The 121896-nt window shown below is 33.4% G+C and overlaps 1 protein-coding gene and 1 long non-coding RNA gene across 24 annotated transcripts; one reads left to right on the top strand and one right to left on the bottom strand.

Annotated features, from left to right (window-relative positions):
- Positions 1–24843: 24843 nt before the first annotated feature.
- Positions 24844–64483, bottom strand: LOC128670709 (antichymotrypsin-2-like). Of its 23 annotated transcripts, none has more exons than XR_008404784.1 (10): positions 64368–64483; positions 40861–40946; positions 39350–39493; positions 38539–38742; positions 38207–38305; positions 37810–37950; positions 36518–36727; positions 36024–36168; positions 33206–33761; positions 24844–24925 (listed from the first exon to the last, which is right to left on the bottom strand). XR_008404784.1 is itself a non-coding variant. In XM_053746614.1 (10 exons), the coding sequence occupies exons 1-9, from the start codon at positions 64417–64419 to the stop codon at positions 29045–29047; spliced, it is 1221 nt and encodes a 406-aa protein (XP_053602589.1). In that variant the 5' UTR covers positions 64420–64483; the 3' UTR covers positions 24844–24925; positions 29025–29044. The 23 variants fall into 23 exon arrangements, 22 of the variants coding, with proteins under 22 accessions (XP_053602589.1, XP_053602600.1, XP_053602592.1 ...); XM_053746614.1 differs by lacking the exon at positions 33206–33761 and adding an exon at positions 29025–29184; XM_053746625.1 differs by lacking the exon at positions 33206–33761 and adding an exon at positions 34848–34968 and having other exon boundaries at positions 64368–64482.
- A 13869-nt stretch (positions 64484–78352) lies between these two features.
- Positions 78353–85797, top strand: LOC128670712 (uncharacterized). Its single transcript, XR_008404786.1, has 4 exons — positions 78353–78576; positions 81556–81670; positions 83795–83850; positions 84582–85797. It is a non-coding gene; the product is annotated as an uncharacterized LOC128670712 (long non-coding RNA).
- Positions 85798–121896: the final 36099 nt, after the last annotated feature.

Below are 121896 nucleotides of genomic sequence, written 5' to 3'. Positions count from 1 at the left end.
CAAGACAATTTTCTTCGCAAAGGCAGAATCATGGGCGGTACTTACTATTGCCGACCTAACTATGTGTTTCCTCTGTATTTTGTGGCGATAGTTTTAGCAAGAACTTCCGACGGCTTAACTAGCACAAAGCCGTTCCACCCGCATTGATTTTATAACCGGCAAGTGCGGAATTGCCTCACCTTCAACCAGTGCCGGATTGTTCTTAAGGTAAAGGCCTATAGGGCCCGTATAGGCTAGGAGCAAATCGCTTCGTCAATTTTGAAGAGAGCCCTATGGAAACTATAGGGCGCTCTTTAAAATTGACGAATGATTTTAGAAGGCTCTAACAGCGTAAGATTGAAATTCATCGATATGCTATCGAAATATATTACTATATACTATTGAAATACTATCTTAGTAAAGATAGTGATGAAGCTTTTTAGCTCTCCATATATTCTACTGAATGTCGACAGAAAGCTGAGAGGTAGCAACAGCATTCCCAATAAGGATGGTTAGCTAGTGGGGCAAACGGCTGTCCGTAAATCCGTAGACGAGCTAAGTTTCGAGGCGTCACAGTCATATTGTAGTGTATAGTCTTAAAATTATTCCAATTACCTACCGAAATAAACTATCTTAGCAATAAGTAATTTAAGAATAGGCAAAAATACTCTACATTTTCTAACTCGTAAGAATATTAAAGACCGTGCGAAGTGGATAGCAGAAACTAGGAAAGCGCACCGGCTTTGCGGCTGAGGAAGAAACCGCGAAGACGGTCAAATGAGGGAGGGGCTATGTGGCAGAGGTGCGGTGAGGGGCAAAAGGGTAATGTAGCCCTAATAGAATTGAATTGTTTAGGGCCCCAATATGTTTAGTTTGGCTCTGCCTTGAAGCTTGCAAAGTTGGATAGAGTAACGAAAGTAGTTCGCGAGTACACCGATATGAGAATACGAAAGACAAGCACTTTCCCATAGCATAATTTGTTTCGATACTTCAAAACTTTTCCAGACTAGTTTGAAGTGTCAAGCTTACTTGCATTTATTCTCGCGAAGTTTGCAGTATAAAGACTTTTTTAGGATTCGACCATTATGTACTTTTTTTTGTTGATCTGTGGATTCCAAAGTTAATAAGGTAGCTTCTGGGTTTTAATATAGGAATGTTTTCTAGAAAGGTGTGAATTTAACTTTACGTAGTAAAATAATTTAAATATTTATATACTAATGTTACTTTTTACAGACTATATTTTATTTTATATTATTTATTACCATAAACGTGGTACACATGGTATTATTACATTTGCGATTCGTTCTGTCGTATTGTGATTATGCGTTTTATTTTTTTTACTAGAAAAAAGTATATCATTTGAGTTTTTGTAAAATAGCCTAAGTATCGTGCCATTTGTACCTATTTATATTGTTTTAATTTTGGGACATTTTCGTAACTATAGGTAATAGTATTATTTGTTGGTTTAAAATTATTTTGTGTTCTATAAAATAACTGCCATTATTTAAGATATATCTAGATTGTTCCGTAATATACCTAATATTACGGAACAATTTGAATACAAGAATGATCAAATTTGTAAATTCCGGGTTTTACGATATTTTTCAAGTTGTAACAATACCAAAGTTCGGTCTACTACCAAAGTACACCAATTATAAGGATTGTAGGAATTAGCGCCATTTTAATTGCACTTTAGACGCCTCTTTTGTTTAACAAGTATAAAAGTACAATATCGTCCTGGTTTTTTGACTTATATACACGAAAGAGTAGCCAATAAACCAATAAAGTAAGATAGATAATTCCCAAAAAAAATTAAACCTTTATAATGTAAATACGCTCAAGTGTATTTTAACGACGAATATCAATTACTATAGTATTGATCTGTTTTAGATCATGTTGAAGACGTGTGCAACTGGGCCCAAACGTTGGCTAAATCCTCACATCGATACTATTAAATATTTCCGAAAAGTTACACGTGACCCGTATTTTAATTATAGTGTCTATTTTACACGTTAGTTTTAAGTAAAGTAAAACCCTTATGCCGTTCAACATTTTCTGCGAAAATCGGATTTATATTACGTGGAAAAGTAAGTACTTACCTATATGCTAATAATATTAATAGCTACAACTTGTTTTAATAAAGAGTTATTTCGATGAAATACAAATTAATTATGTGTTTATCGATTTAGAGAACATTGTTTTTAGGAATTATAATAATATTATTTTTTTGATGCACAGCGCTTCGTGTCACGCGTCACCACTTGCTCAAATTAGTGTTTAGGTATACTGATTAGATAATTGGAGTACATAATTATTTAATCGGCCTTTATACAGTTCCCAAGAACTGAGAAATAGAATTTTCAGTATAGTTTATGTTATGTTTATGTTATTTACAATAACATTGCATGTATAAGTATCATAAACATTTTCGCATAATGTCTACGTGTTATTCAATATGTTTTTAATCGATAATACCGTAATATATTTTGAACAACATTCGTTAACTAAGGTAAGTACCTTACCTTAGCTTATAAAAACTTATAATACATAAGTATTATTTTAATTATAGATAACTATATTTCTACAACTCCCATCGACGATAACCTAAGTCTAAAAAGGATTATAAAAAGGTAAGCATTTTTTATTCGACATTACAAAGGGTATTAATGGAAAAGACAAAAATGTAGAACACAGATTATCGCAGTCCGTTCTCTCTACAAGATAAAAATAAGTTGTACAATAAAATTCTTTAGTGTATCCGTTGAAAGCTTACCTAAACCAGGCTCAACCACAGCGGATCCTGAAATCTCAGTTACACAAACATTTAATTCAAAACCGAATTCGAATCCGGTCCAATAGATGTGTGAAATAATTTATTTACCGTATCTCCGGCGGGTATTGAAGGCGAATTTACTGCAAGGACCGGTTTTAAATTTTCAAGACCGGCCGGCGAACAAAGGACCTCGGCGTCCAACTTTATCAGACTGTAAAGAGAGTAAAATGTGTCTATTGCAGGCGCATACACTGCAGTTTATGGCGCACAAGGACACCGCAGCCACCTGTTTCCTACATCCAATGCGCTTTAAACAATAATGAGTTCTCTACTTTACCTCGTAAAATAAGCTTAATATGCTTTAACTAACTCAAATTTCTTTATTGGCAAGAAAAGTAATTTTCGCATATTATTATAGTAACCTAATTTTGACATCTTGTAATGGTTATGGATTTTTGGGGAACACAATCGTATATTTACATTACTTAGAGTGGATTGCTCCAGTCAACTTTGACGTTAACTTTAACCTGCATGCTATTGTTGATTAGATAAAATGGCTTACATTGTTCTAAACAGGTTAAAGTTAACGTCAAAGTTGACTGGAATCCTTAGTTGATTTGAAGATTAAATAAAACCTTAAAATCTGAAATCGAAGAGATTATAAAGCTGTTAGACTTCGATTTAATTTAAACTTGAGAAAGTTTATCCAAACAATCGTGGGAAGTTATGCTTTGCCCTACAGATGGGCTCGACTATATCCCAGCCACAACGTCAGGGCTTGTCACGGTTCGTGTGCCTCCAATGGGAGGGATGATAAGATCCAATCCTCTCGCGGTAACACGATGCTGCCAACACTGGATTGTGCAGAAGAACCCCTCATATCTTCAGTTCAATTTCGTTATTTTTCTAGAGACTAGCGGCCTGCCCCGGCTTTGCTCGAGTATAAACATAATATTATACGCCTTAGAAATTCGTGCGGTTAGTTTTTGAGTTTATCGTGAACAGACAGAAAAACAAACGCGGCAGAGGACTTGTTTGCGTTGTATGCGGACGACATCGTCGACGACTCTTTCAAACCTGAATATATTATGAACAATGATCAAAATGCTTACATGAACCCTGAAAACTAGCTTTTATGAATATATGATCCAAAAAGGAGTCATTTTTTCGGGAATTCGTACATAAAGATGACTCGAAGATTGACATCGACATGTGGAAGATTTACGAAGAGAGCTGACACTGTATATCAATTTAGATAAGGCTTGGCCGTCATCGTCACTTACCGTAGGGAAGGCATTGCGAAATTGCGATGACATTGTGGTTAGCTAGCGTCATCGTGGTGGGACGTCGAGCAGGCCCTTGGACATACAGTCTACCACATATCAAGTTACCTCGCATGGATCTTTATACTCCGGTAATAGGGGCCAATTTGCAATGAATTTGGTTAGCTTTGTGTGCTGTTGACTGTACAGCCATGGTAGCAACATTTATTTAAGATAAAAATACTTGGAACTGAATTAATTAATACATTGTTTTCTTTCCAATAGGTACTTGGTTAAATGGAAGAAATTTTCTGGGATAAGTTTGCCTTTGTACGCGTCTCTTTATTTTACCGTGTATCTTTGTGTGTGTTTTCGTTGTGCAATAAATAAGTATTTATATAATATTTTAGTAAAACTGTGTAAATGAGTTTAATAAAGAATCTCCAAAATCTACGCCATGATTTTGGAGAATTCTATAATAATATACCTCTTATAATAATCATGTTCTGTTTGTAAGAGTTAATTCTGTACATTTGATATTCTGGCGGTGAGTCGAAACCGATAATGCTCCGTATACCTGCGACCATCTTTATTTCTCCGCTCGAAAGAATATTTGCGCTGGACGGGTTTGGATTTATTCAAAACATCCACCATGTACGAGTAGCTTTGGTCAGGATATTGTACACATTTTGTTGTTGAAATCTGACCAACATTTTTATATTTATATGTGACACCGATGGTTGGTGACTTCAGTATACAAAAATAAGAAGAGATTTTTTCTATGCCAGATCCATTAACTTTATTTTCTCATTTTTAAATTAAACTGTCAATGGCGTTAACTTGCATAATACATATGCAAATGACAGCACTTGAGAATATATTTCTAGGTAGTTCTTTCTAATATTTTGGGCCTATACAATGCTAAAGAATAACATCAGGATTCTCCAGAACATTTACCCTTATTTTTACTGAATCATCGTCATTGCTTTTTCCGGTACATCAACCCTGTTTTATTTTATAGTAATAGCAAGGTCTTTACGTCCTTAGTCAAAAATAAAAATTGGTTGTCAAGGGTTTGTAATTTCGCAAATATATCTTGCAGAAAGGTTAAGTGTACGTGTGTATATTGCTCCTTAACTTTTATGTTAGAATATTTTTATCGTGTTTTAATTTTATTTAGCGAATAGAATTATTATATTTTAAGAGTATGAGTTAATAAATGACTGAGAAGGGTTTGCCTTCTTTTGCATCTCTTTGCCTCACTAGCATTTCATATGTTCTCTTTTGATTACGTAAACTGATATTAATAATAAAAATGTATCTATATCGTTTATATATTCTATCGTTTTATTGGCATTTATTAGTCGTAAACCATTACGTAGTCATAGACACCGATGGTTGATGACTTCAGCATACAAAGTTAAGAGATTTTTTTCTATGCCAGACCCATTAACTTTATTTTCTCATTGATCTATAGAAAGGGTAGGTATAATTACTTGAGTAAAGATATAGATTTCTTTTTACTAAAAATGTATTATATCTATACAACGAAGAGGGTCTTCCAGTCCAAGTTAAAGATGGTCATCGATGAGAATAAATAATGACGGTGTCCACCAGCTCTTGACCCTAGGTCCATTAACTTTAATGGGGGTTTGGGGCCTCTATCAAGATGTGGCGTGTTACTGACCTGAATTTGTTCCTTACCTAGCCGGAGATTTATTTCTGTCATTTTATGTCTGTGACACTGCGTAAAAATTATATGCCTAAAGTACAAAACACAAAGATTAAATAATGTCGTTTTAATAGATGATTTTATTAATTATGTAATCCATTTTTGTTCTCAATAAAGTAGTACTTGCTGTTGCTTTTTGACTACAAAATTGTTACCTTATAGCATACTACTGCTATACAAGCTGCATACTTATATTTTTTGCATGTGAAATTATAAAAAAGTATCTTATTTGACCAGTTGGAAGTATGGATCGCATTCTACGAATAAATTAACCACTTTTTGGCGTTGTTAGAGGTTCTATGTGATTTATTCGAAAATTGCATACTATTTCGTAAACATTGTAGAAATTTTCAGTGCGTGTGACTTCAGACTATTTTATATCGCACGAAATGTCGTAGAAGGATACATAGCATTGGCAGCTGTAGTAGGTAGATATCTTATTGAATTTTATATAATATTAGTTACAGTGTGTGAATTGCATAGCGCCGTTTGAAACGACAATGCTGTAGGTTCAAATAAATATAAAATTTAGAGTTGAAACGTCGGAAGATGTCGTATTTCAAAAGCGTAATAAAGCGAGTGGCTGCCGACAGTTTAGCCCGGTATCTCAGAGGCTGGACGTCTTAAATTATGAAATAAATACCCAGCTACTGGGGCTGCCTCCTTGCAGCATACGTCTGATTTATACGTACACTATTTTATACTAATACTGGCTTTGGAACGCCGCTCTTATTTTCTGCAGTATAATTTACAGTTTTTGATTATATTGCGCCTTGTACGCTGTTTTGGGGGATGTAAAACATAGAATGTGACAGGTGCTTCTCTTGTTGGAATGATAAATAAATGTGAAAATCTATGAACAAGGCATTTTGTTAATAAGATTTTAGTGAAAAAACTAAATTAATTTTACTACAGGATTCTGGGGATTTTCACGGTATTAAAGTTGTAAATAGCTAATATAAGTCTCTCTCCCTCTCTCTTTTATCTCAGATATTATTATTTTTCCAGTGGTTATAAAAATGAAAAACGATGATAAATCAGTGAAGAAACACTATAGAAAATGGCATGCTCGTGTCCGCGCAGCACCGAACCGTCACTTATTTATTGAACTAGGTGCACGCCGGTAGTGCAGAACTGCAGCAAAATTAATGAGAGAACAGATGAGACACATCACAAAATGTCCGCTGCGTGACGCGTACTTGTAATGTTTATTTTGACGTAAGCCATCATGAGCATCATTTTTCTTGTTCACGAAAGTGGCAAAGGGCAATATTTTGCCTGTTTCATTCGCACATGCGTATGTGCGCAATAGATGGACAAGACATTCATCTTTATCGCTCTTGAGGTGTGAATTTCCTATTAACTAGCTAGAAGAAGCTTGCGCTAGTACTATATTGGAAAAAAATTATCGAGACAACAGATGGATCGCTTCAAAGTACTCTATGCGTGGGAGCTATGAGGGTCTAACTTTGCTAAATACCACAGCTATGTTCGATTATGTTAGCAACGATACGATACATATATTATGGAGAGCACAGAAGGCAAGGAACCATCGTGTTATATCAAACAAGACTGGAAAATGGTATATTTATTTATAGTGCTATATTAACGCGCAAAACAGATAACAATTTATTTCATTTATTATAATGTTGCTATTGTTAAGGTAAGCACAATATTTATCAGTTCCTTGTGTTCTTAATGTTCATATACCGCATGCACTACCCATATGTACTATAATTAATTTGTGCTATATTGCAGGCTATGCCTTGGTAAAATTTATGGGCTGTCCCAAGCTAGGACACAGAGTGATCGCGTCGACTGCATCGATCGCTAATAAATAACCGGCTATTCACAACACATGAAGCGGCGACCGTTTTTTGCCAAGCTAATGCCGCTTAGGTTAAAATTTGCGAGTGCGACACATCAACCTTTCCAAATTCATTGCAAATTCACCGTTATTACCGCTATATAGAGGGTCCAAGTTGGATGATTAGACGTGAATTCGACTGTACTATATGCTTGTGGAATAATACGATGCTTTAAGTGGGAAGCGACGGAGGTCACGAAGTTGTAATAAAACTGGCCTAATTTGCAGTAACTATTGAGTTTCATTTCGAGTAAACTAGAATAGTACTAGTAAAATACATTGACGCAATTAAAGTAATGAAAGTGTTTGCACTTTGCAATTTATATTGTTAAAATAACTAGTCGAAATGGCAATTTGACATAAAAACTTAACGAAATAAGATTATGGCATTTATGATAAAAAGCACATAAAGCAATATCGTTTCCCCGGTTTTTATAACTTTTGAATTTCTCAAAACAAATAGGGCTGGTAAATACGTCCGGAATAGAATAAAGTACAAAGATAACAAGATAATCGGGTCCGAGTTTCCTATTGTAAGTTTAAGTGGGCCGGAGTCGGGTGAGACAATTTAATCTTGTCGGCTTCACGGCGATTCGAAGCAAAATAAAAATTTAACAGATAACTAGAGTCGACAGCATAGTAAGCTGTCCATCTATTGTAAATCATATATCCATTGCAAATCGTCACTATTACATAAGCATATAGGATCCATACATAAGCATGGCTAATGGTACGGCTATGACGGTAATATGACGTATGGTATAATGGCCTAAAATAGCATATATTTTATTTGAAGCATCTGCAAAGTGATCACTGTATTATTCTTTTAACTAAATCTTTACAGTCGGTTTACGATCAAATAACCTTTGTTTGACCTTGGTTCATTAACAATCTACTCCAAATTTCATGAAAATTGGCCTAGGGTAAGCCTTGATAGCGTGAGAGACAGTTTTCGCATTAATTTATGTTAGTAGATGGATATCGTAGTTACGAATACTCATTAAAAGATTTTATTATAATAAATTAGAAAGAGTGTGCAGACTTTCTTATTTTTCATTTCAGTAAGAAAGTCTGCACGCACTTTTCGTATCTTCTATCCAATATGTCAAATAATCCTCCCGTGGATGTCGTACGAGGCGACTAAGGACACACACTAAGGAGACACAGCCTATACAGCTTATAGGAAACAATAGCACTCTCAAACGGGATTAACATCAGGTAGGTGGACAGTTGCAAAATTACAGCCAGTCAGTGTTTTACTTGATGATCAAAATCAAAATTTATAATGATTATTCACACCACAAGAAATATAATGCACAAGTTATAGATATTTTTCTGTATTCTCCTTAATGTATGGGTTCAGTGGATAGTTTTAAACGGTTAGAGTTTCTTTGTCATCTATCTAGAGTCTAATTCGTTTTTTTTAAACTATCAACTGCAGTGCTGTTGAGGTTAATTAAAATGTCTCACCAAGATATCGTTAAATGTTTAATCGAATGGGAATCCGGATGATTACTAAATGTTACATGAAACTTGGCATATCCCGTTTGTTTAAGTACCTACTTAATTAAAATGTATTTTTATCTTTGCACATAATAAATTAATTACGTCTGTTTTAAAATAGATAAGTAATTAATTTGTACTAATGTGCAATGTGATAATGATTTTGGTTTTGAAACGACTTCAAAGAAATGAGCAGGTTCTCAATTCACCGCAATCTTATTTTTTTAAGTTGACATGATAAAATTGACGTCATTGTCATTGTAAATTCATGTAAAAAAATGTGTTAGAATTAGTTAATATTTTATATTATTTACTGTTCTGTTTTTTATTATTAAAAAAATAAATAAAATCATTAAGCAATTTAAAAAATAAATATGTAAGTATGTATGTAAATATGTTCGATACCTACTTTTCATCTGATCTGATCAGAAGGAAAGCCCTTAAAAAAATTGTTGGTTCATACTAATATATTATCTACTGAATTAAGTTTATTATTGTGCAAGATTTGAAGTAGAACAATAGATTAGGATTTCGGCAACGGATTGAATAAACGAAGCTCATTCTAATTACAAATCGGCGTAAACAAAGTTTCTGGAGAATTTTCGTCAAATCCACTCTCAAATCTGTTCATTAATTTCAATAAAAGCCGCCACAAAGGAAAAGGCAGGTAGCTACTCATTTTTGATCACTCAAATGAAATGAATGTTAAATATCTTCCTTAACACAGCGTTTAAAGAGAAAAGAGGAGAGTTTCCAGGACTTTTTTGATCATGTGAAGTCACAAAAGAATTATTTTTACATTATTTAACTTCAATGGAAAAATCGCATTGAGTTAACCTTAATTATGAATTTGGATTGGAAGTAATTTTGATACTTTGAAACGTTTCGTGTTCGAAGAAATGTATTCTTAAATCTAAATCATTTCGATCAAACAATAAATTTCAAAGAATTTTATTGGAGGTTAAGAAATTATTCCTTTTATTTCTGTACAGCTCATAAGGAAAACGAAAGAGATATAAGGAAATAGAATTCAGATTAACAATCACAGTATTGAAATATTTCTTATTTTTAAAATTAGCCTTATTTTTTTAAAATTTAGTTAAAATAAACATCAAATGTATTCGAAATACGCGTATCTCATGACACTATTAAGTAGCGATTTTTAGGGTTCCTCAAAAGGCAAAAACTGAATTTTTATAGGATCATATCATATTTATCCTTTTATTAGAATTGTTTTGAGGTATTAAGTTGAAATTTATACGAGGTAATCGGGTCTACCAAAAGTCACAACTCATACGATACTTTCCGTTGACAAATTTGTAATCATGAGATTTTGTAATAAACTTACATAAAGTACGCGCATAAATCCCAAAATCTTAAATATTTGTACATAATAAATATGCTAATTTTAGGGAATCCTCAGGGAGCGAGTCTGATTCGCGCTTGTTGGTCACTGTTAAAATTTCTTCTTTTATGAAATTGGTTTATGAAAGTTTATTTTATTACAGTTTTACCTCAGCTGGGTGAAGCTTAAATTTCTTTATAAAAAAATTACTGCCTTGAAAATCTGTAATATCACTCCACATTAGTGAATTTGTAAGAAATGGATTCAATTCTGATGGTTCGGAAATTGGTGATATGTTTTGACAAAGGCTATCGCAGTAGATGTTGTCCGCAAATACTCCCTCGACGCGGGTCGGAAACGGATATCCGTAACAGGTCGGGAAGGCGCTGGATGTGGCGGGAAGAATTCCCGAACAATTCTGTTAAGGTTATCAACATACAACTAATCGAACTATATTGAATTAATAATATTATTACTTATCGACAGTTCGACAGTAAATTAATGTTAAATAGAAAACTTTTAAGTTCTTGTATATTTTTTGTTTATACAATAAAGTCTTTACAAAAAAAATATATATTCCTCGAATCGCACCTGAAAAATATTAACAAGTATGTACACTAAAATCGAATCGGTACGATTCCAAAGGTGCACTAAACGGAATAGGTACCTCATTTTATAAAAAACAATTGCGAATATCTAGGAGTGATAAAATAGGCAGCGCCTAGCGGTTCAGTTGTTGTATTAAATTTTCGCCAAGGTATTTTTCATTATTTCTGTATTTTTCAGTATTTCAGAAAGTTGTTGCTGTACAACTCACTAATTAAATAGACAATAGACTGAAGCCGCATCTTAAAGAAGAAAATATCGTGCTAACCTCACTGAGGACGCCATGTTTCTCAGCATTCTCTTATTGTCTCGTCTGTTTAAGGTTCATTCAAAATAATTGTTCTACAGCCTCTTTATTTCCCGGAACAATCTTAAGAAGCTTTGGCGCGGCGCACAAATAATTGAAAGGGTTTTGGGCGTGGGCCTAATTAATCAGATTCCCCGAAGGCATGCCCTGCCCGCCCCGCCAGCACCTGAGACGACTGTAAACTATGTTAATGTGTATTTATTGTTAGGACTATTCGCATTGTTATTTGTCGACATCATTCCTGGAGCGTCAGAGCATAAATCAGAATTTAAGCGTAGACAATAAATGCAGGCATTGAGGGAACTTAGGGAATTGAATTCAGTTCTACTTCGAATGTAAGCATTACAATTATAAAAATTAAAATAATATGAATTGAAAATTAATTACATCAAGCTAAATTAAATCTTTTAAAATAAAAACAGCAACTTACTCGCATATATACACGAATTTATTTTTTTATTATTACTTCCATGTGGAACTTGCTTTATTAGTGATGTCGTAATGTTGATACTTCCAAACCGAATTCGAATTAGGTATTACCGGACCTAACCGAATTTTGAAGCCGAAAACGACGTATAATTTACAGAACAGATTGGAGGATGGTTACCTTTCTACGTATCGAAAGGTTCTATTTAAATTCCACTTCATTTATTATTTAATGAAAAATATTTAACATTCTTGGTAATGCAAATATTTATACGGTACGCAACGAGAGGTCATCCTGAAAATGTTCTGTTTTATATAGTTAAGTAGTTCCTCTAATAATATAGTGTGACACTTTTATTGTGCTTACGACGTCATTGGGCCGCGGGTGTATACTTCTGAATATCAATGCGGATCTGGATTGATGTCCCGGGTCGTGCATAACAATAAGTATCCAAGAATCAAATCTTTATTCTACGCTGGAAGAATATTGTGTTATTTTTTTCCCAAAAAATTCTTTATATTTCTTTTCGGCTTTCATATTTTGACATTTCCGACCAAGGTTCTAAAGAAATATTTTTGTTTATAATGACAATGTAAGCATTAACTGTTTATGGGAAATAAAATTTAATTTCAACGACGAAGATAAAATAGAATACATATTTAACTTCCTTATTTAGTTTTGTGTCTGCAGTAAGAACCTAAACAAGGTGTAGTTGTCGTCGAATCACAATGGTGCACTGTGATTGGTTAGTTTCCTCCGACTCGATCGTAGTGAGGAAACTAACCAATGAGATGAAATAACCAGTGAGATGGAAAATGAAAACCCACACTTCTCCCTATGCCTTGACCATAAAACTTCTTAGCGAATAGTCAAGGTTCACTTCGGAGCGGACTTGTTAAATTTTGCCCAAACTTTCGAGCGGAGTTGCGCTGACTCAAAGAGTCAGTGGTTACTTTGAACTCATGTGCATTCGGCCATTATTACAGTTCCCGCACTGTGAGACCGGCCGTGGATGTTTAACTTCATCATATTAATTCCGCAGTTTCATGAACTTGGATCACAGGAACTTATTAAATTGTGAAATTTGGACGCCTTTATTCTGTCTAAATTAATATTTGTGTGATCAATTTAGACGTGTTTTGCAAATATTTTATACTTTATTGTTGTTTTTATTGTTGTAAATAAAAGCGAGGGTCAGCAACAGGGGCTAAATGTAAATAATGAGCGGAAGATACCACGGATAAAGTAAAAAGATATTAAACCAAAGTTTACCAAAACAAATATTGAAAGCGAGACAGTAAGAATAAAAACCGTTAGTTCATTATCGACAGTGGGTTTCCTTCCACTCGTTACGGGTTCATGAATTATGTACACAGGTAATGGCGTCCCGTGAAATCCACCTGCATGTTTTAAATGCCGTGGAATTCTTTTGATACGCTTTCTCCTTCCGAACGGATCACTTTGAATATTTTAACGAATGCTAAGATGTTGTTACATAGACTTGCCCTTAATTGGTCGTTAGGCAGGTCGAATGATAGATTCCTATGTGATTTTACTGTGTGTATCTGATACCCACGTGTTTTGCTTTCTGTATTTGGGTTATTGGTGGATAATTGTCTCTCTTTCTATCTTTCTCACTCATCTGAGCGTTTTTCCGGTTCCTTTCCCCCTCCCTCGCACGGTCTTTCGTCCTTGTCGGCATCAAATCCTTGTAGTTCAAATCCTGCATAAATAAAAAATATAAAACCAAATAAGTCAAATGTCCAATAGAATTTACCTACGTACCTTTTATTTAAATTCCTGATCCGCCATCTTTAGATCGGGTCCGAAGACGGGAGTCATCTCGATTTGAAAATAAAGCGCCATTTGTAAACTGAAGGTTCAGTCGTTTAGCGCTCATTCTCATTTCAAAACGTCCCAGTTTTAATCTCCAGGTCGTCCCGTTGTTTTTATTGCGGGACGATATCCAATTAAAGCCTAAAGCAGTAAATTTGGAATCGCAAACCTGGAGCCCTTCGATTCCCCTTTCATTAAATCGATTATAGGCCGTGTTTAAACTGCTTTTATAGAGGTGAGCACTTTGATCACCAAATTGCTTTAAAAACAACAGGTTGACCTCTTTTAATGTAACGGCTGTGGACTTAATTTTTATGGTTTTTTTATTTGGAGTTACTTTTATTCAACTAGCTTAAGTGGGACTTTGATAGTATAACAGAAAATACTATTAGGATAACAGAAAATACTATGAATATGCATCTTGGAGCAAAATTGAATATTCCTGGTCATTTGTACTAAATTTCACAAAAATCGATCCAATTTGCAGTCAAAACAAACCAGATAATGTGGGACTAACCAATAATAATCATTCAGATTTCAACGATCTTATATATCACCCTTTATTATATATCTATAATAATAATTATATATCAGAGAAATAGGTTGGGAGACATATACTTAATGGCCATTCGTTGCTCACCTAGCTGAGTCTTACTTGAGGAAATGTCACATAAATAATGTCAGATTTGGTGCGTGGTTTAAAATGCCTTTAGAAGTGAACAAAGAGGCGGATAATAAAATAAACGTTTTTCCCTGCTCTCGTAAATCTCTCCGACCAACGAATAGGGAACGAAAATGGTACAATCTTTAACTTTCTGACAGTTTAATAAGATAATAAAAATATAACCAGGAAAAAGAGAAGTTCACGCCAAATGGATTTGCGTGATTTTTCACGATTTGCTCTTGTTTTAATAACACTTTTTCTTTATAAGACAATTTATTGTTGTTTCAACAGTGAAGATTTTACCATGAACATGGACTTGATATCCTCTGTAAGTACCTATAGTCTATATAATGCATACTTAAGGGTAAATTAAATGTACAAAACCTTTTAGCCAAGATTTTAAATATGGCAACTAGAAACTACTTTGAAATTTAATTATATATCTAGGTATATAATCTTAGTTCTCCTTCAAAAAAAAATAGAGATCTTGCTTGTATCACACTACACTTCATTGATCTCGATTAGACAGGATTATATATAAAAGTTCAATGTTTTATATATAATCCTGTCTAATGTGTCCTGTATCTGTCGGATATTTATAAAATTGACGATTTTATAAATATCCATTTTTCAACAGCGAACAAAAATACTGACATGACTTAAAAACGCCAAGAGAAGTGCAATGAAATGTTATGATTCCCATCGGGACACAGCTGTCTATCCGAGTTAGAGTGGCAGTGTAGTTCTTTATTTACGCTAGGTGTAAAATACTATAGCACAAAGTAGTCAGAGGGGTTAGTGCGGGTTTGCATTTCGCTTCTCACCATCGAATCGATTCGAAGTGAAACGCAGCGAACCAATCACATTGCAGTGTGGTTGTCGTTGCGTCACAATGGCGCAATGTGATAATAAGTTTTTCAAAACAAACTTGGTAAAAATACTCGAAAATGAGTTCGCTCTAGGTCTTCATATCATTTTATTCATTATTACGAATGATTGTCTGGAAAAAAAATATCTGCGTATCACATGTGTGCTGGGATGACTGTGAAGAAAACATTCTTCTGTGTCATTTTGGTGTGACAGAAAGTCGAGTGAATGAATGGATTTTGTTAATGTACCACATATCACTAAACTGGTGTTACGCCGAATCTACCAAATTATTTCCACGCAGACTATTTTACTACCATAAACTCATAAAACAATTGTTTTAATATGTGATCAGGATTTTTTAAAATCTATTTAAATTCATTAGACCTGTACATGTAACATATGTGATCGTCCATCGCAGCTGCAATCTTCTCAAAATGCTCTAAAGCTAATAATGTCTAAGTATCATATAAGTAACATGAAAAATCATGAAGTTAAGATACTATCGTGGAAATTTCCAGATACAATGCGCTTTCAACCGAATGAAATTTGAAATATTCAAGCTCGGACAGCGAAATAAAGTTGCGGGTAGTTGCCACCGCGGAGTAGTAAAATGTTAATGCGTGTTATGATTGCTATGCTTGCAACTGTTCTGATAGGTCGGAATTCAGGACAATTGGGCTCTTTATTCATGAGCTGTTCTGTGCTCACCGTTATCATTGGAACAAACTTATGTTATGACGTCGAAAAAAAGAAGTCGCATAGGTTTTAAGCTTCAAAAATACTTTTAGAACTGCTTCCCGGGACATACCCTGGACGATACTTTTGTAGACAATTTCAAGATGTATGATAACCCCATTTCTCTCTTTATCCGTTGAATCGGACTAATATACAAAAATCAATTTCATCGTACATCCGGTCCAATTAGACGGTCGACCAAGATTACATAGGGAATAATTTCATCGAAATGTTTGCTAGACAAGTATACTATATCTCCCGATATACCAGTTATACTTAGTGGTGTATGTTAAACTGCAATACTTCCTCATTACTAAACATGAACTTTAACAGCATCGTACTGAAACCTAATCGGAGTAGGGCCGATATATAGTGAAACGGGTAATTTTTCCAACCAAATCGCTTTAAAATTTTGATTAGGGGCTGAGGAGGTGTAGTGAGGTCGGCGTGCCCCGATTTACTCCAATTTGGGCCCATGTCGTGTGCCGATGCGGTGGGCCCTGAAAATTTAATGTTCCAGGCCCCTCGTTACTCCGTGTCAATGCTCGGCACCCATCGCGTACATATTCAACTATATCTGAATACACGCTCGCGGCAAGAATGTATGTTATGTCTTGACAGAAACTTGATGCTAGTATTCATTATTATTATTAGCGAGTTTTCTTATTGAATTTACAGGTCGTTTAAAGTAATCTGGCTGCTGTGGTACTGTAAAAAGTATATCTAAAGTAAGTATCTAAAAGTATTTTTGGGGTTAACTCTGTGTTTGTATTTGTTTTCTTATTACGGTGATTTTCATACAAACGTAGGAGATAAATACTAAGTACATTTATTTTTTTAGAGTTCACAGCGTTATAGGATACAGTAGGTAAGGCTAAATAATCGTAGCAGTAAAAAATTTACATGTATCTATATAATAACTTATTCGATTTAGTACATTTATTTGTACTTTTATAGTAAAAATCGTAAAAAATCTGATATAATTTAATATTAAGAAAATAAAATGCTAAAACCATGTACCTAAATATTATCCGTACTGGTAAGTTATTCCAAGTTTGTACAACACGTAAGAGAAATGTTAAACTTGATAGTGTAAATACGCTGTACATCGGACCATTTGAGACGTGCTATCTCCTTCACGTAACCGACGTTAATTCCTTACTTCGTGAGATTCCCCTGTTTTTGCTCGGCGCAATCCGGAAAATTACTCTCTTTTTTATCTTGTGCTCTCAAAATGAAACAATGCTGTTGCGTCTACAATGAAACTTATCACCTTATTTACGTCTATATTTACATATAGACGTAAATTAATACCTATGTCGGCTTTGGAAAGTACAAACAGTACAAACTTAACTGAATAAAAATATTTTTTTTCTTGCAAATTTTATATTGGAAACTACCAAGCAATATTTGATGTTAAGCACGCAATATATGCACACATTTATTTTTTATAGTTCATTGTAGACTTTATCACTATTTTTCATAACAATGTTGTTGAAACAATTATTTCACAAAGTTTCTTCACAAATGTAACAAAATGTCAATTTCCAACGAAAACTCATTTAGTTTTAATGATTCCATTAGCATTTGTTTAGAGTAGCTATTGCATTTTCGTTAACCTTTGTGGGTTTTCTTTTATTTGAGTCAGAAATGAAAAATTCCGCGTGATTGGCTCCAGCTGCGCCAACAATTGTAGCCATTTTGCGCGATCGCTCTAATTACACAGACACGCTGCATTTAGCTTGGTTTGTGGCTCCACATGAGTAAATACAAAGTACACATTAAACTTTTTTCTTATGTGTTTCATACAATTTGTGTGAAACATGTAAGGTGCAATGAATGTACCTTACCAAATTATAGTCCCAAATATCTGTGTACAGTCAAGTTAAAAAAATATCCAATAGCAGGTCTAATCTGTCTCAACGATGCAATACGAAAAATACTGATGAATATAATTTCTGCTCTATTAACATCGTTTATTTATCAAAAAGGACGGAGAGCTTCTGGCATAATATTTTGTTGGACATTATTTAAATAATTGAAACTTACTATTTGTGTTTTATCATGTGTTCAGAATATATATAGCGTAGACTGAATCGGGCATCGAATTAGCGTCGGAGCAGTAACAGTAAACATTATCACCTTTATGTTACCGCTGATGACTGTTCAAGTGCAGATATTTCCAGTTTTCCGTGTGTTAGCTATAACTAATTACTTGATCGATGGCTAGTCATAAGGTTATGTTCAAAGCCAGCTGCGTTTTTGGCTTACTTCCAGTCTAGTTTTTAGGGACTCCTAAGAGACTAGAAATTTTATGGAGAAATTTATATATCTACAATAAAAGTCCTTTCTATTACTGTCGTGAAAGATTTTGAAGTTAGGCTCTGAAAGTATATCTCTTTCAGATATCTCTCACAACATACAAAGGATTATAGGATATTTTTGTTTCAACAATAAAAACATGAGATATATTTTGTCAATAATAATGATATTAGAAAATTCTGGAATCGAGCGGGAACATACATATTTCAAATGCTCAATTGTCATTAGCCGACTAGAAATCTCCGTCCGCCTGGTGAGTCAAGATCTTTTTACTTATATTGGAGCTTATCGTCTCTCATTACCACTCCAGATAAGGGGTGCAGACTCCTTTGTTTCATTATTGAGTCTACTACGGAATTTTCTCGTAGTAAGATCTAATCATTGAATATTGAATTTGCGCTTAATTTCCAATATTTTGTATATTAGTAGGTACGAAAATGAGGTTTCTTATTTGAGAATAACGTATGTTCGGTCGTCAGTATTATCAGAAGTATTTGAAACATTTCATAGCAACCTCTCTAGTGATATTCCTCATGGCTGAGGTCAATATATACCAATATTAATGGAGTCTGCTATTGTTTTCTATATTTCACACGTTTTGTTAGGATTATTTCCATCCTACCTACTTTAACATAAGTTAGAATGGGTGTACTGTACAAACATGATACACATAGTTTTTGAACCTTCCATTCGATCTTATTATAGAAATTCACGATTATAGTAGAAATCTGGATGAGACCAATATGTATTTATTTAACTTAAAGTTGTAGTACAGGAATATAAAAAAATATCACAGAAATGAATATTTAAATTAAATTTTGCCTTTGCTACGTTTGAAGTAAATCTTTCTATGCGATGTTATGAACATTTTTTAGAACTAATAAATATAATGGTAGAATGGCGGGAAACGGAATTGGATCGGGAAATGTGGAGGCAGAAAGGGGAGGCTTTTGCCCAGAAGTGGAACACAATAGGCTAATTAAAAGAATATATAATTTTGTTATTTTAATTGCATTAGAATATGACACCGATCTCTCTCTCACTCATTTGAGTGTATTCCTGTTAGCTTTTACGTAGCGTCATAGTGACGGGGTTCACATAAAAACAAATTTTATAGTTTTGAAGCTTCGGTTATATTTACGTTACTTAGTTTGTATTACTATTTATATGTGTCACTCGTCTCGTACTACATCCACTGGTGGGCTTGAGTGGTCTTATTCTAAGGAGGGAGCCACACGCCACAAATGTTTACAGTCATCGGTGTTATAAACACCGATGACTGCAAATAGATTTGAGCAGAATTGTTTGATCAGCTTGTAACGTACACAATTTGTTCGTCAGAATTCTTAGAAAACGAGATTAATTATTTGCACAAATAAGTACGCCAGCCTAATGACCCTACTTTACGTTAACCGTCAGATAGCACCGGTGTCCAATAAATCTCTCTATTTCCACTATTAGTTTAGGCACCATTTAATTAATTACATTCTCGGCTATAACTCAATGTTGATATTTTCTTTGTAGTGGTCTTTTTATTTACTTTATTTATGTTCAAGTGCTGGGCAAAATCCTCTCTTAATTTCCTTCACGTGTCGTATCCATATGGTCGTACCTGTACTGCAAGCAAGTAACGAGATCTCGTCATGCACAATTTAATTGCGAATTCGCATAGAGATTCATTCAGGGTTACTTGACATGCTATTGACTGTACGTACAGTACTCGTTACAGAAATTGGTTTGGTGTTGTTTATTACTACTGTGGAGTGTGTGTGAAGCGGTGGTGTAATAATTAAGACTGGCCTGCGTGGATCGAAAGGTCCAAGGTTCGAACACGTGCCACATAAGTTTGTATATCAATCTGACTCATGTATGTTTTCATAGACCACCACTCGCTTCGGTGAAAGAAAACATTGCGAGAAATAATAATAAAATAATAATTTACTATTAATAATAGTGCCAATAAAGTTGTTATGTGTGTTTAATTCCACAAAATGACCACTACCCTCAGCCATGAGGAAATATGACTATAACCTATTGTGCATAAACCTTAATACATACAAGACACTCTGTGTGATGTTTTAAAGTCTATTGCTACTTACCACACCGACACGACACTACTGCTTACTGAAAGAGATTTGGCGTTATTACATGCAAATACCGGCAATGAATGTACGAAACAAAATGGCCACACAAACATGCTAATATTATTTAGTAGCTTTAACCTGAGTAGTTAGTTTAATTAAGATTTTATTATGATTTTTATTCAATTATCACTATTCATGGTCATTATTATGATTTTTATTCAATTATCACTATTCACGGTATTCATGATTGTTATAAATTCAATAAATCATATAAGTATCATAAATTGATTGAATTGACGACCTCGGTGACGCAGTGGTAAGGTTCTTGCCACTGAACCGAGAGGTCCTGGGTTCGATCCCCGGGTCGGGTCGGGTCATGATGGAAAATGATCTTTTTCTGATTGGCCCGAGTCTTGGATGTTTATCTATACATGTATTTGTTATAAAATATAGTATCGTTGAGTTAGTATCCCATAACACAAGTCTCGAACTTACTTTGGGGCTAGCTCAATCTGTGTGATTTGTCCTAATATATTTATATTTATTTATTTATTTATTTATTCATGGATTTTTTTTCGATCTAACAAGAACAAAATACCTACGTACATTTATTTGTTCTTTGGTTGATCAAAATAGTTCGATTGGTTTCGAAAAAATCACCATGGGCCTCTTTAATAATTTTTAATTTAAATTTTATAGCGAATATTTGTTTATTTTTTGTCAATATACTTTAGTTTTTTTTTCAATATCCTTCCTTATATATAAACTTCAAAGATACAGACTGTTTTGTTTTAAAACAAACATGCAAAATGAACAGCGATATCTCGATCGGCAACATTGCACGTACCGTAGCGTGCAGTGCAGGTAACCTATTGTTGTCTACTCACTTCACTCACTCCACTCACTTTATGTTCTAATTGGTTCTCTTTCATACTGCAGCTAACAAGAAAACGCTGTTAAGACTTCTCTGTATTGTTCCTTAATTGAAGTTGTTCCTCCATGGGCACGGTTTCTCAAACTGTAAGCCGATACTGAATATGTGACAGTTTATTACACACAATAAAATGAGTAATTATTTCAAATAATGTTGAGAATTAATGTTTTAAAAAATTATATTATGTAATTACTAATTTTATTGTGTGAAATAAACCTTTATCAATTAAAAAAAATGTGATTTGATTTGAAACTAATGTCTCACAAATTTTGAAACTTACACAGTAAATTTTACATAATAATAAATAAAATGTACACATTGTACATCAATTTATCAATAAAATGCTAATAATTGTTCTAATAAATTTGACTAAACCTTAAAATATTATAGAATATATACATACACATATAGAAGTAAACTAAAGATGACGAAGTACTGCCCACTACACTTAAACAAAGAAGCTTAACAAAGAAAAGTAGCTAATTCCCTGCAATTATTTTATCGACATGCATTTTAGTTGGGGAAACAGCGCCACAGTGCAGTCGACGCAGTCCGCCAGTGGCTTCCCTTTTCAGCGGAAATATTCAATATAGCGAGGCTAATTTGAATCCGAAAGGCTAGACAGACCGACGTTTGTTTAGATTGTTAACTATCCTGGATAGAACCATCGATTTTATATTGGTTTGGAACTAATTACAGTATAAAACCAAAAGGGTCACATATGACAAAATAGGTTTGTATTTTTGTTACGATAGGTTTTGCTTTGTCTTTTTAAGTGGATCCTAGGCTTCGGGCGCTACAACTTAGTATGAAACCCGGAACACGTGAGGATGAGATGTCGCTCATGCTCCGTTTTAGATTTTTATTTCAGTACAAAATTATTCCAGGACAGAAAATTGTCACCTTCCAGTAGATTTATTTTATAATCTCTGAAAATATTAGAAGAATATCTTTATGAGGACTCAGTACCATCGTTAGGAATCCCACAGTTTAGTTAATAAATTTATTAGCTATTGAGTTAGCACTCAAATTTACATGTGGGAAATGGAACCAGTTCGTAATTCTACTCACTCGTGTCACACGAGTTTGTATACTAATTCGACTAGTTTTCATAGTCATCATTTCACTTGCTTCTGTTGGAGGAAAACAGCGTCAGAAACCTGCACTCTAATCGATGACTTCTAAGCTAGTGTGTGAAATGGAGAAGGCAGTGGCAAACCACTCCATTGAAGAGGTCAATAAAGCTGTTAACTATAAATGTAGGTAATTAAATACACGTAATGGACACGATCGTCAGCCACGAGGAATACGAATGAAAACTTTTTATAATGGAGCCAAGTCTCATGGCTCATATAATTTGATCTTTGAAATTCCATGTATCAAGTAACAAGAAGCTAATGTGAATAACAATTCCGATATACATCTCATTTACTATCCATGTAAACCATGGATCAACAAACAAAGCAACTCGCAACAATAATGTTTTCAGCAGTTATATCACAGACGATGTACGTACGTACATATACGTAAGTATTAAAACAACCGGAGATTCGAATCCTACCACTGCCAAAAGTATAAAATCCACAGTCATAATTATTTTGTGTTTAGCTTCTAAGCCAGTGATTGGAATTATTTTGCAAGCGTGTATAATAAATAATGTTGGCAAACCATGCGTTAGTTTTTTTTTTATTATTTATTCAGTATAATATATAATATCCAACAACATTATAAAACCGCACCACAAAAACTTCGCAGGGTTTATCTGGGCATCGGCGAGTCGCTGTTATTATATTTAGGCAGGTAAAAAGTTTTCAACTTATTCTTAAATGTTTTACTATTCAGTTTGTACAGAGTCTGTAGTTCGACAGGTAGGTTATTTAACAAATTTGGTATTAAGTAATTATTAGTTCTTGTTCCATACAGGTTATTGCATCTAGGTAGAATATATTTGTTCAAATAAGACATTGCTCTCAAATAAGTTGGTCTTACATTTTCTTTTACATAATTTGAAATAATATTTTCAGTCAGAAATTGATATTTAATTTTGTTAATTTTTGTATTCACAACATAGCAATATTTTAATAATAACAAAGGAGAAAACATTTATAAAAGTATAATAATAATAATATTTAATTAATAGTAGATCTACTCGTATCATTGCGCTTATTATCTTTACCTCTCCCGGAAAAATATTGTTGTGGTCTCTCCGGTTGGTTTAACACTGAAAGCCACATACCGACACCAATACAATGTCCGTATAAAGATAGCCTGTGAAAGCCGCCCCACATTAATTCGTGGCTAACGTTTGTTCGTCTGAAAGCCTTCATTAGAGCACAAAGGCGTGTTCTATCAGCTAGTTTCCTATGCCTTAACAAATTGGAAGAGTAATCCCGGGTGCGGCATAACAATAAAGGTACAATCTTAAAATGTTGAATGCACAGAAATAATCTAAACTTCTGAAACCGCAAGATACTTTTGCCGTAATAAACATAATTTTCAAATATATAAAACAAAAGCGAATTACATAATCAATACCAATTAAAGGTGAGTAACATTACTCGTATATATAAGTATAACTCGCCTTTAATTTAATACTTCTCGCAGCAAGTTTCCAGTTTCTACCCTATTTAAAAAAGATGATTCTTTTTTGCACGTCTTCTACATGGAGAAAAAGCTGCGACGAAGTTTGTTGCTCAGCTTACTCTTCACCTGCGCTGCGGAAGTCAGCTTAAAGTATTTTTTGTCTTCAATATTTGTTTTTGTCTCATAAGTAAAATAAAGATTTTTACATTTGAATTTCGAAATGTTGTGCCAACCGAGGTCACTTCTTGCCCCATTTTCGGTGAGATACATTCTGGTTGGAATTATAACATAATGCAGTTTGCGTGTAGCGGTGTAGCTGTGTCATGTTGATGACTTGTTGTTTGGGTAACGACGTGTTGTTTCACTCTCTGCCTAAATAGAGATTCACCAGTGTAAATTGATGTCATTATCATCTTCTGGGCACGTTACCTCAAAGCAACGAACTGTAGAGACTGCGGTATTTTAGTAAATTTATGTATGTAATAATATATTCTAATTTTTTAAAGTAATTACAATTAGTGCTTATAATTTAGCCACCTATTATAGACATCTGGCACAAAATGTCACTACACATGATCTACGCATAAAATTAAAATTAAAATAAGACAAAAATTACAAATAGAAAACCTCCTTAAACGCGCAGCACCGAGGCAACGTGCCCAGAATGCTGGCAGCATTTCCTCACTGTACTGCCAGACTTATACGCTGAGCAAAGAAAATACCTGATCTCGGATCACCACTTGTCTCGATGAGACGCGTTGAAATCTCTTTAATTTTTTTTTGTAATTTTTTTAAGTACACATTCGGTTTTATTTCAGGTATAAATATTAAACATTTTGTTGTTTTCGTTATAATGAATGTTCATTTCTACGAAAGAAGGCTTTGCATATGCTCACATACTGTATAATACGTATGTCTTATTTTCTCACTCAAGTTTTTACTTTCAATCATCGAGAAATTAGCATGCTTATAGTAAAAATATATGAATGGGATTGGAAAAAAATAACAAGTGAGTTAAGTTGAGAATTCCTTTTATTTATCATTGTTAAATTACAATTTTTGTCAAATACAGATCTTCTTGATATCATTGAATATCCTGAAAACATAAAAAAATATTAGTAATCATTATAATAAATTAATTAAATGCTGGATTAATAATTTTTAACAATTGATTGATATAAAATTTGTATGATATATAAAGGTACAAACAGAAAATTAAAGAGTTGGCATGGAATAAAATTAAGTATTTAAAAAATTAATATTATTCATTCTTAAAATATGTTGATTGAAAAAAAAAGAAAACATTAAAATAAACAAAAACAATAAACAATATGCAGTATTAGTCGATGACATAAATATTAGTAAAACGAAATTGATGGAATCCACCTAGAGTTTTTCGATACCAAAATACATGCATAGCCTATACCTTTAATAACATGCTTTTATGCGTCATAACAGCACCAACCACCAAATAGCATATAGATTTCATGCAATGTTAAAAATTAGACTAACCTAATTTTGTGTGTTTAAGAAAATGATGTGCCTTTTATACGTATCAATATTTTTTTCATTACTTTATCGTCAATCATATTTAGTTATATAATAATAATAACCTTTAAATATCTCAGTTAATTAACGTAATATTTGTTTCGCAAATTATTGAAATATAAAAAAAATGGTCCTGGAAACGTCCATCACCAGAAAAAAACTCAACTCTTTTCTCAACAACCATATTCCACCAGACCTCGTGCTAAATAATTCAATGTATTACATTTAGTTTTATCGTCACGAGAGAAAAGTCCCAGCGAATAAATCGACATGGTTACTCCTAAGTATGAAGAAGAACGGCCTGTCCGCCAAAAACTCCATACATGGTGCAACAAATGACGCCCTTGTGAGGACTTGAAAAACTGAAAGTGTGATATAAAAAGTCAATTATTTTTTAAATCAAGAATCACTTCCAACTTTAGTGGACAAGAACGCCATTAATATTATACTTTATAATTAAATTTGCAATGATTGAATATAATATTACTTTTTTAAACTGTACAAAAGATCTATTAATCTCCGATCACGAACAGCCGACTATCAGTCTGAGGCGATGATGGGTTAAAATTATTTACATTACAGTATTATATTACAAAAATTATATAGATCTAAGTTGGTCTACATTATAGGGTTATATTTTAGATATCCTTGATTTCTGACTTACTATAATTTTCATAACACGTTTATTATAAATTAGAAAAAGAATTATTTTATTTCTGATCTAATCGAAAATAAATGTGCAAATGCAGGAGTAACATATTATTATCAGTTTTTGATAATTAAAATTATTGTTAGAATAAAAGCCTTTTTTACATGCCATTACCAAAATGTGTCTAGTCTATGCTAAAGCTTTTGAAAGAATGATTGTTTAATACCTAAGACATGTAGACGCCACTAAATAGGATAGTATCTCCCTTTCTCAGAAAGAATACAAACGGATGATTTGCTTCGAATGTCAGTGGGTTAGATATAACCGCACTCAAATATGCTATGCCAAACTCTGGAAATGAGATATACATACATAATATGGTTTATTAATAGACGCTCGATATGTTTAGGCAACAGCCTACAAGGGAGCTGTCATATTTATGATATATTTATCATACGGTTATTCCCAGTACTCGTACCGTAAAGAATTTTTATAGTCGAAATAATAGAAAGTTTCTTCAGATTAGACAAAGTTATCGAATGGAAAAAAAATGTGTTTTACATTTTTTTTAAGAATAAACTAACGAAGAAACTTCATGAAGTTTTGGCAAAGAGATAAATTAGACTTTTAAAAGTTCAATAAATAGACTTCGTTATATCGAGACAAGTCGCGAGCGGCCGCTATAATTAATCAAAAAAATTACGAATTTTCCTTCAATCTACATGAGAAGATTATGTAATATGTTATTAATAATTTGGAAGAGTAAGGGTGAGTTATAGAATTGTTAGTTCGCGTTTGGCACCAATCCACGGTAATTAAGAAATACCTACTCGCGTAAACATTTCAAAGTGCTTGTTTACTTTTATTTTTCTTGTACATACACTCCATTAAATAGAGGCTTGCCAATATATCTTAGCTCAAAATAGAAGGGTCTATCTGCTTGGAAGTGTATTGGAAAGCTAAGTGATACGCTCGTGATCGTTGCAAAGAAAGCTGGAATTAGAATGATATAATTATTTACGACGCTCTTTGTTATCATTTTACATATTCAACTACAAGAATAATTTAAAAACATTCTATTGAATATATAGTATATTCAGTGAATTCGCACATTTTTTGTCTTTTCTCGAAAGTCAGTCAACAGTATTCTATAAAATAGTCTGATCGGAAAAAAGATTTTGGAGGCCTAAGAGGTAGTAAATCCTAAGTAAGTAAATTAAATTAAACAATCATTAGTATGTATTAAATAATAGTGTTAAGTTAGGTTATTTTAATATTTATTTTCTAAACTAGTTTGTTTCACTGTTGGACATTTCCCGTGTTGAAAATACTTCAAATATGATAAAAAGATTGTTAGTAACGCGATAATATTTTTTAAATCCAGATCTAGGAACTGTTACATACATATTTTTAGAAAGTAAAGAATAAGACGTAACTATATAGTATTATTTAATACATCACTGTATTTAATAGATCCTACCATTTTAGCCTCGACGTTTAATTTTCAGGCTATAGATATATACCATGGCTGTAGGCATCTTCTTACACTACAAGTAGATACCCTTCAATAATATCGAGGATGTGGTGATAGACCTACCCTGATGAAATATTAAGTTTTTATTAACGAACGAAACGCACTTTTTGATTCTTATATGTATATGAGAGATTAGATATGTACCATTGAGCCTGCATTCACATTACATAATTATAATTTGGTAGAAAAGAGCTTCTGCTGAGTGTTAGTTTTGCATTAGCACCAGTCAAAATCACTCAAAAAGAAATACTAACTCATTAACATGAAAATAAAAAATATTTTTAATTTGATCGTTGATGTACATATACTCCAGTAAATAGAGGCTTGCCATTAGATCTTATCTCAAAGTAGAAGGGTCTATCAGCCATGAATTCAACTGTAGGATTAACAAACAAACTGGCACCCACACCTATGAAAACTGGAATTTAAACAATTGCACCAGTTACATTATCATCAAATTTATTAGTAGACGTTAGATTTTTATAGTAAGGGAACTATGTAGGTTCTCTGAAAGTATCACTAATTTAGAAGCTATCCAGTTTAAAATTGTATACAGGTTGACTTTTTATACATTCACATTATTATGTCTAGGTACATGCCCAGTCCACGACACTGAACAACTTTTCATAAGCAACAAAGGCATCTCAGAAATAGCAAAAAATATCAGCTGATCCATACAGTATCCTCGAGTTAGGTATTTGATCTTGCGTGGAAAAGACGCAGACGTTTTATTGCGAATTTTAAAATAATAAATAATAGAGTTTTCTGTTTATAAAATATTGTTTTATGTTTCAAGGGTAAAGGGACCTTGTGGGCGGATTTTTATGTGTTTAATGTTTAATCTGAATAGTTTTTGAGTAGCAGATTACAGAAATATAAGGTACTTTTAATACCAAAAGGTACCTTTACTCGTATAACGTCATAAATAGACAAATAGACAAATAAAAATAAAAATAAAAATGAAATGCACTGCACTGCAAACATATATTACTCGCACACAACACACGCACAAATATCGCGTAAAGGCCCGTACACGCACCGAGTGCGTATGCAGCATTTTCATACGCATAGATAATATGGAACGAGCTTTGGCCCACGGTTTCGCCCGCGTTAATTTTCCGGGATAAAAGGCACACTGTCTTCCGCCATATTTCAAACTACATGCAAAATTTCAAGATTGGTTAAATAGTGTGACTAAAAAACAAACTTACTTTCACATTTATAATATTAGTTAGGATTGTACGCAATGCGTTCAGCCACAATTCCTTACAACAATTACTGCATACGCATTCAGTTAAGTTTGTATTATTCATAATATATACGTATTTAATAAACTATGTCGTTGTATTAAGTTAGATATAAATCACTTAGCAGCTCATTTCCACAAGGCAAGACCATAATTTTAAGATTAAAAAGAAAAAAAAAAACAACATATTCTGGATCGACCAAAGTAAGTGGATTAACCTTCGCAGATGTAGTCATTTCTACTGTTGGATAAATACTCCATTAAAAAGGGAAGTATTGGTCCTTCGACTACTCATCTCAAAGTAAAAAGGTCTGTTAGCTATAAAATTGACTGGTGGACGAGTATGGATAACCATGGATAGGACGCTGGCGACTGCACCTAAAATTTAAGAAATTATTTCTAAATTTATTTTTGACATTACACAGATATCACAAAATTAAGTTAGTAAAAATATTCGTTTATAAATGGTAAAACACTGTGTATTTTACGTTTATTGTTTTATTTTATTTTACCCTGATTATTGTTTTTTTGTTTTATTTTTGTAACCCTGAATTAAAAATAAAACTGTTTTACTAACCTACCTAATATTAAATACAATTTTCATTAAGGGTGTTTTAATTATTTTTAAAATGATGCGTTTGTAGTATCTAATATTAGTACATTTCATAATTTAAAGTTATTTAAGACCACATCATTTAAACGCCTTTTAATTGCTGTTTTTGCGATTTAGGAGGAAATAAGAAATATTTTTAATAGTGTTGCGGAGAGCGGCCTCATGCTCCGTCTCGTGCTTTGTTGATTCGTTGTCGAAACGTAGCACGATGAAATTTAAACCTACGTCTTTTACAATGTGCTGTAGTAATTGACTAATTATCCTTTATATAATATAAACATAAATCATCTACTATAGTTTTTTGTATGGGATATAATAACTCCGCGATACAAAACTTAACTGTTTGATGTGAGTGCGTCTTAGAATGAGTGCCTAATGACCCAATGACTTATATTAATCCCAAATAAACTAAATTAAACCCCACGATTGCTGCTAATCAGGAAAATATTATGTCCATCTTGACCTGACTGGGATCGAATCCGGTATCTCATAATTGGCAGATTGGAGCGTGCGTGTTATTCCATGGGCAATTATTTGATTGTATAGAAAATTAAATTGTTTGTATGTATGTTAGTTTTATTTTTTTCTGTGAAATGACTCTTTTTGCATGATAATTTAATACATACACTTAAATAAATTATTATTCTTGTATATATACTCCATTAAACAGAGGCGTGTCTTTATGTCTCAGTTCAAAGTAGAACGGCCGGTCCGCGTCAAATGTTATTGATATTTTTGCGCTGTAATCCATTATGAATTCTGAAATTGAAATTTTAAAATAACATTCCCATTATGTATGTTTACGTAATCAAGAAAAAGGGACAAATTGTTATTTCATACTATATATTATTTTATAAAATACAATTATGCCAAAAAATAAACGTTCGACTTTTCGAAAGTTTTCTTTTCAAACGCTGCTTGATCGGTTATAAAGGTCCGGGGTTATAGATATAGAAGTAGTTTAGGGAAGGGTCTGCGCCGCAAAATTCAGGGTATTTTACAAAATGCTTGTAAAAGTCCGCGACTACATATATCTTCGCGATTTCATAGTCTAGCACAATAACTAATATTATTTTTGAAAACAATGTATTCGTGTAATATTTTTAGTCTCTTCCGTAAGGGCAAATTATTATTGCATGTATTTCGGTATCTGCAAAAGTATAAAAAATAGACGACAAAGGTCACAAAAATAGTTTGAAGTTTTAATACAAGTTAAATATTATTGATAGCAGAGGTACTAATTTAGTATTTGCTCTTTGGTGTCTATGACTTACTTTAGTGCATATATAATCCGTTGAAAAGAGGATTATTTTTGGTCCTCAGCTCAAAATAAAAGGGCCTATCCGCAATAAAATTGTATACTGGTTTTGGTAAGTTTGGTGACATAAATCCCTCCACAACTGGAATGAAACATGTAAGTATGATATTTTAAATAAAAATTTTAAAGCTCAATTTTATGAATACGCTATTCATTAAATACATTGAGATTATAATCCTAATCCTAACTAATATTATTCACGCGATATTTCTTTTTTGTTTGTTCCTCTTCACGCTGAAGGAATGAACAAACGAGCTATCTGCTAACTATGTCAAATATACAATAAATTATTTAAGAACCTGCTGGAAATATATACATATGTAGTCAATATTCACTCGGTCTACAGGTCTATCTGCCCTAATAGCTAACTTATACATTATAAGGTGGCGACACACTGTGGACGACCCGCGTCACCTTAGGAATCTAGGCCCCTACTACAATATTATAAGGTATAACAAAATTCGATATTTCGAGGGCGATTCACAGTTAGTTCCACTTTAGTTCACAATTAGTTTATCTTATTGATGCGATAAAAAGTAAACAAAAACGTGCTATAATGCGATAATTTTACACACATATTACCGAATGATGAATTAGTGTTTGTAATTAAACCAGTAATTAAACAAGGTTGCTTAGAAGAAATTGCTCACAGCGATAAGGCCGCCTTTTGCGCATGTAATTAAGTTAAGATTTTAACTTATGTTTATAATGTGCAACAAAGGGTTATTGTATTGTACAACAATTACAATTGTTAGGTAAATACTTATTTATGGTTTACATTTACATTATGGTTCGACCAGTACGTCGTTGAATAAGGTGGTTCCGCGTCGGAGTTCGAAGTAAAACGGTCTGTCTGCTACGACCTCACGGGTATTCATCGGATACGAAGCTCCGTACATACCAAACTCTATAGGAAAAACAGTAATAAAATTAGTCTGTATTTAATTTAGTACTATAAGTGTTAAGTTTAATATGAGTATTAAGTATTATGTAGGTTATAAAAATGGTGTAAGTATAGAAAGATTTTTCAAACTGCGATTAGTATGCAGATGATGGAAATAATTTAAATAGAGCATAGAGCATTGGTCAAAAGTAGTGCGCATGCGTCAAAAAGAAGCATGCGAATAGTAATAATTAAAATGTATTACTATTAAACATCATTCTGACGTCATGACGCCAGAAAAAAGGGGCTTATCCGCGTGCCGGAGTTCGAAGAAAAACGGTCTATCTGCTATGAATTCATACGTCTCTTTTAGAGGGTAACTAATAGATTCACGTATTATAAACCCTGTAAATAAAATTATAACAATGTTCTAAAAATAGGCAAGTAAAATAAAAATAGTAAATAAATAAATCTAAAATAATTTTACAGAATAAAAATTACATCGTATGTTTTTAAATTTATTGATCTTGTATGAACGTTAGGTTATTGTAAATAAAAATAATACTTTTAAAAAATAAAATTATACTTTCATAAATATTCTAATTCTTGTCAATTATACTCTGGGCGGATTTCACCATGCCAGTAAAAATAGGTTGATTATTTATTCGGATTTCGAAGTAAAATGGTCTGTCTGCTACAAACTCACGGGTCGGATACGAAGCTCCGTACATACCAAACTCTACAGGAAAAAAGTAATAAAATTAATCCATGTCCACACTTCAATACTTCCTAATGCTAATTCAAACGTCAAAAACAAATATATGGATCTTATATGACATTAATGTTTTTGAAGTCAAAATTCATTCTTAATATAATTAACATAACTAATCAATTAAAGTGACATTTAAATACATGTATTTTAACAATAAAAATAAAAAATACATATATTTAAATAAATGTATTTTTTTTTACCGAGTCAAGTAGCCAATTTACTGTTTAGGTAAAAAAAAAACACCTATACTGCTCATTGCATATGTCATTGATTAACTCGATTAGTTTACATAGTATATTGTAAAGAGATTCGTAGTAACGGGGTTGAAAAGTCGTATTTTGCCAAGGCTGAGCGTCGTTCGTGGTCATTACGTGGAATTAAACACACACAACAACTCTTTGGCACTATCAATGGAGTGGTTTGCCATTGCCTTCTCCAATTCACACACAAGTTAATAATCAACCAGTATGCAGGAAACCTGCATGTTTTCCTTCACCGGTAAGTCGTGGTTAAATAAAACTATTATAAATTAGTCATATTGGTATAATATCCTATGTGGTACGAGTAGGATTCGAACTTGGGTGATTTCGATCCACAGGCTTAGCCATTACACCATCACTATCGCTTTATTATGGACATGAGCGAGTTTATTAATTTTATTATTAGTAGATATAGTAAATATGGTGATGAAGTATTTATTATTGGATGGATAGTAATTGTTTTAATTAGCAAGGAGCATGCCGTTTACGGTCTTTCAAATAAGTATATAAAAAGAGTTAACGTTGCATGCTTTGTACTAGAGATAATACCTACTTATAATTGATAGAACGTCTACGTCTGTTTAAAATTTTCAATTGACAAATACGCCATTGAATAGTGGTTTGTTAAACTCTCGCAGTTCAAAATAGAAGGGTCTATCAGCGTCAAAGATGGATTGATAACTTTATTAAGATTATAAGTACATATTTGTAAACTTAAAACGGAATATAACGACATGAAAGATTTAAAATTTATTTCAAATGTAATTAATTGTTAATTAATAGTATCGATTAATAAGGAATTTTGATTCGATTTAGATTATTATTACGCATTTATTATATGTGTTTTAGGTAAATTTTTAAGAAAAATTAAATTAATTAATATGAATAAAAAAACAAACAAATGAATTCAATTACGTATTAATACATAAATTACATGTCCATAAAACGCGACGATTTGTTTGTTGTAAATTATTAAAATTCCTTTTAATCATCATTGAATTGGAAAACGCCAGAGAAAACAATTTGACCAGACATTCGCAGTTCGAAGTAAAACGGTTTGTCAGCAAGGAATTCGTCAATTTCAAATGCTGCTCTATCTGTTAAAGGTTCTGCAATATAAACATTTAACAATGCACATAAATTAAAAAGAACACATTAATCTTACAGTAAATGGAGAGCCATCGCAAGAGTTGCAGCCGAGCACGAAAAGACCAACCAAAATCACGACCAAAGTGGTCGTCAAGAGTAAACGACTAAAAAAAAGATTTCAACAGTAAATTGTTTTTACATCTCTCATATTCGGTAAGTAGGTCCTTATTACCCCCAAATGGGGCTTGTAGGTGACCAATTAGCGCTCTAGGGTAAATGTAGCTAGAAAAAAAAAACTTCACTCTTTCAAAAAGTTCGCGTACATCTAACCATCATACTGGCATCATGCATTCAGCCCAATGACCAAAGAGGTGGCTTCGATATTAGTCCTTGTCTTTGTATTAATATAATTTTTATCAATTTCAAATAGGTATCGAACGGCGAAGCTCAATTTAATACTTTAATAAAAAAAAGTACTTTCTTTCTTTTTAATGAAAAAAGGCGGGAATAGGAAACTTTTACTTTAAGTATTGTTTGTTTTTGGGATTTTTTTATAATTACGTTTTTTTCTACTTACCTCACAATCGAGATGTAAAGCAGAGTAGTTAGCTCGGGTGTAAGCATCAATTGCACCCTCGAACTATAGGCGCCCTCGCTGCTGCAATTGATGCCTTACAGCCCTTGGCTACTAATCTACTATTTTTTATTGATTGTTATTTCTTTATGTTATGATTTTTATTAGACGAAAAATTATACTAAATTACCACAAAAATTGCTTTATACTTCCTTCCTATGTATTTAATTCACTAGTCATGTCTGTCTAAATAGTTGCAAGTGTACCAAGACTGGAAATAATTTGATATTTAACTTCATTAAAACCTTAGCGTGTTGATGAAATGTGTTACAACTTGAGCTAGATATAGCCGTACATGCATTCGTTACTCGTTTCAAACGAAAATCATTTAGTTTTGCTGTCTTCCATATATTTTGATATAGTAATAAAATAGTAATTGATTGATCATTCCAAGCAGTTGTGACATGATTTTGTTTTTACGATTCCCAATGCACCGCATTTATTTCACAATATTTATAATACCACGATTTACTTTAACTAGGGTTGTGCAAATACTCCGTTGAATAGAACGAGGTTCATGTGCCTCAGTTGGAAATAGAACGGATGGTTTATCATTATTTCTGGAGGTAGGCTCAGTGTCTGGATAACAAATTCTGAAACCATTGCGTAATATATATAAAGATAGGTACTCGTACTCCACGTACGAGTACCTTGAATTGAGGACAACTTTACTTTTATAGCAAATATACGTTTTCGTATTTGAAGGCAGCAAATGTAATTTCAGATAACAATGAAATAAGGTAAATTAGTAAAGACAGACTTTGGAGTAAACATAAATAATCCAACGTACAGAATAGAAATCTTTTAAATAGTGTCACTTATGTTTTTTAAGGCTTCTTTCATGTGACGCGCGGGATAGTGCGTTAATTTATTGCGTCTATTGTATCTATTTCACTTTCAATAAAAATAAATATTACGAAGACAATAGGCAATCTCACAATATTTTTTGATGATATCTGCCTTATTCAACACGGAAATAGACGTTAAACTGATGACATTATTCGAAAAAATCACATATGATTTACATTTTTTTGACGTTGTTGCGTTGAATAACGTATGTCTGATGTTCTGGCATTTTTTCAGTGATAATAATAAGTTAAATTATGGTAGGAGTTAGTTGTAATTGTCAGGTATTTTTTTCTGTATGAAAGTGATGGGATTTATAATTTCAGTACAAATAAGTACATAATTTCAAGCGGTAGCTCGAGTCCATCATCGGCAGTGCTCCGTTTGCGAAAGGAGCTTGGCACGACTAAGCGGCAGTTCAGACTCCTCTCGCAAAAAGGGCCTAGTAAACAGGCCTTGCGGAAAACTGTGTCTTTGTGGGAAGTAAATAGTGTTGCACGTACAAATTCTCTGCCAACTGTGTGTTACAACACATTGTAATTTTTCCCAATTGTGGCTACCGGTTCTTCGGTCACCAGTTTGTGTCACAGGACAAGTGAGGATTTGATGAGTTACTATGATAGATTTTGCCAAAACAGCCCTTGTATCAATTCTCACAGCACGAACGTTCAAATTTGCTTTATACTTTTCTCTACTATTCTGTGGAGAATTCGGTCGCTGTTCGAATTTTTTTTCAGATTTTAGTTTCCTGAAAATGATATTACATCAAAAAGAGCTTATGTAGATTGATATTCTGCCTTACCGTTTGCAGCAGCGGCCTCCGCGCCTTCTTCGTTGACTTCAATGAACGCCTTTTGTTTCGCTGCACTTATGAACAGTGTTTCTGGGGATTTAAGCAGGCCAGTCAGTTTAGCTTGGCTAGCGTCGAACACTTTCTTTACATCCATCTGAAAAACCAAATGTTAAACAAGGTTTATTGATCAACTTGTCGACTTAAGTATGTTTATTTAATTTTCGACATTCCCAAATTCAAATAATTTATTCAGAAATACGATCTCCACAGGCAAATTTCACGTCAAATTAGATATTATTTAGTATTTTTTTTAAAAGATACATACTATTGGCATTTCGGAACGCCAATTGCCGAGAAGAAATGCCAAAAGAAACTCATTTAAACAGTGTTGATCCCTATCATGCCAAAAGGGCTTTATTATTGTTTCCTAAAACACTTAAGTTTACATTCTACAAAACGTTTTTATGAATACAAGGTTAACAAAATAATATTTGTAATATTACGTTTTCAAGAGCTTGTTTAAGATCAGTTGTTGTTTCAATTTTGAATTTCGGCAAGTAGACATTGACTTCTTGGGGCGACATGTTGTCAATGGCTTTTTGAAGCACAGTGGGGTCCTTTAGTTTCTCTTCCAAGGCTGCCAACCCATCGACCTCCCTCGGCAGTACAACTAGGAATGATGCTTCTTCGCCTTGGTATGGCAGTTCCAAGAGCTAAAAATAATAATAATAATCATCATCAGTCATTTAAGGGACACTAGACTTCCCTATGGATATGGATATACGTGTCCGGAAAAATTTAAACTTATTTAAAAAAGTTGGTGATTATACTGATAGAGCCTTACGTAATAAAGATAAATTATCTGTCCCCGGGCATCGGTTGGCCAAAGTTAGAACGTCTTTTGTTGGGAACTGTATCGTTTTTATAACAAATTGCCTAAATGGATTCTTGATTTGCCGGACAAAAAATTTAGAAATTATATAAAAGAAGTACTTTGTAAAAAGGCATATTACAAGTCTGATGATTATGTGAACGACAATAATGTCTGGCCCAAGCATGGTGCAGTATCCTCATAACATATGTAATTGATTTATGACATTATTATGTACGTTTTATACATTTAGCTTTTTATTTATATTTATATATATTGTATGACAATTTTCAATAATTTTATTGGAAATACAACTTTTATTTTATTTATTTATTTATTCAAATTTTGACATTTTTAATAATAATGTAAATTAGTCCTCCTAATTTTTAATATATGTATAAGACCTATATTTGTTAATTGACGTCCTTGGAGAAAAGGCTGCGGTGAAGTTTGTTGCGCCGCTTCTTCTTCACTTGCGCTTTGGAAGCCGGCAGTAGACTTAGTTTAAGTAATTTTTTTGACGTCAATAAGTGATGTATATCATCCTAAATTGAATAAAGAATTTTGAATTTGAATTTGAATTTGAATTTGGATAGATAAGAAGAATGGCTCATTGCGCATTGGTGAGTTTTAACGACTGCAATTACCGTCGGGGCCAAAGGCTTCATGTGCATTCCGAAGCAGGGAGAAGTTCAAATATATATTTTTGGTTATTTTATTATTAACAAATATGTATAATATGTATCACAGTAACGATATTGAAGAAGTTTACATAAAGTAGTTTTAAATTTGTGATATGCCTTTAGGTGTCTTGAAAACTTTAGGACCAATGGTTTATTTAATATAGTTTCAATCTACGCCTAAGAAATAAAAAATAAATGTTGTGTGTATAAATTATTAAATAAATTAATATTAGAAATTTACCTGAGCATTAAGTTCTTGACTCTCTCCGTATTTAAAATTTTTGTTCTTGTACATGAATGGAAGGTCAACAGATTTGTCCTTGGAGACTTGGAATTTTTTATTTTGCGTCAACTTCGGGTCAAACTTCTCCAACCAGCTTCCCTGAAAGGCATAGTTTTCATAATTAAATAAGACTTACCTGAATATTTCATTAGTTACCTGACTAGTTTAGATTTAAATTTGAAGTAGGCAATATCTTTCAGTTTTTTTAACGCCAACGCAGCGTAAACTGCTTTGTATCCGCGATTATCAAAACATTCAAAACTGACTTTTACAACACTAATGAAATGAAGCTATCGGCGAAGGCGAATCCGCTAACGTTAGCCCTAAATTACGAAAATAAAGAAAATTGTATTACCTTGAAATATATAGCGTTGACCAAAACAGCGCGGGTGCTCCCGTCCAACTCACTAGGTTCGACTAAATCTTTGATGCGTTTGTTGGTTTGATCTTCCACCTAAGTATAAATTGAATAATACAATTATTTTTTCTTTGGGAATGAATAAATATAATGTTATATTAGGTAGACAACAACTGTGATCATCATCATTTGTGACGCATATTTTGGTCTCTCATAAGTCAAACTTATGTGGTTAAATTAGGGCAAACCATTTAAAGTGGTACCTACCTATTATTTGGCGCCTGATTTTGAACATCATTGATGTATAAAAAACAAAATTTGATATTTACCCATGTGTTAATAGTTTTAGCGGCCTCTAAATTCTTCACGAAATTAACATTCTGGACTTCAGAATTAAACACTTTTTTGGTAGTAGCTTGGAACTGCTCATTCAGCTCGTAGTTAGCAGCCACGTACACTTTGCTGGCTAGTTTAAGTTCCACGCCCTGTATCTTCGATACATCTTTGGTCAATGAGGTAAATACTTCCTTCGTCTGAAAAATAAGAGACAACACGTCATGTTGTATTATATATGTCATGTTTTTTATTGTGCTAAATAAACGTGTTTTCTTTCTTTCTTTCAATACAAGTCAGGTGGCTGAAAAAAAAATCCAATTCACTTTGCATTTATTTTGCATTATCTATACGAAAGTTTACATACAAACAAAAATCTCCATACAAAACAATGAACTATCTTTTATGATTTCAAAATATTAGTAGTATATATTTTAGATTTGTTAGATAAATGACAAACTGTTGATCAAAAGGGTTTAGAGACTACTTTTACTTTACTTTAGATAACTACATTTTTTTCTACATGATTATCAACATAATGGAGTTTTTGATATAACTAGTCAGCAGTAAACTCATCAGCTATTATAAAGCCATGAATACACTAGGGAACATTTGACGCGCAATATATCGCTCTATCTCACTCATTACCATTGATTCGAGTGAAATAACACATCTTCGATCACACTTTATTTTATAAATATGATATGTCGGGCGTCAAATGTTTCCTTATGTGTTCGTGGCTTTATAGAGTAACGGACGGAAGTAGCCGGCAATACGCTTAGATGAGAGAGGGAGAGAGATACTTACGGAGTTGTCATTGGGCATGCCGATGGCGTTGAGCAGCTCGTCGTGAGACGCCCCTTCAGAGGCCAAGCTGAGCTGAGCGAGTGGAGTCAGCACCGAAAACGCAGATAACACCACGCTCTTCTGTGGGTTTTGTTTTACTACTTCCTGAAATAAAAATATCCTTTAATAAAGTTAAATATATCCGTTTAGTTTAATAAGAATTTATTAAGAATTAATTAAAACATTTCTTGATTAAACATAATTATTTTTATTAAATTAATGAACTGTGACCACTGTGATACATGTTTTATAGTGAACCACATAGGTATATCACAAAGTCTCAGTAAGTCCACTTGTAAATAAATCGATCACTATGCGTTAAACATTTTTATTCATTTCTATGTGTGTATTTTATTTGTGCAACAACGAGTTTACAAACAAATAATAATAAAAAATATACACTATTTCTATATCTCAACTGTTGTTCGATTTTCCATTTAATTAATTTTCATGTAGGAATTGAATCAATTTTTTACATGAAAATATACTAAAAATAAAAATAATAAATTTATTACATATATTTTATACGCTTTTTTATGCGGTCAGTGTTGCTGTGTTTAAATATATGTTTTGAAAAAATATAATTATTCAATTTCATAGAAATTACATCTAGCAGCAATACTTTTTGGAATCAAGATTTTCAAATTTCACATTCCGTTATGCCACTTTCCCTACAAATCCGCCTAAGAATTTTTAGACCGCGCGTAAATTGAATTCTCCGACGCAGAATGGACTTGAAAGGTTGTCTCCACTGTACGTGAAAGTTTGCAAAATGTCCAAGTAATCTGACATTTTGTATTGCAGAATGTTACAACCCTTTTCCGCTTCACAGCCAGATTTGGTAGAAATCCAAATTTTCAATCAATAGCACGTTTAATAAATGTTTCAGAGTAGTCTAAGAAACATAGAATATACATCGTATTAATATTATAAATGCGAAAGTTTGGGAGGATGTGTGCATGTATGTATGTTTGTCACTCTTTCACACAATCTACTGGACCGTAAGATTGAAATTTGGTACATGGGTAGATATAACCTGGAATAGCACAAATAGGGTACTTTTTATCCCGAAATTTTGTATGCGATCAAAAGTACAAACTTGGGCAAAAGAAAATGGTGTAATGAATCTTATTGTCATTCTTAAAGAAATAGGATCTATCTATCTATATATATCAAGGAGTACCTATCTTCGAGGAACATAGGTACTACACGGAGAGATTTTTAGCAATAAGCCCACCATTAGTGCATATGTGTTAGTTGTTTTGTTGTATTTTTTTTAAATTCAGGTATTATTGTTGTTTTTGTCGGAAATAAATATGTAATTTGACTTCAGAGGAAGAAGTTAAAGGAGGTCAATAGACGTAATTGTACCTATCTTATGACGGAGTACCTACTAATTCCATGGTCTTATGTCAATGAAACAAACAGAAATAATCATTGGGTGATATAGTTTTGTAGACTTTAAGACTTACCGATAACATTTTAGCAGTAAATTTTTGATTTGCATGCTTCAGCAGCTCGTTGGTGTCGGACTTTACAGCCGCCATGACGGCAAATACTGAAAAAACAAAACAAAATAAGTTTAGTTTACAAATTTAAATATAATATGTCTATGGGAAAACGTAAAGATGCGATGATGATAAAAAATATGAAATTTTTAATTTAGGCTTAGTAAGTTATTAGCAGTGGGTGCAAGGTTATTCCAAAAAGTACTTAGTACATTAGGTTGTTCTGCAGAATAGCGAAACGGATAATAATTATTAAAAAATTGTAAGTTTATGATTGCAAGATACAGAAATAAACATTAGTCACTTTTTAACTCCCTGTGAAAACTTTGTTCAAATGACCAAATGATGAATGAATGTCCGATTGGCTCAATATATATTTTTTCGTATATATTGGTAAATATATACGAAACAAAAATTTAATATAAGTTTAATATTTAAAAACTAAATGATATTATAAGGACCACACGTAAACCATAAGGTTTTTTTAGTAGCCTGTGCTGTCTCATTGCTGGACAAAAGCAAAAAAGGCAAATATATATTTTAAGATGAAAAAGTGTTAACATTCGGAATAGGAACACTTCATCCAGAGCATATTTGGTAAAAATAATCACAAGTTGTTAAACCATACGTGTTTTAATATAACGGTTAATTTATCATATGGTTAATTGACAAAACAAGCCATGATAATAGCCATTTCATGGTGTAAGTGTGCCGCATGACTGATCGGTAAGAAATTACTTAAAACAATCAGTTAATTAATCGGGGCCATACTAACAATAGTCACAATCATTATCATAAGTATAAGGTAAAGGTCAATGCCGGTCCAACAAGTGTGTTTTATCAAATGTAAGGTACACTATTTTTAAGACCTTTTAACATTATTATGGATAAGATATGTTTTTGTTGATAACAGGCAGGGAATATTTTTAATTAGGTTTCCTCCTTCAGTCGTATTCCTCATGCCTGAGGATGGCGTGGAATGAAACATACACAACGACTTTCTTGGCAATTTTAATGGAGTGATTTGCCTTCTTCATTTCACACACTAGATGATAAATTATCGACTAGAGTGCAGGATTCCTCCCGATGTTATCCTTCACCCGAAGCAAGTGGTGGTCTATGAAAGCTAATACATTTGAGTCAGATTACTTAAGGAATAGTTTCCTTCTTTTTGACGTCTTAATGATTTTATAATTTCGTGAAGTTTTTCTATTTGCGATATTGAATAGAAAAAACTGTATTCAAGGACAGGACATATTCAGGTATATCAGGACACAAAAAAAATGTAATAAACAAAAAATATATGTAAAAAACGTCATGTTAAAGTATAATTGATACGTTTTTAAAACGGTAGCTCTGCCGCAGAGCACGACATAACTCATTGGGTATAAACAAGACGCTAACATAAATACAAACACTTATACAGTGGTACTATACATACAGTACTACACTATGCTTATAGGTCTTAAAAAACTGCGAATCTATAGACGGAAACGTGACTTCGGACAAAAAATGTGTATTCTGTGCTAACATTGAGAAGAGTTATTTATTTTCTGTGGAACAGGTTTGGCTCGTTGCTATCCGTTTATTCTTCCTCAATGATAGGAACAAGTACTATATTACTTTTATTTAAACGGTGTATGATGAGTTTTATCAATCATAATTAATAATTGTTAATCTCTAATTTAAACACATGCCATTTTTCCCATTTAAGTGCAAGTTCCGCAGCAGATCACATTTCCATATGAGATAATCAAACTTACGTAATATATGTCTATAATATGTTATTATGATTCAAAATAGGACTGCAAAAATAAAAAAAAATCCCACGGAAATAATTCTCGGGTGGCAGTTAGTCATAATGTTAAAAAATATATCTCGAAATTTAAATCGTTTAATTCGACTTAATTTTTTTTTAAATTACTTCATTCAAGTAATTATTAATCGGTGAAAATTTATTTCAAAAATATCTTTCATCTTGGATTTGCGTGCATGTGGGGAAATTTCTGAACTCTCCATAATTGTTAGTTAAGTAGGTACTTTAAACCAAAATACAGTAACAGTTGAACCAACAAGTTCCATGATAATAAGTATTTTTCTAAATCAATTACCATATTATAATTAAAATGCTATAAGGAATATTTAACGAAAATTTGTTATTTTTTCAAATGTGACACAAAAAACCGGTTAACCTGTACCATAAGTGGGAATCCCGATGCATAAGCCACTGGTAAATTGCCTGTCGTAATGTAACTAACCACATTGTGATCACAAAGGGCCGTTATGTCGCCACTAAATGTTTCATGACTGTGACCTAGACAATACAAAACTAAGAATAAACTGTACAGAATATGTAAAATACATGTATACGCGAGTGTGTGAATATGCGAGTTGCTAGGCGCGTTGCGGAAATAATGAAATAAAAAAAAATCACGCGACGTGACCAAATGCGTTCATTTGATAAAATTAGCGTTTATCATAAAGTAATGGTCTGACACATTAAGGCTGAGTTGTGCCGTCAACTTTGATGTTAACCTTAACGTGCACAGAAAAACGCAAAGTACGCTATTTGTCTCAACGTTATCGGCGTGAGCTGGGATATATCAACGTCAAAGTTGACTGTGCAACTCACCCTAATTGCTTATGTAATACTAGCTGCCCGTATAAATTATACACCTGAACCTTCCTAAATAATCACATTATTTATTGGTGAATATCGCATGAAAATCCGCACGTAGTTCTTGAGTTTAGCGTAGCTGACAGACAGACGCGGAAGAGGTATTTTTTATATTCTGTAAGGTTATGAATAACATTAAAAGTTTATTTTGAAACTAAAATAATTAGTTTATTTTTTAAACAGAAAGAAAATATAAAAATTCTGTGGTTTGCTTTGGATATACTATAGAGCCTAATTAAATAATAGTAAATAACTTAAATTTACATCTTACCTAAAAGACAAGAAAATATGTAAGAACTAAAGTACTTCCTGGAAATGACTATGTAATAAAATATATGTATTAGGCTAGTTGACTATTCGAAGGCCCTTATATTAATAGAAACACTAGTTAAAAAATACTGTGATAATGACAATGCTTTCAAAGATATAGTAAACATAAAATCATACAATGTAGGTCTCGTTCAAACGCTTCATACTAAATGACAGGAACAAGTGACGTCACAACTTGCTAAAATGTTTGCAAAGAAGGCTATGTTTCTTAGACAGCTACATTAAATGTTACGTTTATGGTGACGACTTCTTAATAAAAGTTGTTAATTTTATTTTTTTATGATGGTTGAGTTTGTTTTTATATTTTCATACTGTTTGAAAATTGACTTTTCAACCAACTTAAATCTTCGTATAATTATCAAGCTTGCATTGTCTATGAATTTATCATACCGTGAATAAATCTATTATATCTAGATTATACACAATTTTCACAATTCTCTGACCTTGTCAACTACCCTATTCATAAGATTAGTTCGAAAACGGTCCTACAAATATTTTTATGCGTAGTAGTATTTTTATAATCCCTAACGTATAGTAACGTATCCGTAACGTAGTAGTAAAATAACTATGTATAAAAGTGCTTGACATGAGTTAGTTTTCTGCGATGTCCGATGTCCATATAGTTTACGCAAACATTAAATATTTAGTTTCTTTAGCAACCTTTATGATTTACAGATGAAAATTTCCTATTGATTGAGTTTATGAGGTCGTAAACGTACAGTTACTTTGTACACAATTGAATAGTTACGGATAACGTGATAAGAGTTTAGTTTATACTAATGAAACTTAGTTTTTAATTGATATATCTTATAGGATATATTTTGTAGGATAGTCAAGTAGTTTCTTCTAAAAAGGAATTACGGCTACGTAGGAAGGACGGTTTTTTGTTTGTAATGAATATGCTTACAATTTCAAGGTTACAATTTTTATTCTAGATATTAATTTCGTAAAATATTCACTTATGTTCTAGCTCGAATACACTGAAACTTAATTTGTGAATCGTTATCAGTGTGTTAAATCAAAAATACTGATTATACACAACGTTCGAGTGAGAATGGTAAAGTGAAGGTGGATTTGTGACTTAATAAGATGTGTACTCAATTAAAATTTGGTACTTTATACTATTTGCATGCTTATCTAAATAACTTCTACCATAACAAGTAGTTTTTGTGGTTAAAATTATATATATATATATATATATATATATATATATATATATATATATATATATATATATATATATATATATATATATATATATATATATATATATAGGTATACTGCCCCCCAATCGCGCTAATACCATGAGGTGATAAATTTAGCAAAGTTATTGGTTTATCAACGGCTCTGTTTTAAATTATCTATTAATATTGTCTTACGGTTCTGTTTTAAACCGAGAATTGACTGACAGATAGGTAGGGGTCGGTCCGCAATAAGCACCGCGAGGCCACGGGCGAGGGCCCACACTGCCCGCGTCTTCCGTCGTCCCCTCTGAATAGAGGACAATGTATATGAGATAGAAATACAAGCAGATTATTGTTAAAGTTAATTGCAACTATGATATTTTATTACTGTAGTTGTTATACAGATAATGACATACGTGTTGTTTACTTGTCGACGAGATAATTAACTTAGATACCTAGTGGCCGGACCATTCCCATATAATAACTATTTCTTTGATTTCCATTTCGAAATTAAAACTAATCGCATTAAATAAACTTACTAATGCAGTAATTAATAATTACATAAATTACAATTAGAAATTAGTTGTATCCGTAAAGCAATTCAACTTTTTATAAATACGTTCTATTCTTAATGATTATATTGAAATAAGAATTTAGTTAATGGCGGACGTTATCACGACTGGAAGAAAAAAAGTGACTCACAGCAAAATAGAAGCTTCATGTTAGTGACCTGTTTGACGTTCTGGCTTGCCGGTTGTCCGATCTACACTGACGGGCCGGTCGGGCTGTTGGTAAATAAATATTTGCCGGCGTCTGCGCAGATAAGTGTGTGACAAATCTGGTCTTTGATATAAGGATTATACGTACGCTGGAATCGATTAGCGTATTAGCAGCAATAGGTAGCAATACTTTTTAAATTTTCGTCAACGACAATTTTTTAATTTTTTCGTTTATTATAGAAATATAGTTATAACCTTTTTAGTAAATGAGAATAAAACGCAGTTCAAGATGATTGTGAATTAAAATATAGTAGCCATAGCCAATCTGCTTACAGGTATATATTTTTCTATTATGGTTACAGTTGGAAGGTTTACAAAAAGCTGATAGTATTTCCTATTAGTACGTCTTGTTAGTAAGCCTTAATCGGCTTTCATATTAAATGCAAGGCGTTTCGATAAAATATTGGTTGTTTTGAATTTAGAATAGATGTGATGGGTGCATTTTAATTTTAAGAATAGGTTTTGGAATAAGCATTTATCTCTGTTACAATATGTAACAGATATGAATGGACTATAATCGGTTGCAGTAATATCTTGTAAACCTTTTTCGATTAGGTGTATTTTCATTAGCTTATTTCGTAACTTTATATCAGTGAATAGGTACTTAATCAGAAAATTAATTAATCCTTAGCATAGTGTTGCACCGTAACAATCCATTTACCAAAAACATGATTACTACATTTGTCTCATTCAGTTCCGCTCCCGTATTAAGCCTTTGAAATATTATTATTTAATGTATTCATAAATAAGTTAAGCATACTTTAAACTAAAGTATGGTTTGTCATTATCGCACTTTACAATATTTGCAATTGAAAGAAAGGGACAAAACATAGTATTATATACTTTATTATTACTATACTTAGTATTATATATACTATACTTAGTAGTATTATATACTATACTTAAAAGCGTAATTGTATTCATAGAGGATTTCTGATTCTATTACAAAGCCTAAAATTGTAGAGTTTTTATTTGAACTCAGAGCCATTTCGTCATAATTCAAATCATAAAGTATATTATTATTATTTGATAATTTCTAACATATCTAAGTGTATCAATAAAAAAGATTGGTAATATTTTTAAAACTATCCGAATATATAACTTTATGATTAACTTATTTTGGGTACATAATCATGTAACAAGATTTTACAACAGTTCGCTTGCCTACGTAAACCCCGATGACGTCAACTTTACTCGCTTTGTACGACGGGGAGGATATAGAGAGGTCCTATTCTACGCCACCGTGGTGGCCTACGTCTGAGGAAAATATTTCCTAAAGTAGCGTGAGGCTAATATTGACTTTGATGTTGACAGATTGTCTACAAAGTGCGCTAAGAACATATAATAATTTTCCTCATTTGATTTGTAAAGTTAAACTAATCGTTTTAAACAAAATATTCGCTAGAATAATTATATTATCAAAACAATTTAAGGAATGTTTTCGAAATACAAGAGATTATTGATTTATAAGTATAATTAATGAAGTTCGTTAAGTAATCCGATGGGCTAGTCTATCGAATTAGTTCAGTTGTTTGTGCATGAATCTGAGAATTCCCCACTACGAAGTTGTTTGGCGTTTTCTTGGAATTTTTTATCATTAAGTATCATATTTCTGAGATGTATTGCTACTTTAGATATAGTACCGGCGGAACAGCATATGAGGAAACTTTCTTTTGTAAATACAAAGGAGTCGGGTTTTCCAATATCGATAGTCAAGTCTGTAAAATTATCTTTCGTTTTGCATTTTGTTACTCGTACTTGTAATTTTATATGTAAATGTATGCATAGTATTCCAGTGTGTATGCAGGTTTCCTTACGATGTCTCCCTTCACCTGAAGTAAGTGGTGTCATATATATAAACTACTATACAACAAGAGTCATCAGTCTCACAGATTGGTACCTACACAAACTCATGCTACGAGAAGGCTTCGAACGAGGTCAATTATCGCTTCATATGATTAAGTATCGAATTTGATATTACGTCAAAAGATTATATATCGAACGATTGTATCACAAAAATCTTCAAACTTGTATTCTTGATTCCATCTGATATAAAATTCGATATATATCGATGACACGCTTCTCATTGCAAACACGTTCCATTTTCTCGATTAGACCTACATCATAATCGACACTTTTATAGTTCACTTATTTCATTAAATAAGATAAAACTATTATATTTATTGTAAAAATACTATAATATTTCATATTATACAGATAATTGAGCTGTAATATCTGGCTTCAGTTTGGACCACTCGCGTACCATGATCTAAAGCAGGTAATATGCCCAGAAAATTAGAATTAGCTTTAATTCGATATTTTTGATAAATATGAAATGTCATTTTTTGCCATTGAATTATATTTATTATATTTTTGAAATTGCCATGTTTTTCGATAAATATCGAATTTCACTATATCGTAGAAGCGACAATTGGGTTCGGACCATTCGATCACCTGCCTATAATGTTAAGTTAACCACTGGACCACCATCGCTTCAATTCGATGTTTACTTATCATAATAAACATAAAGTTGAATGGTTAAATAAACATTAGTTACTTAGCTAATAATATATAAGCATGAATGTTAAACCACAGTAATTTTTCGCTTGTATAGCGGTTGGCTATTCATCGTAAACAGAAGTCTGATTTATGGTAGTTTGTGGCGGCCGTAAAATAGGAGATTTCAGCTTTTAACTAGGAAAAGGGGGATTTCGCTAAGTGTTATGTAAGCAAAGGATTGTTACTAGCTGTAAAAACATTGTAGCAAGGCTATGAATTTAAAAAAAATCCGTTCTCAAAATATATCGTTCATAACACATTTTTCCGTGTATACAAAATAATAAAAAAAGCATTTCATACCACATAATAATAAAGAAAAGAACATACCTCCTTAGATCTTAAAAATAGGTATACAGGTACAGACGTGACGTCCCGTTTTCTTGGGATTACTAGAAAAAAAATGGTTCCCGGTATTGACGTAAAGTTGAAACTACTTAAATCAAGTCTTTAATAAGCTAAAAGCTTAGTTCAGTTCCAACCTACATTTTTAAAATAAGAAGGTACTAATCAAATCCTCGCATATAAGAAAGGAGAGACGCGGCAATATGTGGTATTTCACATATTCCTTCCATCCCTTGGCCACGTTGTTTTTGTCAGCGTCTGTAGCGCACCGCGTCTGCGAGAAATTTTCGTGGCTCTAGGAAGCGACGTGTGGTCCCGCCCTAGAATATGACCAGTCCATATCCACCCGTGAATGTCGTACAAGGCGACTAAGGGACATACATAAGTCCAATACCTACGTTGTTGCGTAAGGCAGGTACTTGGTTGTAAACTCATATAGTATATCATTTAGTAAATCTTCAGAATAATGATACATTTTTTTATATGAACTCTGGGCTTAGCTCCGAATGTGAACACATGAAAACAAGAGAAAGGATTCTAGGAAGTAAACTTTTTTACGTCATCCACATCATATGTGCCATGTAATAGTTTAGTTTATGCCCTCTGAAGTTTATTGAATAGTTCGCAAATGCAACCAGCTTGTTACCAACTTCATATCAGATCTGGAATGAAATTGTCTACGGGCAAAACGGTTAAAGTTCGCAAATGAACCGATCGGGTCGAATGAATGACGCCGTTTGGGCAATTAAAGAGATGACACCGTTGCAAACTTGCAATCTAAATAGTTAAATGGTTGAAATATTATTTATGAAGATTTTATGGTATTTTTTGGAAAAACTGGCAGCTGGGCGAGATTATAATCTAGATCTCGATTTAACCCGTTCATTTACATCCTTTTTTCATAATATACAGAGGTACATGCAAATACATTAAAAATATTTCTACATAAAACAAACAAACGTACTTTTGCATCCTAAAAATATTTGTGACACTGTCTTGTCTTGTTCTAGGACTGAAATTTCATTAACGAGATAAAACAATGGCATTCCAATCAAATTACATCAAAGATTGGTGTCTTCTCATTGTTCACATTCTACTAGTTCTTTGAACTTTAAAAATGTCTATCGTCCATTGTTCATTAATGAAAATAGCAATATTTAATTCAGTATCAAAGAGAGTATTAATTAATTTATAATTGTTAAACTAGCCTCAGTTGCACCAGCATACTTGACGTTAACTTTAAACTGACCATCACCCTGATTACATAAAATAGCGAACTTTGCGTTTTTGTCCGTAGATTAAAGTTAACATCAAAGTTGACTGGCGCAACGCCTACCTAACCCTAAACGTCTACAATTTTGTTAGATGTCACTTATGTGCGAAATAATCTGTCCGTCGAGGTCACTGTTTTTCTAATTCAATTCAAACTTGAAAAAAGAAAAAGAACTCGCTTTGGATTGCAATGTTGGCAAATGTTATTGGTAATACAGCCTACACTTGCGAGTCTGCAATAACACAAGACATCGAGCCATGTGACAGGGTAATGAGCTCACGTGACCCGTCACTGGCAGCCGTCGAGCCAACAATTTCCGGGCCCTGACGAACGCGCTTCCAATTTCAAACCTCGCTAAGCAGCTCTTTTCATCTTACTTTTTCTAATTCATATGCTGCCAGTAAGCATCCTTACTGATATTATAAACGCAAAAGACACATTTACCAAAACTGATATAATATATTTTAATATATTCAAACAACCTACCTAATATCAAGTGCAGCACTGAATAATTAAGTAATTAATTTGCATTACTTTTTTCCAAAATATTTAAAACGTTTTTGTGCACCTATTCTTTTAACTTTATTATTTCCGCGAACAAAAAGTTCGTAGACAAAATGTTTGCCGGCAAACATGATCGACTGGCGAATGAAACCACCTTCCAAACATCAAACCACCAACGAGGGTTTAATGAAATGCTCAAAATCTGTATTTCAATTTACAAACCACTAAGCCACGATAAGGCACAGATTAAATAATGATTCGAATGCCTTCGAGATTGAAATTACGAAACACTGAGCAAGTCAAACACAACTTTTGGTGATCTCTTCCAAAATTCAACGTCAATATTTAAACTCCATCGGATTCTAATTAAATGGACAGTTCCCGATAGAGTTGTGGGAAAGGTTTCGAGTTAACTCTTGAATGCCTGAAGACTTGTGCTTTATGTATTTTTAAGTCATTACAAGCTGACTGAAACATATAGTTTCAGTCAGATTGTCTGGGTTTAAATAGCAACCCTTGACAGAAAATATACTTTTTATTTTAATTCACATTAGTTTCATATCTATGAAAGGTGAATCGTGCATTCGAAAAAACTATTTGCGACGCAAATATACTTTTTTGATGGAAAAGTTTTTGTTTTGGAAAAGACCCCGAATGTTGTTATTGGTATGTACCTTGAAAACTGTCTTTTGTTTAGCTTATCTTGCACTTACAACTGGTAGAAAAGAAAGCACGTATATTTTAAACCAGGGACAAAACTAGGTAGTGCATTTAATATGTATGTAAATAATTTCTACAAGTGAAGATTTGGAAATGGCTTTTAGTTGCTATTTTTTGCTACGTTATCTATTTAGCCGATAACCTTCCAAACAAACAAAATAGTCATATACTTGATGAATAATTATTATTTATATATTATATATCGCCCCGATATGTCTCAATGTGGATAACCCAATCAACAACCAATTGAAGATTTTGTACATTTCTTAGTGTCGATTCGGCTGATTCGACTACTCCGAGTACTGTAGACTACTTTCAGACCGTCTTTCACAACACTGTTTCCTGATCAAAGTCAAGTTTTATAATATACTTACATAGATTAAGTGAGGAAATTCTCTTTGCCTCGGGCTAAATTATTTTAAGCACTTCCTAAAGCTGACGCCCGTTTTACGGTGATTAAAAATGTGGGCTTGTGAAAGGGACCTCTTTAGGACATTTGCAAGATTCAATGGGCTTTGGCTTTAATGCGCATGGATTTGATTCAATTCCAAGATATTTTAATCATTTTTATAAAAAATAGTAGGGAAGGAAAATTGTAGGAAAATTTTCGTATTCACTCAAAGTAAAATTACTAGGACTGTGAGAATTCAAAGAGTTAAGTATGGCTTTTTTGTTATCGGTCCGGCATTTTATGTTTCTTTTACTTGTATAAATATCATGACGGTTATTTTTCGCTTTATATTCAATGTACATGATTAACCCTTTTAAATTTTTTATTAAATATATTAAATTTTTATTAAATATATTAATGTAATAAAATTGAAGCTTATATATATATATATTTTATTTAGACGGATTTTGATGTAATTTGGTACACGGGTGGGAAATATGTACAACCTGAAATAGCACATACGTTTTATACCGAAATTCCTACGGAAGTGAAGCCTCGGCATGTGTCTAGTCTTCTATAAGTTGTCGATAATAATGGTTCTTAAAGTTGGCAGACAGATCGATATTTAATCTGTTTGTGAAAGCTGATCTCCTGACGAAGGTATTTTTACGAAGCCCGGGAAAGTAGCCCATTTAACAAAATTGTTAATTAAAGACAACAACAAAAGACTATCGATTTGATCTCGTGTTTCGAGACGTTTCATTGATTTATCAAAAATAGTTTGTTCAAATGGCAAGTAAAATTTTTATTACATAATATATAAGGTATGTTGTAATCGTATATATAACTTCATAGTATCAACACGCCTGTCCGTACCACACGTTGAGGTCCCGGGTCCCGGGTTCGATTCTCAGCACAGGCAAATGTTTGTACTAGTGTATTTATCAGGGGTTCTGGGTGTGATGTACTGGTTTAGCTTGGGTATACCCAACAAGTTTAGTGATGAATATGATTTCTACGGGTCTAATGTTAAATGTATTCGGAGATTCTATGGTTAATTCTCATATGAAAATATACGCATGTGTCAAAAATATGGTACAAATTAGTGCACGAAAATAAATAATAACTGGGTACAACACTTTCCAATTTTATTGGCGATTGAGAAATTGAAATTAGTTCCAATCTTTGCTGAAAATAAGAAATCAGTTCCGATTTTGACGAACAAATCAGTTAATTTCCTTCGAAGGTCGCGATTCCAATAACCACTTCGGTATAATTATTTGAACATCATTATGAAAATTCCGAATTTCTCACGGTTTGTCCTTTCTATTGGTGGCAGGTTATAATCACGAAATTCTTACATGAACAAAACCCTGGGACGTAACTAGTAGAAAATGAATTAATACCCTCTAAAACATATTTGCTTTTAGGTTTTCATATGATTCCTTTCAGCATTTAGATCATGATTTAATGACAAAAACCCAAGCTAGCATTGTTAATGAATTATGCGGATTTATAAAGTCAAATCGAGTCTAATTTGTTCTCATTTTGTACTCATTTTGGGTATGATAAGGTGAAATTTATATGTTAAACGAATTTGACAAATATGAGTCTACATTGCACATTGCATTCACCTCTTTAGCTAAATATTTGAAACGAAAAACTAATTCATTTATCTTTTTAATCCTTTTTATAAAATAACCACGCGCTGAATTGATTACAACGTGAAATTTGAGATTAACGCTTCATTCAATTAAGCGCAATTAAAGCAAATTATAACAATAATGAAAGTTTATGAGTCCCTCAAATTGAAGCATCTTCGATAATTCAGGCCCGTATGACCTGCTTAATTAACAGAGTTTGAAAATTAATTAATCCTTTTGTAAAATAAATTAGATAAGACATTATGAAGAAGTTTTTGGCGGATTGACCTCTCGGCGCTTGGATTAGATCTGACCTCCAAAGTTGCCACGGGATTTCTCCGTTTAGGTTATTTTTATTTTATCAAACAACAACACTCTCATAGGTCAATTAATTTATAAATATTCTTGTTCATCTTATCTGTTTATTTGAATCGTATTGGATCGGAATTCTCAACTCCTAATCATCATCAGCCTCAAAAAGAAGAGGAATGAAATGAAGTTAATATTTTGTTTGTAAATTGTATTGAACTATGAGGTTATCACGAGCTTTTGCGTCATCGACAAAATTCATAAGATATGGAAAATAAACAGTGCCTCTGAAAGGAATCTTTAATTTTCCATATTATGCCCACATTTTGATTTATCATGATGAAAAGCATGCATGATCAAAGCGTGTTATTCTTTAACTAGTCTTTCATTTTCTTGTAAAATGTAACATTGAAAATGTTCGAATTTATCCACAAAAGTTAGTGTGTATACGAGGGCACCGATAAAGAGTTTTCTAAATAAATTTCAAAACACATGACTGTAAGCATGTAATAAATCAATGCGAGCGTCTGGACAAACTCGCCATGTGTTACGACGAGTTACGAGGCACAAGACGTCACACGTCACCGGCACATGCTCTATTTAGACATGGTTCTGCCTACGCCCCGCTACGTAGATAACAAACATTGAACAACTTTGTCGCTTTTACTTGACCCTTGAACTGAAACCGAGTGGTTTCAGAATTCGTACCTATGTGTGGTAGAATACCTAAATATGAGATGACACAGGAGTGGTAAATGTGACATACGACAGTAAGTTGGTTTTTGGGGAATAAAAATTGTTGATTTGATTCAATTGGTTGTTGGTCAGAGTGGAAGTCCGCGGAAGTAAGTACAATAAAAATACGCTACTTAGGCAGGATTAGTATAATATTCTTCAGTTTAGTAATAAATAATCTCTCGCGTAATTTCCATCGCACCTTGCTTGCCTTTTCTATTCGATCCAAAAGTTGGATTGGCAAAGAATACGTGTAAAATTAGTGCAATACAATTTTAAATAAATATGTCTTTTTTCAGGAAATCTTAAATAATTGTTAGTCTTAATCGTTATGGTTTCATGCGAATATGCTTGCATAGAAAGCTGAAACTTCTACCTTATGTACTTTTTCCGTCGAAAGTAAATGGGGCCGTTTCCAAATATTCGTGTATCTTGGTACGAAACAAATATCCGTCCGGTCCGCCCGTCTGTCACTCGACAACAGATGCAATATCTGCAGTTTATGACTCTCCACAGTGCTGACCGACCCACGCTGTTTTACCACATATTCACAAATTTGAACGAGAATACTAATGTCAGCCAACAAACTACTAACCCTTTGCTTGACACTTTGACTTTTACTCTACTAACCGGCAAGATGGTGTACGGCCCACCTGATGGCAACTGGTCACCCTAGCCCACGTGGGCTAGGGTGACCAGTTGCAATATAAAATCCAATAGAGCGTTTGTGGATTTGGCATCGACAGCCTTGCGAGACCAGGGGTGTCATTCGCGGGTTACGTTCTATAATTACACTACTTCTCTCAATTTACGAATCGGCAAAATACTCTTTAAATAACACTGCTATTTGGTGATTTAATTAAATAAGAGTGAGGTACCCAAGTATACGATATTTTTACTATTGACTACGAGGTATCGTGTATAATACATACCTGACACCACGTAGTAGGGCGCCTTAATTAAACAATCTGTGGACGACAACTGCTTTAATTAATGACCAAGATCTATCTATAGGTATAATCAATACGTGATAATCAGTACATAGTCAACAATACATCATCAGTACGTGATACAAATTAAATATTTTTATAGCGTTTTCTAATGATTTTCAGATATTCGTTACTCCTGCGAAGTATCTCATATCCCAGAATCAAACCAATTTTAAAGCCAATATTTGTCACTGGACATATTTCGATTAAGTTTATTAACCCTTGAATAGAAGAAACCTGAAATAGGTATTTTTCATAATTTCACATATTTATTTTATGCTGTAAGCATAAAATAAATATTAACCTAACCTATTCATTATTAACCTATTCATTTTAAACCCATTAATGAAAATTGTTACTTATCTACTCAAAAAAATACTCATTTTGATTTGCACGGTTCATCTACAAACCATAAATGTGCAGATAGTTCGGGGCAATTTAAACTATTTAATATAATTATCAAACTTTGCTAATACCCGAGTTGGAAATTTTAGCGGAATCTATTATTAAAATATTCGGGGTCGAAAATTACACTATGTGGGAGCGAACTATCCAAGTTCATAAAATGAATATGAAATTTTTCTCCACTTTTCAAACAAAAAGCTACGACGGAGCGATTACGTCATGCTGTTGAAAAATGACTTTTGAAACCGCGTACTCCACCCCATTCAAGACGAATTGTTAAAATTGACGTCGAGATTAGGTAGCTAATTTCAAACCAAACGGTACTTTTAAAAATAGCCAGGCTTTTGAATGGCTATTGTGTGTGAAAAATACTTTGAATCATTTGAGAATACTTTTTCCGAGCTAAATGAAGAGTTCGTTTGTACGCGGTAATCTGTGAAATCGTTTTAAACCTTTAGATTTTACTTGTTTTGCTAAAACTAATGCTCGCAGTTTTTGTGTGCTGTGCTGCTCTGCAAGACGAAACTATGCGACTGCGAAATATCAATACATTGTTAAGAAAATTTAAAATGATAGAAGTGAATTTATCGAAAAAATTTTAGCTACGATTGTTGGAAATGATAAATTAATTCACAGTGACATCGAGATGTACGATATGTATCTTGGGCATATTAGTTGACTCTTTTGTTCAAATATTAATAATAAAAGTTTAATATTGACAACTGAACTTTAAATAAACAAACTTGTAAGATATTATTTTATATGTTTTATAAAACATCAAAGTAACCGAAGTGACTTCATGTATAGCGACGTAAAAGATAAGTTGCAAAGAAATAAAATAGCAAAGTCCTCACAATCAGTTTTTCTCAGTAGGTATTACAAAGATAAAACTGGGTTTAACTCTGAAATACTGAGAAAAACTGATTGTAAACTTCCAGCTAACGATGCGGTTTCTTCGCAAATAAATTGATATCAGGTTCAAAGTCGAAGGTATTCTTAGGTCACTCTTGTTCACTTGGATGGGCTGGGCTCGGGGTGACCTGCACCATTTGTTATTTATCAAAGTGACATATCTTTTGTGTATGTTCTGTGCATTTTTTTTTCTAATAAAATGCATTTTTAATCTTATGAGCTATATACTAGGTATAGTTTTTTTAAATTATTGCCCAAGTATTCCCATGTCTAAAATTATTTGATAATAATATTGAAGAAGAAGAAGATATAAATAAATTAGTAGTACAAATAAATTGACATAAAAACATTTCAAACAATTGCTTATTTTCATTCACGATGCAGAACCCTACAAACAAAAGAGCGATATAAACCGTGGATATAAACACATCTTGAAATTGTTACGTTACGTTTAAAGTCGGAAGTTCCTACATTTTTTGTTTAGGCAATTAATTTTTGCTGTATCCGCGAGACGTATATTTTTACACGTGCCTGCCCGGATGATTAATAATGGTCCGCTTTTTATCTCTGCAACCCGAATGAATTAAGAACGCTTTGGATCCACTTGTGAAAATTTCAGCTTTTCCTAGTTGGTCATTATTCAAATGGATAGGATTACATTAACTTGGCTGGCCAACATTTTTTATAAGAGAATGTCACAGAATTTTACAGGGTTTCCTTGGTATGTAGCATAGAGACAGCATAAAATACTTTTTTTAGAAAAGCTCTTGAAACAAGATATTAAACTATAGTTTATTTTTGTTGAAGCGTACATACAATATGATTGGTGCTATCTCGCTCAAAATGCTTTTGTTCCATAGCTATCGAAAAGCGGATTGGTCTGACGCGCTATTAATATTTATTGGCTGGATAGCAGCTTGATTTGACGTGCTATGATTAGCTAGGCTGAAACAGTGGACGCATTTAGCGCGCTATGATTGGCTGACACAGCGGATGCAATTCGCGCGCTATGATTGGCACAAATATTTTCAAAACATTTGGTTTTCTGAAGAAGGCGACATTTTGGCCGACATTTCAATTTACGATCGAAAGATCGAAATGATATAATACTAATTGTAGGACAGTGAATACCACAGATTATATATAATAAATACTTAGGTTGTACCATTGTCAGTATCGTGTTCTCTCAGCCATTAGTTAGCACACAAATCATGAATAGATCGGACACATTTGTCATGTGTTAATGATGCGAAACTGGAAACTGACCAATGAGTGACTAGTTATTAAATGTTATGTTATTGTGTTTAAATTTAATGATGCGGTGATGGCGAAGTTTGTAGCTATTTGGTGAAATACTTACATAACTTAAGACGAGAAAAAGCTTGTTAATTTCTGAATAAATAGTAATTTATTTAAGTAAGTTAAAGTATTAACTTTGACTTTATTACTATGATGTGCATCTATTTGTAGGAACGTCAATGGGCCTGGTAATCGGACGCAGTGCAATGAATGGGATCTACATGGATCTACACGAGACGTTCAATTCAGATGCCTGCTGTAGATGATACTTTATTGCACGGCCAGCGATAAGGCTTGATTGAACGAACCATGAGAGAAATTTCTCCTTGGGTGCGATGAGCGTACTTGAGTAAAACACACACAGAAATGTAGACAAATATCTGTGAAAACAAGTACAATTATTTACCTATACAAGGAATCGAACCCAATTCCAGGTGGCGGACGCGGATGGTGTGATGACCACTATCATATGGAGGTCGTTAAATATCCTTAGAAATATATTTTTTAATGTATTTGCTTTTCAATGCCAAAATTGATATATGTTTTATTCTCCTGCCAGTTTATAGTCGTGGAGCTGGAGCGCTAATCATAAGAAGATATTCGTATTCGGCTCACGTTCGGAACCGACGCTGATGCAGCCCAAACGGATAAAAATATGCAACTGGCGATTTGCACTACGTAACGGATTTCAAATATTTTGCAGAACTTTTCTGCTTTTAAAAATGTATCGACCTTTATTGTTTTTATTTTGTTATTTTAAAATATAAATATGTTACACCGAAACGAATAGGTATATTGTGTGAGGATATATTCTCGGGAATTCCCGAAATCTTTCTTAGAATATCTTTGATTTTTATGATAAATCCAATGAAAATAAAGACTATTCGATCTATAATTTTTATAACATCTTATAGGAAGTGTTACGGGTATTTTATTCAACAACACAAGCCTGCACTTTGTCGCTGAGTCCGGTTTTAAAATGTATTAATAATTACACAAGCATGCCTCTTTGTTCCGTCCATTAGAAAGACGTCAGTTCGCCATTACCAGAGATGAATGACCCGCTATTCACACTCTAATGCACTGTTTACTTTTTCAAAATTTTAGACGGGACCTTCTTAAATGGGTTTAAATTAACGTCACCATCAAAACCCCTAAAAGGCGTAGAATTTACGCTCTATAATTAAGTTTTAGAGGTCGTGTTTATAGAGATTTATGTGGGATGATAGGCTTAATTCTGGTTGCAAACAAAAATTATGTCATTCAACGTACCGAAATCTGGGAAATGGCCGTTTGCTAAAACAATTTGCCATTAAGAATAATAGAACCCGCGTCGCGCATACGGATGTCTAGATTACAATGTAACGACTGGCGAATGGATATAGATTTTCTGGATTTAGTGATGAAACTGATCCGGAAATATATCCGGAACGGAACGACCGAGCGAGACTTGTGAATATGCAAAGCGTTCGACCAGCTAATTTGTTTTTCTTAGGATAAAATTAAAAAGTATGACAAGAGATACAAATTGCTTCGTCCTCAATTTGCTTGTGTCCCGACAGTAGCATTCGTTTGTTTTTATAAAAGCTCATTTATTAGCAAAACCGCGGGGTATTACGCTTTATGAAATTTTATGATTTTCTTGAGATAAAACTGATGAATAATAAACATGAATTTCGTTTACTGTGGGAACAGATGTAATAATAAGGTTTATTGCGCGGATAAGGGCCTTCTTGCTACACTATATTAATTTTGTCGTTATTTTCTTGGTTCGTTTGTGATTAGAAGGGACATATTCGAGCATAGTCCTTTAAAACATGTGATTATTTTTAATATTCAGAGTATATGTTTTAGGTTAACATATATATACGTGTTACACTATTTTCTTTTCAAATTCCGATAGATTATGAAAATTTTTAGGTATTAATTGCAAATAAAGTATTTAAATAATACTTTTCAGGCCTTTCAAAGCAAAAATTTGTGTTGTATCTTCAAAATCTGTGTCGGTTGCTAGATATTTATTCGTCCCCTAACTCCCCATTCGCTATGAATCTGTGTCGCGTTGAATATAGTTTGCATTATTATGTAAAGTCAAGTGTCGGAGACTGCGGTGTAGCGCGATGAAGAAAGCGAACTTGAAGAAGTCTATACCCATAACTATTACCCAACTTGGAAAATTATTGGCGTTGAGCTATTTTTTCTTGTTTATCTAAATTTATGTTTGTAGAATCTTATGAAAAGTTCTATTAATGTTGCATAAAGAAGTGATATTTTGATTTTATTAATTTTAATGAGGAATATTATTTACACAAATGGTGGCAATAAAAAATATTCTACAAATATACTTCATTTACACTAATATAGAACAATTTCCTCGAAAACGCCACCCCGAATCGTACCTGACGCAAAAGCATGCTTGCAGCATTCCCCCGCTGTATCGAGCGAGGGATATGTAGATATGTATGTGTATGATTTATTGTAGCTAATTACATGGAATATTTGGCTGAAAGACAACTAAACGAACATTGTCAGACACGGCTGACTCTTACTCAAATAATATTATCAGTCACGGCGCAATCGTCAACTAACTACAGTACCCGGCAGTAAACTAAAGCTGGTGTTACTGTAATTAATACTGAAATGAATCATATAATAACATAATCGACGCCAGCTCCAAATAACAAATGCCGTTACAAAATCAACATGGAGTAAGTTAGCACGCGAGCAAGCAATTAAGTTTCATTAAAAGCATGCTTAATGTGTAATCGATGTGTATGTCGATCAAAGTGATTAATGACAACAGATCACGGAAAAAATAACTTATTTAAATTTTATAGAGGGTGCAGTTTTAATCACCTGTTGTAGTAGATTAGCGAGTTTGAACAAAAAAAATTTAGAGGGTTTTTAAAAAAATTCTTATCTTCTTCATATTTACGAAAGGTACAGTCAACAGCACATAAAGTTACCCTGCAAGAACCTCTATGGCGCGGTAATAGCGGCGAGTTTACAATGAATTTGGGTAGGTTGGCGTGCTGTTGACTGTACTACAAAACTCAAAGCCGAGTCTAGCTGTATAGCGGCCGCATTGGTGTCATTGTGGTTTAATAGTGTTAGTTGCTAACCTGTCCTGACTTGTCGCAATAAGAGGTAGAGGACGATCGTCATCGATGTGGATGACAACCCTCACTGTTCGACTGGACGCCCAGACAATCTAGGACAGACCGTCCTGGCGCCGACGTACAGTCACATACACCTACCTAAATTAATTGCAAACGCGCCGATATTGCCGCGCCATAGAGGTTCATGCGAGCTAACTTGATGTGCTGTTGACTATACGAGGAGAGTCGCCAACAAACAAATCGCCCTACAGAAGAACAGGTTAACCTACCGTCTATGAGGACTCCCACTTCATAGCTCTTTCCTTTGATTGACTTATACCATCAGCAGGAGGATAAGTAAACTGGAATATTCTATTACGTAGACTAGACTTTAGTAAAGGTGTTCGCCAACTATACAAATTACTGGTACTCCGTGAAGCGTTTTGCTCTACGGAGTGGGGGGATTGGACATTAAGCCATCAACCGCAGCTGTTGTCTGAAGATGTTTTCAACTAGACGGGTCTAGTGGCTTTTAAAACACATATATTTAGGATTGTGTCCTTTGTAAATATGGTTTAGACTAGATAAATCGTAAGCCTTGTTGTAATAACAGTGCTCCAGGTTACAGGGTTTCCCTAGTTTGGGAGTCGATGTTTAACTTACATATGTGTGTACATTGATAAAAAATATTTTTTTTACTATTATCTTATTGCATTGTTTATTCTTAATCTGCGTTTTATATGACATAGCTTAGATGCGATAGATTAACTAATATTTTCAATTTAAAATGTTAAATCATTATCACATAATAAATGTTGGTAGCTAGTCGTAAACGTCAGGTCAGATGCCTTTAGGTGTCAATAAAATGATTAACTAATACAATCTGTCACTAGCGATAGCAATAATACACTCGATAATAAATAGACACCACATATTATTCAGGTTTCCACCACTAACCTTCTTTGTATCAATGTTAATATTATCTTTGATGAATTACGATCCTCTGCCATTTCGGTAAAAATGTGAATATCGAAAATAACCGCGTCAAAGGTTATTAATTATATTGAAACGTAGACATGTACGTGAACCACAGATGGGTTTACGCCCAGTAATTTCCCAATTGACGACCTCGGTGGCGCAGTGGGCTTGCCTCTGAACCGAGAGGTCCCGAGTTCGATCCCCGGTCGGGTCATGATGGAAAATGATCTTTTTCTGACTGGCCCGAGTCTTGGATGTATATCTATGTACATATATGTTATAGAATATAGTATCGTTGAGTTAGTATTCCATAATTGTGTGATTTGTCCTTACATTATATTTATTTATTATTATTTTATTTATATTTTTTTCCTAAACGGGAGCAAACCAATTTCACAGTGGTTTTTGCGCTCGATTTTTTGGAAGAAACAGGGCAAATGCTGGTCGTAAACCAGTAAATAACGTGAATACATTGGCAGCTCATTTTGTTATTTATTTGCTGTCGACCATCATCGATATAGAACTGTGGACGGCAGATTGATTAGGTAGCAGCGGAGTGCGCGGTGGTCATATTTCAAATCAATGCAGAATGAAAAGTGATGGACACGTAGCTATATCCTATATCTAAAATATAGATCTATAGCATTTATTTTGTCATATTAGCAGTGTCCCCGATCTTCGAGCGGGGAAATTCGGAATAAAATCTGCCCTTCGCGCCATTCTAGAATGCGTTTTCTTGTATAGAATTCATAGAAATCCGCCCAGTATATTATGCGTGATTGAGAAACAAACGCACTTATAGCTCTTATCCAAAATATCGCATGTATAATAAATATTACTGAGGTTAGTATAGTGCAAGATAAAAATAATAACGCTTTATTCCGGACCAAGAAATCCGTACAAAATATTACGTGACTTTACATAATGATGAATATTTATATACATTTCAATTCCATTGTTATTATCAAAACAATGAGGAAAATTTACCAAAACATTTGTCTTGGACTTAGTTAATAATATCATCTGCAGACATCGAAAAGTAAATGACAATAATGCGATTCCCATTATGTGACCGGGGCCCGCCTTGTGTAAAATTAACCGAGCAAAGAGGAAAAAAGGAGAAATTGAAATAAAGATTATTTGCATTACAGTGGGAACGAGATTGTGCGCGATTCCTTTGATACACCGAAACAAGGAAAAAGCTCAAACGTGAAATTTTGACGTTGTGTTTGTTTGGACGAGTATAAAAAGTGTTCAGATGGTCTGTAAAACGTAAGAAAAAGAACTTTTACTCGACGAATAGGAAGAGTAAGAACAATAAAAGTAAATTGAAGTTGGATAGAATTTTCGCTTCACGAGTTTTAGTGGCCGATTTGGCGTAACGAGTTTTTACCGCCTTTACAAGTTTGCAGGTCCCGCCAAAGTTCACTGGTAATGCCGGTATTAACACTGCATGAAGACTGGGTGAAATTTCAAAGGCGCCCCCTGTTACTGACTCCAAAAAAATGGTGACTCTCTATAACTAACATAACGTATAACATAACATACGTTTAAAAAATATTTGCAGAAACAAACTATCTGTTATGTCTGCGCGCCCTTTTCTATCTAGATTATCTGATATTTTTAACGGGCCTGATTAAAAAGGTGAAAGGAGCGAAAGCAAACATGGGACGCCCTTTTGTATGTAACGTCCTGGGCGGTCACCTGACCGCACCGTAACGTCGCTCTGGCTACAACAATTTTAGCAGCGACTTGCCGATTGCAAGCCTGTCCAAGTTTTCGCTCTGATAACTTAAAGCGGCGCAGTCCCTGTTCCCGATATATCCTGCTCGAAGTTATTTCAAATTGATCGAAGGACATTCGTGAACAGCTTCTTGTAAAGTTTAACGTCAAAGTTGAGGGTGTAAACCACCCTTAATATACTGAACAGTGAATTTAGAATATACTGAATTTAGAAGAAATACATTCCTAACATGTAGCACTTATACAGTTTAGAGTTCAAGCATATTTAGGTAATCAATTCCGTTAATACAATAAATCCAAGAGTTCGAGTTGAGTTAATATGTAAGTATGCTCTTATAAATCAAGGTCAAGTATTGTTAAAATAAATAAGGAAAAACGTGGTTATTTAAACCAAACATAAATTAGGTATGTATTTGTTTTCCCCATTGATATATTAAGAAAATAATCAGCCAAATACAAATAATGGTACAAAAATACATCTAATTTTTAGTCATGTCAGATTGGCTGGAGCTATTACCGCACAAACGGATTCTATGCTTTTACTTCAAAATGCAAATTACAAAATACTTGATATCAACGGTTTAATTAAACAAATACATACATGTTGTCCTTCTGTATCCAAATAACTTCTCACTCCAGCTTCGTCTCGGCATTTATAAAAAGGATCATAAATTGAATTTGCCGAAGCGCTTCAAATTACATTAGAACGGAGTATCGCGGTCACTTTGTTATCGCTCAAAGACCTTGTTAGATGCGAAACTTGAGTATTTATTGTGTTTCCGACTTTCATAACAATTCGCAAATATTTTTCATAAAACCGAAGTATTCCGTGGACATTGTTTATTACTATTCGAGCGAGGATACTTATTTGTAGATTAGATAACATACTTCTGTCAACAAAGAACATTTAATTGTTGTAACGAAGACAAAAGTCAATAAATCATTTTCAAGGATATCGACAAGAAAATAATATTGAATTGAAGGTTTTTATACTAACTGGTCTCTCGTCTGCTATTAGTGCTGTAACGGGTCAAGTTCGTGGCTGGCCACGCGTGATGTAGGATTCTGAAGCTGTAGGGTACACAGATATGTGTACCTACTTGACTTCGATGTTACAAATACTACAAGTAATTTATGTAAACGTTCTTTATGAATATCTTTATAGCAATCGGATGTCTGTAGAGTACAGAGTCCCCGAGGTAATGTATTCAAGGCGTACGACTGATCGTAGTCGAGTACGTCGGGCGAATATTTCGCAGGCACGAGTCAGTCCTAATGTTTTATTCGCTTTAATCTCCAGGAGTGACTTGTAAATATTCACTTTGGAATGATAATAAATTAGCGGATAGGCAGGGAAGTAAATCCGAGGTAATTGGACGGGCGAGGCTAAGATATGTAGGTACGTTCCGAGGAATGAATAGTGTTAGTGTACAAGTGAAACTAAAAAACTGCAATTTTTAAACTCAGTATCAGAAAACTTAGTCATTATCTTTAGCTTTTACTTTGGGGCTAGCTCAATCTGTGTGATTTGTCCTAATATATTTATTTATTATTTATTTATTTTATTTTGCATGTCATCTATTCTTAACTCCTCCCAAGTAAAAAAACTTTCAGTCCATTTCATAATCCAATTTTATTTGGAATATAGAACAATACAAAACAAGGAACAATTACATCTTTGTCTCTTACGGATTAGAGACAGCCAAAATTGGAAGGTCACGTTAGGCTGTATAGCAAGATTGTTGATGGAAATCTATAGGTTGCTAGACTATGGCCTGTGAGAAAAATCTCCTGTTTTCTTTTTTGATTGAATTTTACAATTTTCTACCAGCATAGAAGACTTGTTATAATAAGTCAATTATATTCAATTCAATAGACGTATCTATTTTGGTTAGTCTAATTAGGTATCAATGAAATTGCATGCATAGATAATTTAATATTTGTATATGAATTTATTGAATAAATAATGGTTAACTTTTATATATAGTACCTACATAAAATCCATTCTGTTTTCTCAATATTTTGTGTTACATACGAGTGTGGGTTACCCGTTTCCGTCTCTGCCTTTGTGTTATTAGTTCCCTACATGTGCAGGATGGAGATTTCAGTAGTCTGTGCAGTGTATTAAGGAGATATATAAAGGAAACCGAATGATTGGCTGATCAATGCTGAAGTAATTGTATTTGAAGGCTAAAACTGTGAATGATTCATTTGAGTACCTAATATAGTGTGCGTCCAGTTCACGTTGTCTGTTTTTAGCAACGAATAGATTTTTCTATTTTCTGAGATGTGACATAATGAAATTTATGAACTATTAGATTTTGCCTGCGTCTTCGCCGGCGTCAATTTCCCACGTGAACAGTTTTTTTCCGGGATATAAAGTTGTCTATGTCCTTTTCCGTACTCCTAACAATATTTATGCAAAGTTTCAACACGATTGCTTAAATATTGCTTGCGTAGATAAAGCGTATTGATTGCGTAGATAAAGCGTGAAGATGCAACAGTTTGTCTGTTGCAAACAAACAAACTTTCGTTCGTTTTTTAATATTAGTGAGAATTAGGATAAGCCGTTAACTGGCGGTTATTTCTACGGTCCAAAATAGCCTGGGGTACTCACCAGATTGCCAGCTACGAGTACAACAAAAAATACTTTGACCCAATGCACACCGTTTTGACGTGAAAGAAGGATTTTTATTGAGTTGCTGTTGGCGGCTCAAGTGCCGGCGCTGGTACGTAATTTTCGGGTCTTGCATAGAAATTATCTACGGAACAAATCTGGCCATGCTACCGTCTGTCCCTGATAGAAGGGGCAAACCCAAAAAAGCAGGCTTAATGTCGTTAAGGAGGATATGCGTGCCCATGGTCAGATAACTGTGGGTGCCGAAGACCGCCAAGTGAGTTTTTACGTTTAACGGCTTAGGAAGAAATCGGAAAAACCTTTGGAAAAAATGAGTTTGGGAGGTGTATTATCACCAACAACTATCAAACAAAATCTACTTTAAGTATTTTTTAAGGGTGAGTTTCACCATTATATCTGACGTTGATTTTAACTGGCGCGTACAGCTCTCGTTTAGATAAAATGGTGTACTATGCGTTTTTCTCATGGAATTAGTACGTTACTAGGTACCTACTAATTCCATGGTTTTTCTTTAAAGTTAACGTCAAAGTTAACGGTGCAACTCACTCTAAATGTTAACATTCCCTACCTAGATCTACATAGAAATAAATTTTGGAAATTTAAATAAAATACATTTTGGAACGGGTTTTTTTTGCTACGAATCTCATATTTACCAAGTGTGTATGTGTATTTGACACATTATAAGCTTAATATAAATTCTTATTCCTAATCAAAATTCATAACAGTAATTTTCTTAAACAAATCTAACTAATTAATTCATTAAATGCAAATATTCAGACGTGAGGTGTGAGTGAAAATTATGTAAAACGAAATTGCAGGAGCGTTTGCGCGCATATTTATGTGTGTAGTTAGGTAAGTGCAATTCCATCTGGTGGCTACGCTGCCAGTGACTGAGCACCGCCACAAACTCCGGTAATTGGGAACATTGCAGGATATTGCTTTTCGATGTTATGAAACAACAAATCGCCACGTTAATTTGATTTGTCGTAATAAATGTTTTACGGAAAATGCCATTATGCAGAATTAACGCATCAAGAAAAACATTGATGCAAAGATTGATGCAAAAGCATTGATGGTCATGATTGTACTCGGATGTATATTAAGTGATTTACCGTATGCACTACAGATTAACTAGTTTATGAATTTAGCCTTTTTGTCTGTATCGAATTTCCTGTGTTAGATATTAAATATAACTTTCAAGATTTTCCATATTTTTTCTTTTCCTATTCGCACGGACATCGGCACGTGAAACCGGTGTATTTAGACTTAGATTGATTTTTACCTAAGTTATTATATAAAAGTTTTATTTGACGCTGTCTAATTTCTTGTGAATATTGATTAAACGCTTGATTAGTAGCTGGCCCGACTTCACTAAGGGATAAGGGTAATTTCAGACCTAATAAATTCAATTCCAAGCTTTATTTGCATTATTTTCCTTTCAAGATCAGAGACGCTGTTACAAGTTTGTTTAAATTATTTCAGGATTGCGAAATATACGGCTGTACCCTCATTTGAATTTATTAACAGTATTTCATTGTCTCAAGGGGTTCATCTTAGATATCTAAGAATTTTTAACATATTCTATAAATAAGAAATTACCTAATTAAGTGGAAATCAAATTATGATTTTGGGAGATTACTTGTACATAAAAATAGTACCCAAAATTTCATATTTTTTCTACTTCATCAAATTTTTTTGTAAAGCGAAACATCATCATTGCCCTTTACAATTAATATTATATGTGACAGATAACTTGTTAATTTGGTATCTTCGCTTCGCCTAGGTTATTTTAGGTGAATTATAAGTTATTTGTATTTTTATTATTGGTACCTACCAGTTCACTTTGAAATCAGTTCATCCAAATGATCATTCATTTGCGACCGCTAATAGATTTTTTAGTATATATACCTATAATACAAAGTATTTTTATTCACGAATCATTCATAACAAACTCTGCTCGCTCGCGCACATAATTTCAAACACCGCCTAGTGTTTCGAAATTGGAATCACAAATTCTATATTCAATTCCACGTTTCCAACAAAAATAAAACTAGTAATTTTGCAATGTTTGGGCAGTGTGCATGTGGGCCGATAGGCGCCGTGTATTTAGGATGCCACCCGCTGCCCGCGCTCGATAAAAGGTTTAAATCTATCTTGTTTATTTGGACACTGGTTCGTGAATAAGGAAACAGGGTTCTTATTCTAAGAAAATATATTATAGAGATAATGTCATGTCAAACTAATACGAAACTATCTATATGATCTATCGATAAAAAATATCAAACGTAATGATGTAATATCCATACACGCTCTAGTCCGCGGCTTCGGCCGCTTGGATTTCCCACGGGAACAGCATATATTATAACATAGAGAAAGAGGCATTATGTCTTTCCCCGTTGACTAAAGTACTAGTAAATGTATAGAAAACAAGAAGATAAATCGTGAAGACGTAACAATTTTTTCGCATAATAATATTAGCAGGGTTGGAACGTTGGAAATTTAAATTAACATTAGATATATTTTATAACCATCGAAAAAGATAATAAAAAATAGATATGTTTATCACATCACAACGTTTATCGATTTCATATTTTTCTAATAATTTTGTTCAAAACGAAAAGATTACTATAAATATATACTTATTTCTAAATTGTTGCGTTCAGAACCAAGTTACGAGCTTAAACAGAATTTGCATATGCAAATATATAAAATCTCTCTGAATGCACTGGAAGATCATAACGAGTTATAATACCTACACATGCAACCCTACTATTTACCTACATTTGGCGATGGCGGAAAATTTTTTTTTGGAAAATAACAAAAATAATGGGAAATGGAATTTAAAAAACCCAAGAAGTGCTGGCTTGTTGTCGTCAATGATACTAGTTATGCCAATAGTCTGACAAAAGATGCTCAAATTTGTGTAGGCCGATGCGCGATTGACCATCGTTTTAGACAGACAGTTCAGTTCAGACAGAAGATCTACCATTAAAGCACGTTACTAACATCCAAATGCTGTCCCTGTTCCCCATATAATGTACGCAATGCGTAAAAAAAGAGAGAACATGTGGACGCAATGACATGAAGTGCCTAAGGGAACAGGATAATTAAATGGCCATCCTTTGAAAGAAACAGCATAAATAATGGCTTATCCTACCTGCCCCATACGGGTTACTTGCTGAATGAAAACTTTGTAATAACCACACATGATATAAACTTAGCTTAAGTTTAATACTTCCGTACCGACTTCCTAAGTAGTTGTAGCATGACTTTAAAATATCTGAGATGGAGAGGTTAACACACTTTATGGACTGTTTTTCATCTACCTTGCGCAAGTAATTAGTCAACGTATGGTATAGACTAGCAGCCCGTCCCGGCTTTGCTTGATTAAAAACATAATAAATTATACACCTAAACCTTCCTCAGAAATCACAGTATCTATTAGTGAAAACCGCATTAAAATCCGTGCAGTAGTTTTTGAGTTTATCGCGGACAGACAGATGGAGGATAAAGATTTGTTTACAAAAAATGTTTAGGCTGACGAGGTAACTTGTTATAATTTCTAGTTATCAACATGGTTACATTTTCACATTTTGTATCATTTTTTTACAATACGGCTTATTTACCACTTTATTTTATTAAAATAGTTCTTGCACGACAATTTCAATGGATTAATTAGTATTTTATTATTCTTCTTTGATATAAAAAGCTTAGCCTGCTTTTACAATTAATAGGTAGAATATAATAAAAGCATACAGTGTAATAGGTTACTCAGTTATAGTATCGTCCCGTCCCCGGTACTCTAACTAAATTCTTAGTAGGACTTTAGATATAGACAGAGACTTTAGACAAATTTAGATAGGAAGACCAGCGTCATGTTGAACAAAGATCATTTTAGTACAAATATTTAACACTACTATGTCCAGTAATATCTATGTCCTGTCTTTTGTATGAAATAAACGTTTTTTCTTTCAAAAAAGATATCTCGTTGGAACAGCATCGACAGGTCAACTCGTGAACGGGTGCTGCCGGGGGGAACTGGTCAGCTGTAGCTAAAAGTTATTTTTTTTTGGTTAATTATACCTACATATATATACAGGTATATATATTTTCCTTTCATCAGCACTTGATCACAATCATAATATTTTTCAGTATACCTTTTGACCATGTACTTTATTGTGTACTTACATGGTTATATTACTTGTAGGCTACTCAAGATAATTTATAAATATGTATTTACATTTATTATTTTATTTGTATATATTTTATAATGAAATATAATTATATAAGTAAGTATTATATTAAAAATAAATATTTATTGAAGTACCGGTGGTACCGGTTTGTCGATGTCAACATCGACACCTAAACATCGACTGCCCCGACGCACTAACCAGGGAGGTGCGACCTTGGACTGGCCTTGCGCCGGAGCAGCGATGCCACGCTCTACATTATTTAATATTAAGAACTTTCATCTTTCACCTTCGAACTGTATCCTATCATCTTTCTATCTGTGCTATCTATGAGCTTTATAAACTGTGCTTGTGCCGTGACTTTCCGCCTACTTCTTCCTACTGTGCCTTCTATTGTGTATTGGAATAAATATTGGATTGGATATACGTGAGTCTGTTTTCATTCTACATACTGCCCAACATACATATAAACATTGGTAAGGGATTAGTCAAACCTTTACCATATACTGATAAAAATTATACATAAATTTATATTTAAAAATGGTAAGCCCTTCTGGCATAATGGGGACCAACACTGTTTGAATGAGTTTCTTTCGGCATTTCTTCTCAGCAGTGGTCGTTCCGAAATGCTAGTAGTTTGTAGCTTTGGTAAACATCATTTAATTTAGAATATGACGTGAAAAAGTAGGCACTTTGTCATATTCTAGTGAAGGCCTAATTTCTGAATAAATGATTGATTTGATTTGGTTTGGTCAAGAAGAAGAAGTGAAGCAGGTGAAAGATAAAAAAGAATTGGCACGTAGCCATTTCTTTTAGTGTATTAAAAGCCGGCAAGTTTTCACATCAATTCGAATAAAACCTACGCAATGTATCGCGCTGCCTGCCACAATTGATTATACAGTGCATTTTAACTTTCCAACTATGTGAAATATCTTAATATCTCGCACTCAAAGTAGTAAACATTACTCTTGAAGTAGATAGTAGTCCTAAGTTTTATTTTTCACTTCCATTTTGAAATTATGTTATATTAATATATTATATATCTAAATGTGACTTGTAGTCATTTATTTGTGTGTTAGTGTATTTATTACCTAGCTATAGCTACGTAGTTATCTGAAGTAGGACTCAGATCATTACTCAATTACATTTTTATTTTAAATGAAGGAGTAAAAATAATTTTCTTTGATCAGAATTATTTTAGGAAGGTGTCTATAATCTTCTTTTTAAGTTATGCTTGTCTTTCTTATGTTTGTTTTCAAAAATATATAGTTAACAAAACGGTACCTACTTGAAATCATTATTGAAATTGTGTTTGTTAATACGATACAGATAGAGATTACAGACACAGAAATACAAACAAATAGACTTGTAGCTTGGATTGAATATTGAAAGTCAGGGAAGCCTTTTATCTCGCTACCTAGCAATTAAACAGAGACTAAAATAAAAATAGTAGAGAAAAATATACTATTCTCAATTTGGCAGTTTAAAGTGACATGGATCATCACATTAATATTTAAGCGCTGAATATTTTAATTTACCAATTAACTTCTATTTACAAAATAATCCAATAATCACGTGATTGATTCACGTGAAATGTCGAAATCACGTGACTATAATCATTAGTGAAATTAATATTTTTTATGTATGGAAAGCAAATTAATTCGACATACCTGTTTTGTTTATATAGCTGTAATACATGTATGTATTACAGCTATATAAACAAAACAGTTGGTTGGACAAGACAATGTTATTTTTTTTATCCTATAGTGTGGGGTGTTATTGGATAGATTAGATTAGATTAGACTTTATACTCCATTACTTTTCACATAATGGCCAAGACCATTATATGAGACAGACAGAGAGAATACGACTATAAAAATAAATATAATTGTATCTGTGTTTTCTTTATTTTTATATGGGAGGCTGCGTCACTAATTGACAATGGAATGGCAGCACTCACCCTTCTAAATTAATTGATGACTTAAAACCATCAACACGGTTTTGTTATTTATTGAAGCTGAAGAAATAATGTGATAACCTTAAAATGTACCTCAAAACATATCACAGTCAGCGACTAAGTAGTCAAAATGATCTAGAAAACCTAAGATCAAGCAGGCAAAATTATCTTCGCTAGCTAATACTGACTCTCTGACTCTAACTGTTCATATACCTAGAGCGTGCTGTCATCCCGCAAAACAAAATCTTATAAATAAAAGTAACACTGTTATATCGATACTATTTACATTCGTGTAATTTATAACGGTGTTTGCCATCAAAAAAACAATTAAATTATAATAACCTTTATCAATACAATACGTAGAATATTTCCAACAGTATGTACTATTGGAACATCGTCCACCTTATAATTAAAATACTTTGCCTTCATTTCATTAATGTTTAATTTAATTATACCGTCTATGGTATATTCTAAGGTCGTTGTAGACGAACGACTCGTGAAATTACCGTAAGTACAATGCGCCCTTATCGCTACGAAAATTACTTTGAAGGAAAAGCTAAGAAAATTATATATACTGGGAACGCACAGGTCATTTTGTAGGTCCGTCCGTTCGTGGATTACATTATGATATTAAGTTATATAGGTCAAGAACACGACTATAAATGACTAGATGGATATTGTTAAAATATTTTGTAAATTGGTTAGATTACCGTCATTCTTCATTATTTATTGTATTATGACGCATGCGAATGTCCTAAAGAGTTTATATTGTTTACAATGTGGTGTTAAAAGAAAACTTGATCCTGTAGGATTAAGTTCTCACCGGCTATGAGTATGCTGTCATCCCGCAAAACAAAAACTAATAAAAGTAATACTATTGTATCGATCAGTAACGATGAAATTTAAATAATTTTAAATTTTGTTATACAAATTTTAGGTGCCATACACACAATATTTTTACTGAGTAATGCGGTTAAAGAGCGTAAACATAGTCTATATTATCCCGATAATTTTTTAACACAAGATTACAAAAGGCGTGGGATAAATGATAATTTACAGTAATTTTTTGAGTTGAAATTATAATGAAAAAGATTATATATTGTTTATATACTTCGATAACTTGCCATTTTCTCAAATAATATAGACGGTAGAGAGCGAAAATTCAGATAATTACTAAAGCACCGATAAGAAAAAAATATGAAGCAAAGAATAACGAAAAGGAAAGGAAAGGAAAGTTTAGAAAGAGAGGCAGATGGTTGTATTTCAGATTTAATTTATAGTTTCCATAATGAAACCTACACTAACCCTTTGACCGGCGGTTTCTGACGGATTAGCAATCAATTAGACTGTATGCACGGAATTGGATTGCTTTTCGAACTTAAAGCCGCGCGTCCACTGCTGTGTACAGCTATATATTATGTAAGAGAGTCGATTATCTATTATCCATACACCTATTACCAACTTTGTAACTCCACTTATTGCAACTATCGAGCCATAGATACATATAGATAATATTAATTGAATAGTCCAGATTGCATTGTAATTGATTTATTGTTATCTGCTCTAATTTCAATATCGACTGAATCTACCATCGCACCGTGTCGGGACGTAGTAAGAATTTTATTGCGGTTAATTAGAGACAACTGATGAATATTCTATACCTGTGTGTTATATTGTTTTGGGCTTTTAGTAGAGATTGTATATTTTTTTCAAATAATCTTTTTTTAAATAAATAAAAAAAATATTAAGAAACTGTTTGGACTTAAGTCTGATATATATGATATTTATTTATTTTTATATGTGTTTTGAAGATAAATTCCCTAATCAAAGCTGTGCATTTGTACATTTACACATTTACTATACTCAGTTATTGGATACGTGACTTTAATAGCGTGCATATAATACGCAACAGCGCAATTGCAGACTAATGCCTTCCGCTTCTATGGCAACTATGGGCAAATCCTACCAGATTCCAAAACAATCGGTTTTATTTATAGCGTTTTAGGCAATTGGATTTCCAGTAATTATGCCGTAATGGCACTGGAAATACATTGTTTATTGCTCTTTCCAATTGGCAAGTGCGATTGGGGTTCATTATCTGGTTAACTGAATTGAATATCCAACATTTTTGGAACAACGTTGTCCTAGGAATAATTGGAGAATTTCACGGTTCATTTGATTTGAATTCTTTTGGTGCTGATAGCGGAAAATTAATCTTACGCTTTGTGTTGCCTACTTCGATTTTGTTTATCGCAATATTTTACGTTATTTTCGTGGTGTGTGATTCTGATTTCCACCTTTCAATATAACCACTCCATACTTACCATGGGTATTGTACAAGGTGGCTAAGGGATAATGAGTCATTACAAGCTAAAGCATTCCCAATAAGGGTTGACAGGCGGCCAGCATTCTTCAGTTTTTTTACGCAGACCCTGGGATTCAAAACGCTACACCCGAGAATGTATGTTCACAAATATTTATATGGGCGCTTCATTTTATATTCAGTTTTATTATGCCTAATAAAATGTTTAATCTTCCTGAGAGTGTAAAGATAGCTCTATCCAACTATGTGTACTTAATTTCTACAAAAGAAGTATGACTTCAATTTTGAAAGACAACCTATTCATGATAAATGTCTGTTTCATCTGAGCGCGTCCCAGGTTTCTTCCTCTTAAAGTAATCTGTGGAACGAAGAAATGAGTCCATACTTTACTGATAAAAAAAGCAAATAAATGACCAAATTCTTATTCGACTCGAAATATATAGCTAATCTACTATGATAAGAGGACCAAGTTCGCTCTCGAGTGTATAAAACAAAATCAAGAAAATAGTGTGTAACACTGATTACAGTTTCCGGAAGGAGGAAGTTAGTTCGCCCATACACGCCTGTGCACAGTCAAGTCCGTTTTAAATTAAACCCTCAGCTGTCTAGTTTACACAGTGTGCAACAACTAACAAGAACTAGCTAAATAAAATAAATTTACAAAGTCGACGAGCTGCTGTATATAATAGAGCTTTTGCGCATCCGACCGGTAGGAGCACCGGGGATGGCATGGATTTGAAATTTCGGTTTTATGTCCGTTAGCCACAGTCAATTTGCCACGTATTTGTAAGCGCACTAACATCACACATTTTTGTTGACCTGACCGATATGGCAAATCGACAGAGTCAGTTTTAAAATTGGTTAACCATATGATTTCGATGGAATTCAAGGAAATATTCGATTACTTCTAATATTTTTAGTAATTGATTTTTTAGACTTATTTTTGAATAAATTACTTACTGGAGTCATATAAATAATATGCTAATATATTTTCTTATGCGCGAAAAAAACAAGAACTTATGATTTTTATTATTCCGATTCTGAAATACCAAACATTTTCCGAAAATTTAATGTCAAACATTATGGATATATAATTATATCGAATATCCGACAGTATCGGTTCTCCGGAGCTCCATAACAACCCTGGTCGCATGTACTCGTAAAAGTGCTTGGACAGATCCTGGTATAAAGAACGCTTTCAATTGCAAATGGCCGTGCGAGGGAGACGGCAAATTTATGACCCGGATGCCAAACGAGCGCGTTATTTGGACTTCGATGGAGGAAAAAGTTATTTATTGAAGCTGAAGAAATAATGTGATAACCTTAAAATGTACCTCAAAACATATCACAGTCAGCGACTAAGTAGTCAAAATGATCTAGAAAACCTAAGATCAAGCAGGCAAAATTATCTTCGCTAGCTAATACTGACTCTCTGACTCTAACTGTTCATATACCTAGAGCGTGCTGTCATCCCGCAAAACAAAATCTTATAAATAAAAGTAACACTGTTATATCGATACTATTTACATTCGTGTAATTTATAACGGTGTTTGCCATCAAAAAAACAATTAAATTATAATAACCTTTATCAATACAATACGTAGAATATTTCCAACAGTATGTACTATTGGAACATCGTCCACCTTATAATTAAAATACTTTGCCTTCATTTCATTAATGTTTAATTTAATTATACCGTCTATGGTATATTCTAAGGTCGTTGTAGACGAACGACTCGTGAAATTACCGTAAGTACAATGCGCCCTTATCGCTACGAAAATTACTTTGAAGGAAAAGCTAAGAAAATTATATATACTGGGAACGCACAGGTCATTTTGTAGGTCCGTCCGTTCGTGGATTACATTATGATATTAAGTTATATAGGTCAAGAACACGACTATAAATGACTAGATGGATATTGTTAAAATATTTTGTAAATTGGTTAGATTACCGTCATTCTTCATTATTTATTGTATTATGACGCATGCGAATGTCCTAAAGAGTTTATATTGTTTACAATGTGGTGTTAAAAGAAAACTTGATCCTGTAGGATTAAGTTCTCACCGGCTATGAGTATGCTGTCATCCCGCAAAACAAAAACTAATAAAAGTAATACTATTGTATCGATCAGTAACGATGAAATTTAAATAATTTTAAATTTTGTTATACAAATTTTAGGTGCCATACACACAATATTTTTACTGAGTAATGCGGTTAAAGAGCGTAAACATAGTCTATATTATCCCGATAATTTTTTAACACAAGATTACAAAAGGCGTGGGATAAATGATAATTTACAGTAATTTTTTGAGTTGAAATTATAATGAAAAAGATTATATATTGTTTATATACTTCGATAACTTGCCATTTTCTCAAATAATATAGACGGTAGAGAGCGAAAATTCAGATAATTACTAAAGCACCGATAAGAAAAAAATATGAAGCAAAGAATAACGAAAAGGAAAGGAAAGGAAAGTTTAGAAAGAGAGGCAGATGGTTGTATTTCAGATTTAATTTATAGTTTCCATAATGAAACCTACACTAACCCTTTGACCGGCGGTTTCTGACGGATTAGCAATCAATTAGACTGTATGCACGGAATTGGATTGCTTTTCGAACTTAAAGCCGCGCGTCCACTGCTGTGTACAGCTATATATTATGTAAGAGAGTCGATTATCTATTATCCATACACCTATTACCAACTTTGTAACTCCACTTATTGCAACTATCGAGCCATAGATACATATAGATAATATTAATTGAATAGTCCAGATTGCATTGTAATTGATTTATTGTTATCTGCTCTAATTTCAATATCGACTGAATCTACCATCGCACCGTGTCGGGACGTAGTAAGAATTTTATTGCGGTTAATTAGAGACAACTGATGAATATTCTATACCTGTGTGTTATATTGTTTTGGGCTTTTAGTAGAGATTGTATATTTTTTTCAAATAATCTTTTTTTAAATAAATAAAAAAAATATTAAGAAACTGTTTGGACTTAAGTCTGATATATATGATATTTATTTATTTTTATATGTGTTTTGAAGATAAATTCCCTAATCAAAGCTGTGCATTTGTACATTTACACATTTACTATACTCAGTTATTGGATACGTGACTTTAATAGCGTGCATATAATACGCAACAGCGCAATTGCAGACTAATGCCTTCCGCTTCTATGGCAACTATGGGCAAATCCTACCAGATTCCAAAACAATCGGTTTTATTTATAGCGTTTTAGGCAATTGGATTTCCAGTAATTATGCCGTAATGGCACTGGAAATACATTGTTTATTGCTCTTTCCAATTGGCAAGTGCGATTGGGGTTCATTATCTGGTTAACTGAATTGAATATCCAACATTTTTGGAACAACGTTGTCCTAGGAATAATTGGAGAATTTCACGGTTCATTTGATTTGAATTCTTTTGGTGCTGATAGCGGAAAATTAATCTTACGCTTTGTGTTGCCTACTTCGATTTTGTTTATCGCAATATTTTACGTTATTTTCGTGGTGTGTGATTCTGATTTCCACCTTTCAATATAACCACTCCATACTTACCATGGGTATTGTACAAGGTGGCTAAGGGATAATGAGTCATTACAAGCTAAAGCATTCCCAATAAGGGTTGACAGGCGGCCAGCATTCTTCAGTTTTTTTACGCAGACCCTGGGATTCAAAACGCTACACCCGAGAATGTATGTTCACAAATATTTATATGGGCGCTTCATTTTATATTCAGTTTTATTATGCCTAATAAAATGTTTAATCTTCCTGAGAGTGTAAAGATAGCTCTATCCAACTATGTGTACTTAATTTCTACAAAAGAAGTATGACTTCAATTTTGAAAGACAACCTATTCATGATAAATGTCTGTTTCATCTGAGCGCGTCCCAGGTTTCTTCCTCTTAAAGTAATCTGTGGAACGAAGAAATGAGTCCATACTTTACTGATAAAAAAAGCAAATAAATGACCAAATTCTTATTCGACTCGAAATATATAGCTAATCTACTATGATAAGAGGACCAAGTTCGCTCTCGAGTGTATAAAACAAAATCAAGAAAATAGTGTGTAACACTGATTACAGTTTCCGGAAGGAGGAAGTTAGTTCGCCCATACACGCCTGTGCACAGTCAAGTCCGTTTTAAATTAAACCCTCAGCTGTCTAGTTTACACAGTGTGCAACAACTAACAAGAACTAGCTAAATAAAATAAATTTACAAAGTCGACGAGCTGCTGTATATAATAGAGCTTTTGCGCATCCGACCGGTAGGAGCACCGGGGATGGCATGGATTTGAAATTTCGGTTTTATGTCCGTTAGCCACAGTCAATTTGCCACGTATTTGTAAGCGCACTAACATCACACATTTTTGTTGACCTGACCGATATGGCAAATCGACAGAGTCAGTTTTAAAATTGGTTAACCATATGATTTCGATGGAATTCAAGGAAATATTCGATTACTTCTAATATTTTTAGTAATTGATTTTTTAGACTTATTTTTGAATAAATTACTTACTGGAGTCATATAAATAATATGCTAATATATTTTCTTATGCGCGAAAAAAACAAGAACTTATGATTTTTATTATTCCGATTCTGAAATACCAAACATTTTCCGAAAATTTAATGTCAAACATTATGGATATATAATTATATCGAATATCCGACAGTATCGGTTCTCCGGAGCTCCATAACAACCCTGGTCGCATGTACTCGTAAAAGTGCTTGGACAGATCCTGGTATAAAGAACGCTTTCAATTGCAAATGGCCGTGCGAGGGAGACGGCAAATTTATGACCCGGATGCCAAACGAGCGCGTTATTTGGACTTCGATGGAGGAAAAAATAGGGATAAAGGAATCGATCCATTCATTTTTCATAGTTTTATTTATGTAAGTCCATTCGTCGCGGGGTTACGATTCAATAAAATGTTAAGGACCACTTTCCGAGCGAAGTATATTTTTTAAAACTGTTTTATTGAGGTTGATGTGGAAGGATGTTGACAACGCTTGTTCAGGGCTCTCTATTGTTTTACATGCATAAATTTTAACGAGTGAAATTTATATTGGAAACATACACAATGTGCATGATACACACCTTTTATGCTGTTGAGTATAGGTGGAAATCGTGAAGTATATTATAATAAACGCGTTTTTTATAAATATTTTTTTCCACAGCCGTATAAATCTATATTGGGAACGTCTTCACTATTTCATTACAGATTTCGAATGATAAAGTTACGATTATGTTTCGAATCTGTAGTATTACCAATTTTATCTGCTACATGTATTTATAAATACATTAAAACAAACAATAACCTGAAAAATCGAAGCCCGATCATTATTTCGATGGCTTAACTGAGGGTTTAACATAGTGTAGATACAAATCTACATAATCCTTCATCAAGTTCATCTGAGTGAGATCGAATCGCACGGGCCACTCTCGTACAGTCAGCGACAAAAGTGTTTTTACGTTTCTTAGTAGTTAAGGATTATTATGATTTATGGCGGAGATAGCAAGTAAAACTGGGAAACAGCTGGCCGGAAGTTAACATGTTTTACACAACAGACTTTGATTTTGATATATTAGCTACTTACATACTATACAGAGATACGCGCCAGTATCTGGCATGCAATCTATTGGCATGTGAATTTCCGCCTTTATAGTTCTTGGTTCCATCCATATATTTATAGTTACGGACCGGCTTTACAATGGCACATTTTATGCAAATCTTTTATCTATCGCTTAGTTTTTAATACTTATGAGTACTTACTAAATATATAAGACCTAAATTTGATAATTGACGTTGCGCCGCTTCTTCTTCACTTTCGCTTTGTAAGTCGGCAATAAACTGTGACGTATATCATCTTAAGTTGAATTAAGAATTATGAAGCTGAATGATAAGTTACAATAATTTATAAGATTTTCTATATTAAATAAATTATATTAAATAATTTTTCGGTATTTATGTACGTAGTCAGTCGCATTTGGTGTGTAGCAAATTTGGAATATTACAAATATATAAAATTATGTTATTTGAACTGGATAATCGTGCTTAAAATTGCTATTGAATATTCAGAATTTCACAAATCAATAATTAAATGAGATTTTAATTAGTTATTACGGAAAATATTTTACTTGTTTAAATAATGATCTGTTTAATTCAACAAAAACCTTTATTTGATATACAAAAGTATTTTTTTAATGTATATAAACATATATATATATATATATATATATATATATATATATATAGTCAAGTTTGACGTTAACTTTAACCTGCGAGCCGACGTTTAGACAAAATGGCGTACCTACTTTGTGTTTTTCTGCGCAGGTTAAATTATACGTGAAAGGTGACTGATGTAATTAAGCCTTTTTAATGACAGGTAGGTACAATCAAAAGCAAGTAACCCAAATTTATAGAAAATTTGTCACTATTACCAGCGCATAGAGATCCATGCAACTTGACTAATATGCGGTTGACCGTATTTTATTCAGAAATTCATATTTTGATTATGATAACAACCTCCCGTTAGAGTGGATACGGTAGACTTCTATTTTAAGGCGGAAACGGCTTAATGGAAATAAATACTTATTTCCATGAAGCCGTGTGGTTTTCCTATATCTATACGGATATAGCTTATTTTCATTTCTTTACGATCAGTTTCTTTTCAGAACATTTGAAAAATATCGGCTGTGATTATGATGTGACGTCAGCTCGGAACGTTCCCTAGCTGACCAGCAGAACTATTAATTACGACGTGTGCGTCAGCAGCTTCATAGTGAACAGGTGGCGTCAGTGATTTATTGCTTAACGAGTTATTGCTATTGTTAACCGATTTATTTCACAATTATCATTAAGTTCGTGTTCGGTAATAATAATAACCGTTTGCTACGGCGTTATGCATGTTAGGATTCATACTCTATTAGGACATGAGTCACGGATGGTATGCCATAAAACTAAGGTCTTGCGAAATAACTACATTATTACAAATAAAAAAATAACGAGCGTTGTTTAGATTTAGTAACATTTAAATATATTTAGGGTCAGTTGCACCAGTCAGCTTTGACGTTGATTTTAATCTACGCAGCAAAACGCGAAGTACGCCATTTGTTTAACTTCAGCGGTGCGCATGTCAAAGTCAACGTTAAAGGTGAGTGGTGCAACTCAACCTTAGTTGTTTATTTGGTTCTTGACTGTACCAATTATATTGATAGTTCAAATGATATTTGACAAAGTATTGCACATACGAATGTAATTAATATTAAGTAGTACATACAAACGTATTTATAATACCCTCAAATTTTGCCTTTCAAATATAAATCACATTAACGGGTTACTCGCATTTGCCCATGGCTTTGTCCTCGATAAAAAATAGCTCTCGATGACACACTCTATTCTTCCAAATATCTTGTAAAAATCACTCTTATTAATGCTTTTTTTTGACGTGAAAGAAGCACAAATAAACACACTTTCACATTTATAATATTAGTATTTATTCATTAGGTTACATGCCATTTATTTCAACGAATAAGCCTAGTTCTTCATTTATAAAATGATATATTTATCTAATAAATATATTAATATATCTATCCTACTTTTACTAACTTTTTAAGCGTCACGAGTTACGACAAATCACAATAAAAATCCGAAACTAAATGTTCCAAGAAAACTTATATTTTATCCAATTGTTCCGTCATGAAGGAATCAAGTTGTTGACAGTTGTGAGTACCTGTCTGCTGAGCGAAGACGTGTGACCTCATAAAGGTTGCATGGTCTCCACTTGTGGAAAAACACGTCTCTTAAAAAGTTGACACTTTTTCTAGGGGTATACTTGTATGAGTTTTGATGCTGTATATTGTTGTCTTTGTTGCTTTTTTAAATGTTTTAAACGTAGTTTGGTAATTGATAACACAAGCAAGTCTGTTAAAAATCTATATTAAATGAATATTAAAAAAAACATAATTGACGAATATTACCTATCATCACATAGATTTTCATGACTCATATTCACATTTTAGATTCGTCACCTATTTTAGTTGAGCACCTGCTGTATATCACAAAATACTAATACGTATATGGACGCTTATGCGCAATAACAGTTCTGTTCCAAATTTATGCCTCATAATAAATCATTCTGTATTCATGATAGCATAAAGCGCTTTAAGAGCTCAAAACATAAAATTTTTGGGCTCAAATGACCGTTTAAGTTGTTGTGTTGCCAGGAAAGGTTACTCCACATTTTACATCCAAAACAATTGTGAGCAATTTATAGTATGCATTAATTAAAATTTTAATAAGATTTCGCGGAAAGCGTAGGTATTGTTCAACAAAGGAGCTACCTCAAAATATGATGAAATAAGTTTAACAATAATTCTGTAAAGAAATGTGGCTGGCTTCTCAGTTTTGATAAAATTTAATTAAGCGTAATTAAATTTGATGCTTTATTACTGAATAATAGATCGCGCTTGCCCGTAAATGAGGCTAAAATTAATCCTCTGCTAGCTTTTATTACTTTTTGTGAGTTACATGCTTACTTATATTTTAATAAAGATAAAGGTCAACAGACCTTTAAAAAAACAAAAATAAAACATGAAGATAAAATATATTTCGGATTAGTCTATACTAATCCGAAATATGTTTTAGGTACCTTTTCGTTATTTAGCGAGTGAAAAACATTTCCAAAACCACTACCTCTACTATTATTAGTAGGATTTTTGGAAATGTTTTGCACTCGCTATAATGCACAAAGTAGAAATTGCAAATATAAAAAAATATATATAGAATGAAAGTATGCATTACAATACATCCAATACATGTAGTACTTGTAAGTAGTACTCAGGGGACATTAAAAATTTTAGGTTTGAAAATGTATCGTTTGTATGTCTGTAGCTATGACATTTTTTATTCCAGACCACAGTCAGCACCAGGCGGAAACGACATGGCCAGTTTTCTGTTTCCTACGTATAGTATGTATTTACCAGATTACTCAAAACGATGGAAAAAATAATAGGGCGTTTTTGCCCCAATTTTACCACGTTATTTGAGCCACTTAGTGAGCTGGGCACCGGCAGTTTCTTTACAAGCCATTGATATTTTTTCAATTGATCAATCTAGAATCACTTAGTTTAGGAGAAAACGAGCCACGAGCCGAAACGCAACTATCCATTAATTGTGGGGAGGTCGCCGATGTTTTCGTTTTTTCAAGAGGCGGGTCATTAATTACTGGCGGTATTTTTGTCCCTGTCCATTAAAGATACGTCGCTCACCCATTAGGATAGATTAATGATGGCACGGAATTTATGCTTTGAATAATCCAGGATTAATTTTAGTTTGGATCTTTCAATCTGGTATTTGCTCTGTCGATGTCAGCTAAATTTTGTTACAATTATTACATACAAGTTCAAGTTTTGTATTATGAGTTATCGTTATATTTATAGCATTATCAGGTTAGGGGTTGGTGTATGTATAATAAGACTGCCCTTAGATAGGCTCGTATGGTGGGACTGGCCCATCATCAATATTCATGTTTAAGGTTGATCAGTGCGATGAAGATTGTTTTAATGAATAGGTAAATGATATTAGCATTTATTATTCATTAAAATGATCTTCTTATTTTGCTTAAATATGCAGATATCTAAGTATTAGCACATTAGCACATTGCCTTGATTTTCACTAGATCTTGTGCTTTAATTTTCAGGTATGCGATGTGTAGCGCATGCGTCACTGTGACAAAATATTTACCTCACAAAATGAAAGGAATGTGATGGAAATAGCTGCTAACATAGAAGTGAACCTTACAAAATGAATGCCAGTGCAAGTTGGCAATAGTCCATTGAATAGTTTGAGAGCATTATTGTTTTGTCGACAAAGCAACTACTGGTTCCAAGTGATTTCAATATTGACTCTTATGCTCTGAGTATACATACAATGAGAATGTTTGAGAAGCAAAGAAGTAAAATCATCTTCGTCTACTCAACTTATAAGAGGCTAGTAATTTAATTGGCTAAGACAAACAGGTGCCTACATGCACGAATATTAGAATGATGAAGAAATTGACAATAGCAGGCAGTTGAAATAATTATACTATTTCAACTGCTATTGTCAATTTCTTCGCAATCATAGTGAAAAGCAGAGTATATACCTCTATGTACTTCGATCGTCTTATATCGGTTATCATCCTCCTCGCCTCAGTGATTCATGATCTTAACGTGTAATCTACTATTATTCCTTTATGTAGTGCTTACATGGTATTTATTTATATCCTTTTATTTTTAACCTGCACTTTGTGTTAGTACAGCGTATGTCGTATAAAGACCCTAAAGCCTTAAGCATATAAATCTAATAGGTAGTGCATATTAAGTTAGAATACATTACCATACGTAAACCCACGTAAGTTAGGCTTGGGTTGTCCTCAAAGTAAATATGATGTCGGCTTGTAATAAATAACGAAGTAAATGCGTTTTAAAATATAGCAGCGCGCAGTTCACAAAATGTCTGTTACTGTCTTTTGAACCATCTGTCTATTCGCACGATTGCTCACAACGACTAGACTGTATTTAAAATGCGCTACGTGAAATGGAATTACCTTGTGTCTTGCAAAAATGAAATAGCTATGAACAACAATGTCTCTTTTATAATAAAAGATAAATACAATTATTTTTCGTACAATAAAGATAAACAAATGTAATAGATACAAGTGTATTGTAAAAATTGTTTAATATTTTTGTGTCTGACATCGGAGTTAGAGTGTGGTCTAGAATTAGACTACGCCTGGCTGTCGTACAAGGCGACTAAATGTTCATTAAACAAGGTTCGTTAAACACTAAAAGTTCATAGCTATATAGCATTTTGTGAACTGCGCGCTGCTATATTTTTTTCACCTATGAACTTTTAGTGTTTCATATACATTTTGACATTACAAAAAAGGATTTCAATATTCACAGATTATTGAAACAAATTGTTACATTAGGTAGCTTTTAATGCCTTTCATGTCATGTATGATTCTAGCCGAAATAAACATTAGCTGAATGTTAGGTGGACAGTAAATAAAGGTTTAACCAGTTAATCCGAACATTGTTAAATCGTTGGCAGCTTTGCGCTGAAAACAATAATTAATTGCCTGAATTTAGACTCTTATTATGATATATTTTGGCGTTAATGATGATACGCGAGATTAATAACAGCTGAAAGTTTAAGCCTAAATAGAAATTAATTGGAAAATTTGTTCCGATTTAACCTTACATTTTATGGTTGAACTATTATTTGAGCTGATGAACGGCAATATATTCGATGTATTTTATTTCCTCTTTACAATACAAAATTATATATATGATGTAAAATATGAATTTTAGGTACATATAGGTTATTCTTCAAAGTCGTATTCCTCATGGCTGAGGGTCGTGGTCATTAAGTGAAATGACGACTTTCTTGGCACTCTAATGGAATGGTTTGCCATTGCCTTCTCCATTTCATACACAAGTTGATAATCTACCAGAGTGTAGTTTTCCTCACGATGTTTTCCTTCACCGGAAGCAAGTGGTCGATGAAAACTACTACACATGAGTCAGATTGACACATCTATTGCGTTTCCTATGAGAATTTATAATCTTTGATAGGTATTTTTTGTTCTTACGTATTTGTTTTTTCAGGAATATAAAATCAAGACCATGTTTTAAGCTCGCCTATGTCGTAAAATTCACAGATTAAAATCTGTCTACGCGTTCACAGCGAAACAATATAAGTACATATTTATTGAATTGGGAATGGTGCTATATAACAATGTTGTTGAATTTTTTTTATTTTATAGCTTAGAATGGTTTTCATATTTTTTGGTATATATATTTATGTACCTATTGAAATACCAATTGGTAGTCGTAAAAGTCATGTCAGATGCTTTTAAGCGAATTAAATGAGATCCGATATCAGTTAGCAATGACACGCTCGATTTGGTTTCAGTTGTATTATTACGGTATATCAACTACATGTGTGCAAAATTTCAAGAAAGTTGGTTGAGAAGAATTTCTAATTTATTATTAGGATCTTAATAAATTTTAAATCTTTGATCATTAGCATATAATATGTATTACATTAATTTGTAAGCAGAAATAACAGTACTAAAATAATACATTTTAAAGTATACATGAGATTTATTAATTGTGTGCTCTTTTTTTAGTCGGGGCTACGTCATAGGTTCCAAAGTTTATCAGATCCGATTCCAGTTAAACCGACTGATTGATGGATCCAATCTGTAGTTCCGTATCGACCTTACGTGTAACTGCTGACCCATGTAACTCGGATCACGCTAAATTAATTTATAAATAGTCTGATAGCGACTTTAAATTAAATGAAAAAGAAAAGAGAAAAAAAAAACATTTGCTTTTAGGTTTCTTTTTCGGGGTATTTTTTAATTTCTCTAAAGAAAACAAAAAAGAAGGGGATGCCTTAACTCAGCAGTGGGACACGTCAATAGGCTCAAAATTAAAACAAAACACAAAATAGTATTGAATTTTCGAAGTTTGTCTTATCTATACTCATCTTTATGTATTCCCGGTTGCATTGGGGTCAGTGAAGTCGTGAAGTCGGGGTAAGAGTAAAAGATAAACCTTGAAATTTCAAAGATTTGGCTTCTTGGGAATGCTATAATCTGCCAGGGTTATGTATCCCTTAGTCGCCTCGTACGATGTCCACTGAAGGATAACGAATGGTCAAATTATAGGGCGGAATCATACGATCTCTTATTAGCTACTCTTATTCCATAAATAAATTTGTCGACGAGACGTCCAATTTAAAATTACGGGGAAAATACGATTCACTCGCATTCGTATACGAGCCATTCAATGTCCGATTGGGCATAGTATTAACAAATAGTCGAGGTAATTATGTGTCACTGTTTCATTCCACTTGTATATCGGGGCACGTCGAGGGGCATCGGGGGACATCTGACATGGAAGTTTGCTTAATCGGGAATCGGTAAATGCTGAATATCGAATTTCAATTTGTTTATACAACAGTTACCTGAGAGCCTTTTAAGGTTGGCCTTTGTTAAGAGTGTTTTGTTGCAAGTACCGTAATTTTGCTGATAAAATATCTTTTCTCTTTTAAGAGCTACGGCAAATATATTGTATATTTCTTTTAAGAGGTTGGTTTTCTTTTTTGTTGATCTATGGTTTGTTTGGTTGGATGGAAAAGTTTTGATTTATATTAAACAATATTATTATTTGATTTATATTTATTATTTGTGGAATACTAGCGGCCCGTCCCGGCTTCGGTCGGGTATAAACATAATAAATTATTCGTCTACACCTAAACTATTTATTGTTGAAAACCGCATGAAAATCCGTGCAGTTAATTATGAGTTTATCGCGAACACTGACAGTCGCGGGATTATTTTACAATACTCCTCATAAGAAAGGCTTGTACCCCAGATGATGACATAATATTAAAAATAAATTTATCAAACAAATAAACTTCAAATACTCATGATTTTTATTTATTGATACCTAAGCTTTGTTTTAATTTCTTTTGTTATACTGTTTCTTTTGCCCTTTGGGCTTGTAACTATGTATTTTCCTGCCGGATGACTGGAAGAGATCTCTTCGTGTGATAAGTCTGCCATTGTTATGACTTATTCTGTTTCATATGAAATAAAGTTATATCAAACAAACAAACAAATTAATTCATCCAAATCTTCTTAGGATAGTCAAACGGCCTGAACCCGACGTTAAATTCAACTCATCGTCCAGAAATTGCTTTTCCCTCTGAATTTGCTTAAAGCCCGGTATCGGATAGTGACAAATATATCTCCGGATAGTTGATCAGAGCCACATCGTGATCCAATCAAATGGGATCACGAAGACACCGTATCCGACGTGTGGGGACTTAGCGCTTGAGCTATGTATAACTAGAAGCGATTAGTTTTGTTGCGAAGGATCCTTCAGGCTGATCCGTTTAGGATGTCGATAATTCCCTTATGTCGTTAGTCCTGTTAATCTTAAGTCATTATTTTTTTTCTGATACAGTACGATTTAGACAAAAGTTGGTAAACTTGGTCATATATATACGTTTAGCTGTAGAGCGGGCTATAATAAATATTAATAGGTTGGTAGAATTTTGCCTACGAGAACAATCTCCAGTTATAGCCCTTTCCCTTGATTGACTCTTACAATTTGGAGGAGAAGCAGCTGGCAGTCTCAATGTTTTTCTTTCGCTCCCAAACCAGAAAGACCATGGAGGATAGATTGGTAAAAATATGTCAGACAATCACAATGAATATTATTTTTATTTAAAAAATCCAAATCTTAATTTCACATACTTTTTTTCTAAAGTCTGAACCTTAACAACTGAAACCCTTGACAATACTCGCTGGCTTTTTTGATATGAAATGAGATGTGTTATTACATGTAATTTTTTTCAAAAATAAATCCAAATGAAAGTATTGTAACGAAATCTTCCCACGCAGTAATGTATATTTACTAACTTTTGACCTTTGAGTAATTTTGGTATTTTTTTTAGAAAAAATATCCTCCGTAAATTAAATACATTTCATCAAGCGAAAGTGAGTTCTTTCTATTAATCTTTACTATGGCTACAACAGCTCTGGACTGGATTTTGATGAAACTTATAGAAAAAATTATAGTGGACAGCGCTATTATAGTATAGGCTTTCATAGTTTGCTACAACAACCTAACAAATGCGAGTTGGATTCATGGATTTTCGGAGTACAGCTGCCTCAACTGTGATAGAAGCTGTGTTGCTTCTACATACTTCGCCCCCTTTACAGGCGTCCCTGCAGGCCTCACAAATACATGCTTCTACCACGCTAATACTATAGTGCTTTGGTTAGGTCAAATCCATGACTACAAGAACCTAAGAATTATTATTATTAATAATAATTAAGATATTAATAATTAAGAACCTTATTTATTCAGACGAATTGAGCACTAACTTAGGTCCTTTGGTGTCCATTTACATTACACAAAATGTTAGCAATTTATGTATGTTCGTGGCTCACATTTTTCAAATAATTATTATTTATTTATTTGGGTAACTCCACAAAAAACAAAGATACTGTTATTTATTTTCTTACATGCTTGGATCATAGTCAATATGAGCGCAATCTTTATAAAGATTTTGTACAGATAACATAAAGCTGCTGAGTACGTGTTGGGCCCATAGCGATTTATAAGAGATTACTCGGGTATCGCATCGCTATAGTGAGAATCGAATAATGTGCGTCATTTAGAGCACCCATTTAGATTCTCGATCTTTACTCTTTATATCTAAACTCGAATCGATTGACAATGCTTGCCGATAGTCGAAAATATATTGACATTAGAAGCTACGGTGGAATAAGAAACTTACGTTGGATAAATTTTGTAAACAATTCAACAACAAGCTTCAATTGTAGGTGGTTACGTAATAGTGATTACACTTTTTGTAGGTAGGTATATTACAATAATACTCATAATAACAGATAATCCATTCAAACGCCATATTCGGAAATATATACAATAAAAATACTACGAATGTTACATAAGTAGATTATAATAACTAAATGTCCCTTATGAAAAAGTGAGATTCTATAAAGAGTGTTCTACGGTTCACTATTTAAAATATTTGAATTTGATCACATATATAAAACCGGTAAGACCACGGTTACCTATTGTATTCGTAAATACTATCGTACGGTAGCACCATCATCATCCGCCTACCCTTACCATTAAATTTTAACATTAACTTAATCTAGGCGCCGCTGCCGATTAGTTAAAATTGCGTAGGTTCTTTGCGGTGTTGTGCGCAACGCGTTAAAATTGTTTGGTGCAATTATAACTAAGTTACTTATAAATTGAAAAAGAATAACTATCTGTATTGTTACATGTTATGCGTTAAACGTCGATACACACTTAGAAATGCGAGGGACTACTAATGAAAGCCCACAAATTAGGGTAGATAGGTAATACTTTGCCAATGAAAAGACAAAATATACGTGTACATATTTAATCCGTTCTTCCTTACTAATATTATAAAGAGGAAAGATTTGTATTTTTGCTTGTAATGAATAAACTCAAAAATTACAGGGTCAATTTCAATGAAATTTGGTACAGCGATAGGCTAAACCTTCAGGAGTGGCATAGGCTATTGTTTGATATGGTTTTACCCGAGCGAAGCCTGGGCGAGCCGCTAGTAATTTATCAATTTGAGAGTTATGCCCCATTGCTCCGTTGCACTCCTCTTTCATCAAGGTGACATCCGATTTGGCGTACGACAACGCACATCAGTGTCAAACCTATACAAAATAACGGGGTACAACGTGCTGCGTCATCGCAAAGGAGCAAGGCCGTACTCTCTAATACATTAAGTACACTCTACTACTACTGCCATCTATGGATGGGAATACGTACCAGATTGCCAACTAGACCTTTTTTAATACTAAGCAAGCAAACAGACATGCGACCGCCTGATGAAATCCGTATAAACGCAAATTTGCAGTTCTCTTTATATGTTGTATTAAAAATGTTGAGTACATTTTTAATAATATAAAGAGAACTGCAAATTTGCGTATCTTATAATAACCACTATTACATTATATTTTAACTAGCGGTTCGACCCGGCTTCTTGACTTTGATAAAAATAAAAAAATGCGTTTTAGTTCTAAGTATTCCCATACTTATTGTTTACATACCCACAAAAAATATTATTTATTGTCTCATATTTATTATTTATTGTCTATTTTTGGGTAAAATCTTTCTATTTTTGTGTAAAATCTTGGTAACTAGATGTGTTCACAGAATACATCTACTTACCAAGTGTCAACAGTATAGTTCTTACACTTTCGGAAAAAAGTAGCTGTTACATACGGCCGGACGGACGGACAGACAGACATGACGAATCTATAAGGGTTCCATTTTTGCTATTTGGCTACGGAACCCTAAAAACATTCACATCAAAATTTTTTGCGTTGTTTTAGAGCATACGAGTTACGTACAGACAGACAGCGGGAAGAGACTTTGTTTTATACTATGTAGTAATTAGTATAAGTGTGTTTGGAAATTCAAGAAATTTATTTTCCAATGTGAACTGAAATTGTGAACTCGACTTACAGTTAAATTTTCTCTACAAACTTCCGGACAATCCATCTATTTTGTCTCAAGAGAGGCATTCATTTTTGAAGCGGCTTATATATATCTTTAGTTCTTAATAGCTTTATACCTAAACCTTTCATTGTATATTCGAATTATAATTTCTAGGAACAAGAATATTAATTATCACAAATTGTGTTTAAATATTTAACTTACTTTTGTTTAACATTTTATAAGAATTTGCTAAAATTATTTTGTCCATATTTTACGGCTTAAATGCCTCGTGGCTATTAGGAAGTCGTGTTAATTTGTTGATTTAATCTCTGAAAGGTAATTTTTGATATGTTTTTGTTTTCAGAAATTGTGTATTAAACCTTTTTTTCAGGGCTGTCACGTAATAACTATTATTTTACTTTGCGTAGGGCGGCCATATTCAATTTTTAAATTACGTAGGTACTGAAATAGGCACATTCAGCGTAAAGCATCGGCTACGGATTTCTGTAAGCCGAAAAGAGTGAAATAAAATGAAACGAGTCGATTCTAAAATAAGTGGAACACATCTTTCTCTCCCGTGGGATCTATCGACATATCGACAGGGGACTTGGCGGGAGATCCGTTCAGTCAAGTTTATTGGCGGAATTTCAATGCTTTGTCGTCTACGATGTAATAGCCATTTATAAGCGTACTGTACGCACGATTTGGCCGGAGTGCCGTGGAAGAATCGTGGTAACAATTTCAATAGATGGTGATTTTATAAAGTAGGTACCAGTGCTTGTCTGTGTAGTATGCATAGGTATGTACGGTATGCACTTTTTAGGTATATAAGTATACTTAAATATTACTTTTTAATATTATTTTTCCCATTTAGCGGTGGCATTGAGGCTAAGACTTAGTAAAAATTGTTTTTCTTTAAAGATATTTTATATACGTTTTCGGAACATAAGTTCTTGGGTCATTATCAGGTATTTTAGTTGGTCTAATCAATAACTTTTTTACATTATTATTTATCTTACATTGAAAAATAAACCGAGCTTTCGTTGTCGCTCTATGAAACAATATCATAATATATTAATTAATATATAATACAACGTGTCCACACCGCTTACAATAAACATTAGTTGCATTAAATATTAATTTTATTAATTAACTTAAAATGTATAGGTAACTAGGTAAGGTAACACCTATAAAAAGGGTCAAAAATACACGTTAGTTGTGCCCCCCTAAAGATTTATTACATTCTGGTTTATACTATGTATCGTTATTTGTGAAAATTTCAACGGTCTATCTATAAAAAACTTGATAGAAATTAGTCGGCATTTTTGTAATTTGTAATTAATATTTTAAAGGTGACGGGGCAACTCTCAAACTGTCGCAAATGCGAGCTATAAATTGTATGGATTTACGAGTATAACTTGAAACTTTTAGCTGCGAAGCCTTAACTAGGGCTTCAACTCTTCAAACTGATATTATGGTAAAGAACGAGATGCTTTATTAATTATTAAGCAGCCTTCCAGTCGTGTGCTTTAGGTTAGTTTTGTTTTTCAAAACATTGACTTGGTATTGGTATATAAGTTACAGCCCTGAAGTGCTGCTAGACCTGGGTGTACCTAGGTGAGTGTCCTACGTTACACCTAGGTGTAGCCAATATTTTTTTCGGTTTTATTGAAAATTATTCAGTTAAATTGGTCACACTAATAGGTTTTAAAGTCGGAAAATTTAATGGAAGTATACATTTTATTTTATGTAAATATAAAAATAATGATTTATTAAATTTGGTGTCTTTGCAAGTTCGATTCTTTTTGCTGATTACTTTGGTAACTTCTTTTTATAAGAGTATTCGCCAGACCTCCCTATTCTTAACATTTTCGGCGCTTCTCGTCTGCTTTCTCTTTCAGTCTTGTAAACTTTTCCTTGGCCTCCCTGAACCTACACCTGAAACGAAATTATCATCAATTAATTAATTTGAAAAGTTTCTCCGAAAATCCCAGGAGATTTTGTATGTGCAAAAATTATAACAGATATAATATTGTGAGAAGCAAAGCATTATTTAATTTATTGTCAAAAAACATAGATATTTTCTTCTCTTATGTTAAAATATTTTCATCACTTTATTATTTTCTTGTCTTTACTCTTCAAGGCTGTTGGCGAGAATGGGCATTTGTTGAGCTTGCGTGACTTTGCGTGCCTAGACCTCATCTTTGCATTCCATCAGGCTAGATTGAAGACACACTCACTTAAATTTTTAGATAATAACAAAAAAAATAGTTCAAATTAAAAAAAAATATCGGCAATTTACTAAAAAGCCCTAAAAATAAACAGTTGTTATAAGCAATAGGGAAAACGGATAGCTTTCGATCCTGCTGTCGGAATAAAGTAGGGTCAATTTATAAATGAGTGCTGGACATCACTCACGGAGCGGGCCCCGTGCCCTTGATATATCAACCGCGCTTTACCTTCTTGACGTTTTTAGAAAACACCATTTTTAGGGTTACCTATGTAGCCAACAAGGAACCTTGTAGTTTCACTACATTCGATCAGTCCGTGAGATGTTTAGTTGTCTGCATAGATAAAAGAAACATGGTTGTCTGTAAGATATTTAGTTGGATTATATCCAATAGTTATCATACAATTTCACACAATGACAGAGATTCAGGCCATGGGCTTCGAAAGTTCTTAACTGAATATGGGAATGCTAAGATGTGAAAATCTAAAATTAACACCACAATTTCACCAATTCCAATTTAAGATGACGCCAGATCTTCATTGGAAAATATTTGTTATTTCCTTTTATATTGTCTAGAATTATGTAATATAGATGTATAATTATTTACTATTGTCGTAATTATCAATGTCCTAACTATGAATAGCTAAGATGAGAGAGCGATAGTCATTAATTAAGCATAAATTTAGTTCATAATACGGCTTCATATTATAAATTCAATTTATTTATGAAAAATTAAATTCATTAATCAGAACGTACCCAAGACAATAAATTAACAAGACCTACGGAATTCCACAAAGTGCGTGGCCGACACGCACTTATTTGGTTTTTAAGCGGATAGTCGAAGATTGAAAGTAATTTGATAGCCAAGAAGTTTGCCAATCATTGCCTTTTAATGGTTTTCAATTTAACTTTCAGATGCGAACCCAAGTTCGATAACTAATAAGGAAGTGGGCGTGTGACGCGTTGGATCGAATCAATATGCATTTTTTTTAATGAGATCGAAATCAAATTATATTTATAGGTATTAAATTTATATAAGCATTTGTACGTATTTCGCAAAGGTATAAAACACCTTGCAAGATATAAATTGCAAAACATTAAAAACTTAATCATTTGAAATTAGTGCGCAGATTTAATAGAAAGTAAATGCAATGGCCACTGATATGACTATATGTTAAAAATATTTGCATTTTACAAATTCATTTTTACAACTCGACTTTTATCATTATATATGTTACATACTTAGTTCCTTATTATTTTGCCCGCGTGTGTTTCCCACGGGAGCAGTTACTTTTTGGGGATAAAAGTAATCGATGTCCTTCTCCACACTTCAAATTTAAAGAAATTGGTTGAGTAGTTAAAACATGTAATGGTAATAAACAAACACGATGCATCCACTACCTTCAACTGAATATTTTTAATTCTTGAAGATTTCAAAGTAATTCAAAACATCCTAAACAACATACAGTTTTCCCTTTACATAACAATAATGTGACTATATACACAAATATTTATAAACTTTAACATTCATTTCTACAGCCAATTGTTCTACAGCCAAAACAATGTTTACTTGTTTTGAAACTGCTATCAAAGTCACATATAGTTTAATTAAACCAGACGTGTTGGTTCCCAAGGAAAATGTATGGTAATTCGAGTGTGTAACATTAAATACACCTAATAATTTTTCAGTCAGCACCAACGGTCGTCATACTTGAGTAGGTTAGATAGGCGGCACGAAAATTTAATTACCTTTTCCACCCCCTACCACACGCCAGCGTTCATGATGTATTGAAACTACATGTTTTCGTTCGTGATCACTGAGGAAAACGTTGACTTTCCTTGTATGTATTTTTCATACACAGTCAGCATGTCAAGATCTTCCATGGCTCTCTATGTCGCAGCAATAGTGGAGCTTTTGCAGTGAATTTAGGTAGCTTGCAGTGCAGTTGATTATGAAAAGTATGATACGTTTATGAAAAGTACATAAAGGTAAAATAAGGGTCACTTTTTGTTTACATTTCAGATAAAAAAAGTAGCAAAAACGTTATTAGTTTCAAATGGGATGTTGTGAGCATCATAACGTGTATGTGTCTTTAGAGTATGATAACTATTATCAGGTGAACCATTTATCGGTAAATGTCAACTTTTCAATAATACTACCAACCACACAACAAAATGTTAATTTATTATGAGAACACGATTAGCTCCAGGGCATTGTACAGAAATTCAGATTGATACAAACATCTATATATTTATATATCTTTGCAAAAGGCGTTAAGGTGTACATATTTTGGCAATAGGATAAACTAACTAAATAGGATAAACGATATTCTATTCTATATAATATCTAAATACTATAGAAAATCATACGTAATTACGTCATTTGGCCTAAAAAGGGTTCTATCGCGATGAATGTTTTGTATACAGTCATCGCTACTCTTAGCGTAGATTAAAAACATAAATACCAGTTTCATGAGGGTAACCACTCGCATACTTTCTTATCGAGTCGGTAAAGAGCGCGGTGGTGTAGCCGCGACACGCGAACTAACGATTAAAGATTTTCCATTCTAAAACATAGGTTTTTATAATTATTTACTCAGTACCAAAAAGAACGGCATTTTCACGACAAATTCTTTTCGGAACTGAACAAAGAAGCGGAGAGCGTTTGGAAGAATTGTGACATTTTAATGAAGTGTTCTTTGATCATTAATAAACTGGGACAAGAATATCATTGACGTTATCTTCGCTAAATGAATACGTACTTAGTTAATTTTATTGATTTGACAACTTTAATTAAGAAAAGGATTTACAACAATGTTCTTGGCTACCATTGCTTTAAAAACTTTGGGAAATTCAAAATGTTAATGCCTTTTCTATATTTATTTTTGATAAAACATCTAAATCAGTCAGGCCATATGTTAAGATATTACTTCATAAATCAGGTCTGTTTATACTTTGGCTGTCTGGGTTATTGTTCCACATTTCAGAATCCGAAATAACTTCTAACTAAAAATATCTTTTATATATGGATTACGTCAATAAAATATCTTCTCCTCCATTATTTCTTGCAATACACACAAAAAGTTTAAATGGTAGCACAATGCACAAATTATATATAAATTTATATTACTTAGTTACCTATATTAAATTTAAAACAAGCATATGATAGGAACCACTACTACACGACCAGTTCTATTGGTTAGAAAACCATCTAACATTTTGAAAAATATATGTAACATTGATTTTTCACACAGAAATAAAATTCATCAACGAGTATGAAACATAAATCTACCACACATGCAATATTACTATTCTTTGTTAAACATCTGTCTTGTCTATATATGTTTATATAAACTAAGTAGTTTATTAATGACGACGGATTTTGAAGTTTAAAAAATTCTAAATTTAAACCACTTTCAATTTGGGCCCCAGATAACGTAACGTCGGCTAAAAATTGCTCATAGTGGTGGTTTTTCTCCGACGAACGTGCTGGAAGGGCGTCAGGCGCGAGTGTTTTCGTTTAATTTCAGAGTAAAACGGTCTGCGCTCCTCAACATAATTACTAAGCGACTAATTCAATGTATCGTTTCATCACCGTCTCCTTTTCACCCTGTATTTTTGCATTTAAAAAAGGCTCACTCAATTTCCCCCGCCTCTGAGTTGTAATTGAAAATTATATCGGCGGATTGAGCGCTCTTCTGCTATTGTTATGAAGTTATTATACTCGTATTAGATCTTTTGTATTGCCTTTGGTATTATTAGAAATCGTTATGTTGTTAACTTACAGAATTATTCGAATAATTTATAGTACTTATAAATAAATATATATATTATATAAATATATTAGGACAAATCACACAGAATGAACTAGTAAGTAAGTTCGAGACTTGTGTTATGGGATACTAACTCAACGATACTATATTTTATAACAAATACATTATATAGATAAACATCGAAGACCCGGGCCAATCATCAAAAGATCATTTTCCATCATGACCCGACCGGGGATCAAACCCGGAACCTCTCGGTTCAGTAGCAAGAACCTTACCAATGCGCCACTGAGGTCGTCAAGGATGGATTCGGTCAACAGCACATCAAGTTACCCTATATCAACCTCTATGGCGCGGTAATAGTGACGAGTTTGCAATGAATTTGGTAGGTTGATGTGCTGTTGAATGTACTAACTAGAATTAGGAGCGCGGAAAATATTTGTTGATTCTTCGAAGCGTTTTCCGAGGCTGCTAATAATGTCTTTAATTATTTTATGACTCTCACTCATTATAATAATACTTCTAATTTACAAACATGTACTTAGTTTATACAACAAGTTAAATATTTAAAATAAACAAGCACAATAATCCATTCTTAGTAAATATAACAATATTACATGAAACCGTTTTAAATATAAGATAGGTACACGAAATTCGTGTAACTATCTCGTATTTTGCGGGAAATCAGTGCCGCGTCAAAGGGCATTACCCAACACTGCCTGCGATGGAAATGAGACCAGTTCATCTGAACGCCTCTGTGTAAAATTACACCGCATTCAGCAAATACAAACTGCAATGGTATGTTTAATCAATTCTATTCAGTGTCAATATTATGATTAATGAAAATTTACGATTTATAATTTCAACTAAAAATTATAATTTTATGTAAAGATATGAGATTTGGTCCAGATCAGCCTCATTGGGCGTGGGGTCTTGAATTAAGTTCTTAACAACATTATAATTGGTAAGTAAGGTAAGTTTATTTATAAATGAAGTGATATTTTTAAAAAAAGATAATTTTACAATAGTTTTCATATACATAAAATATATTCACGAAATATAATAATTTTTCATACATATTTTAATCAGTATTTACTTATTAAAAAATCAGAAGTAAACCTTTTACTTTATATGGGCATGTCACGTCATATCAAAGGTGCGTACTATATACTTACCTACTTCAAACACTTTCGTAGTTGGCTGTATTTTTAAATATCTTCCGCACGGGCCTTAATAGGCGTCACGCGAATCATCGATCAAGCCCCAATAGGCCAAGAGCTAAATTGTATCATAGAGTAATATAGTTCTCCCAAACAGAAGGATCCCTCTCCGAGATGGGATGCCACCGACCAATGAGAATCCAGATTTGAAAAAATTAAACAAAATAATTAAAATTCATTTCTACACTATATTGAACGTGAGTGATGTCATTGAGACAGCACAAATATTAGTTCTGTTTGGATTGACATAAAAAAATGACAATTCATAATGCTTGTTTCCTTACGTGGCGCAAGCGATGGTATTTCCATATTGTATTGTACCCGTTATCGCCATTCATACATTCCCATTATCGTTATGCATACCTACCCATTTTCGTCATATATCGGTAGGGGCCACGGATAAATAAACACAGATTATTCCGTGTCCGTGGTAGGGGCCATAAACACCACCGGACTTAAGAGAGAGGCTAGCATCAATATTTGCGAAAACGTAATTTTATCGACAATGTGAAATGTACGTTTCTTTTACGTAACTCATTTCCCAATTAATTGTGTCGATGGCAATATTATTATGTTCTCGCAAAAACTCATGCTTGCACATCAGAAAAGGAACGCGCCCCCTCGTGTTGGAACGCGTTGGCGATCGTACCTAATCTTCTGCTCGACACTTCTCTGGCGGTATACGTACTGAATCGAATTTCTCCAGTAATTTCCGACATAACAACCTTAGAAATAGAAAACATATAGAATGTTGTTTGCCAAACGGAATGTTTAATGTGTTTCTGCATGAATAACTTGCAAAAGGTAGGTATGGAGGTATATTAACTTATTCCATAGTTTAGAAGCTTGAGCTTTAACCAAGAGTAACGTTGGTACTACTTTTGTTGGTCACTGCTAACACAACACTTAATAAATGTTGAAAAAACTTATAAGATCGTTTGGGACTACATATTAAATACTCAACCATTTATTAATTTATAAGTTATTTTTAGTTTAAATTAATATAATTTTGTGTTTAACAATAAAATTCTATTTTGTGATTTAAATAAAGATATGTATGAAAATTTATTGGTTTCTTAATTATTAATAAATAATGGGGGAAGGTCTCCTTAAATTCGAAAACATCTATTTTTACTATTTTCGCGACGAGTCAAGATTAATTATATAGAAACTAAATTCTGTGTATGTATGTTCTAATACAAATTAGAAAATAATTAGCTCCCGTATAATTATTTTGTTACATGATAGACAGCAGATAGTAACGTTTCCATTGAACCAGATACGTAGTTTGACGTAGGTTCGCATTTGGTAGGTAATTGAAATATGATAATGTTTCAACAAATACCTCTTATTGAATACGTTATTTGATTAAAAGTGGGAAAGTCTCTGAAACAAAGGAACTAAATGTACGATTGATAAATCATATAAATAACTCCGGTTACAATAAAACCTCCAAAGGTGAGTTTTTACAATCTCATGTATTTACGAATAAAAATTTCTGCGTTCGTTTAATTAAATCTTGAAAAAAAAAGCTGGTTCTCTCAACACAATGAATTCAATTCTTGAATGCATAATAGAAGCAGCTAAAAATAGAAATGTTTAATTAAAACTGACTGCACATTCCAGCAGACATTTTAAATGAAGGCTTTAGAGGACATGAATCGGGTGTTTTATTATGACACCTGAAAAAAAGATAGGTGTAAGTTATAAGAGAAGGGTAATGCTGGCCAAGTATTCTATGTTAGCACTCGTATGTCTAGACTACATAAGGAACGAACTTGCCTTGCCAAGCGAGTGTCGCTACTGTTGAAAAAATTTGATTAGATAATTAAAAATATATATTGAAGCATGACGATTTCATAACCATTTCGAAACTTTATATAAGACTCTGTCTCAAATAAGGGTTTTCCCGGTTTTTTCATATAAGATAGGTTGGAATCCAGGGTCCGCGCTTTCCTGCCGTCTTTGTCTGCCACGGTTGTTGGCAACCATAGTTTTCAGACCATTTGAGAGAGAACAGAAATAATATCAAGTAAATATAAATAATGGAAATTCCTTGAAAGCTAAAAAAATATTTTACAACATTGTACATACTATAAATATATGGAAGCTAAAAAGTTGTTTTAGATTTCCTGTGTCACTGTTTTGCTTGTCACTTACATGTCTGTCGGGAGCGGTGTGGCGTATTATAAATTAAAGGAAACTAGTGGACCACCCACTTTATGCCAGGGGCTCATTTAAAAACTTCATTAGAACTTCAAGGGGGGCGCTGTCGTGTGCAGAATAACATTCTTTGTCTGTGTATCTCATGATCTCTATGTAATGTGGTCAAAAGTTTAGGTGTACATCATATAACTTGTCTAATCTGGGTGCAGACTGAAATACATGATTGTTGTCGCTGTCTCTATCTCATCCAAGCGAGTTCCCGACGGTATTCTTGGCAAGAAGTTTTGGCTGTTATCTTATGATCGTCAACCCTCATTGAGAATACTGTTACAACAATATATATATATATATATATATATATATATATATATATATATATATATATATATATATATATATATATATATATATATATATATTAGGACAAATCACACAGATGACCCAACCATCATGACCCGACTGGGGATCGAACCCGGGACCTCTTGATTCAGAGGCAAGCACTTTACCACTGCGCCACCGAGGTCGCCAAACAACAAGACTTTGTTATCCTTTAGTTGACTAGTATAACATCGCACCATTGGAGGATATGGAGTCGGGGAATTACACGCCTAGAAATCTTATTTTAATTGACTACTTCCTTTGACTTCTTTTGACTATAGGAGTACAAAAGAATTATTTGATTGTCCGTAAAGAAGACGATTACTTACGATGCTTGCACGTGTAAGTAGTAAGTCAGCCGGACAAAGGAGAAAAAAACCTTTTTTTGTAATAAAAAAAAAACACTTTTTATTCATGTTCATAGTTTCGTGCCTTTCTAAATTACTACTTGTGATAGATGTATGTGCAAAAATAAATAAAATAGATCTACATTTTAGGTCCAAACAAACAAAAATAATAACTTTATTCATTTTCATCGCCATCATAAAAATCTGTGCATTAAATAACGTAAGTGCTTCGTTATGGATTTTGCGATGGGCCTTAAAAGTCTATAAAAATTTCTATCAAAAAATAACATTTCATATTTAATGAAATGTGCGTTCATTAGACTGAAATTTGAAATTATTGCGATTACCCATCTAATCCATGTTTATTAATGTTTTTATTAAAAGATTATATATTCCCTTGTGGTGGGTCCTGCCTCCCAAACGGGTGGGGGTCGAAACAAAAACTTGACAGTTGATCAAATTTTTGCTCAAGCTTGGGATGACTTCAACCTTGCCCGTTGTTGTTTTAGGATCTTTTATAACCCCAAACATAAATATGAATTGGCCATTTTGCGGAGCATACAACCACATGAGGGAAAACTGAATTTTGAAATGTTGTTTTGGCTTTTTGTAGCAATCGAGCACGCACTCGTGTACTCAACTTGGACTTTGAAACTATGACCTTTCTGTGTCTCTAGTAAATATTATTAAGCGAACGGGATTTGGGGGTTTAAAATAAGTAGATATTCAACAGTGGCTTTTCAGTTTACTGATCACATCACTTCAACACTTTTTCGTAATTCAGAACATGCGTTAACAAACAATCTATATTACAAAGGAATAAAAATAAAAGAAAACAAAAAGGTCTTCCCCAACATTCCATGATTAACATTTAAAAGTTCAAGTTCCCGATTGTGACAAATGGGATAAAAGTAATATTTACTTTGAAAACTTCGTATAGTCTCGAATGAAACGTGGAATACAAAAATTGTTATTATTCATATGAACCTAAAGGGGAATTCGATATGCGCAAAAAGTCTGAGGGGTTCCACTCATCTTTATTTGTTTTCGATTACTTTGGGTTAGAAAGTTGGCAGTACTGGGCCACAGTGAACACATCCGCGGATTTTGGGGATTTGTAAACTTGTGTTGCCTTGAAAAAATAATCACCAAGTTTTTCAATTCGAATTTCAAACGTGTATTTTATTGTTTTTTTTTTGCCGCGGTGAAACTCATCTGTGGTTGTGTTTAGATTTTTTTATAAAATTGGTACTTTTTTTCTTCATTATTCAGGATCACTACTAAAAGAATTCACAATACTTTTGATAATACGACATGAAATCATGATTGAAATTGGTATAAAATTATCTCCACGAGCACATTTTTCAGATTTCCCCAACAATATATCCATTATCCACGCCAAAAAGGGAAAAGCAACGGAAGTCGTATTACAATCCAAATTGCTTACGTCCGAGTGAGCAAATCTGCCGTGTTTAGCCGCTCCTGCCGGCCTTTAAATATATATAGGGCTTACTCGAGTTTTCGTGTATTCCGTTGCACGTAACTTTGAAACTATTTTAATTGATAAATTTAAATGTGTGAGATATGAAGGTATTTTTTGCAATTTTAAATATAAATTTAAATTCTTGAAAACGTATTAGTTTTCAAGATTTTTTGGCGTTTATGAATCTCATCATGCGTGAATATTTTCTTTATTCCTCAAATGGCACCTGAAAATTATTGGCTGTTGCTCTGAACGAAACCGTTAGTATAGATGCGAGTTGTTGTTATTTTATTGGTGGGCTGAGCGGAATACTAACAAACACCCTATTTGTTGTACCTAAATATATAAATATACATACGTATTGTCTTTTTGCTGAAACTAGCTTGTGCCCGCGGCTTTGCTCGCGCGATAAAATCTCAATCTTTACTGCGTATGCGACGACCTCGGTGGCGCAGTGGTAAAGTGCTTGCCTCTGAACCGAGAGGTCTCGGGTCCGGTCCCCGGTCGGGTCATGATGGACTTTTTTTCTGATTTGCCCGGGTCGTGGATGTTTATCTATAGGTTTAGGTATTTATTATGAAATATAGTATCGTTCAGTTAGTATCCCATAACACAAGTATCGAACTTACTTTGTGGCTATCTCAATCTGTGTGATTTGTCCTAATATATTTATTATATTATTCTGCAGGACTGGTAAAATTTATTTGATTTAAATTGGTATCTTCAACATCCAACCAACATCGTCCCGATTCCTGGACCGTGTTGAGTCACATTATCAGTAAATATGCTAGGAAGGATGCAATTTAAATCTAAAATTTTATGTGTCTTATTTATAAAATAACGAAGTTCTATACAAACTTGCAACCCCTATTTCACCTTCATAGGGATGCATTTTTCAATTTAATTAAGGATGCTTCCTTCAAATGAAAATGTAAAATTTTATGTGTCTCATTTTAAAACGACGAAGTTTCAAACAAATTGGACTCCCTATTTCACTCACTTAGGGATGGATTCTTGAGATTAAAACTTTATGTTGTGCTCCGTAACTTTCTTAACCTTACACTGAATATCCCATCAATATCGGATAAGCCGTTTCGAAGACCCGGAACAAATAGACAGACAAAATAAAAAAACGTGTTTAGGTAACGGTAAGTGAACTTCGGTAATGGAAACGCGTTATTAATATTATGCAATTAAAAAAATGCGATTATTTTGAAATTACAGACATGTCTGTCTTTAATTTTATTCAGCTAAATAATCTTAATTTTCATAATGAAAAGGTAACAAGCTGCTTGATAATGACATCGTCAATTATAGAATTAAGAAGATATAAGAAGTCCTAGTCGTCACAGAGTCATAGAAAATCACAGTCTAGATTGCAGTGCATTGCATTCGATTTGCCGAACTATCAATGTCTATCGGCAACAAGTTCCAAATTCCTCTATCACGAAATGCTAACCTGCTATCAGACAGTTTGTCGCAAATGTGCACATGAAACCGTAACGGCTTCGAATAATAAGGGCATTCCTTAGAATGTGTGCGTGAGTTTTGAGCGAGTTTACGTATCATTACATATTGTCGCAATTTAATGAGATCATGGAAATGCTCGGCAGCTTTGTTAAAGGCAAAACAGAGAGGCAGACAATACAGTCAGGGTTGTCACACAAATATGAAAGACATGTGCAACTAGGTGATTCTGTTTTTATTTTCTTTTTCCAGAAGTTTGATTGTTTTGTGCCCTTGATTTAGCTCCCATGCACGCGCCCTTTCTTTACCGCACTTCGAAGAAGATATCACAATTGATGTGCGTTGCATTTGAAATTCGACTTTAACAGCCAAGTAGGTCGATCTTAGTTGTGATAGCGTTGTATGTGCTTTGCCTGATACGTGAGATTTTTGCTCGCTGAAATATTTTGGTCATTTTATAGTTTTGATAATTGCTTTGATAGGCAGGCGAATTGGCTAATGACAAAACGCCTAGAATAGATATGGCGATGATACCTAAAATATCAATTTTAATTGTCACACCATAGTGAGCCAAACTTTGCTTATTTCCTTTCATAAATAAAATAGAGTATTATTTTTAATTTGTTTCTGTTATATATACAGGGATTAGTTTTTTTGGGCTTTTTGGGTCCCTAGTAAAACTGTCTCTGTCTATTATCTTAGTCCATTTTCCTTGTTTCTTCCTCAGCATGGATCATCGGAGCCCAGAGTCTACTTATCTATTTTTTCTCCCCTACTACTCAAGGTCTTCGGGATTCCGCACGAGGGTTAATCTAAACCTACATAACCGTAACCCTCCGCGCTATATGCAAAATATACATCGCTTTACTACCTCTATGGGGCATAGCCAGATTGCCCTCAGAGGAGGAATTATACGACAAATGTGCCAACTGCTAAGCGTTTTACGGCCGAAATGACGCCCTGAATTGGATTTGGATCACGTCCTCCAGCGAAGACAGTTTGACGTGTTGTCGCCGAGTTGCATAAATTTGCAAGATTAAGCAGTCGCACAAAGCATCTAAAGTATAGAATCGTATATATAGAAAGTATATATATATGATTGACAATACCTACATAGATATGCCCTAGCCACGCTATTGATTCCTTTCACTTTTTTTTCGCAAGGAAAACTAGCAATGTACGTCAAACACGCCAAAGTTTGGTAAACTGTTTGACGATAAAGTGGAGCGGTAGTGGAGTTTTAGTTTAATTTAATTAAAATTAGTAATATTTCATTTGGTGTCCCAATCGAACGTATGGAATATGAATAATGTCATTTATTAAATATATATATATATATATATACCTACTCGTAAAATCATTTAATGTTTATGATGCAAGTTAAAATGCTCTGACGCTTAACGGCAGAGGAAGGAACCAGGTAAACGCTTAGATAGAATATAGAAGCATAAAGAGAGAGAGATTTTCAACTAGTGTCATATCTATCTCAGATATGATACTAGTTGAAAATAAGCGAACTAATATTTTAACAAAGACATTTGCTTAATCGTGTGTGTCATCTGTTCCTCCTTATAATTTGTACCAGAACAACCATCCTAGGTGCGGTCTGTATATTTACATAAATGTATTCTCCTTTCTAAGGGCACTCGAAGCGACGCTGAATTAAGATGTACTATTGCGATCTCAAAAACCGATTAGGGGTTCGATTGGGTTGAATCGATTTTATATAGCCGGCGGAAATTACGGGCGCACCGCTCTAATAACAGTTTTCGACATAGATTTATAATGGGATAGATCTCACGTTGAGGCGTGTGGTTCTGAACTAGAATAGAAACACTCCATATCCTTGATATCTGAGGCGGCTAAGGGCCTAGGCAGCTGACCGGCAACAATAGCTTTCCCAAGAAGGTTTGACGTTAGGCAGGTGGCTGAAAATGACAAATCTTCAAAATGTTAGGGTTTCTTTTACGCCGACTCCGAGATTCGTGGCGTCACAAAGTCGAAAGGTGCAATCTTAATGAAAAAAAGAAGCTGCTTAATGGAAAAGAATACACGAACATTTACAAAATCCGTATAATGGAAACACTTACAAATTACAACCACCATTACTTTCGCCTTATCTACAAAAATACTAGTACATTTAAAATTGTAGTTGTGTATTATTCAGTTTTGTGCTATTTGCTGGTACATATAGGTGCATTTGGACACTGTTTTTTTCCTACTTTTGTTTAGATCGGTCAGTGACTGTCTGGCGTTATTGATATCAAAAGAAATAACATCACAAAAATACAGGATTTGGCAAAATCTTGTACTAACTTTTTAATTATTCCTGTTATGTAGATTTTAGATTTTCTGCTTTCATATTGATTGTTTATTTTTATATCGAAGTTGTTACTAAAATCAAGATAAGTATAAGTATCTGATAGTTATAAATTGGTGACTGTTGTAAGTGTAAGTTCATATGTTAATTAATCATTTTAAGGAAGAAAGAAAGGAAGGAAGAAAGGTAATCATTTTTATCCATCATATTTACCTATATTATTAACAATTTATTTAAAAAAAAAATAATAAAAAAAATAAAACACTAGCTGCGGCCCGAGGTATCGCACCCATGGGAATTTCGGGGTAAAATGTACCATATTTGTTAATACATGACGTTATATTCTACTCGTGAACCAAATTTTATTAACAATCCGTCCACCAGATTTTGCGTGAAAGAGTAACAAATATATACACATAAATCCTCACATACTTTCACATGTGTAATATTAGGTAGGTAGTTGGATTAATACTCATCTTAAAATAAAACCGACATGTATTGTCATAGTCGCAACCATAAATATAATAGAATACTATGGTCGCAACAATAATAAAATATTATTAAATTAAGAAAAAAGAATTCTTTTAAAATTGGAATCAACTCACGGATTTCTTTATCGGACTGTGTCTGCGAGCGACACGGCTTTTGATACGTGATCGGAATGGCACCCAATTATGGAGCTTAAGGAGTGACGCCTGCGCGACTAAACAGCACAATAAATAAAATTAAGCGAAATTGATCACTAACTTATTGACTAAAACTCAACAATATATCAAAAATTACGCTAAGGAAAATTAAGGAGTGGGTTGCACAAGTAAATTTTGACATTAATAACCTTCACACAAACACAAAGTACGTCATTTTGTCTAAATGTCCACAGTACGAAAATAGTTAAAATTAAACCGCACAGACATAACTGTGGCAGGTAATGTATTAATATTAGCCTTATCATATAGCACTCATAGGAAAAAAATATGTTGTACTTAATTATGGCGTCACAATATACTTTTCCTGTGAGTGCTGAATAATGGCAATACATATTTTTTAATAACAACGTCATGCCGTCCAGCTGATATATTAATAACTGTTTTATTTTAGACATTGTCTTGAAATAATCGTACACGCTACACCCTGTATCTTATACCAATGCATAAAGTATGAAAATTTATTCAGTTCGCTACAGTAACAATCGGCGACAGCTGCATTAGTGTCGCAACGCGATTTATTGGTAGCGATCGCTTATTTGTTTGTTAAATAATCGTTTTAGTACGCCATGTGGACGCGACCTTAATATGTGTTAATTAACCTGTGTTTACCGATATTCCTATTCTATTTATTACTTGACCCGCCCCGGCTTTGCGTGGGTGCAATATTATTCATGTTATATATGTATAATCCCTCCCCATAAAAAACTCGCATAAAAATCGTTTATGTAATTTTAAAGATCTAAATATACATAGGTACAGACAGACAGCGGGAAGCGATTTTGTTTTATACCATGTAATGATTTGAATGAATCTGATGCATTCATTCAAATCATTACAAAGAAAAAATCTTTAGATGCCTTTAAAATCCTTTCTTACGAACCAACACTAATAAGAGGTTTTTTCTGCATTTCCTCTCAGCAGTGGTTGTTCCGAAATGTTTCTTTGTAGCTATTTAAAAATTACTATACATAGTAATTTGTTTTTTTATTTAAAATTACTAATTTTTAATAAAAAAACAAAATTAAAAAAAATAATTAAAATTACATGTAATTTAAAGCTTGACGTGAAAAGTATATGTGAAGGTGTAATTAATGAATATAATGCATGACTCTGACTTTCCAATAGAATGCAGTGCCAAATTTAAAAGCATTAATAGTATAAAGTAGTAATAGTGTGTTATAATCCATATATAATACCTACGGCCCTACGAATCTCTATCATCACTATATACTATAAAACAAAGTTGCCTCTGTCTGTCCCTATGTATGCAAAGTTACGCAAAGGATTTTGATGTGGGTTTTTTAAATATATAGTATGATTCCTGAGGAAGGTTTGAGTGTATAATTTATTCTGCTTTTACCCGAGCGAACCCGGGGCGAGTCTCTAGTACAACTATGGGAATAAAAAATTGCAACACAAATAAACTTTTATTGATATATATTGAGGTATATTGGAACTATACAATGTAAATCGGGTAGCTTAATCGCTTATTCTTGTGTTTTACCAAGAGAATATTAATCCGGCAAATAAAAAAGGAAATATGTTTTTTGTTACCTCACTGATGTCCGGAATGAGTCCTATCCCAGTGATTTTGTCTCCATAGCCTCCAGTTCCGGTAGGATGCACTGGTGCTGGCTGGATGCCAAGCCGGCTGTGGGTCACAGGCATTAAAAAAAAAAGTTTGGCTAGTGTTTGGTCTAAATGTATTTAGTAGAACTAATCTCGGCAGCCAGATAATCGATTTAAACTTGTGCTCCGCGTGAATTAAGTTAATTTTGTGGTGCAACGGCATTTTTAGTATTTTACAGTAATTAAGTTAGTCGTTGCTGGTTTAAATTTTCTGCCGTTGTTATTTTTCAGTACACTGGCGATATTGTGGTAAATACAGTACAGTAAAGAAAATAAAAGCTACATACAAGTTCAGGTAAGCGCATAAAGCTATCCAAAATGATTGCCATTTTTTATGCAATTTTATGTGCCGAGAGGAGAGGCAGTTTAATATTATATTTTTTAATTGTTATACAGATTTTATTTCGTATTATTGTTATGTGACATATATTATAAATTAATTGTAATTTTGAATTTGTATATATAGCTGGTAACTTCAAATAAATGTTTTTTTATTAGTCTAGAGTGTATAATATTTCTCACATACCCCGATTGGCTGTTTCGAAATGAGCGAGTGGCAGTTTTCTGAAGAGAGTCACACGTAATTAACATATTATTTATCATTGTCAAATAGTTAAATTTTTTCAGACATAAAAAATAAACTTTTTTTTTAATTCAAAATAAGCCAAGATACTTAACGCTATAAAAATAAAAAGTAAGTATTTAAAGCTTAAGAACCGCCACGTTTTTGATAGTAGGCTCAGATAACAGTGCACCAATATCGACCCATTATTCTGGGTCACAGCCCTTGAGGAAAATGCATACCATCACGAATTGCCTGTCACAGATTCTGCTGACGTTAATTGTTAAGGAATTTTAATTTATGACAACTGAATATTCTAAATTCGAAATTGCATTTTAAAGCGTATTCAAGCGATATTTCTGGAATTTTATTAATTTAATTTTCAGAATAACATTTGTAGGTAGGTATTTAAAATATCATAGTAATTCATTGTCTGACTTACAAGATATAAATAACCTAACGATTTACGACCACTTTTAAATTGCGATTTGTTTTTGTTGTAATTATTTTGTGAACTAGGTTACTACGTTATATTTACTTTGAAATTTTTAAGCAGCACTAATAATATTTGTGAAACTGTATAATCTATGTAAGAAAGTTCATTTCTTATTTTCATTCTGCTTGTAGTAATGAAAGGATTTAGACTGCGCTACTAAGTTACTTTTTATATGAGGGTAGGCTAAATTAGAGAGCTCAAAGCCTCCGGTAATGGAGGTTTACCTAAAGTCTTCTTATACTTGTTCATATGGCTTTATTCTGACTCATTTCTTCGCAATTTCTTTTTGTATTGTTCACGGTAGTAGAGTATTTTTGAGATCGCTGTTTGACACTGTTTATACATAAACGGGCACATTTTCAGTCGCGTTAAAATTCCGTTGGAAAACCACATAGGGTGCGTTGCACCAGTCAGATAAAACATCAAGCAATATTTAATACATTACTTCACCGCAAGTTAGTGTTAAACAGGGTTATTATTTAATATAAAAATGATAAAGCCTTTAAACTGATCTATGTTTTGTCACTTATTGCACTTTATACAATCTGACATTAACAGAACGAGATAAAAATACTTCTATACTTTTTCTTACTACTCTTTTTTAAGGTAGATTGCAACACACGAGGTATGAGTGGGATTCGAATTTAAGATAACAGGACGTTATACGCCCGCACCGGTTCATCATACAGATATTACCATATAAATAGACTGTAATTATTCTACGAACTAATTTCCAGATCATTAATCTGTGGGTCCGCTGTCATAATTTGCAGCACTGCAATCACACTGCGTACATAACACCCATGAATTCTTTATGCGCCACCGAATATTTGGCGGCTTATACTGGCCACGCTAAAATGAATAGCGGCAGTTTTGATGAAATTAAAAATGTTGAATATGAATACTTAAATAATATTACTTGTAAAAACAAAAAAGTATAATCCTGCGATTTTAAGAAGGCGTCTTTTATCAGTTACATACCTTAAAGACAAATGATCATAGAACGAATTTCAAAAGAGTAAAAAGGTTTAGTTTTTTTATTTATTTATAGGTGGCGCTAGTGAGGAGGTACCTAGTTGCTCTTCATTTATCTGTTCATTTATTTTATTTGCTCCTTTTACTTAACCCATGGAAAATTTTCGAAACAAAACCGCTATCATATTATTGTAGTCGAGTTCCAAAGTCGCATGCAATTCGGTGTTGCGTCAGAATATCTTGCACATTTGTTGTATATTGTGTCGAGTGTCGTGTGGCCCGCACGTAATTCGTCACGTCGGTGTTGCGGCCGCAGTCTCGATATTACGCCAGGAGGAACGTTCAGCTGGAAGTGACGTGAATGCGAAACTAGTGGAACGATTTTGTTTGTTCCCTCGAGTTAATTTACTTGTTCATTTATCGTTGTTGCGCCAATTTTAAGCAGTCATGTAGATCATAAACTGGTGACATGAGATTTAAGAGAATTGGAAATTAAAAAAAAACAAGCGTTTCTATTTGGTTTTTCTGATGATTTTATTTAATTATAGTTTGCTTTAGCATATATCTAATCTATTCAAAACAGCTAGTAAATTTATTTTGGTTCCTTGTCTATAGTATAACAGACCTTAAAATGTAATGGTAAACTATAGAATGTAATTAGTTTCAATAATATTTGTAATGATTTATGATTAGTACCTATCATTTGCTGCTCTATTTCCATGTTCACAATATGAGTTGGTGTATTCTGTACCTAACAACTTACTGAAATGTGCCCATTTCTTTTGGTTCTGCACGTGGTATGCCATTCAGAGCACCAATCGCACCATTCACAGCTATCGGTTCCGCTTATAGCACCAGTCAATATAGTGTTTTCTTCTTGTCGAGTAGTAATGGCTATTTAAGCGGTATTCGACCAGTATATTGACACACTGATCGCTCGATTGCTGGCCTTCTTGAAGACCTCCATATTGCACCACGCTAATGGCTATTATTCTGGTGTGATTCCAAGAATAATCCAAATGTAATCGAAGATCAAATCCATCTATGTGACTTGCTGTCTATTTTTGAAAATATCTTACGAGGTTCATAGGTGAAATCTGTTTCAGAATAACCCAGCTAGACAGCGTTGCCACGTGCCTTCCTTGAATGTTTATTGCATTGAGATTGCGGCATAACTTGCTCGGCTTATAATAAGGGAGAGTTCTCCCGAGATATATCCAGGAGATGCGTTCATGCTAACTGATAGGTTTGACAATAACAAAGTTCTAGTAAGTTTCAGCTTATTAAATTGATCGTTGATTAAAGCAGAATTCAATCAATGAGTAGACACACTATCATTCTTTCAACATATAATGCAAATACCTCCTCTGTTAAGTAATTTAAAAAAAACAACACATTTACGATGTCTTTGTCATTAACTACAGTTAATGCTTCTAACATTTACTTGTCCTAAACAACCTATATTTAAACATAAAATAATCTACATAATATAATAAAACCAGAGCCTAATCGTCATTAATATTTTAATATTGACTCCAGGTATTGGACGTCACAGCAGAAGCATCCGAGAATAAAATCAGGAATATCTGAGAATTTATAAAAAAAGAATATAATTATATGAAGAAATCTCATTCAAGTAGTGTTTAGTTGTACGTCATTAGTGCTAATTTAAGTAATCTAAAAAGTAAAGCTGTTTGGCCTACATGTACTACTAAAGTGAAACATTTTTTAAGTTACCAAAATTTATTATATTATAAATTAAATGTATTTCTGAGCTAAGTCATAGATAATGTTATACTTTGTTGCCGCAGAATATTTCTTTACTTTAAATTTTCTCATTTTCCATTCATTTGCAAAAAAACTCTACGCTCAGCAAGTTTGATGAAAACCATCTCTAATGAGGCTCTGTGGGCAACTATTTAAAAGTAAGATGAAAAGCATTCGCAATTTGAAACTTAGGGTCTGCTAACGATGTTGATTCAACTTTGAGAAAATTTTTACCTATCGGACATAAAATATCACGCCTATTAATTTGTTAGAAAGAAAAGAAGAAATTCCGCTTCTCCCCTATTTCTGTAACAAGTTGCTGGGGCGTATTCCCTTTGCCTCTTTTGCACAACAAAAGCGCACGGTTTTTGTGTGGCGCGACGAGACGAGACATTTTAATCCTACTGTCGCCTCTACGTGATTCTTATGTCAATACTCGTGTGTGGTTGCTGCGAATTTGTTCAGACGGTTTTACTAAATTGATAAATTTGCACTTCGGGCTCCTAATTGGTCGTTGCAGAATCGTTTACTAATGGCGTTCGTGACGAAGTTCGAGTTTGAATGTAACTGATGTTTAAAAAATTCAATTTCTGCATTTTTTTATTGGTTGAATCTAAAATCGAACTAAATGTCTTTGAGTAATTAAGTAATATTGTAAAAAAATATATAGTGACAAACTGAGAACCTCATTATCTTTATTTAAAGTCAGTCAAAAAAGAACTCTGTACCTATTTTTAAGAAAGTATTCAGAATAAAAGTATTCATATAAGTATACAATAAACTTTACCCCGTTTTATAATTGATTAGGCAAATAAATTAATAAAAACCAAGTCATATTTAATCTTGTATTGTTCTTATACGCTGTTCAAAGCAGCTATAAAAGAAAAAGTCATAAAGGAGAAATATTACCATACAGGTGCCATTTTTCAATTTTATCTAGTAAGCTTTTTCATGTCCTATACTAACGGGTATTTACGACGAAACATGCGTCCATAGAGCTTCGGTTTCTTGCGATAAACATGTCAACTTACATAAAGAAATGATGAGGATGAAGAGTGATTAGCGTTGTCAGACTTTCGCATTTATAATATTGATTTATCTTTATAATTACTATAATATATTAAAACAAGTATTCTATCGCATCGTTATGCGTTAAACTCAAAAACTACCAGACGGATTTTTGATATTGGAGGATTTTTTCGAATGGACCGTTAGTATTAAAATAAGTCGATTCGATCATCTAAGTAGTTATTTTATAACGATGATATCCATATTTTTATACTTATGTTATAAATGGCAAATTTTGTAACACTTTCATAGCTAAACTGCGGAACCGATGGCTATGGAATTTCGAAATTTATAATTTTATTTTGAAAAGTTTGTAGGAAAAATACAAGATTTTTACATATTTATTATCGAATATGGAATTTGATTTTCATACTGAATCTCTAATTTAACAATCTACACTTACACATCTTATGATTTTAATTGAAAATGGAATTAAAATCTTCACCATGTTTACTCAGGAAACATTACAAATTGTGTTTCTTTGATACAATTATCCTTCTTAAAGATATCGGCAAGGTAATTGCGTTCTTTGTGTTAAGTAACAAAGAGGATTTTCCTTAATTAACTAAGTATGTAATTTAATATACCTATCGGGGTACGTTTAATTAAATTTTCATCTTCGTATTAGTCAAGGTATTAGAAAATATAAACGCCGTATGGCGCCTTTGACGGAAAATTGTTCTAAGAAAGTGTTATTATAAGTAAAAAAGTAAAATTGTACTAAAGCTAAACAGACTGGCTATATTACATTTCCACCGAATCCTGGCAAACTGAAAAAGTGGAGGGGCAAGGATTTTGATGTCGCCAAGGACATGAGTGATACGTATTCGATTGCCAACTATATCTAAGTTATATTACTGACATATTAATGATGACGGAGATCGTACGAAGTGGAGAAGATACAGTAAGAAAACGGACCCTATACTTCGAGAAGCTGATGAAAAAGACAGAGACATGTACTTAGTGCTATTTATATCGACGATGAGCGTAGTAGTACTTAGTAGAGACTAGGGCAGTAACATACAAGTTACGTAACTTTGATACTGATTTGTGGAAAAAAAACAGATTGACAAAACAGTTGAATGGCATAAAATTAAAGCGACACAAGTATCATCAATATTTTGTCAAATAAGTAAATAAGCTATATAATAATAATAAATAAGCTGATTTTTAAGACAGAACTGGTTAAAAGAATCTAACAAAACCCTCTATGCACGAATTCGATGTAAAACTTGACCGATTTTAAAAAAGGTTTCTCTAGAACGATACAGAAAATACAAGCTACGAGGCTAATTCAGCTATGAATGTACAAGCAATTTAAAATAATCACATTTGCTACCAAAAAGCTATTCACTGTGAAAACTCATATGGTTGGCTCGAATAAGCAAATTAATTCTAACGCACAAATCCACAGAGCTTACCATAATATATTCATCATTAATCGTGCTGCCTAAATAAAGAGAAGATTACTTTGTGAAATATCGTTTCATTAGAGTCCGAAAATACCGCGCGAACTAAATTCGACGGAGCTTCATGCAGATGCGATGACTTTGCATGTGTCTGCATTTAATGGGGTTTAAATCTCTCACTTAGCGGTTTTATTACCATAGATAGTAGTTGTAACGTTTATTTGCATTAATTTTTAGTGGTTAACCATTCTTTTTATATCTATTTTTTATCATTTACACACTTTAGGAAACGTGGGTGTTTGTGTATAGTTAGTTCTGTATACATACGGCTAGCCGAAAATGCTATGATATGTTAAGAGCAAAAGAAAAGGTAATTTATTTTGATCTGATTTGTACGAAATACTTATTCTCTTTATTCCATTTATATTAATATTCCAATATATATATATATATATATTATCACGTCTATATCCCTTACTGGCTAGACAGAGCCAACAGTTGAAAAATTGGAAGACCATATTTAGCTAGACGGCCGGTTGTCAAATCTTCAAAAATTTAGGGGTTTTTTTTGACCTCAAGCTTTGCGGTGTCACAACCCCGAACGCCCCCGGTTGCGTTCGGGGTGTACATGCGGAGATGATATTATATAGTTGATAGATATGGTGTTATAAAATACCCATATATACATAAGAAGTGGTAAGATACCTTAGATAGATCCTATGCGAAGTTTCAAGTTAATGTTAACAAAAAAAGGGTGTTTCCGTACTTTCGTGAGTAGATGAGACTGCTGTCTACTTTTTAGAAGTGTTAAATATTTCTTACCTATTTCTATATCAATATATAGTAGGTATTTTGTAACACCATAAATATTCCACTTTCAGTTCGATATAGCAGTTTAGCTTAGTTGAAAAACCTTTGCACAGTTCATTACCAGGCATTCAACGGCGGCCGCTGACGCGGCGATTCGTTCGCGTTTCACCTAAATTTCCACTCCAATTTATTGTCTGTAAACTTCACTAATGTGTTTAGTACATTGTTTGGATTTTTTCCATGTAAACTGCCGCCAGTTTTATTATTTCACCACGATTTTTTTATTGTGTAAAGTTTAAGTTGTTTAGCGGAATTTTATTATTATTATGATGCTACTCAAAAATGGAAAAAAAGAAAGTAGAAAGGCAGATCCTTAGTTTTAACGCTTTACGACTCAGAAAATTAACGGAACAACGCTCTGAAGAGAGAGAGGGAGAGGATACACGTAGTTGGGTGATGGTTTTTTTTTTCATTTCGCACCCAATATAACTATACATAAGTGTATAATTATATTATATATATAACCTTCCTCACGAATCTATCTATTGGTGAAAACCGAACGAAAATCTGTCCGTTTCTTTTTGAGTTTATATTGCTTTCATATACCATACAGACAGAAGCGATTATTTTATAATATGTATGAAAGAATCGATTTCACCGAATATAATTTGCTCAGTTTTCATATAAGTATAATTGTATTAAGATTTATAGAAAAACTTTAAAATAGTCACTTACATAATATATAAGGAAATTTGAAATTCAGGATGACATCTTGGGATTGCTTCCTTGAAAAATCAGGCCGGTGCCCGCCATTCGCCCGTCAAAACCAAACCGAAACAACAATAAAAGAAAGTTTCTATTTACTCGAAGATCCGTTTTGATCCACCCGATACGTGATCTAATCAAGAAAGGGTCCCCGGAATGTAGTTAATTAGGTAAATACAAAGTTTTGAACGTTCCGGTACCCGGTCGAAATTTGTTTGTTGCAAACATTTTAAACCTAATGCTTCATTCATGAATTCAAGGCATATGACTAACTTGCCTAGTTTACTCCATATAACTTTATATAAAACCAACTGATTTTCTATTCATAAGATTTTTCAAAGATGATAGATGATTTGACCTTGACCGTGTAATAAAAGAGAAAACGTAGAAAAGCGGACCACCTCCAACGTTCTACAACAGAGAAAGAAAGAGGGAGAAGGAAGTGAAGTATTGAAGTGACTCTTACTCATATGCAAGTAGTACTGAATATTTGGATGTCATTAAATGGAGTAATGAAACGCCCGCATGTTATTGAAAGGGCTCAGGTTCAAACCCTACCCGTGCCACGTGACTCAGTATAACCAGTCCCATTTGGTCTACCAGTTTGTAATCGTTTACTCTACAGTTAGTATGGACGTATTCGTAAAAGTTATGTCACATGCCTTTAGAAATGCTACTTGAATATAATCAGACGCCAGTAATAACGCAAAAGATAGGAAAAATGTATACGAATACGATTCTTATGGACAACATCAATGCCGCCATTTTTGAAGATTGTACAAACATTGTCATGAAATAAATAATATTAGTAAATAGAATGGAATCTAACGTTAGAATAAATACTCGAACACAAATGGAATCGAATCAATTGTTCATAGGGTATTAAGTTTTCAGTAACGTTTGAATAATCACTCGCCCATTTATTTTCTACCGCCACCGAATCGAGTTGGCATCAAATATTCAAAATGTTTACGAAAATTCGCTTTTGGTGACATCGAAATGCAAGATTTTATCTGCTTATTCAATTGTGCAGTCAGGGTTGGAATCTATTCGACTTAATTCTAGGTTTGGCTGAAATAATTTTACTTAATGTATATAGCATTCTACTTTGAGACGAATATAGTTAGTATTGAAAATAAAATTATTGGTCTTATATATCTATCATAAAAATCATTAATTATACCAACTCTCTCTCTCTCTCATCTGAACGTTTTCCCGATTTCTTCCTCAGTCATTGAGCGTCGGAGCCCAGTGTCCGCTCATTGCATATGCATTTGTTTTACTAACATTAACATTAATTAATCTGTCACTTATCACATCAAAACAGCGTCTAGGTAATTTCCCAAAAGATGTTGGCAAGACACGATGTGGCCACAATTTACGGGGGAATCCGAACTGTCACCGGTAACCGGTTTAATTCCACCGGAGCTGATAACCGGCCGATTTATTGCTTTAATCAAACCTACGAGAGCTGACAAAAACTACGCACTTAATGTGGCATTTGGGAAAAACTCGATGCGTACAGTCAAATAGTATATCTACTTAATAAAATCGTAGCGGAATCTAGTCGCTTTTACCGCCTTTGTAACGTTCACGCTGGATCGCTTGAAATGCGGCTGACTGTACATTGTACAATCGGCGATATGTCCAATTGTCGTGCGTACGCCTCTATGCTGTGGTAATAGCAGCGAATTTCTGACAAATTATGGTTGGTTGATGTGCCGTTGACGTAGGTACGCACGACCACTTGGGACGGATATCTCTCAATTTGGTCTGAATGCGTTCAGTGAATGTTTTGTGTGTTTCTTCTTGCCATTTATTATTTAGAGTCACTTTGGCTGCCTCTGCGAATAAAATATGTATGTGGTTATTTTTAAGTTGCAATAACCATGGAATTAGTACGCACTCCGACGAAGTACTTACTAAATCCATGGTAATAACTAACATGTAATAATGATATATGACGATAGACAGGCGTTCATTGTCAATCTTCAAAATCTATGATATGATTAAAAATAAGTAAAATTTGAAAAACCCTTAGTAAAATAATAAAAAATACTATTATCTATGTAGGTGAAGTGTATTTCTGTGTCATCACCGAAATCACTCAAACACTTATTGGGTCGATCCAGAGTTGGTTTACGCCATGTATGTAAACAATAACGTTGGTGCCTAAGCGTAAACTTATATCTTGTCGCATCACTTTACAGACTTCTGCCGCTCGCTTAGGACGCTGGGTAACACGCATGTAGTTCGTATCTGACCCAGAATGGAGCTAAGCCCATTCTGGCCTCGGTTCAAAACCCTCGGGAACAGTTTGTCGGTGTGCAGTGCTTTACACATCTCACGGCAATGTTTTATTGGGTCAACAACTAGTTGTTCCTACCTTTTTTAAATGTGTTCACACCAAAAGCTGTTTTACGTGACTAACGAACGAAAATAGTAATTTTCCATTATGTGTGATATTCGTATTTAAGTAGTTCTTCAAAGAATGAACCGTATTTTGTTTTTATTTTTTGCAAAGGTGATTTAAAATATTACGACTATTCTTAGTCGTATCATTAATGTTTTTTCAATTGTAAATATTCAAATCGTTCTAATTGGTGTGAATGTAAAAAAGTATGTCTTTAACTAAAATGAGAACTTTAGACAAGGCAGAAAATCCTATGTTGGCTAATATATTAGGATAAATATTAGGATAAATATATTAGGACAAATCACACAGATTGAGCTAGCCCCAAAGTAAGTTCGAGACTTGTGTTATGGGATACTAACTCAACGATACTATATTTTATAAATAGATACATATATAAATAGACATCCAAGACCCGGGCCAATCAGAAAAAGATCATTTTCCATCATGACCCGACCGGGGATCGAACCCGGGACCTCTCGGTTCAGTGGCAAGAACTTTACCGCTGCGCCACCGAGGTCGTCAAAATAAGTTCGTCGAAATTCTATCTAAGAGCTAAAAAGGAGTGAAAGTTTTCGAAACTTAGATAGCGTACACGAGCGACGCCGTCCGTAACGCCTAGTTAAATTATAAGGTTTCATCTCTCCAACTTAAACTTAAGTTCTGAGTCCTGAAAATATGGGTACTCTGAACTTAAGAGAAATTGTTGAAAAGCTAAATGTACATATGTTTAACTTGATATTTTAATTTTAATACATTTAGGAAATAAAATCTGTAAAATCTTTTAAGGTGTCGGTTTTCCTGGAATTTATTTCTTTACAATAAATAGTACTTACTCTAACACTAATGCTTCATTTAGGATTTTTACATGTGTTTTGTTTTCTAAATAAATAAGTAATTATTTAATTATAGTAAAAACGTCAAATAGATGACAAGAAAAAATATGAACAATCAAGCAATAATCCTGCAAAATCAAATATGATATCGGCCCATGTATTTCCAACTCCCCACATGTTTTTCGAATCAAAACAAAGTGGGCATCATTGGATTCGCATTCTGTCCCGTATTTGATTTATCTTTACAACGGGATCAACTTGAGTTGTAATTTATAGCCCAGGGGCTTGTGCCGTTAATTCTGGGACACAAGATAACACCCTCGACGCCTCTATTTAGACGACACCCAGTGTTAGTTAGTGTGTACCACACTTCACTATTTGGAACTAAACGTTGTAACTAAATCATGTATAACAAACAAAAAAATAAAAAATAAATATTTTTTATAAACAAGTTTTATAAGTATTTACATATTTTATTTTGTAAGTTGAAATATCATCATCATATCGAGTATGTTATTGCTAACATTGGTGTCAGATTTTATTAAATTCGCCTAAAGGCATCTGACATGACTTTTACAACTATTTACCGCCATCTAGTGGCAAACAGTCGCATACACAGTGAACTAAACAGTCCACTAGTGTGAAGATTTCCTCATGATGTTTTCCTTCACTGGAAGCAAGGTGGTGGTCTATGAAAACTACTACTCGTATATGAGTCAGATTGAGATAAAAACTCATATGGCACGAGTAGGATATGAATCTGAGACCTTTCGATCCATAGGCGTGCATCTTAACCATTACACCACCACTTCAGTTGGAATATAATTTTCCTGCTTTTAAATGAAGCTGCTTTCCTGGTAAACTGTATAATTCTAAGTGAATTAGGTAAGTAACGGTAAGTAACAAAAGGGGTAAATCTCTAGATACTGTAACATTAATTACTTCCAATACGAAGATAATATTAACTTCATAGGCTTCCTTTTCAAAATTATCGAAACGCGTTAATTTAAAAAGCGGGGCTTGGGAAATCTCGGAAATATCTAATTTTCGCGGACATTGTTATAAGTAACTGATTTCAACACTGTATGGAGAATAAATAATTTATCAACTAAAATTCCTTCA

The sequence above is a fragment of the Plodia interpunctella genome, chromosome 6, assembly GCF_027563975.2.
Source record: "Plodia interpunctella isolate USDA-ARS_2022_Savannah chromosome 6, ilPloInte3.2, whole genome shotgun sequence".
NCBI lineage: Eukaryota > Metazoa > Arthropoda > Insecta > Lepidoptera > Pyralidae > Plodia > Plodia interpunctella.
Note: the sequence above shows the minus strand (reverse complement) of the source record. Positions and strands in the feature narration are given on the sequence as shown.

Coding starts and splice junctions, on each gene's coding strand:
- LOC128670709 (XM_053746614.1), bottom strand. CDS start 64,419: ATGCCGAGACGAAGCTGGAGTGAGAAGTTATTTGGATACAGAAGGACA. Junction 39,494..40,860: donor TTACTGCTAAAATGTTATCG/GTAAGTCTTAAA, acceptor TTTTTATTTCAG/GAAGTAGTAAAACAAAACCC. Junction 37,951..38,206: donor TCAACGCTATATATTTCAAG/GTAATACAATTT, acceptor TATGCCTTTCAG/GGAAGCTGGTTGGAGAAGTT.